General features: G+C 48.3%; 1 protein-coding gene and 1 pseudogene across 1 annotated transcript; both read left to right on the top strand.

Annotated features, from left to right (window-relative positions):
* Positions 1-38424: 38424 nt before the first annotated feature.
* Positions 38425-132945, top strand: Pdia5 (protein disulfide isomerase family A member 5). Its single transcript, XM_052740438.1, has 17 exons — positions 38425-38548; positions 62287-62413; positions 64732-64819; positions 75618-75701; positions 75993-76038; positions 79833-79925; positions 83855-83915; positions 88370-88437; positions 96476-96567; positions 96656-96727; positions 104701-104837; positions 117226-117296; positions 117816-117976; positions 122163-122293; positions 126295-126365; positions 132305-132439; positions 132719-132945. Exons 1-17 carry the CDS (start codon positions 38513-38515, stop codon positions 132797-132799), a joined length of 1554 nt encoding a protein of 517 aa, XP_052596398.1. The 5' UTR covers positions 38425-38512; the 3' UTR covers positions 132800-132945.
* A 7094-nt stretch (positions 132946-140039) lies between these two features.
* Positions 140040-140223, top strand: LOC128112320 (uncharacterized; annotated as a pseudogene).
* The last annotated feature ends 1499 nt before the right edge of the window (positions 140224-141722 follow it).

Raw genomic sequence — 141722 nt, 5'->3', positions numbered from 1 at the left:
ATAGAGAAATCCTGTCTCCGGAAAAAAAAAATCCAAACCCTGTGTTGTCTCTATCGAAACCCAGGAATGAGTGTTTGGAATTATTTCCAACTCCCAGTACATAAGTTTGCTCCAAATGCTCAGAAAACATGCCATTTGTCAGCACGGGGTGGGAACGACCCAAAATAACCGCACCCATGCACGGCCCTGATACTAGAGAAGGGGGAGAGAAAGAACAAGCTAGTGTGACTGAGAGAAGACAAGCCACCAAGGTCCAGAACACTCCGAGACTGGACTAGGCAGAGTAGGAGTCGGCAAGCTCATCAATAACTCAGGAGAAGGTGAACACGGACTCACATCAGCCAAGGATTCGCTGGAGGGGAAGATGAGCAAGGAACAGCAAGAACAAATAAAAGAAATGGGTAATAAACTCCTGGAGCACATTACTTCAAGATGTGGGACCTGAGGGAAATATAAATGAATCCACACAGGGGCTGGAAAGAGGAATACCAGAGTTGGAAATGGCTACCCAGGGAGGCTGACATATGTCCACCTTGAAGGTCAGCAATGAGGGAGACAGTGGGCATGTCCCCTCACCAGGGAAGAGACCCGATGCAGGATGCACAACTGAGTGTTCTTAGTGTGCTGGTGCCTTCAGGGACACAGGGGAAACAGGTTTGGCGAGAGCCAGCACTCCAGAAAGGGAATTTAGCTAAAAGTAGATTTTAAGATATTCTGAGCCAATAGTGGGGGACGGCAGGTAGTCCAAGATTCATAGGGGGTTGTAACCCCTTTAGCCCAACCCCTTTTAAAAGACACACACACAAATAAAACAGAGCTCAAGGTAATAAATACCAAGGCCCCAAGTGTTGACAGCAGCGCATGTGAATCCCAAAGCTCTTTTACAACATATGGTGGACTGGAGCTGAGAGGTCTGTGGAGAAAACTCATTACTGAGTCAGTGAACTTAAAGCAATGTCTTACCTCCCCTGGGACCAATAGGAAACATCTTCACCCTCTCTCAGCCCCAGTTGCTTGGGGGTAAAAGGAGAGACTTTAAAAAAGTCACAAAGCTGATTTCTTGGGCTTTACTTTCTTAGCTGGTGGGAATCGAAGCTTTCTCCAAATTCCTCCCCATAATCCCTCCCAGCCCCAGGAAATGCTCCAGTCAAGTCCTGGCAGCAGTTGTTTCTCCTGTGCATAGCACAGTGTTGCGTGGAGTGGAAAAGCTCTGCAAATATTTGTTGAATGAATTAGAGGAAAAGTCCTCTTTTCCGGGTGGATTCTCACCTCAAGTACAGGAAAGCATTTCCCCTTCTACAGTTGGCTGAAACCAATCCCTATATCCTTGTTGGACATTCTTTTGTAGTCTTAGGGTAAACCTGGCTTGGCTTCCATCTAGGACCCTATACATCTGGAATGTCCCAATGAGATGATGTAGACACACACTTAACCCAGAGCCTGGGATGCCATAGACAACAAAACACTATTATTCTTTGTCTTTCTTTCGCCTAACTAGGATAACTGACTAAGAAGGGCAGATGGACATGGAGACTTCAAACAAGGAAGGCATCTAAATGAAGGCAATCTCGAGACCATGGAGCATTCACCACTTGCATAAAATGTCGTTCTAGCTATTGAAATGGAAAAAGACTATAAATAGTGTTCTTTGTTACAATCTTACTCTAGGCCTCACTATTTCCAAAAAGGATCCAAGGCAAGTCAACCAGGTTTTAAAACAAACAGACATCTAAGTACAGAAAACAAACAAACAAACAAACAAATCAACAAACAAACAAACAAATCAATAAGGCACCAGCTCGTTGGTGGTTTGATGAGATTCAAGAATGGAAGAAGTGAAGCATGGGCCGGGGCAGAGGCTGGGGTGGTCTGTGACAAGACTCATAGGCCCTGGTGGCAGTAGGCCATGGTTGAGGTGGGTGAAGATAGTTGGCAATGGATGACCTGGTTACAGGTTGGCCCATTTGCGATGGAGCCCAAAGTTGTTGGCCCATTCATGATGGAGCCCAAACATCTACGGAGTTTGGTGAGGACAAAGTTTTCAGTGTTTCTTTAGTCATGTTAATAAGGCAGAGAGCTGGCAAGAAGGTAACAAAAGAGGCATGCTGGTGGATTTAAACTTGGAAATGAAAAATAGCATTGCTTTGGGGAAGACGAAGTATACTGCTACAATCGATGGGTTAGCTCTTAATTGCTGTGACAATATGCTGGAGTGGAGAGAAGCAATTGAAAAGGCAAAAGGATTTCTTTGGATGTACAGTTCCAGCCTGTGATCAGCTGGCTCCATGGCTACTAGCCCATGATGAGCATTGGCCTCAGGAGGACATGGGAGAGTAAGCTGCCCCCTAGTGGTGGCCAGGAAGCAAAGAGAGCAAGTGAGCATGCGCATTAGCCGACGTCTTCCGCATATCACCATGCCTTCTTCATTCAGATCAGGCTTTTACCTGTCAGTCACTGTTCTGTAGACAAGCTATCTGTGGAAATGCCGTCAGGGACTCACCCAGAAGTGTGCTTCATTAATACCCTAGGTATCTCTCAATCTAGTGAAGGGGCTAACTATCACACAAAGCAATACTTGAGATATTTTAAAAAAATATTTATTATGATCATTTATCTATTTTTATGCCATACCACATTTGTAGAGGTCAGTCACAGATGTGACAGTTTACTGGAACTGGTTCTTTCCTTCTGCTGTGGGGGTCACGGGGATTGAACTCAGGTCATCAGGCTTGGTGGCAGGCACCTTCACACACTGAGCCAGCTCTGTGGCCCAGTGTTTCAGATCTTGACTATTCGTTTTCCTCTTTTCTATCTTATTTTGGCCTAAAGTCAAGGAGATAGAAAGCACTTCTGGGTTTTATCCACTCTGGGAGTGGCTTGGGAGGTATTCCTTGTGCTTGTGAATTGGGCAAGAGAGCTGAGGAAGAAAGGCGGAGTTCAGTTAGGAAAGAGGAGAGGATCAAACCAAGAGAAATGTGGCAAGGACTGTCCCCACAGGGAGTCTTGTTGGGATATGACCACAACCCCGCACCAGGACAATGAAGGCTCCATTCACGGGCATCCTGGACATCACTGTCTTAGTGTTCTATTGCTGTGAAGAGACATCACGACCACGGAAACTCTTACAAAGGAAAACATTTAATTGGGTGGCTTACCGTTTCAGAGGCTTAGTCCATTATCATCATGGCAGGACATGGTAGCGTGCAGGCCGACGTGGTGCTGGAGAAGGAGTTGAGAGTGGAGAAGGAGCTACACCTTGATCTCATGGGCAACAGGAAGTGGTCTGTATCCCACAGAGCAAAGCTTGAGCAAAAGAGACCTCAAAGCCCGCCCCCACAATGACACACTTCCTCCAACAAAGCCACACCTCCTAATAGTGCCACTCGTATGGGGCCCTTTTTTTTTCAAACCACCGTAATCACCCCAGCCAACCTCTAAGGCCCAAAGTACTTCAGCTTGATACCACCTTTCATCTTACAACCCATTCCCAGGGAAGGTGAGTCATTTCGAGTTGGTAACTTCTAAGTCAAAACTGGTTGAGAAAGACTGAATTTTGTTGAATGTGCTTGAGATCGCCTGGAATAACATTTCTGGAATTAAGCAGAACAAAGGCCTGAGGTCAGAAATTAACTTGAGTTATAAGAAAATGAAGTTTATGTGTTTGGACACCTGAGTCTGTAGGTGTGAAATCTGTACCTGCTATTCTGGTTTTTAGTGTTGCTGTTGCTATAGGAACACTTCAGTTAACCGGAGAGGAGCCTTCTAAGAGCACCCAGCTTCAGGAGGCCCCTGGAAAATGCCAAAAGCTGCTTCTCATGCTCAATGAGACTGCCTCAAACCTGGGGCAGCATCCAAGACGGTGAAGAGAAAAAGGCTCACAGCACACCCTTGGGAGCTGGCATCTCAGCCGTGTGACCTTGGGCACGTCATTTAACCTGAGGTCAAGAACTAGAGCAAGAGACCTGTGAGCATGCCTGGAATATCACTTGCCCTATGGGGATGTAAGTCCTTATTTCTCTATCAAACGAGCCTCTCCTGGGTCTCGGGCAGAGTTACGCTTGAGTCTTGCCTCCTGCCGTTGTCTGTTAGGCATTTGCTATGTGTGTAGACCCGGACTGAACAGGTTGACCACAGCTAGGAAAATTGGAGTGCTCCCTGGGGAAATGAAGACTATAGGAAGAGGGGAAGGAGAGGAAGGAAAAACGGAGGGGAAGGCAGCAAGGCCATGCCAAGTGAACAGAGCAGGAGGAAGACTCTGGTAGGAGCCCCGCCCACTAGTGGTCACCTTGAACACCTCAATTTATCCTTCTGGGGCTCATCTGGCAGGTGAGATAATGATGATGATGATGATGATGATGATGATGATGATGATGATGATACTAATCATGATGATGGATAATGATAATACTTATAACAGAGGATCCACAGGAGGATTAAGGAGCTAGCATATGCACCTACCATGGCATATGAGCTGTGTTTCGTTTTTGATTTGCTTTGATGCTGTTTGCTATGCTGGGAACAGAACCCAGGGCCTTGCCTGTGCTAGGCTGGTGCTCTACCACTGAACCACATCCCCAGCCCAGAACTCCATCAATTATTTTTGTTATTGGACACATTGATGAGACATCTGAAGAATTTCTATTCTCATTTATAAATTAAAGAAATAAAGATTGAAAACAAAAACCGTTGTCATTTATTGGCCAAGATGTTTTTAAAAACTTGCAGTTCTTGAATTGTTCTCATCCTATGGGATATAAAAGTGAATAGAAGAATTATTTTAAGATAATTTTTTTTTGGTTTTTTGAGACAGGGTTTCTCTGTGTAGCTTTGTGCCTTTCCTGGAACTCACTTTGTAGACCAGGCTGGCCTTGAACTCACAGAGATCCGCCTGCCTCTGCCTCCTGAGTGCTGGAGTTAAAGGCATGTGCCACCACCGCCTGGTTGATAATTTTTTAAAAAAATATTTATTTTTATTTCATTCATGTGCATTGGTGTTTTTATCTATATGTATGTCTGTATGAGAGTGTCGGAGCCTCTGGAACTGAAATTACAGATAGCTGTGAGGCACCATGTGGGTGCTGGGAATTGAACCCAGGTCCTCTGGAAGAGCAGCCAGTGCTCTTAACAGCTGAGCCATCTCTCCAGCCCTTAAGAAAAGTCAATATGCCACCCTTATAACTGGAGAACAGGAGTGGAAGGCAGGAGCAGTGTTGTGGTCCAAGACGTAGTGGGGAAATCTCAGCAAAGGAAACACAGGGGCCGTTTCAGAACACTGGAATGAGAAAAGTTGTTCTTTGACCCAAGAGCACAGGTGACAAAAGCCAAAACAGACACATGGACTCACGTCAAACGACCAAGCTTCCTCACAGCAAAGGGAATAATCAACAGAGTAAAGAGGCAGCCCACAGAATAGGAGGAAATATTTGCAAACTGTTCATCCAGCAAGGGATTAATATCCGGAATATATAAGCAACTCAAACATCTCAACAGTTAAAAAGCAAACAATCCAATTAAACAATGGACAAGTGATCTGAACAGGCATCGTCAAAAGGAAACACACAAATGGCCAACAGGTAGATGGAAAATGCTAAGCACCACTAACCATCCGAGGAAAGCAAAGCAAAACCATGGTGAGATGTCATGTCACCTCAGTAAGAACGATAGTCATCAAAAAGACAAAAACGAAAAACCAACAGCAAAGATGCGGAGAGACAACTCACCCACACCAGCAGAGTTAGCAAAGCCATTACAAAAGGCAGTATGGACGTTCCTCAAGAAATAAAATAAAATAATAAAACAGCCAAATGATGCATTCACCACACTCACAGGTGTACAGCCCATGGATGTGAAACTGGGGTGTCAAAAAGACACCCTCATTCCCATGCTCACTGCAACAAAACTCCAATAGCCAAGATACAGAAGCAACGTAAGCGACCATTAACCAATGGGTGGATAAGGAAAACATGATGTACATACTCAGCGGAATACCATGTGACCAGAAGAAGAGTAAACGCCTGTCAATTTCAGCAACATGGATGAGCCTGTAGGGCATCACGTTAAGTGAAACAAGCCAGCCCCAGACAGAGCGGTGTCACTGTGGTATCAGTCATGTGCAAACGTTTAAAAGGTGGATAGCATACATGAAGAGAGTGGGTAGGCTGAGAACGGTGAGGGGAAGGAGATAGTAAGGAAAGATTGCTTACTGGGCACGGGGTTACAGGTAAATAAATGGAGCATGTTCTAGTATTCTTTAGCACCTGTAGGGCGGCTTCACAAGTCATTGTCTATTTCAAACAGCTGGGAGGGCTGGATGGGCTGTAATCCCAGCACTTGGGAAACTGAGGCAGGAGGATGAAAACTGAAGACTAAATAGAACCCTCTCCAAAGAGTAAGCAAACGAATTCTAATGAGCCATGACAGTCAAGCAGAGAGGCTACAGTGTCTTAACAAGTACTGAGAATCCACTGTGTGACAGGTGAGGCTACATGCAAGTTAATGCCAGTGCCATCAAAATGGTCCAGGGTCTACAAAACAGCTTGAAGGGAAGACTGGAGTGTTCTCAGTAAGAAATGAAAAATGTTTGAGGAGGTGGCTATGGCCATTAACTCTGCTTTGATCATTATGCATTCAATAGTGTGTGTATGGCACACACTCTTTGTCTCACAAATATGTACAATTTTTATACGTCAGTGAAAAACAAAATGGTTCCAAGTGCATGAAGGTGTGTCCACAAGAGACCAGGTTTGAGTATCCACTGTGCTATGAGAACACAAGGCCATTTCAGGACAGTACCAGTCAAACACACTGTCTCCTCCCTCCCATTCTTTCTTTCCATGCTTGTAAGCGGAAGAGAGAAAGGAGCCAAGGCAGACAGCTTGCCTGCAGCTCATCCCACTTGGGGAATGGGGGAGGAGTCATCTCTGAATGAAGAGCAAAATGCTAACAGGATTACCTGTTATAATTCTATGACGGAATTTAGGCTTGAGTTTGCACCTTAGAGTGATTACAGGCGGTTTTGTTATGGAGAAGGGAGCAGGGTTTCACAGTCTGAAACAGGACTGTAGATTTCTTCCTACAGGCAGGTTTTCAATTTATTTGTTTATTACTGATTGGATTTTTTTTTTTTTTTGAGACCAGGTCCGGCTATGTAGTCTAGTCTAGACCTTTTCATAGTCCTCCTGCCTCAGCCTCCTAAGTGGAGGTGGTACATACCTAAGGATCACAGGTGTGTACCACCATGCCGACTCCATCAAGCAAGTTTAGAAAGATGTGAGAAATAAAATAAATGTTTCATTATTTCATTCTCTGAGTCTGCGCTTGCTCAACGTGTTGATTGTGTATGACTTCCGGTTCCAGTAGCCATTGCTTTGCTGGGGTCGGGGTGGAGGTGCGAGTGGGGGGTATAGGGGTGGGGCTGAGAGGGTGGGGTGGGAGTGTCTGCCTACCTAACATCTGCCCCACTCTGATGGTGATCCTAATTTCAACCAAGGAATAACTGCCCTCACTGCACGTGTAGCTGGCCCCAGCCATTCTCTCTCACATGTGGCTAAAAGAAAGTCCTGTACCTAAGCTCAGCCAAGCAGACTTTCTTACCAGGCTCATGAACCCTGACAGCAGGGGTGTCATCATACAAAATTAATTATTCCCAGTAGCCTCCATTAGTTCCTGTACCCAGAACCGCGGAACACACCTTGATTCCATGGCTACCCCGTGTCCTCCAAAGACATTCCCTTTCCTCATGTATTAGCCATGGCTGGTTTTTTTGCTCCTTGCAATAGAGAGATCCTGCTTGTCAAACTGGAGGGAAAACATATGTGGCAGAACAGAGCTGGCAACGTGATAAACGTCATCCCATGGGAGGGAGTCATGCGGTCCTCTAATGGAAATGTCACAGAGCACACCGCAGTTCCCGCTGAAAGTGGACAGTTATAAAAGGTGGGCAGATAGAGATAGTCAGATGTACAGGTAAAGATGCATATTTTTTTGTTTTTGAGCTGAGGATCGAACCCAGGGCTTTGTGCTTGCTAGGCAAGCGCTCTACCATTGAGCTAAATCTCCAACCCAAGATGCATATATTTTGACTTCAAATATTATATGGTCATTCTCTCTGTGGCCTGGTGCTAACTGGAAAGGGGAGTGGAGTTGGAACCAGCATATGCAGTTGATGGAGCCTGAGTTCCTAAAGGGCTGCTGTGGCGTTTCAATGTAGGACACAGTTAGACGATTAGACTGAGTTCATAAAAACAAGTCACTTCATCCTGAAGCTACGGACCAATTTTGTAGCTCCTTCTAGAAACTCTTTGTTGACTGCTGTCTCTCCTCAGCAGTTTTATGTATTGAATCTGGGCTTTTATTATGTGTGGCTTAATGATGTTTATCTCAGTAGGAGTCAGTGAGTCAAATGTCCTGGGGTTTAAGCAGAATAAAATAGATTAGAATCAAGAGCTCTGTACTGAGGGGTGGGAATGTAGCTGGGTGGTATCATTTTTTAGCTGGGATGTGTGAGGCCTTATGTTTAATTCCCTGTGTCAGGCACACACACACACACACACACACACACACACACACACACACACACCCTATGTATTTATCCCTGTTTCAGGCATTATTGCTTCTCTGACCAATAGTCCTTCTCTACTATCTCCTGGCTAATAGAATGTGTGTACTATTCAGACACCAGTCTATATTTTAGGAGTGGATTGACCCAACCTAACCAACAACCTTAGTTCATTCAAAATACTACTTAATTTGTTTGAGGAAAGACACTTGACTAAATTTTTGTTCAGTGAGGCAGTAACAGCCATTTGCTTTGTGGATTATTCCAAGGGAAGCGGGTCACTTAACTTTTCTTATTGCTATGACAAACTGCCAGAGAGAAACAGCCTCAAGGAGGGAGGTTTGCTCTGGCTCACAGTTCAAAGGGATACAGCCTAGGACAGCAAGAAGAGCTGGCCACATTCTCATAGCTCAGGAAGCCTGGAGAGCTAAGTTGGAAGCTGAGTGAGCTATAATTTTCAAGATCTACCCCACTGCAACCTGCTTCCTCCCTCTAAGCCCCATCTCTAAAGGTTCCAGGGAGAGAGAGAGAGAGAGAGAGAGAGAGAGAGAGAGAGAGAGAGAGAGATCATACTAACTGGAAATGGCAATGGCTTGGGCTTTTGAAACCTCAAAGCCCACCCTCAGGGACACACCTCTTCCAACAAGGCCACACCTTCTAATCCTTCCCAAACGGTTCCACCAACTGCAGACAGAGCATTCAAATATATGAACCCGTGGGGGGAGGGGATTCTAATTCAAACCACCACACCATGATAAGAGGGTTTTTGTTTTATTTTGTTTTGTTTTGTTTTCAGTCTTAAAGAAGAGACAAGATGAATACCGTACTTTTTTTGTCTCTGGAAGCTGATGTGTTGAGGATGTGATGCCTGGAGACAGCGCAGCTGTTTGCTGACTATGAGCAATGCATGCTAGTGAACGGAAGACGGCAAAAAACGAGACAGGGTAGAACTTGCTCTTTGCTGGTATTGTTAAGCCCCCCAAACTGACCAGTTCCTAAACTGCCTTAGGTCTTTGCTTCTTGTTATACGAATTAGTGAACAGCCTATTCATTTCTTCAACCATTTTGAGGTGGTTGATGTTTTGTGTTGTCTTCCGAAAGCCCTTTCCGATGCATTCTAGAAACTTCCCCAAGGGCCTCTTTCATAGCTGGAGGGTTGGTCATGAGGCGGCAAAGATACTTTTCCTAACTGAATCTAACATTCTTTTGAACCTGTCAAAATGATTATTTGAGAGCTGTGGACCTCTCTAGGTAAGCAGAGCTGGCTTATTACTAGATAATTAGAAACTGCTCCCCGAGGCTGTGGCCTCTCAGCGTCTTTCCCATCTCCCTGCCCTCCTCCCTTACCCGCCCGCTCTGAGTACTTCCCTAGTCTGACCTATGGACCAGGGGAATATCAGAATATGAAGTATTATCACAAAACAAATGTCATGAGCAGGCTGCTCTATCATGTAGACACTATGGGGGATCTTTTTTAGTCTTGTGACAATATTACAGATGGGGCTTTCATATTGCTTGTGCCTGAGAGGTTGTTCAAAGTCAAACATTAAAAAGAACTCGAGGAATCTGTGACGGGGAGCATCTATGAAGACACGTGTCCCTTGCTGAGGAAAAGAGACTGTCTACGATGCAATAAAATTGGCTCAAAATACATCGGTACACCATCTTGGCAACCGCAAAAGGAACGGACACCTGGTGTTTTTGTAGGCACGGGAGCTCCCAGGGTAGTCACCAGGGGCAGAGGTGCGGCAATAACTGATGTGGGTTCCGAGGCTGTGGAAGCGTTAAGACACGTTGCCACAGTGGAGAAGAAAAAGCTCCTTTGGAGGAGCAGCAATTGCCGGGGAGAAGGCAGCTCTGACCTTTGATTCGCTGATTAATTTTGCAGAAAGGCAACCTGCAGAACATTGCCCCCAAGAGCAGGCAGGCCATGACCTTCACCCAGCTCTGCTGGAGAAAAACACATAGCCAAACGCAAAGCTGACTTTGGGGCTTTTCCAAGAGAGCAATTTACAGGCGTTTCCTGGGGTCACCGATCACTCAGTCCCATGGGTCGTCCTGTCTGATGCCATTACTGTAGTGCCAAGGCACGGCTGCCACTGCAGATGCCCATGTCAAGGCCCACCTCACCCACAGCTCCTGCCTCCCCTCACCATCCATACACGTACGTGCCTCCCTCATCCTGCTTTCTGTCTGCAGCGGCCCATCTGCCTCTCAAGGCAGTCAGTTCTATGTAAAGGCAACAAAGTGTCTGTGTCTAAGGGACTCCTTCCACTCCACCTCTATAGTTTCCGGAGCTGGGATCTGACTGGTTCCAATTTACGCCGACTAGAGTCCAGTCCCTGGAAGTCCAGAGACGGAAACAACAGGGGGGAAAAGCAGCAGTCTCTTTCCAGAAACTGAGGACCAGCAGGCTGAAAGATGAAGTCAGCTCTGTTCTGCAGAGCAGGAAACAATAGTCAGCGACGAGAGGCAGCAAGAAGGGAAGAGTTGCTGGGCAGTGGTGGTGTACGCCTTTAATCCCAGGAGGCAGAGGCGAGCCCGGTCTACAAAATGAGTTCCTGGACAGCTTGGACTGTTAATACAGAGAAGCCCTGTCTTGAAAAACAAACAAACAAACAAAGAAAAAAAACAAGCCAACAAACAAAACATGAGATAAAGATGTGAAGGGTCCAAAGCAGACGTGAGACACCTCCTGGGCTTCCCAGGCTCCAACATGGCAGGTCAATCCACAATTCTCCGACTTGCCACACTCAATACTGCAGCCCTCGGGTGCAGCTCCATTTCTGTGTAGCTTAGCAAATGGCTTCTGATCAAACAAATCTAGTATGTTACAGCCAAGGGCCTCTCCTCACTCATCAAGGACCTTCTCTGACAAGTTGGAGGGGCTCCCATGGCATCCCGGTCCTCACTGAACACACAATGCAGTGGGGGAATACTAGTATCTCACAAATAATCACTCAAATAAATATATAATGAGAAATCTCTTGGTTCCTTTCCCTGAAGGACTGAATTACGTCTCGCATAGACACTTACGAAGATGAAAATGCATTTTAATAGGTTTAAAAGGTCAGGTCCCCGCCGCACATCAACAGTTAAACTTCAGTCATGTGGAAAACGCACTAATCCTAGCAGCTCCGTGCCTCCTGCCAGATGACTGAGGCAGCGCGGTGGATCTGTAGACTTCAGCTCCCTATCATCACCTTTATGGTGCTTTTTAAACTCTGGGGTTTCAATTTTCCTTCCCATTAGAGCTAGCCTGCTTCTCACCACCCAGGCCTTCCTCCCCCTGTAATTCTCTAGCTCCAGGCCTGAAGCATCCACAGAAGAGCCACCTCTGTCTAGCAGAGTCCTGCTCAGACCCCAAGGAGCTGTGTTGTCACTGATTTATGGCTCCTCATCCTCTGCCTGTTGAGGAAAATCGCTTTATCAAAATGGAAAGTCCGGGTGGGGGTGGAGCCGGGTTTCCTGTTTGGCCCTCCTGCATAGTCCTCTATCAGGACTGCCTGAGAGGGGCACCGAGAGGAATCACCAGAGGCCTGTGATTTGCCTCACACTCATTCAGTTTTGCTGTTCAAGATTTACAGGAGGAGACGCAGCAGCTCTGGAGGGAGAGATGAGGAGCAAAAGCAGCCTGCCCCGACCCATGGCCCAATAGCGAAGTGCTGCCTCAGTCTCCCAATCAATGGATCGGAACACACTGGAAGCTCACTAGTGTTATCATCAACATCATGGTCTCCTATGTTAGTCCCAGAAGGTTCTGGCATCACCACCTAGTTGAGTCCACTGCGTCTCAAACGAGAAGACTGGCCTGCTGGCTCACACCTGTAATCCCAGCCTTCAGCAGCCTCAGTCAGAGGGTTGCTGTGAATCTGAATTTAGCATTGTGAGTTCCAGGCCAGCCCCAGGCTATAGTGTGAGACCGTGTTTCAAGAACTCCTCTGCCATTAAAAGGATGACAGGGGCCAGAGACGTACCTCAACGGTAGAGCACCTTTGTTACATACACAAGGCCCCGGGTTCGGTTGTCAGTGTTATCAAAGGAAACTAGAGAAGCAAGTTGAGGAGGAATGAGTTGTTTAATTTCGTGCCATGAAGATGGGGCAGAGGCTAAAGACTGTCTGACCTTGAATCCATTATTACCAGGCCTTTTGGGGGCAGCCTGAAACATGGGGAGCCACACAGTGGCCTCAGGACTGTATACAGTAAGCTAACATCAGTGAGATGTTCCCAGTCTCAGACTTTTTTTTCACTGTTTGTTTCTACCTAAATAGTTGAACCACTATATTATAAAAACTTTAAAAGACAAAGGATAAAAACTATTATCCTAGAATAATCTATGTGAACATTTAGCTCTTTCTCCTAATTTTTCCTTTGTATTTTGTTTCCTCTGCATGTACTTCAGATTATAGTATATCCATAGTCTTAGGCCCTGTGTTTTCATTTAATTTTATAACACAAGCATTTTCCACATTATTACTTTGTCTTCATGGCTGTAATATTGATGATTACTTAATATTCTACCAAATAGATGTATCACAACTTACCCACTTCTGTTATCATTGGACGTTGGATTTCTACAATTTTCAATTAACATAAATAATGGTACAATGACCATCTTACACACATAGCGTTTTCTCCATATTTATGTTATTTCTTTAGGATAGCTTCCAAAAATGGAATATCTAAGCCAACCATTCTGAGCCGTTTTATGGCTCTTAAAACAGATTGCCAAATTGCCTGCTAAAAGCTTCTTACCAATTTACATAAACAATTTTGAGTAAGAGTCAAAAAAGGTGACCAAATAAAAACTTAGCCAGGAATCAAATAAGAACCGCTCCGTGTACGTGGTCTCGTACGCAGGGTGGTTAAATGCATTCTGGCTTGTAGGCCGTGGGGACTTCAGAGCTCTCTCTCATAGGGTTGAACAAAAGAAGAAAATAAAGGGCCGCAGGCTGACCGTGCCGTTATTACTTCCAAGGTTCCGTGCTGTGGGTTTTTTGTGACTGTGCAAGAGAATAACTGCAATACTGTCAGGCTGCGGAGACCCAGGGCTGGCCCCAGAGGTCCTGGTTTAATTAGGTGGGCCTGGAGTGTGGTCTGGCTCTGAAATTGGAGACAGCTCCCAGGTTGTTCTATGGGACGCAGGCTGAGCACTCCTGCCTGGGTCGAGAGGCAGTCAGCAGGGCCGATTTCAAGACACAAAGACCCTTGATGACTTCCTAGTTTTGTTTCCTTCTAAGCTTCCTGTGCTCCGGGAGACCTCAACCTGTGGGTGCCAACAAGTCTCCCTGCTCCGCCCATCCTGAGGCCAGAAATGCCGGCTACATCCGGCTCCCACGGTCCCAGAGTTTAGAGTTCCAGGGATTCCTAAGGGGACCAAATGAGGAAATGTTTAACATCAGGGATGGCTATGGAGCGTCTGCACTGCCTACCTAGGATTTAAGATAATGGCAATCTCATGTTCAGCTGGAGGGAACTGGTAAACCCATCACAACCCATCCATGCCCTAGAGCAGTGGTCCCCAACCTTCCTCATGCTGTGACCCCTTAATACAGTTCCTCATGTTGTGGTGACCCCCAACCATAAAATTCTTTTCGTTGTTACTTCATAACTAATTTTGCTACTGTTATGAATCATAATGTAAGTATTTTTTGGAGATCGAGGACTGGTTAGGGGTTGGGACCTATAGGCTGAGAATCACTACCCTAGACTCTCATGCAGTCATTAAAAAGAGCTTATTTGTGCTAAAATGAAAAGCGCTTCAAAATGCTGAATGAAGAAGACCAGGTAAAAGACTCCTATTACATATTCTTTTCTCTGTACACAGAAGGTATCTGGAAATCCTGTAAGGACACAGAACTGTGACTACTTCAGAAGCATGGCTTTGCCGGCATGCAACTGAGAAGAAGAAAGGGGACCTGAAATACCTTCCCCACATCCTTCTCTGTGGCTCGTGTGCCTCGGGCATGTTGTTTTGTTTGTTTGTTTAATTTTTAAATTGTATGTGTGTAAGTGTTTCGCCAGCATGTATATCTGTGATCCATACGCATGCCTAGTGCCTGTGGAGGTCAGAAGAGGACATCAGATCCCCTGAAATTGGAATTACGGATGATTGTGAGCCACCATGTAGGTGCTGGGGCCTGAATCCAGGTCCTCTGCAGGAATAACAACCGTTTTGACCCACCGAGACATCTCTCCAGCTGCAGTGTGTTTGTTTTTGAGACAGGGTTTCACTCCACAGCTCAGGCTGGCTGTTAACCCTCCCTCCTCTTGTCTCTACCTCCGGAGTTGCACCACACCGGTCATGTACTGCTTTTACTCTTTTATTTTCCAAAGAGTGGTACAGATAGATGGCTTTGACTTGTGATGGTTTGACCTGTGAGTTTTCAACTTTACTACGATGTCACGGCAATACTCATTCAGGAGACTTGAAACTTTGGAGCAAGATGTGGTGTTGGACTCTCTTGTGAGGCTTGGCCGTGGTCTTGAAAGGAACTACCCACACAGTGTTGTAAGTTACAAAGTTTGATTAGTGGGGGTACATTATATGCATCTCTCTCTTTCTCCCCGCCCCCTCCCCGTGTGTGTTACAGGTATATAGGTGTGTTGTGCATGCGAGCGTGCAGATGCAAATGCCTACACACACTCATCCGGAGGCTAGGGGAAGATGTTGGATGGTTTCCTCTATCACTTGGTAGCTTATTCCCATGTGTCAGGGTCTCTCACTGGATGGGAAGCTTGAGATAAGGTCTCTCACTGAATAGAAGATTGCTGTTTTGACCAGGCTGATTGGCGCACTAGCTCCCAGGATCCACCTGTCTCTCCTCTACCCTCAATGCTGTGGTGACAGGCACCCGTAGTCATGCTTGGCCTTTTTATGAGGGTGCTAAGGATTCAAACTCACATCCTCAAGTTTGCATAGGGAGTGTTCTTGCTCACTGCACCCTCTCTGTAGCCCCATCACAATATTTCAGTTTACGACTAGTTGCTCAGGATCTGACAGTAAGCAGCGGAGCATCTGTATATAGCTTTGTATCATGCTGGGTGTGATGATGCACATCTTCAATCCCAGCACTGCAGAGACAGAGGCAGGCAGATCTCTGTAAATTCTAGGCCAGCCTGGTCTACATAGAGAGTTCCAGGCCAGCCGGGGCTACATCGTGAGACCCTGTCTCGAAACTAAATAAATGAATAAATAAATCATCTAGCACATCTCCCTTAGTATAGCACACTGCAGATCTAAAGGTACCAAGCTCTTTCTCCCTCTCTCTCTCCCTCTCTCTCTCCCCCTTCCCTCTCTCTCTCTCCCTCTCTCTCTTTTGTAGTTTTTTGAGACAGGGTTTCTCTGTGTAGCTTTGGAGCCCACCCTTCCTGGAACTCACTCTGTAGCCCAGGCTGGTCTCGAACTCACAGAGATCCGCCTGCCTCTGCCGACCGAGTGCTGGGATTAAAGGCGTGCACCACCACTGCCCGGCCAAGCACTGTCTCTTTTGAGGTGAGTCAGGTCATTGTTATTACTGTTTTACAAACAGCAGCTGAAGCACCGAGAGGTGACAATATAGCAAAAGGACCCAGTCTGATAAAAGGTGGGCCAGAGTCCTGGGCTTCTGTTTGCAGCTCCAACCATCCTCCTCCTCTTAGTGACCCCGTGCTTTGAAGCAGGATTCTGATGTTCCAGAAAACACTGGCTTGCGCTTGCCATGTTACCCACCTGGAGCCTGGGAAGCACAGAAGATGCCTGGGATGTCCACAGGAGAGAAGACAAAGAACTGGAAGCTTGCTCACGTTCTGGGGGCCCACGGTAAAGTCACCAAGCAGCAAGCATGGCCTCTGTCTGCCTCCCAGGGCTCAGCCAGGTGGGAGGGAAGAGGAAGTCTGGTGCTGAAACTGCTGGAAATGTGGAGGCAGGAGGAAGAAAGAAATGCAGTAATTGATTACTACAAAAGGCAGAGCGTTCAGCATTTAGGAAGCTGAAATCCCTTCCTGGCCCACTCCTAGTCACAGACTCTGGGCAGTAAAGGGTTAATCGTCAACCATTGCTAAGTCTGGTTCTGAATTCTCCCTTGTAAGGGAGCTGAGCTTTTCAGAGCTGTGCAAGGAGAGCTCATACCCCTTCAGAGGTCCATATCAGACTCCTGCCCGCGTGAGCATCTTTAAAGGTCATTCGCATACCTGGCTTCCAACTGCACCCTTGCCGTCTCTCCCAGATAAATCCTGAGCACTTAATGAGGGAAGGCAGCGTGAATCTTTCGTCCCTCTGTGTCCTGTGGTACCTTGCCTCTAGGTAGCGCGAGAACCCCTCTATGTCTATCAAAGGTTAAGTACTAAACCTCGAGGTAAAGAGAGCAGAAACAGTACATACCTGGTCCCCAAAACAGTGCTTGAGGGCCAACAGCTCTCAGTTTCTTGGCACTTCTCATTTTACTACAGAGACAGGGGACTACTTCCTTTCCCGTTCTTCTCCCTCTCACTCCTACATCTTCTTAAAGCCTCCAAATATCCCTCTTTTCTCTAAACTGGACTCAACTGTCACTTCCTCCTTTCAGCCTCTCCCCATTGATACGAAATGTCTCCACCTCCTTTCCTGGTCCCATAGTGCATTGGCTGGCTGGCTTCCCCTGGACCACATGTTCCAAAGAATCCTCTGTAGTAAAGCTTGGGGGTGAATGTTTCCGTCTCAACACGTGACCAGAACCTTCCCATTCACCTTCAATAACCTACCAGGGCGCTGCTGGCACTCCGCACTGGAGCAGACTGTGTCTTAGATGTCTGTCCAGCAGGTGAGCCAGTATCCCAGCACTTTCTGACACATGTTCACTGTCATCTGCAGTTATGTTGTGCTCCTCAGCCACCTTTGAAAGAACTCGGGATGAGCAACTGAATTGAGCTAGAGCGATCAGTCTGTTCGGTCCTGGGAACTGAAACAGAGGACATTTATTACTGACTTGGCCTATACTGTCCCGTCCATCTATTCTGGACTAAGTTGTGTTCCCCCACCCAAACAATGATAACATCACAGCCCGTAGCACATGTGACTGTAGCCTTATTTGGTCTTTGCAGGTGGCCAGTTAAGTTGAGGTCATTTAGAGTGAGCTCTCATCCAATATGAAGGGTGTCCTTATGAACAGGGGACATCTAGACGCTGAAATAGACACAGACCAAGACAAGATGGTGTGAGATTGTAAGGAAGACACATTTATAAGCCAAGGGATGCCCGAAACTACCAGAAGCTGGAAGAGAGGCAGATCTTAAAAGGCACGGTGACACAGTCAATTTATCCTCCAAGCCACCCAGTCTGTGGTGTTTTGCTATAGAAATCCTGGGAAATTAATAAATCTTCTCTCCTGTCAAGCATGTGGTACAAGAAATGCAGCTCTCAGGGGCTGGAGAGGTGGCTCAGTGGTTAAGAGCAGTGGCTGCTTCTCCAGGGGACCTGAGTTCCGTTCCCAGCACCCACATGGTGGCTCACAACCATTTGTAACTCCAGTTCCAGAGGATCTGACACCATTGGTTCAGATTCTGACCTCCACAGGCGCCAGGCACACAAGTGGTGCACAGACACACGTGTGGGCAAAGCACGCTCCCCACACACAATTCAAAATACTACTACTAGTAAGTGCTCCTCTCCTCCTCTCCTCTCCCCTCCTGCCCTCCGTGGTGTTCACCACCACGTTCGTTGTCTTTGTCCTTGGCGTGCTTGTGGAGCCTTTCTTTGTGCTAGGCACCATATCCGCGAGACTGATCCTGTTTGTCCCTACTTTACAGACACAGACACCGAGACGTGGTGCCAACAGTCACGTGGCTGATGAGCAACAGAGCCCAGATTTAGACCTAGGTTGTCTGTCTGGAGCTGGTGTTCCAAGCACCACTGTCTAACAGTCCTCCCCCCTGTCAGAGAGCTGAAGACAGGTCCCAAGCTACATCAACTAGAGTTGCTCTCTAGGATTTTTTTCAAAATACCAATTTGGAGGCCAGGGAGATTTGCCCAGCCCAATGACCTGAGTTCCACTCCCTAGGACTTACATAGTGGAAGGAATTTATCCTCTGACCTTCGCACTCATGCTCCCCGAAATAAATAAATAAAATATAAAAACAAATTTCAGAGTATGAATTTGAGAGAGAAGAGGCAATCTTCTTGGCTGGCCACATTTACCAGGCACCCTTTGACACGTATGTAGGAGGGACAGACCTACTTAGAGGAAGGAGAGTCAGAGATGAGGGATGGAGGGATGAATGACATCCCTGCTACTTTCTCATCAGGAGGGTTTATCCTCTCCCCACCCATCCCAAAGCTTGTTCGCAAGAACCCACACATCACTTTCCTTGGCTTCGCATCATTTACAGATAGACGATTCCAGAGGAGAACATGGACGGACGTACACATTAGGAACCAGGACTGAAGGACTTTAGTCCTCCTGACTGGCCACTTCTCAGCCTCTGTGAGGAGTGATCTCTCTGAAAGAGACTGAATACCGGAGATAACTAGAGAGAGAGAGAGAGAGAGAGAGAGAGAGAGAGAGAGAGAGAGAGAGAGAGAGAGAATGAGAATGAAATAGCTCACTATGGAGTCTGAGAGCTCCGGATTCTGAGGTTTGGCTGCTTTCCTGCCCTTGAAACCCAGGAGCCCTCCCCACACGCATATAATCCACTCCTCCTTTTCAGTTTAAATTGGCACAAGTTGGTCTCAATAGGTTGCATGCAAAGAATCACAAATAATACATGCACAGTAGGAACCCAATAACTGTTGAATATAATGGAAGGTTCTTAAGGGAGGCTGTAAATAGGATGGAGACTATTGCTTAAGAATACTGCTCAGAAGCCTGAATGTGGGGGAGATTAGTTGAGGGAGCACAGAAGGGGAACACCATAACAAAGAGGTACCCACAGAAGTCAGGATTCCAGGTGACAGGGCCTAAGGGACTGGAAAGGGAAGTGGGAGGTTCTGATAAGGAGTTGGTGGGTCTCTGCAATTGAGGAGAGTAGGGGTGAAGGAGACAGAATGTCAGAGATGGCTGGGGATCTGAGCTTGCTTCCAGAAGGATGAGGCCATTAATAGGTAGAGAAAAGTCAGGGGAGAAGCTAGCTAAGGCCCGCAGTGACAGAGCTAATTAGAGTGGCTGAGCAGAAAGGAATGTGGCTCTGTGTTCAAGACAGGAAATGCAGGAAACCTCTTGAGTGAGAGCTGGAGTCTCCCAGGTCAAGGCAGCTCTGGAAAAGCCTAAGGGAAGAAACGGTGAAGGCAGGCAGCTTCATTTAGGAAGTGAGAGAATGAATTACCTGAGAAGTAGAGCCAGAGCAGTCCAGGAGGACAGAACCAGGAGACATGATTGAGGAAATGGAGGAGGGAGACCTTCTGGAAGGCGGTCGCGGGGAACGGTGCTCAGAACGACAGACAGACTCAGAAAGGACAGGTCTCAGGGGACCAAGACAAGGTGATTTAGCTCACTGAGCTTATGAGAAGCCCCCAAGGGAGCAGTGAGTCAATGATGAGGGAGGAGGGCAGATGGCAAGGTCTCTAGGGAGGGGGGCGAGGGGATGTAATGCCACAGCAGGCTGCAGGAGAGTGCCGAGGATGCCTTTATAGCGAAGGGAAGATCTAGACTGTCTACTTGAGCTGGAGGGATGGTAAGAAGCCTGGGGTGCCCCCACCTGATTTAGGGGTGAGAGATGGGGCCTGTGGGTGGGACTTGAGGCTGGCAGCAGCCTCATCAGCAGAGAGAGGTGAGTGAGAAAGGGACATAAAACAACCCTAACCCCAGCAAACTTCAGCAGAGAGAGAATTCACTGGAAAGCTCTCAGTGGCTCATAGAATATAGAAGTTTATTAGCTATTGATGCTTCTTAACAAATGAACTAGCCCAACATTTAGAGGGTGAATATAACACGTTTATAACCCCAGTTTCCGCAGGCTAGCTGTGTAGTTCTAGTTTGAGGGTTCTTATTAGACTGTTCTTGGGGTGGTATGTGGGTTTGACCTTCAGAAGTTTGGGGCTGGAGGAATATTTCCACTTTTACTTGGATGTTAGTTAGCAGGACATCTCATTATTCCCTTGGCGGTGGGCAAGGGGCTTCATTCTCCTGTAGATGAGTCTTTCTATAATCCTGTGGAGTATTCTTGTGACATAGCAGTTGGTTTCCTCCAGAGTGAAGAGTCCCAACGGGAGAGGAGGAATGCGGAAGACAGAGCAATGCCTGCTAGCATCTAGTCTCCCAAGTCACACATCAATGCGTCACCGTATTTCACGCATGAGAATGAGTCACTAAGTCTAGCTCATTGGATGGGGAAGGTGAGTTAAGTCTCACCCCTTGGTGAGGATGTATGTTTGTGTGCATGGTCTGGAAATGAAAGGCATCACAGGAAAGTTGGAGAACTAGTCTTTAAAAACATTAGGCAGGAAGTTGCATGACTAGCTTTCCAGGCAAGGTTGAATCAAAGAACTGCCTGGTTAGGCAGGGTGTTGGAAACTCTGCTGTCCAGACCTGGTAACCTATTTGTCAGGTGTGACACTTGCTCCAAGCACAAAGTCACCAACCCAGGAGGCTGATTAGATGAATTCGTGTCACTGTGCCCACACCTCAGTGACATGATCTTGGAGACTTCTCCAAATAAAAGGCAAGATTTTGATTCACACCATGACCTACATGTGCACGCACACACACAAACACACACACACACACACACACACACACACACACACACACACACACACACACACACACACAGCTGCTGACCTCTCAAACACACATACACACACATGCTCCCAAACACACACTTCAAGGGCATTCATTCCCCACCTCAGAGCAGCTCGTGTCTTATCCTATGTTCCCAACTGGGTGTCTACAATAGTTCAGTTCCACTGACTTTGGGAGTTAGTGTGGACCCTGTGGGTTGAGTGGCATCAGGCTTGTGTCAGCACTGGATAGAGAGAAACACAAAGTGCCAGTGAGATGCATTTACATCTGTGTAAACAAGACAGCCACGATTCAGAGGCCAAGGCACTGTATCCCATCCTGAAAGCCCCCAGGAACCCACCTCTGAGAATACCAAGACTCTGCGGAGATATTTGGTGGGGGCAAGGTGTTGGCTTTCGCATCATAGATAGGAAGAGATTTTGAGTCATTAAATGTCACTATAACAGAAGAGCGACCCCACAGGTGGAGGATACATAGATATCTTAGATTCTGACACAGGGCTTTAAATATACACCTTAAATTCTTTAGTAATGTGAATGTTATTATTAAGGAGGAAAACGGGTCAATTCTGGATTTAGTTTTATCAAGACAGTGATTTTTTTTTTTTATGAGCTAGATAGAACGGGGGGCCGTGTAGGTAAAGCCATCCAAGAGGGAAATTCTGAGAAAAGAAAAAGGGAAGGAATACAGACGCATTGTGGAAATAGTTCTCAAGACACAGATGTAACCAGGAGGAAGACAACTTCCCCAGGTGCTCATTGTCACCTGGGGTCTAGATTTCCAAGAGTCCCACAGCCCCGGCTCAAGGGTGATGACGAACCGAGTTTTGGGGGACTCCATTCACATAGGAAGACCATTTTCTAGCTAAAACTAAAGAATGAGTCCAGGAGGGAACACCAGCTTAAGCAGCCTCCTAGCATAATGGTTCTCAACCTGTAGGTCTTGACTCCTTTAGGGGTCAAACGACCTTTTCACAGGGGTCGCCTAAGGCGATCCGAAAACACATGTATATTACGATTCATCACAGTAGCAAAGTTTCAGTTATGAGCAGCAATGAAAATAATTTTATGGTTGGGGGTCACCACCACACGAAGAACTGTATGAAAGGGTCGCAGTCTTAGGAAGGTTGAGAACTGTCCCAGCAGGAGTCAAGATGGGTGGGTAGAGAGGAAGACAAGGCCAGGAGAGCAGGAGGTCAAGGGCAGCAAGGACAGTTCTCAACCGCATTTGCCAACTTGAGAACTGAGTCTTGGAATGTGATGTTTCCTTAATGGAGTGTCAGATGGATGCCTTGCAAATGGTCTATGATGAATGTCCAATCAATGTCCGATAGTGAATCACTAATGACTGAATGCCCAACCAAGCTGTCCTCAGGCCTGCCGTAGTAACAAGAGCCTGACAGGGATGCCCTGAGGTGTCTTTGTGCATGCTGGTTTTTGGAAGGATCTGTCAGAATTCTCTTCTGGTGGGAAGATTACTTGGTCAGTTTGCTCTGTTTTTTTTTTTTTTTCTCTTCCAGACAGGGTTTCTCTGTGTAGCCCTAGCTGTCCTGGAACTTGCTCTGTAGACCAGGCTGGCCTTGAACACAGAGATCCACCTTCCTCTGCTTCTCAAGTGCTGGGATTAAAAGTGTGCACCACCACTGCCGGGCAAAAAGCAGTGTTTTTACATACAAAGTTTTCTATTCTTATAGAAACATAGGGATTTAATCACAGAAAGCCAAGACTTCTAGTATTTTCTCGTTGTCATTCCTCAGCATGTAGGTAGCAGGTTGGTATCTCTTCGAATTGTATTGTGTTAAATGGTTGTTTTAAAATTGCTGCTTGAATTATTGACTTACATTTCATAAAATCATTAAATGCATTTGACTTGGGATTAGGACAGAATTTCCAACCATTTCTGAAATGGCCCCAAAGATACTTCTGCCATTTTATATTATGTATTTATGCAAAGCAACTTTCCCAGCATTGATGATCTTAAAATAAAAATATTGATCAACCTTGAAAAATGTTGAAGACTTTATGTCTTGCAGTAACAAATTTTCAGCTAAGATTTGTTTATGTAAAAATTAATAATCAGATCTATCTCATTGGTATGAAATGCTGCACTAATCTTTAAGAAGTGGTAAAATTATACAAATAACACACAACTTTTTAAAAATAAACTTCTTTTTTTTACTGGTTCATTATCAGGGAGTGCTTGATTTGTGTACCTGTTTTATATATTTGTATACTTGGGCTTTGTAAAAATGTCTTGGATGAAAATAGGGTCACAGGTGTATAAAGTTTAAGAACCCCTGATTTAGACTGGGTGAGTGTTGGTCCGTCTGTTGGAGGCCTTTGTGTGTGGGAAGCCAGACCTAAGACTGGGAGCCCCCAAGCACAGGGCTACACAGGAATGTGGCTTGCAGCCTATTTATTTCTGTGATTTCATCTTTGCTTTCGCTCAGCCCACTTTGATGGCATACTCGTGGTCCCTCGTTGCCTGGCTTTCCTGGATTGCAGCCTCCTGCTAGTCTCAGGCGAGCTCTTCTATTGGACGGCAGGTCTGCATTGCTCACTTTCAGTTGACAACTCTGTGCTCATTAACACACTTAAACAGTCACACACTGAGGATGTAACACACCCAGACAGGAGCAGAGAACGGAAAGGGATGATTCAAAGGGCTGCAGTTGATCTTGATGCCGTGGGTTCTTGGGCGTCAAGAGTCTCATTGAGCAGCACTCAGCACCCTTGCCTTCCTACAGTCACAGAACTTTCCTGACTTTTAAACGGAAACTAGTTTAATGGTTCACAGAGGATGCGAAAGAGTTAGCATTGAGGTTCCCAGGTTCTGACCACTATGTCACAACATCCATGCTGGGAGTATGAGCTGCTCTTCTTGTTACTGTGACTGTATTCTTGCCAATAAATGACTTAGGGGGATGAACTGGCTTACAGTTTGAAGGGATACCATCCATCATGATGGGGAAGCTGTGGGGACAGGTGTGTGAGGGATCTTGTGACATAGCACTTTCAGTCAGTGTGCTGGCGAATTTTATGTCCACTTGACAAAAGGTGGAGTCATCTGAGAGGAGGGAACCTCCATGGAGAAAATAACTACATAAGATAGGGCTGTAGGCAGGTCTGAGGGTCATTTTCTTAATTAGTGATTGATGTTAGAGGGCTCAGCCCATTGTAGATGGTACCTCTCTAGGCTGATGGTCCCGGGTACTGTAAGAAAGCAGGCTGAGCAAGCCAGTAAGCGGCACTTCTCCTTGGCCTGTGCATCAGCTGCTGCCTCCAGGTTCCTGCCTGGTTTGAGTTCCTGTCTTGGCTTCTCTCAATGGACTGTGACTTGGGGATATGTAAGTCAAACAAACCCTTTTCTCTTCGAGTTACCTTTGGTCGTGGTGTTTCTTCACAGCAATGGAAACCCTAACTAAGGCAGTCAGAAACCAGAGCATGGACAAGAGGAGGGCTGGACATAAAACCTGAAGGTCCATCCCTAGCAACCCACTTCCTCCATGAAGGCTCCACCTTCTAAAGGTTCCACAATTTTCTAAAAATAGCACCACCTGCTGGGGACCAAGTGTTGAGAAACCTGAACCATGGGGGATATTTCACATCCAAACCACAATGAAGGGTAAAACCTTTATGCTCCTGTCCAGCCGGAACCCAATTTTAGACATTCAGAATGCATTTTTTCTTTTTAAAAAAGATGTATTTTTAGCCAGTGGTGGCACTTTTAGGTGTGGTAGCACTTCCCTTTAATCCCAGCACTTGGGAGGCAGAAGCAGGTGGATATCTATGAGTCTAAGGCCAAAGCAAGTTCCCAGGCTGGCCAAATCAACACAGTGAGGCCCTGTCTCAAAAAGACAAAAAAAAAAGGTTTTATTTTTATATTTTAATTACACATATATGTGCATATGTCTTTGCAGGGGTATGTGCACATGAGCATAGGTACCCATGGAGGCCAGAAGAGGGCATCTGATCCCCTGAAGCCGGACTTACAGGTGGTTGTGAACTGCCCACATGGTTGCTGGGAACCAAACCCTGGTTTTCTACAAGAGGAGTCTTTGCTCTTAACTGTTGAGCCATCTCTTCAGCCCTCCAGAATCATATTTGTTTTTTAAAACTACATTATGAATAAATATATGCATATATTTTAAAGTCATGCAGATGTCTGTTTATAAACATATGCGTGTGTGCCCCCAGAGTTAAGAAAAATTCAGAACCCCTACAGCTGGAGTTATGGATGGTTGTGAGCCACCTTGCTGGAAACTTGGCTCCTCTGCAAGAGCAGCAAGTGCTCTTAACTACTGAGCCATCTCTCCAGCCCCCCAGAATTGTGCTTCTGATTCCACAAGACCCCTGTTCCTGCGGTTGGACTCCTATGTCTACTTTCTGCTCTCTGATCTGAACCTCTGGTGTCACCCTCCCCCAACACTGAGCAATGCATGAAGTCACATGCCCTGTGTCTCAGCGTTCCGGTACCTAGAAGCAATCTTTTCATATTTACTGCTAACAGTGATGCGAATCAGTCTCCAGTCACAAAGTGCTTTTAACATCCAAGGTCAGGGGAGAAGCAGACAGTCTCCAGTTGCCTCGTAACCCTCAGTATATCTGAAACAAAGTCTATCTTAGGATAAAGCTGGGCAAATTTCCATGGGAGGATGGTGCTCTTTTTCTCACAGCTCTCTTGAAGGGCAGTGTACGGCTCCACAGTCAGCGGGTTCATCCTGGCAGTGTGGTACAGCAGGTGGTTCAGGATGGACGTAGAGACATAGTTTCTCCTAGGAAATAAATGAGGTGGGCTAGGAGCATCGGCTCAAGAGAAGCAGGATGGTGCTGGGCTGGGGTTCTCAGTCCTGTAGCCCTCCAATTCCAGGGTCTGCAGAGTGGCCTCAGCTCTCTCTAGCAGAACTCAGAGGAGTCTAGGATGTAAATAGAATGAATGATAATGATAGCACTCAGGTTCAGGTATCTGGGCAGATGGATGCTTCGGCACAGGACAGATAATTCAAGTCTAATTGTAAAAGCTGTTGAGAATGAGTGAGAGGATCTCCAAAGGGAGTCTCTGGGCAACCAGACAGCTAGGTCAGGTGACAAGAAAGTAGACACCATTCAGTTGGAGATTCTGGAGTGAGTTAAGTTTGGGAAACTGAGGAATGAACTTGCTAACACACTCTCCTACACCTCTGGGAGAGTGTGTTCCTGTAGACTCCAGGGAGAAGTTTGCAAAGACTTCCCATCTGGCTCAGTCCAGGCACAAAACATGCCAGGGTTCTCTGCTCAGCTTTACTGCTGGATGGAGACTGGCTCGAAATCCTCCAGGCCTTCCCCGATACTGCAGATGAGCAATGCTCAAGTCTGCACCTTCTTACTGCACAGCCATAGCAACCTTCTCCTCTGCCGGGCCAAAGGGAAGAAGTATGCTTGTTTGTTTGTGAAATTTGTTGTTTATTAACATCATGGAGCTTGAGGCAAAGGTCTGCTGACACCTTCAACGATTCGTTACCCCTATCCTGGGTGCTCCTCCACCATTGGGTTAGTATTAATTAATTAATTAATTTGTTTGTTTGTTTGTTTGTTCTTTCTCTTTCGTTTCTTCTTGTCAGGGTTACTGGTGACCTATGATGAGAAGCTACCATCCACAGTTCCAGGCCAAAAGTTTGTGATGTATAGCCTAAAAATCCAGCCTTGGCAGGTTCTACCTTCTGGGTTGAACTTTGGGGGCCAGCAGCTTGGCCTGTCAGGTGTCCAGCTCAGATCAGTTCCCTCCCCCAAGCCCCCAGAGATCGAAAGGGAGGAGTGGGTCACCTTCACCCTCAGGCCTCATTCACAGTGCAGTAAAGAGCTCCATGCAGCTCTCTTAGCTCGGAAATGGCCAAGGCCTTGTTTCTCAGGGGTTCCCCCACCCCGTCCCTCCTCCGTCCCCCCCTCAAAGAGTGTGGGCGGGATCTGGAAACACCCTAATGAGTAAGAGATGGCTACTGATGACAGAACTCTCAGAATCCTAGACCAGACAGTGAGTCAAGGCTCCTGAATTCTCACCTTTTTTTTGCTTTTCCTTAGCTTAAATTGAAAAGTTTCAGTACTGTGTACAGAACGTCAGATTTTTCATCTTCATCGCTTTGGGGTGTACACCCCAGTAGTGCTAAGTACATTTGCATTGCTGTGCAGCCCATCTCCACACTCGACTTGCACAACTGAAACATTTTACTGAACAAAAGGCAGTTCTCCTTCCCCTGTTGATATGTTGATATGCACCATTCCACTTTCTGCTGCTGAAGTCAGCTCTCCCAGGTACTTCACATAGGGAGAATGAATCAAGGTGTTTGTCTTTTGCAGACTAGCTTGTTTCATTTTAAAATTTATCTATCTATCTATCTATCTATCTATCTATCTATCTATCTATCTATCTATCATCTATCTATCTATCTGTCTGTCTGTCTGTGTGCGTGCTCATGAGTGAAGAGGCCTGTGTGGAAGCCAGAAGATGGAGTCTGATCCCCTAGAACCATAGTTACAAGTGGCTGTGAACTGCCTGACCTGGGTTCTAGGAATGGAACCCTAGTTTTCTGCAAGAGGAGTATATACTCTTAACTGCTAGGTCATCTCTCTAGCCCAAGACTGGCTTTGTTTTAATCATTACTGTCCTCAGGTTTTGTTTATGTTGAGAGCATGTCAGAACGCCCTCCCTGCTTACAGTTGGCTACTATTCCCACTAGAGCACACTTTTTGTCCATTCGTCTGTTGATGGAACCATGGGCTGCTTCTTCCTCTCCGATATTGGGCATAATGCTGCTGTGGACATGGGCTACACAGGCCTTTTCAAGAACCTTGCTGGGTCACATGGTAATTACATTTTGGGGCAGTGTTGGGTCTTAGACTCAGTTTTTGGTTTATGTTTCACCACTGAACTGTCCCCCAGCCCTTGGTAATTAAATGTTTGAGGACTGGTTTCCAAAAGGGTTCTGCCGTTTTACATTACAGCAGTGTATATGGATTCCAACTGGACCATTTGGCAACACCACAGTCATGTATATGAATTCCAGTTTCTTCACATTTTTGCCAATGATTTTCCCCTCCTTCCTTCCTTCCTTCCTTTCTTCTCTCCTCTCTGTCTCTCTGTCTCTCTCGTGGCAGCCACCTTAGATGTGAGATAGTATCTCATTGTGATTTGGTTTGTGTTTTCCTCATGATTAATAGCAGTGAGAAAATTGGTGTGCATTTTATAATGTGTATCTCAGATTTTTAATTCATTTTAAAGCCAGGTTTGATTTTATTTTTTTATTTTATTTTTATTTATTTGTGTTATGGAATTGTGAACAAAGACAGAACACAGAAACTGCTTCAGGAAAACAGCTTTGTGACAGCTTTGTGCTGGCAATTTCGGCCACACTTCTGTTTAGAAAAACAACAACAAAAACTGAGTGCTGACTATGGGGAGACAGAGCCGTTTACATGAACTGTTTCTTTGTAACCCATACATAGCAATGTATCATTTCATTGTCTGTTTTAGGGTGGGGTTCTGATTGAGGGGCGAGGAGGAAGAAACTATAGGAGAGATCTCAGTACACTCAGATCATCTATGCAACTGTTTCCATTCGAGCCGTACCACAGTCTGTGTAAAGGTCAGAGTTGACAGCTTGCAGGAGTCTGGTCTCTCCACTACTTGAGCTAACTCAGGTCATTAGGCTGCGAGGGAAGTGCCCTTACTCACCGAGCCAACTTGCTGACCCCCAGAGTGTTTATTTTTATTATTTAGTTATTTATTTATTTGTGGTTGGGTTATTTTTATGTCCCAGATAATACCCCATTATTAAACACATGATTTAAAAGCATTTTCTCATATTCTGAAGATTGTCACTTTGTTGACTGAGTCCTTTAATGCACATAAGTTTCAAATTCTGACATAGTCTAATGTCTCTTTTATTGCCTTAACTTTTTACTTCATATCTAAGAAATCATTGCTCAATTTAATGTTATGAAGCTTTCCCTTAAGTTTTTTAAAATTACATTTATATTTAGTGTGTGTGTGTGTGTGTGTGTGTGTGTGTGTGTGTGTGTGTGTGTGCTTTCTTAGGTACATGGACATGCACATGTACCACAGTGATGTGGGAGGTCAGTTCTGTCCTTCAACTATGTAGGTCTTAGGAACTGAACGCAGGTTACCTGGCGTGGTCTCCTTTACTTGCCGAGCCATCTTGCTGGCCTCTGTTTAGGCTTTGATCCATTGTGAGTTCGTCTTCATTGATGCTGTAAAACCGGCGTCCAATCTCATGCGTTTGCGCAGATACTCAGTTTTCCTAGTTCTGTTGAAAAGGTACCTCTCCGTTTCCAGCAGCCATTTCTAAGCACACAATTCAGCGGCATCAGGAATACCCACGTGGTTGGGTAATCATCACCGCTAGTCATCTCCAGAGGGTCTCATCATCCAGACATGGTGATTAGTTTCCTTGTTGACACAATGTAAAATCACCTGGGAAGGGAGTTTCAGTGAGGAGTTGTCAAGCTTAGGTTGGCCTGAGGGCGTGCCTCTGAAGGTTTTTCTTAATTGAGTTAATTGAGATGGGAAGCCCCACCCAGAATGTAGGTGGCACCATTTTGGGGACTGGATGGAAAAGAGAGAAGGAGCATTAGCAGGCACATTCCGATCCTTTGTCCTCTGCTCTTGACTGTGGGTGTAATATGACTGGTTCTTTCCAGCTCCAAATTGTAACCTGGAACTGTAAGCCCAGTTCTCTCTTAAATTTCTTTCATCAGGAGTATTTCATCGAAGCATTCAGGAAAGAAACGGAGACACCCTTGCTGTGGAATTGTGTCATCTAGAGGTATGACATAGTCTAGAAACCACGGCTTCTATGGTTTCCAGCGGGAGACCTTCACGATATGGGTCCTACAAACATTCCATGGTAGAAGTAGTGTGTGTGTGTGTGTGTGTGTGTGTGTGTGTGTGTGTGTGTGTGTGTGTGGTGTATGTGGGGGGACTGGTCAGCAGATCCACGCCTCAGATTCCAGCCTCACACCTGAGCCATGGCTGCAGGCAATTCTGTTCCAGCTGCACCTGATCTTGGGAAGCACTACACTATACAGAAGGTGGAGGGTTGACTGGGCAGGAGGACCTCGGCGATGTGGCTTTTTTGAGTCATTACACCTGCTGGATAAGGCTTTTGGTGATGCAGCTGAGTAACCCCTCCCCAGAAAACCTAAATCCCCAAACCTTTAATCTGTGGCTAAAATTGTTACTCTGGTCTGTCCTTGGTGCCGTATCTGGAGTGAATAAGTGATTGTTGTCCCGGGTATAGTAACACAATGCTCGTTTGGAAACTATGGATTAAACAAATCCCTGTTGGTCTGTCCCTCCAACCCCTGGAATACACTGTTATCCTTTCTGTCTCTGTGACTTTATCACTGTCCTTGTTCTTAAGGACCACGGTCTATACAGAAAGTTGTGGGATTATAGAGAGGGGAAACTGAGTCCTGGGCTGGTGGGATATAAGATGATGGTGAGTGAGGGTCTGCTATCAGCCAGTCAAGGTAGATTTGACGGGTGGGGTCAAAGCTTTATAAAGCAGCCCCTGAAACTATGGGTACTATGCAATGTCAGATGGCCGAATTCCTTTTGGTTGGCTCTCTCACCCAGGCCTACATGTTACCAAAAAGATGTCTTAGCTGTTTCTCTTTTGAGACCTGGTGCCTTTTTACATTTCTCTATTCGGAGCTGATTTTTTCTTACCTCCATCTTACTCCTTTTTTCTTTCAAATTGTGAACTTTATTGAAATAGAGTATTTGTTCAGTATAGTCTGTGAATGTGTATGATGCATTTTCACAGTATGAGCACACCCAGGCATCTAAATTCAGACAGCGGAAGAGAACTTTGCCAGCATCCCAAGGGACCCCTTTCAGTGATCCCTGTGCTCTTCCACTAAAAGTCCGTTCTTTTTGGCTCACGGGCCTTACGTTCACGGAAGCAGGCAGAACACATTCCTTGTGTCTCCATAGCGTCTCTCCCTGACTCTCCCCACCCCCTTCCTTTTATCTGAGCCAATTCCCATCATGCTGATTGTCACAAAATGGTCGCTGTGCTGGTCCTCATGCCAGCCGACGTGATGGAGGGGGTTAGCTACATGAATGTAAGGTGAGGTCAAATTCACAATCCAGCACAAGATAGGAGTTCCTCTAACTGGGCCCGAAGGGGCTGGTGCTGAAAAATGGATGGCTCCCATTGCAGGCCCTAATGGAGGAGGGGTGCACTTGCCCTGTGCTCGCCTCCTAATATTTCAAGGAGAGTGAAGCTTAGAATTGCTAAACATTCCCGGAAGAGCCATAAATTGCATTTTAGCTTGTTTCAATTGCAGAATGAAATGGTCTGTTTTCTTGGAGATTTTTATTCTTTCTTCTCAGTCCCTTGCCCTCTGGTTTCCTGGCTCTCAGCTCTCAGTCATAGGGCTGGGTGGCTGTCTTCCTTCCTTCCTTCTTTCCTTTCCTCCCTCCCTCTCTTCCTTCCTCCCCTCTCCTCCCCCTCTCCCTCCCTCCCTTCCTCCCCTCCCCTCCCATCCCTCCCTCCCTTCCTTCCTTCCTCCCCTCCCATCCTTCCTTTCCTCCCTCCCTCCCTTCCCTCCTTCCTTCCCTCCCTCCTTCCCGCCTTCCTCCCTCCCTCCCTCCCTCCCTCCCTCCCTCCCTCCCTCCCTCCCTTCCTCCCTTCCCCGTTGTGTGACATTATTCCCGGGGAGACATGTATTAATGTGTACTCAATCTAGATAGGTAATTGGCAATACACCAAAGCAACGATACTGCCAAAGTTTAACTTGGTGAGTCAATGAGTTTGTTGGGGTTACTTATAAGAATGTGGGATCACTTACAGACAGCTGCATCTCACTGAAAGCCCACCCCAGTGTGGGTGATGATTCCTGGAAGCCTGGAGCTTTCTGCACAACTTGCAGGCAACTCCACAGGCTGGACTCTCCTCTCCTCAGCTGTCTTTATGGCTTATGTAACTTTGGCGAAAGAAGGACCTTGTGAAACTGCTAAGTTTTAGGTACTCACTGATACTTCCGAGTTTACTTCTTGAGTCTTAAAGGGCCTCCCTTTAGAACTTTCTGAGTCTTGGTGAGCCCCCCCCCCCCCCCCCCCCCCCCCCCCCGCCAGAGTGATATGCTTCAGTTTAGAGGAAAATGCAATATAACACTCCCTCCTTCCCCCTTTCTCTTTCTCATTTCTGATGATTGAATTTCAGGGCTTCACAGACCAGGAACTTGATGCAGTCTTAGAAGACACTTCAGTTACAAGGAGTCCTAATGATTAGAAGATTCACCAAGCCTTTCCTTGCTTAGACTTTTAAAATGTCACTGTACAATGCCACTATAACAGCCCAGGCAATTAATTCAGCTCAATTAATAAATGACTTTTTATGCAATAAGTCAGCAGGCAACCATCATTTAATCACGATCTCTCCCACAATGCCTCCCTCTCTGCTCCATCCCACTTGCTTTTATTCTATCTTCACAGACCCCCCCCCCCCTTGCCTCTTGAACTTCAGGTTAACAGTGAGAATTCCCTTGTGTCTGTCTGCTTCCCCTCAGCATCAGAGTTCTGAGATTCATCCATGTTCTGGCATGAAACAGTAGTTTGGTTTTTTGTTTTTTTTGGGGGGGGGCATTGATTTTTGTTTGTTTGTTTGTTTTGATTTCAGAACATGCTACCATTTATCTATCCATCCTCTGTTCAAGGACAGTTAGGCTATTCTTAGTTCACCAGAATTCCCATAACAGAGCACCTGGGACTAGATGGCTCAGAAGTCTACAAGTTCAAAATCAAGATGCTGACAGGGTTGGGCTCTTCTGAGGGTCTCTCTCTCTCTCTCTCTCTTCCCCCTTATCAATACTATCTTCTCTCATTGTCTCCACATGGCCTTTCCTCAGTGTGTATTTGTGTCCTAACTTCCTCTTTTTTATAAGGACCCCATTTATATAGGCAGGGCCTACCCCAATAACCTCATTTAACCTTTATTAATTATTTCTTTAAAGCCTCCAAAGGCAGTCGCATTTTGAGGCACTGAGATAGGAATTCCACATATGAATTGGAGAGGGGACACATTTCAGCCCATAATAGCTACTAAGAAAAAAAAAATCTGCAGCAAACACTTTAAAGCATAGTTGATAAACACGGTTGTCCAAAGCAGGGGGACCACCCTACATTCCCACCACCAATGTGAGATGGATGATTCATTTTTTTTTCTGACAGGACAGTCTCATTCATAAACTCATCCATAGCCGTGGATGACCTTGAACTTCTGATCCTCCTTCCCCCACCTGAGGGCTGGGATTATAGCTGTATGCTGCCATGGCCAGTTTCCTGTGGTGCTGGGGATCAAAACCCAAAGCTTGTTGTAATACTGAGCCATATTCCCAGACCTGATGGTCAATTGTGAATGCCAACTTGGTTGACTTGAGAAGTACCTAGAAGTTTAGTGTTCTAGTTTCATTTCTGTTACTGTGATAAGTTCCCAAGGGTTTATTTGGCTTATGGTAGTTTGAATGGAACTGGCCCCATAAACTCATGGGGAGTGGCACTGTTAGGAGGTGTGGCTTTGGTGGAGTGAATATGGCCTTGTTGGAGGAAGTGTGTCACTGTGGGGGTGGGCTTCGAGGTTTCCTATGCTCAGGATACCACCCAGTGTCTCAGTGACTGCTGGCTGGCTGCCTGCAAGATGTAGGACTCTCAACACTTCTCCAGCACCACATCTGCCTGCACACCACCATGCTCCCAGTCATGATGATAGTGGACTGGACCTCTGAAACTATAATGGAGCCACCTCAATGAAATGCTTTCCTTATAAGAGTTGCTGTGGTCATGGTGTCTCTTCATAGCAATAGAAACCCTAACTAAGACAGCTTACAGTTCCAGGTTATAGTCCATCATGGAGGGCAGTCAAGGGAGAAAACCTGAAGGTAATCCTGGTTACTATTCCACGTAGCATTGCTTCTGACAAAGGACATAAAGTCTTTCCTCTCCAAGTTGCTTTTGGTCATGTGTTTTACCACAGGACTGGGAACCCTAACTAAGACAAGGACCATCTGCCTAAGGAATGGTGTCTTCCGTGGTGGGCTGGGCCCTCCTATGCCAATTAACAATGAAGACAATCTCCCACAGACACGCCCATCGGCCAATATCATATAGATAACTCAGTAAAGAGTCTCTTTCTAGATAATGGTAGGTTGTGACCCGCTGATAGTTAAAGCTAACCGGGTAATTAGGAAAGCATCCTTGTAGGCACATCTGTGAAGATGTTTCCAGAGATGGTTAAGTAAGGAGGTCTGGGAGAGACCCACCTTGAATATAGGCTTCCCAAAGACTGAAGATCCAGATTGAATAAGGAAAGAAAGGAAGCACGTCAGCTAGCACGGGCATCTCTGGATCTGCTTCCTGGTCAACGTGGTGAGAATTATTGTGCTTCTCCGTGCCCTCCCCACCAGAAACACCGAGCCGACACAAACAATCCCTTCCTTAAGATGCTCCTGCGGGGCATTTTGTCACAAGGACACAACACTAACACAGGTGTATGGTAAAGTGGCCAGCTAAAGAAACCCACCCTGGCCCTGAAACCAGAGCTAGTGAAAGAAATCCACCCTGGCCCTGAGACCCGAACCAGTGAAAGAAACACTTTAGCCCTGATCCCAGAACCAAAGAAACACCCTGACCCTGAAACCAGTGCCAGAAAAACAAACTTTGGCCCTAAAATCAAAGCCAGTGAAAGAAATATGCCCTGGCCCTGAAATTAGAGCCAAAAGGTTAAAAAAGGGCCAGTGAAAGAAACAGTTTGACCCTGAAACCAGAGCCAAATATGCCCCTGACCAACTGAGCAGAAAACCAACCAATTCCTGAGCAGGAAAACGAACCAATCCCTGAGCAGAAAACCAATTCCCTGATAACGAACTGTAGCCAATTTGAGCTTGTCCAAGCTTAAGCGACTGAAATCTGACCAATTGCCACCCTGAAAATCTTCTCCCTAGAAAAACTCCGCCCCTAAGAAGCCCCATATAAGCCCAAGCTTGTTCAATTTGCTTCTGCCTTTTTCTACCCTGACAGAGGCAACTATCTTGGTGGATTCTTCCCTTTCACGACCTTCTTTCGCCAGAGCAGAGACCGAGCCTGGGTGGAGCGGAGGGAGCAAGGCTGTAACACTTTAGCTGAGTTGTTGTATTCCAGGGGACCTGAACAGAACTGTAACTATTTCTATGCGGAAACCCTCCCCTGCCTCAGCAGAGTTGTTACATTGGGGGAAACCTTTCCCTGGAGCAGGGCTGTAAACTGCTACACTTACAGTGACTTGTGGTATTCCTTGGCTCCCGACTTCAGGATCCCAAGGATTGCAATGCTTACAACAGAGAGAGGTTTAGTTTTTCTCACAAACTTCGTTTTGCAGATAGGAAATAGACTCACAGAGAAGAGGTACATGGCTTACCCTCCCATATGTGGGTTGTGAGCTTGAAGTTGCTGAGTGCATCAAGGAAGCCATGTTCCCCACCTGCTTTAGAAATTTCTAAAGTGCCTCAACAGGACTTCATAGGGCTGTTCACCCACACAGCACTGGAAACACCGTGGCTTAGGTCCTGCCTCAGGCTCTGGAAGTGGGATGGTAAGAAAAAGGGAAACATATTCCTGGTGGAGCAACAGATAACAAATACAACAAAATACAGTTGTCCTTCAGTATCCTTGGGGATGGTTCCTAGAACACCCCCACGGTCCTCACAAACCACGAACTCCAGGGTTGTTCAAGTGCCTCATGTAAAACAGCTTCGCGTTTGCACAGAACCTGTGTATACCTCTTGTCCACTTCACATCAGCGCTACGTTACTTATGATACCTAATGCAATGCAAATGCTTTGCTACACTGTAATCTTTAGGGAACAATAACAAGGAATAACTGATCTATGCCCGGTCAGTATAGTTGGAGATCTTTTTACAGCACGTTCTAAACTCACAGTTGGTTGAACTTATGAATGTAGAACCCATGAATAGAGACAGAATGAAAAGTGCAGACTGTGTTCAGTGCAGGCAAAGTAGGGATAGAGAGCTAGGGAATTAGGGGCCTCAGGGAGGGGAGGGTGAAATTGTTTTACGGTTTGCTGTGGATGGGGACACAGGAGAGCTCCAGGAGGATTAGAAAGTGCCAGTTAAACAGAGGCCTGGAAAGAACAGGAAGTAGGAGCTGCTCTGGGGGTGGGTCCCAGGAAATAAAGGTATGAGTGACAGAAGCTGAGCTGGCTGGAGAGGGATGAGGATCTGGATGAGGTCCAGAGGGCAGACACAGGGCTGCAGGGCCTGGAGGGGCTTGTTAGTCTGAGGCAGTGGTTCTCAACCTGTGGGTCAAGACCCCCAGTAGGCGGTCAAATGACACAGGGATGGCATATTAGGTATCCTGCTTTTCAGATATTTACATTACAATTCATAACACTAGCAAAACTACAGTTATGAAGTAGCAGCAAAAGTAATTTTATGGTTGGGGGGTCACCACAACATGAGGAACTGTATTAAAGGATCACAGCATGAGGAAGGTTGAGAGCCACTGTTTGAAGGGTAACAGAAGACCATTGAAAAGGTTTTTGGAAGTGACTAGCAAGACTCGAGTGACATTACCACATGGATTATTAGGAATAGCAGGCACACACTAGAGACTGCTGCTACCCTTGTGTAGGCGGGACACACCAGTGACAGCAGGGGGTGGCAGAATACCTGGATTTTGGAGGTAAAATCGACAGGACATGGCAAGGGATTAGATGGGTCTCTTGAGAAGGGGTGAGGTAAGGGTGACTTCTAGATGTGGCCTTGAACCTGTGGACAGCGGGCAAGGTTTGTTCAGAGATCATCTCCAAACTCCTGACCGTACACTTCCACTGTCCATCTGCATCCTCAAGACAGAGTAGGTGTCCCACAAACATTCCTAAATGAATGACTAGCTGAAGGCAGGCATGGCAAAGTGGATCCAAAAGAGGACTTTTTTTACATTAAAAAATGTTTTATGTGTATGGGTGTTTTGCCTACATGTATCTGTGGGTACTACATGCATGCCCAGTGCCCTTGGAGGTCAGAAGAGGGCACCAGAGCCTCTGGAACTGGGGATACAGATGGTTGTGTGTGGCCTCATGAATGCTGGGAACCAAACTGTGAGCGCAGCAAGGGCTCTTAACCACAGAGCCGTCTCTCCAGCCCCCATTTTACAATTTGTACTCAGGTAACTAACATTCATTTGCCATTTTAAAGTACACAGTTTGGTGACATTTAATGCACTCACAATGTTGAACAGCCCCTCCTCCCTCTATATTCCCTGAATCCATTAAATAGTCACTCCCCATCCCTCCCTTTCCCCAGGTCAACCAATAATCTGCTCACTCTCCATATCTTTTACAAACTTTGGATATTTTATATGAGTGTAACCATACAGTGTGAGACCTTTTGTATCTGTCTTTTTAAAAATCAGCATCATATTTTGGTATTTGTTCACATGGTGGCACTTCCTTCTTTTTATTGGCTGAATAGTATTCCTTTGTGTGGGTGTATATCACATTTTCTCCATTTGTCCATTGAGGTTATTTGGGTTGTTTCTACCTTTTGGCTAATGTAAACAGCGCTGTTAGGAACATTGGTGTGTGCAAGTACTGTTTGAGTACCCTTTTATTTTATTTAAGGAATAGTAAGTGAATCATATGGTAATCTATGCTTAACTTTTTAGGGATCTCTAAATTGTTTCCAGACCTCTCGATAAAATTTTGCCAAGGAAAAAAAGAGGAAGATCGGAGCCTGAGAAGCAAAGGGCTTTTCCTATTCTCCAGAGGCCACGCTAGACTTTACAATTAGTATCTACAGTCAAATGACTGGAATTCTCCGGGTTGCCTCCTAGTCCTCAGAGTGGGTAAACTAACTTTAGGGGCAGAGTGAGTTGTTGGTTCTGAAGCTCCGCGCGCAGAGCAAAGTCTCCAAGTGAACCACTGGCCCTACTCCCCGGATTCCCCGCCCCACTTCCCCACAGCTGCTGCTCTGTGTCCCCAGAGCAAAGTCCAATGCAGAGGAGTCCCCCTCAGCGGCTCGTGAACTACGACTCCCGGCAGGCACCTCTCCGGGCCGCCTCTCCTAGCCTGGTGCGCATGCTTTGGCAGACGTGGCACCGGGAACTCGGAGGCGGGGAGCGGCTGCGAAGTGGCGGTTGCTGTTGGCCGCGGTGGAGCTGGCGGGCGTGCGCGGGAGCCGGGCGCAGACGGCAGGAGGCGGCGGGGATGGCGCGGGCGTGGGGGCTGCTACTGGCGATCGGGGTGAGGCACCGGGCCGGCGACACGTGCGCTCCGCGTGGCCGTGGGCGCGCGCGGTCCGGGGTGGCCGGGGGCGTGCGCGCCGGGTGGCAGCGGGGTCCTGGTCCTCTGCGCCCCGCCCGGGCCGGGCCGGGTGATCCCTTGCTCAGGGTTCGCGGTGCAGCACAACTTTGCGGGGGCACAGGTCTGGGGCGCCCTCAGCCAAGGCAGGACCCTCCCGGGCGGCGCCTGCACCTGTGTGAGTGCCGGGTGGAAGCTGCCTTCCACCTGCGCAGCAGGATACCTTGCTCGTGGGTTGGACCCGGGGAGAAAGGGCGAGTAGCGGGCTGGGTGGGGTCGCCACCTCCAGGAGTTCTGCTCCCACACCCATGTGACGCCGGCTCCAGCCCGGGCCACTTTCGAGCGGTGTGGCGCCGCGAATCTTTAAACGTGTCTGCGTTTCTTCCACGAGATGGGCACCGTAGAGATACCCGCTAACGAGGTTGTCAGATGGGTCCGCTGAGGAGTCGGAGGGACAAGCTCCGCAGACTGCAAAATGATCCTGGAGTGATACAGGAGTGGAGGAGGGGTGGACCGGGGTGCATACGGTGTGGGGATGGGAGACTTTCCGGGGCATTCCCCGGAGAAGTGGGGATGGGTGTGCCCCTGGGGCTGAGGTGTGGCTGTGGCTGTGTGGCGGGATGTTGTGCCTTCTTCCACATCTCTCTCATAACTTCTTGTCTTCCTCGTGTTGGGTCCATCCTCGTTACTACCACTACCACTACCATCAGAGCGGAAGACTTCCTGCTCCTGCCACTCTACTGTTTTCCCTTTGGGTGTGGCGAGGATGCTGGGCAGGTGGGGGGGGGGGGGGAGAGAGGGGTGAGTGGCTTTAAACACTTTTATTTCCCAGTGCCCTGTCCTTTGGGGGTCACCAGTAAGGAGTGGCCTCGAGTTTTCTCTTGTGTGGAAGTAGGTGGCAAAGGAAGCTCCCTGTTCCCTCTGTGTCCTCCCTCTAGGAGAGACCCTGTAAGGCTGGTGGTGGTGGTGGCCTTGATGTTTGCTGTCAGTTTCCTGGAGCCAGCAGGTCTGACTCCCATCAGGATGTCAGTCCTTGAACTCTGAGGGAGGAGGGTTCTGCTTTCTTCCCTTTTCCCTCCCTCCAGTAAAAACAAGGGCTCAGGAGTCTGAACTTTCGCTCTGTAAACATTTATCAACCACATTGTTTTTGCCACCGGGTTGAATTTTGGGGTGGGGAGCAAACTACACTTTGTGCCTGCTTGTCAGGTGTCGCCTTTGGCTGAGCAGCAGTCAATCCTGTGAGCAAATAATGAAAGACAAGAGCAGGAAGAGCTTGTGCCCTTACTGCTGGTAGCCTGCCTCGGGAGAGCCATACATTATCTTTGAGGGAGAGTCCCTGTGGCATTCCTGAAGTGGGCGGAGCAGAGTCCAGGAATAATGTGTAGTATACTACTTCCGAGGCGGAGGTCTGCAGGTACCCAACGGGCAACATGAAAGAGCATTGAGGTTTGCCCAAAGCACTGGCAGCCGAGAGTCCTAAACAGGCATTTTATGTCTCTTTCCCCAAAGCCTAGAGTTGGCTTGGCAGGTGTGAGGTGGAGGGATGTGAGCCTGGAATCCAGCAGCGATAAGTGACTGCTGGTCAGCCGTGTGGATCTGATAAAGGCCTCCAAGGTCCCTGGGAGCACTTCGGGTTCTTTGTTCACTCTGGATTGACTGAAGGCCACTGGGTGTGGCTCAAGGGATATGAAAAAGTACTTACTGAGTCTGATGGCACAGGCTTGGAATCCAGGAGGTTTGAGGCAGGAAGATCGAAAGTTCTGTTTGGGATACACAGTAAGTTTAAGGGCAGCCTGGGCAGACCTTGTCTCCAATGGGAAAAAAGGTAGGGTGAGGGCTATAGCTTAATGACAGAGTGCTTGCCTAGCATGTGCTAGATTCAATTCTTAATACTGTAAAAAAAAAAAAAAAAGAAAATCAGTATCCCCCGTATCTATGGTCTCACTGTCCAGTTTTAAGTTATCTGTGGTCAGTGAGAAGAAGGTGGGGTCTAAAGACAGAGCTCAGAGGGCAGAGCACTTGCTTTCTATATGCCAAGCCCTGGGTTTGACCCCAGCATCACATAAACTGGGTGTGGTGCAAAGCCAGGCAGTTGGATCAGGAAGTCAAGGTCATCCTCAGAATTTCAGGCCAAGGCATCATGTCTTAAAAAAAAAGTGAGCATTGTACCAAATCATATTTTGAGAGACCACATTCACTTTTTATGACAGTATAGTAATAACTTCTGTATTTCATTATTATTAGTTATTTTAAATCTCTGCCTAATTTACAAATTAAACTTGATCACAGATATGGGTGTGTGAGAGAAAAAGTCTTTGTGTTCTGTACAATCTGCAGTTTCGGGCACCCACTGGAGGTTTCGGAGCCACCCCTAATAAAGGAAACTATGATGGGAAGGGGTTTACAGAGATTTGTGTACAGGGCTAGACATGTACTACATCTTTTATAAAAGCAAAATATGGAAGTAATTTAATTACTCAATAGTAGCAGTGTGGTGTAATACCTTCTGGCCTCTTTCAGACTTTGGAAAGTTATGTTTCTTTGTTAGTTTGGGCATCTATAATAAATACACCGTAGACTGGGTCCTGATAATGACAGATTTATCACTGTTTCAGATGCTGGATGACTGATGTCAGGGCCCTAGCTCAGTCAGGTCCTAGGGCAGATTCTCTTCCAGGCTGCTGACTGCCGATTTCTTGCATCCTGTGTAACAGAGAGGACCTGAGCGCTTTCTGGCCAACCCCCCCCCCCTATTTTTTTTTTTTTTTTTTTGGTTTTTTGAGACAGGGTTTCTCAGTGTAGCTTTGGTGCCTTTCCTGGAACTCACTCTGTAGCCCAGGCTGGCCTTGAACTCACAGAGATCCACCTGCCTCTGCCTCCCGAATGAGTGCTGGGATTAAAGGTGTGTGCCACCACCACCTTGCATGGGTCCTATTCATGCAGATTCCTTCCTAAGGCCCCAACTCTTCATTCCCATCACAGTGTGGATGGTGTTAGGATTTCAACATATGAATTTTAGGGTACACCAAACATTTGGTCCATTGCCATGGTTGTAAGGAATACGCTTAATACAATTAATGCTTATTGTCCAGATATGCTAAGTTGTGGATGAAGACCATCTAAAGAGGAAAAATGCTCAGTTATAAAAGTCAAGATGCAGAACTAGACTTCAGAGAGGATGAAGTTGTGTACGAAGAACTGCTAGAATGTTGAAATACTGATTGTTCTCGAAGGTGACATGGTGGGTGGCTTTTGTTTACTTCTTTGATTATTATTTTTTTATATTTTGAGATATGTAGGTATATATGTTTATCATCAGAAAAGTTTAAAAAAATTTAAAGGCTTTCTTGGCAGCCTTTTTTAGTCTTCTAGAAAAGTCCCCGGTGGCACCTGGGACAAGTTAGCCACAGAAGCTCCCAGACTAGAGAGGCCAGGACCACTTGACATAAGAGGCCGCTTTCCTCCTGTGCAGCTGGAGCTTCCTGCCCAGCCCAACCTTCCCCTAGGGCCGCACACACGTGCTTTATTATATAGTGGGCAATCACAGGATAGAGTACTGTCCTGTCAGAGCTCAGTGACTGTCTCCAAGTTCAATGACTCTCAAATGCCAGGCCAAGGACTCTGCTTGGCTGTGGCAGAATTTTCAGTCATGTACAAACAGATTGCAAAAATAATAACAGTGAATGGATTTTTTTTTTTTTTTTAATGAATCCCAATATTTTCAGTTTAAAAACTAGCCTAGAAGCTGGGCGGTGGTGGTACATGCCTTTGATTCGAGTGCTCCTGAGGCAGAGGCAGGTAGATCTCTTAAGTTTGAGATCATCCTGGTCTACACAGTCAGTTCCAGGACAGCCAAGGCTGCACAGAGAAACCCTGTCTCGAAAAGTTTAAATACTTAAATAAATAAATAAAACTTGCCTAGGGCTTTGGCTGTGGCTCAGTGGCAGAGTACTTGCTTAGAATGTGGGAGGCTCTGGGTTCACTCCCCAGCAACACACACACACACACACACACACACACACACACACACACACACACACGTAGTTGTCTATATTTTGGATAGGATGTTTAGTGTCTTTGGAAACCAAACCTAATGGTAGTATATTGAGATTTCACATCAAAAAGCCCATTCTTTTTTTTTTTTTTTTTTGGTATTTTTGAGACAGGGTTTCTCTGTGTAGCTTTGCGCCTTTCCTGGAACTCACTTGGTAGCCCAGGCTGGCCTTGAACTCACAGAGATCTGCCTGGCTCTGCCTCCCGAGTGCTGGGATTAAAGGCGTGCGCCACCACCGCCCGGCCCCAAAAGCCCATTCTTGAAGACATTTATATAAAAATAGACAATACATATTATATTTACAAATACATTTAAAAAACAGTCCATGAGCTGGTGACATCTGAGAAGTGGTCTTTACGTTGCGGTGCTGGGAATTGAACCTTGAGCCCCACGCACACTAGACGAGCACTCTACCCATGAACTACACCTCACCCCCCTCAGCCTTCAGCAGAACCGAGAGGAGAGCCAGGCCTGCTGAATTATGAATTGTGTTCCTCCCATTCCCCTTCTCCAGCTTGCTTCCGGTGCATTTGTCCCTGTGGCGGCTGGAAAGCTCCTAGCCCAGGGGACGGTGGGTGCAGGCTCAGAAGGCATGTTTGCCCCGTGGCCTCGCCTGCAGAGCTTTTAGGATACAGTCAGGCAGGTTCTCTTTTTCTCTGGCACCATTATATATTTAATAGGCCTTTGTGGGCTGGCCTGGGGACCTAATTGCCATTGATAATGCTGCTTGGAGCTTAGAGTGCACTTTTCCCACAGAAATAAACACATTACCAAAGAAGTCTTCAAACAGATGTGTGGGATACATAGGTGGAGCTATGGCTGAGTTCTACGTGGATGCCAAGTGCTGACAGCTGGGGATTTAGGCCAAGGGCAGGTGATGGGTGCTAAGTGACCAGAGATGGCCCCAGGAAAGAGTTGGTCTCACAGGGAGGGTGGAGCTCAGACTCTGTGACTGTTGCTGTCCTTGCCTGGTTGTTGTGTGGTAGGCACTTAGCCCAGGCCTGGGCATGTGGGTGATGGAGGAGCATTTGGTGGATAGAGCGAAGGCTGCCAACAGGGAAGGAAGCCTCCAAGACTGAGATGTGAGCAAGAGAAGAGAGGGCCAGCTGGTGGGAAGCGGAACCTAGAGTCTGGTGGTGGGGAATAAGAATGGCAAAGTGGAAATGTCTGCCAAGTCCTGAGACTGGATTTTGTAGGCCTGAGAGAGATGAAAGTGGTCCTTTTTTTTTTTGGGTTTTTCAAGACAGGGTTTCTCTGTGTAGCTTTGCGCCTTTCCTGGAACTCGCTTTGGAGACCAGGCTGGCCTCGAACTCACAGAGATCTGCCTGCCTCTGCCTCCTGAGTGCTGGGATTAAAGGCGTGCGCCACCACCGGTGGTCCTTTTAATAACACCGTGGGACAGTGCATTGAGGGGAAAGGCTGAGTTGCTTTGCCCAGAACACTTTCTTCTTGCTTCCCTCCTTGTTATGTGTTAGAGTCAAGTGTGATGTGTCAGAAAGAAAGCCGACTTTCAGCCGGCTGATACTCTGTAGCTGCATGGCCTTGGGCCCTGCTTCACTTGTTTGTAAATGGTGGCAAGAGTATCCATTTTGCTGGGCGGAAACAATGCAAGAAGCGGGCGGGCAGCACTGGGCTTGGCAGCCGCAGGAGCCTTAGCATCACAGCGAGCTGCTGAATACGAGGCATAGGACGTTGGTAGAGAGTAGTAGGTCATATGCATTGGTGGGCCAGACTAGCTGGTGTGAGCCAGAGACCATGTGATACAGGTGCCACGCCTTGACCTCCCCCTCTTTATGTGGAGACACCCGGGGATTGGTTGGTGCATACCAAGAGGCTGAGGGGTTAAGTCTGTGTTTCTCCTCCTTCCTTCTGAAAGTTTATCCTCTCTTGGGGCAGAGACACACCGAGCAGACCACATTAATCCCTAGACTGTTTCACCCCAGCTTTGTGGTTTTGTTCTGTGGCGCTGTTCCGTGTGCTTGGTTTTGAAACCAAGTGGCCAGGTTAGAAACAGCTGGAAGAAGAACATAAGTTCTTTTACGCTGTGTATTGCCCTAACCTCTTGCTGCTGCTATATTTTGGACCCAGTTGGGGACAGAAGGAGCCCTAACGTTTTTACACCCCCACTTCCCCCCCACCTCCCCCCACCCCCCCGATTCCTTGTTGTTGCTCCCCTGTGGTGGACTGCTCTGTCCCTTCTGCTGGTCCTGTCTTGCAGCATGCTCCTAAGTCTCTCACTGTTTGTTATAGTGACTGGAGTTGTGACAAATCTTATGCTTGTAGAGGGACTTAGGGTTGACCCGGCTGATCCATGTGACCCTCTTCAGTGTGGTGTTAAGTCCTATGCTAATAATGGTGAGTTTAGCTGGTTAAATACTGTGGCCCCAGAGAGGGATTAGTCTATGGATTGAGGTGGGGAGCAGTGCCCTTTCATAAGAATGGAGGGTATGGAGCCGAGCGGGGCACACGTCTTTAATCCCAGCACTTGGGAGGCAGAGCCAGGCAGATCTCTGTGAGTTCGAGGCCAGCCTGGTCTACAGAGCGAGATCCAGGACAGACACCAAAACTATGCAGAGAAACCCTGTCTCGAAAAAGCAAACAAACAAAAAAGAACAGAGGGTATGTGGCTCAGAAGGTGAAGGCACATTGGCTGCCCTGAGTGTTTAAGCAGCCGAGCTGGCCTTGTTTTTCTGGAGTGGCGGTGTCACTTGCCCCGTAGCTTCCTGATGGCCATAGCATGGGAGGAGCCATTGGCTAGGTACCAGCTGGCTTCCTCCTCTCCAAGTAGCTCCGGTTTGCATCCCCTTTGGCCACCCTCTGCCACATGCCAGTCTTCCAGCACTTCTTGCTGGCCATTAGCTTTGGCATTGTGCACCGGGGGGCTAACGACACTCAGATGGCATGAGGTTAGAATAGCCTTTTTACATCTTTTTTATTCCTCGGAGTCACACTGAGGCCCCGGCTGTATGTGCAGTTTTCAGCTCATTACAGCTTTCTGGAGCAGGGGTGGAGTTCCCTCTCCTCCAAAGAGTGCCGCCATTCCACTAGCCCTCCGGCATCCTGTTTGTCAGAGGGTCCTTCAGTCCTGGTTGGCAGTGCTCACAGGGTCCAGGTGGAGAGTGATAAGCTGGGCTTCAAATGTACAGGTGACCCAGAATCCTAGCCCAGGGGTAACCTCCATTGTTAGGTCAGGTAGGCAAGGGTCCCTAGGGGTTTTCTTTCCTTTCATCAAAGGGCCTCATCTTGCTGCATCCTGGGCAGAATATTCTATGTGCCCATTGAGGAACTGGACCAGTGCCAGCGTCCTAAGGGTGTGACAGGAGTTTGGTCCTTTGACAGTCGCTGCTTCTTCTTCTTCTTCTTCTTCTTCTTCTTCTTCTTCTTCTTCTTCTTCTTCTTCTTCTTCTTCTTCTTCTTCTTCTTCTCCTTCTCCTTCTCCTTCTCCTTCTCCTTCTCCTTCTCCTTCTCCTTCTCCTTCTCCTTCTCCTTCTCCTTCTCCTCCTCCTCCTCCTCCTCCTCCTCCTCCTCCTCCTCCTCCTCCTCCTCCTCCTCCTTCTCCTTCTCCTTCTCCTTCTTCTTCCTAGAATAGCTATTTCCTTGAAAACTTTTATGAGCTGAGTCCTGTGCTGAGACATTTGGTCTGTACTGATAAATCAGACCAGTGTCACCTTTCCTCCAGTGGCCAAGTCAAATATCAGTGACGTCACTCAGAGATGAGCTGCAGGGAGAGAAAGCACAGTGACAAGAGGATGCCTTACCATCCCCCACCTGATGCAGGGAGTTGAGGAAGGGCTTCCCCGGGCCAAGGGCCCCCGTCTCAAAATAGTGTTTGTAAAGGTCTCAACGTGTGTGGATTTATAAAGGAAAGCAGTTAGAAATACAACACATGTTGAGTAAGATGGCCATAACTTGTTGGTAGTGGATTTGCTGGGTTGGTGAGTTACGTAAGATCTGGAGGGCAGGTTTGAGAATTTCTGTTATTTAGAGCGGTGGTCCTGTGATAAACAGCATTGGAGCCTATCTGCTCCAAGAAAGAAAAGGTGATTTCCGTTGGTGGAGTCCGTGACTGCAGTCACTGCTGGCATGTGCCACCTCCATTCCTAAGCTTTAGAGAGCATTAGTGCATTTACAAGTTCGCCGATGTTAGCGGAAATGAGGCTAGACCTTTTTTCCACTCAGGGTCACAGACTCGCCTGCCTGGTGTGGTGCTCACTGTATATGATAACATGTGGGAGGTGGAGGCAGGAGGTTCATGAGTTGCAGGCCAGCCTGTGCCACATAGTGAAACACTGCTCCCAAATACTAGAGATGTAATGTAGCTCAGTGGTAGAGGGCTTACACAGAGGTTGAATGCATAAACGAAGCCCTGGGTTCGATCCTCTGCACCAAACAAGGTCAAATTCATAGGTACAGATGCAGAGAAAAATTAGCCAAGATTTGGAAGTAAAAGAGAATTTGTAAACTTTAATTTTTTTTTTCTTTTTTAGACTTACTTATTTTCATTGTAGTAAGTGTGGGTGTTTTGCCTGCACATATCTGAGCACCATGTGCAAAGCCAGAAGAGGCATTGGATCCCCTGGAACTGGAGTTGCAGACAGGTGTGAGCTGCCATGTGGGTGCTGGGAATTGAACCCAGGTCCTCTGAAAGAGCAGCCAGTGCTCTTCACCACTGAGCCATCTCTCCAGCCCTCAGTCTGTGAACTTTTGGTGTCATAGCATAGCGCTTTGTATGAAGTCCGTCTGAAGGCTATCTGCTGCCCTGGGGAGAGAGCTCGGCTTAGTCTTCAGGGCCCACAATCAGGACTGGGGGAGGCTACAAATGATCTGTGTGAACTGGAAGAGAAACCCAATTGTTCCTGGTATCTAATTTGGTCCTAGGTATCTTACTTTCTTTTTTTTTTTTTTTTGGTTTTTCGAGACAGGGTTTCTCTGTGTAGCTTTGCGCCTTTTCCTGGATCTCGCTCTGTAGACCAGGCTGGCCTCGAACTCACAGAGATCCGCCTGGCTCTGCCTCCCGAGTGCTGGGATTAAAGGCGTGCGCCACCACCGCCCGGCCGGTATCTTACTTTCTAACATTTTTTTTTGAGCTTCCCTCCTTATATCCTCGTTTGACCTAGCGTTGTTATGTTAATGCATCTTTATTGTAAAACTTTGAAATATGCTCAATATTGGTTTATATGGGAATTAGGTCACCTTTTTTTAACAATTAACTGATCCTTGAACCCACAGTAAGAACTGCTGAGTGAGCAGATGTGATCACTAATCTCAGTTGTCAACTTGACACATCTGGGAAGAGGGAACCTCGTTGGAAGAATTGCCTTCATCAGACCGGCCTGTGGGCATGTGGGGGGAGAGGGGCATCTGCTTGGTTGCTGATTGATTGAGGAGGGCCCAGCCCCTTGTGGGCACTACCATCCCTAGGCAGATGGGTCTGGACTGTATAAGAAAGGTAACCGAATGTGAGTCTGGGCGCTAGCCAGTGAGCAAGTATTCTTCTGGTTTCTGCTTTCAAGCTCCTGCCCTGCTTGAGTTCCTGCCCAGACTTCTCTCAATGAGGAACTGTGAACTGAAAGTGTAAGATGAAGTATAAACCCTTTCTTCCCCAAGTTGTATTTGGTCAGAGTGTTTTTAATCACAGGAACAGAAGGCAAACCAGGACAGCAGGAAGTGAGTGCGTTGCCCGGAATGGAGGCCTAGGCTGGAGACATTAGTTTAGGAGTGCTCTTCTACAGAGAGATCGCCTGTGGAAAGTGTGGGGTGGGCAAAGGAGGGGACTGAGTGAGCCCAGAGAAGCCTCAGTGTCTATAAATAGAGGGAGAGGACGGGCGATTTAGAGGGGAGACCGGAGGGTCACAGAGGCCTCAGAGGCTGCGAGAACCTGACAGCCGCAGGGTTGATGGGGTAGGGACATTGTTGAGCCATCTCAGGGGCAGGGGCCAGATTTCAGAGGGATGAGGACTGGTCAGGGAAGCGATAGAAAGTTCTGACCATGAATGGGGATGGGAGTGACATGGGGGTCCTGAGAGAGTGGTTTTAAAAGATGCATCAGTGGCAGCCTCTCCAGTCAGGCTGTAGCTAAAATCCACTTTACGAGAGTGTGTTGATTTCCCCAGCAAAGGTTTGGTCAATAAACCTGAGCTAGCTTATATACATAGAAAGAATATGTGCGTAAAAACCTATTTCAGGGCCGTTCAGACCTGTAGAGTAAGGCCCAGAAATCTGTATTTACAGGAAGCATGTACTTAACAGTTCGGATACTGCTGTGCATGGTAGCACATGCCTTTAACCCTAGCTCTCAGGAGGCCCTGGGAAGAGGCAGGCAGATCTCTGTGTGTGTATGAGGTCAGCCTGGTCTACATAGGGAGTTCCAGGATAGCCAGGGCGGTTCGGTGAGACATCTCAGAAAAGGGGAAGGAGTGGGATATAGCTCCGAAAACTTGTGGTGTTTTAGTCGGTTTCTCATGGCTGTGACGAAATGTCCAAGATAATTCACTTAGGAGGAGGAAAGGCTTATTTTGGCTCTGGGTTCCCTAGGTTTGAGTCCGTGATCTCTGGGCCCCATGGCTTGGGCTTGTGGCGGTACCATCTGTTACAGGGACAGCCTGTGGGAAAGGCCTGTATACCTTATGGCGAGTGTGGAGCAGAGGCAGGAAGGAGCCCGAGTCCTAGGATTCTCTGGCTTTGCAATAATATACTGCAGTCGGGAGCTAAGCTTTGTACTCTTGGGCCCTTGGGGAACATTCCAAACCCAAACTATAGCAGGGAGCGTTAATTTGTGTGGCAGACAGTCATTTGGCAGGCAGGGTTACTGCTCTCCACTGACTGGGGCGGCATGCCATTCTGCCACTGTATCGCCGGTGCCCTGCCGTGTCACTTGGCCCAGGCACATGAAGTTTTCGGTATTCTGTGAAGGGCTTCCAGGGAATTGCAGGCATGCAGGTTCACGGAGGAAGATGGATCAGGCTGTCACGGCTCTTTTCAGTCCGTCACCCTCAGTGGCTGGAGGGGGAAAGAGAACTTGCCCGCCCCATGGCTCTTTTTCTTAGGGAGTGGGGGAGAGCGCCAGAGATGTCTGTGGCAGTGTTCCCACGGCCAGGTGTGGAGAAGAATACAGGATCTTTGTTCACACGCTGGGCAGGCTCTGCATGTGCCCTCTTAGGCTTGGCCTGAGGCGAGTCTTTTAATTGCTTTGAACCTCAGTTTTCATGCCCCTAAAGTGTGTGTGTGTGTGTGTGTGTGTGTGTGTGTGTGTGTGTGTGTGTGTGTGTGTGTGAGATTGGTGGTTCCGCTCCTCACAGCAGTGGCTTATAGCCAGAACACGTACACATCTTTTTGGGGTCCTGGTGGAGGTACTGGGGATTGAACCCGGGGCCTCACACATGCTAGACGGAGAGTGCTCTGTCAGTCTCCCACCCTGTGTTCAACACAAGTGGCAGATGTAACTGTTTCTCTGAACGCTTAGTCTCGCTACCTATCAGGCGTCCTGATGTTTCTGTTTCATGTCATTTGAAAAAGATGCAGGTGTCACCCGCTAGATTGATTTTATGACTGCTTCTGAGTGGAGACCGGAAGGCTGGAGACGTGGGTTGGGGAACAGAATGTGGTCGTGCGTATGAAAGCATGGCTGGGTACTGCAGGTCAGGAGCACTTGAGTTGTTGCTTTTTTTTTCTTATCAATTAGGGAAGCTTTGAGGCTTGATTGGGTTTCCAGAGTGGGAATTCACCTCCTCCTCCCCTGCCCTTCTCTCCCTGCCTCCCCCCTCCACCTCTCTAATTCAGTGTTTCTACCAGTTCATCCTCGTTAGCAGGCCTGGCACACCGGGCTGGCAGTCACCCAAAGCCCTCTTGGCCCTAGAAGAGGTTTTCCAAAACATTAAAAGCCTCAGGGACTTACGTCTTGGTTAAATGCGCTGCAGTTCCAATTTCAGGATAAGCAAACCTGTTTTTATAGGCTCCTGGATCAATTGTCCTGCCCCTGACTTGTCCCTGGTTGACAGCCACATTTGTGCTGTGCAGAATACAGGGAGAAGCTGGCTTGTGCAGTCCTTAGTATGAGGAGTGATTTCTCCAAGGAAGCAAAACACACACTGAGGATTCTTAGCCGAAATGATGGGATCAGAAGTATTTTGGATTTCAAGGTTGTTTATTTTAAATCTTTTTGTATACATAATGAGATCTTGGTGATGAGTTCCATGTCTGAAGATCATTTCCCTTTCAAATGCATCTTGTATGTGTAGCCTGAAGGTAATTTTATGAAATATTCTTTTAGCGTACCTGCATTTGCATTGGGACACATTAGGTGTAGTTGGATGTGCGATTGTCCACTTACCATGTTGATACTCTGGAAGTCTTGTGTTTGGACCCAAGCATGGCGGCACAAATTTGTAATCCCAGTGCTTGGGAGACTGACCAAAGAGGGTCACTGCAAGCCTGTGCTACATAGACCTCATTTTGGATTTTCTGATACCAGATGTTCAGCCTGTTTAAGATTATAGCTAGCTTTGTGTTTACAGGACAAGGACAGCTTGTGGGTCCCTTTGTTCCACTCTGGGTGTGAGGGTCCTTCAGACTTGGGTCTGAGTCAGAGGTCACTTACTTGCTCTGTAACCCTGAGCAAGTGTTGCAGCTTTAGTGCTGAGTACCTCCTAAAGGCCCACGTGGAGGTCAGGAGAGACGTTGGACTCCCTGGAACTGGAGTTGAAGATGGTTATGGGCCACTCTGTGAATGCTGAGCATCGAACCTTGGTTCTCTGCTAGGGCAGCAAGGGCTCTTAACCACTAAGCCATCTCTCCAGCCCTTCTCCCTCAGCAGTCTGCTTCTTAATATACACACCTAGCTCCCCCACCCCCTGCAGCTAGAGGCATGTGCTTGTCTCCCCCCCACCCCCAATTCAGGGACTCAGGGCACTTTAATTGTATTTCAAAGCCTACTGGGTAAACAATGACATCAGAAACTTACTCTGTGGTTCAGCCTTCCTTGCTGGTTTAAGAACAGTGCTCTACCATGTGGTTGGTGGTAGATGCTTAGGATGCATCCTTTGAAAGAGCATAAGTTACTTATATTTAAAAATTAGGGTTATTTTGCAAGGCTGAACATCTGGAATCAGAAAATCCAAAATGAGGTCTATGTAGCACAGGCTAGCCCCTCATCCATGTTATAAGAATTTGCTAGGCGTGTGTTACATGCAGGATATTTTTCAGTTTTTCTTTTCATGGTGTCTATGGATTGAACCCAGGACCTTGTGCATGCTAGGCAAGTGCTCTACAGAGCCACATCCCCAGTCCTGTTTTCCTTCAAATTCTGTATACCAGTTCCTGTAAAGGAAAAAACAAACAAAAAACAAAGCAAAAAAAAAAAAAAACAAAAAAACAAAAAACCCCCAAAAACCCCAAACTCCCCCAAACTAAAAACAAAACCAATCAGCTTCCCCACAAACGAAACAAAACAGAAAACTCGTGGCCTCTGACGTCGAGGAGCAGCCAGTAGTGCAAGGGCAGGAAGGACAGGTGGGCACTGTGTGTACATGGAAAAGTGCTGGTGTGCCATAGCAGAGCAGGCGGGGTCGGAAGGCCTGTGGGAAGTGATGGTGGCATCTGAGCCCTCTCTTATAGCCATCTCTATTTTTTCTTTCTTTTACTGGGCAGGTTTTTGGTGTTTTTTTTTTTTTTTTGTTTTGTTTTGTTTTGTTTTGGTGTGTGTGTGTGTGTGCTCATTTTTTGCAGTGCTGTGGATAAAACCCAGGGGCCACATGTTAGGTAAGTTCTTTACCCTTGAGCTGCATTCCCAGCCCCAGCCAGTATGTGTTGTTTCTGTTTGGTTGGTGTGTGCGGGAGTGTGTTTGTTTGCATGTGTGTGTGTTGTGTGTTAGAATGTGTACACTCACATGTGGATGTGGGTGTGAAAGCATGTGCGTGGCAGCCAGAGGTGGTATGTGTTGAGTGTCTTTCTCAGTCAATCTTGTATATTGAGGCAGGGTCTCTCACCTGAACCCAGAGCTCACTGGTTTGGCTTGTCTGTCTAGCCATCTTACTCCTGGGATCAAATCTCTCCTCCGGAGTGCTGGGGTTACAGACAGCCCCACATCTGTTTACATGGGAGCTGGGGATCTGAACTCCTGTCTTTGTGCTTGGCACAAGTGTTTTACCACTGAGTGATCTCCTTAGTGCTGTCCCCCTACCCCCAGCAAGTATTTTTTTGTTTTTCTGTCTCTCAAGTGGAAATAGTGCCAGCCTTACAGAAGAGGTGCATGAAAAATGAATATAAAAGGTTCTCATACACCCTTTATTCAGGAGCCATGAATACATTTGATCACATCTTCCTCTGCATGTATAATGAGCACGTATGATGTTCTTTGCTCCTCAAATGCTTCAGAGCAGTCACGTGACACAGCAGTGTTTCAGTCCTATTGAGCTGCGTTTCCCAGAATTAACTAATTCCTGTCATTAAGCAATGCATGACTGTATTTCCTAAAACACGGGAATATTATCTTACCTAACACAATGCAATGATCAAAATCAGGAAAGGAGAACGGATGGCCTTTAGTGGCCCCTGGGGAATGGGTCCAGGAACCCTGCCGATATGAAAATCCACGAGTGCCAAGATCACTAAGACTAGTACGGTGTTTTATACATGTGTAATCCTTCTGTGCACTCCGAGTCATCTCTGGCTTGCTTGTGATGCCGGTACAGTGTAAATGCTGTGTGAACATCAGCACAGTGTTGTTGGGGCTGTGAGTCAGTCCAGGCTAATTCTTAGGAGTACTTTCGATCTGAAGTTGATGGAATCTGCAGGTGTGTCAACCACAGATTCATAGGGCCAACTCTGCATTGGGGCCCAGGCTCAAACCAGTGTGCCCAATGTCCTTTGGCTCTCTGCCCTGGGGTGACTCCTCACTTGTCTCTTGTGACCTTGACATTTTTTGAAACGTTTTGTACAGCTTGAGATTCTTTTGTTTTTTCATTTGTTTTTAAGTTTTAAAATAACTTTTAAAATTACATTTATTAATGGGGGTGTGTGTGTGCGCGTGCGTGCATGTTGGGGTTAGAGGATAACTCATGGGAGTCCATTCTCTTCTTCCTTTTTTTTTTGTTTTGTTTTGTTTTGTTTTTTCGAGACAGGGTTTCTCTGTGTAGTTTTGGTGCCTGTCCTGGATCTCGCTCTGTAGACCAGACTGGCCTCGAACTCACATAGATCCTCCTGGCTCTGCCTCCCGAGTGCTGGGATTAAAGGCATGTGCCACCACCACCTGGGCCCCATATTCTTCTTCTACCATGTGGGTACTGAATATTGAACTTAGATCATCAGGCTTGGCAGCAAGCTCCTTCACCCACTGAGGCATCTCGCTGACCCTGTTTATTTATTTTTGTTTTGACAGGATCCTGCTCTGTTGCCCAGGCTGGCTTCTAACTCTCAATCCTCCTGCCTCAGTCTCCCACATGGTGGGATTACAGATGTGAGCCAGCATACTCAAGTTACAGTTTGAATTTTGATGTTTCCATTCAGTGTATCACAGCAGGAGGCCATTGTCTTACTTTGCACCATTACTGGTGATGTTAACAGCCCCTTACTTAGGAACTTTCATGTTTTGCCACAGTACAGTTGAATTTCTTCACTGCGAGACTCTTTAAGAGATCGTTCCATAATGTAGTCAAATGGTGGTAATTTTTTTTTCTTTAAAAATTGAAATCAAGGCTGGAGAGATGGCTCAGTGGTTAAGAGCACTGGCTGCTCTTCCAGAGGGCCTGGGTTCAATTCCCAGCACCCACATGGTGGCTCACAACCATCTGCAATGGGATCTGATGCTCTCTTCTGGCATGCAGGCATACAGACATACGGAGCACTCATACACATAAAATAAATAAAATACAAAAAAAATGGACGTCAAACGTTCTTATTATGTCGACTTAAAAAATAGAGAAAGAAGCGTGCAGCTCTCCAAGGGCAGCCTTAGATGCATTTCATTCTCTGCCAGTCTTTTCTGAATGTCACTTTGTTTGCTTAGAGCTGCGGCCATGCCATGAGTGTTTCTTTTATTTCTTTTTCTGTTTTAACTTAACCTCTAGGCACATGTTTTCGCGTTGTCCCATCATTCCTCTGTGCCACTGTGTGCAGCCATCCCCCTGCTGTGGAGTGTTTGGGTTGTTTGCACAGATTTGACTCTTGTCCATGTTGGGGTTGTGTGAGTCATATCTGTGCCAGAAAGCTCGCTCATCCCCTCAGGACAGCTCCTCAGAAGTGGATTCACCGAGTCAAAGGGCACAAGCACTTCCAAGAGACCCGCTACCTCATGCCAAGCAGCTTGCCAGAAAAATTGGATGTGTTAGGTTCCTGCCAGCACTCTGACAGTTGGGCTCCATATTTTAAGGCTGGGCTAATGGTGCCCCAGCCTTCTTCTCTCTTTTTCAACCGTGGCCCACCAGCAAAGAGTTGTGTGATTAATATCCTGTATTCTGAGTTATGAAAGCAAGGGTACTTATTTCTAAAAATAAATCACAGTGCCAGAGAGTGCATTAATTTTCTCAGGCAGCACAGTGTTCAGCAGCAAGCTGAGCTCTGACGTCACATGTCTCAGGAAGACCCTTCAGGATAAGGGGTGTTGAGATCTCACGTAAGGACTTAGGGTATTTAACCTAGGGTCTCTAGAGAAGATGGTAGTCTTCAGCATGTCATGGCTGTAGCTGGCCTGGGGAGGGGGGAGCTTAAACTTCCCATGATTAGCATTGTTCAGGGAGACACAGGCAGGCCAGAGGGTGTTCATGTGGTGAGGTCCCACAGTCGTCTTCTGTCTCATCCATCTTGTTCCGGACCCTTCTAAGGGATGAGCTGGCCCCCTTAAGAGGAAAGGGCCAGAGGGGAACCAGAGAGGTCCCAGCTGGTGGTTACATGTGTAGGGAGCTGACCTGACCAGAAATGCCCAGTGAAAGTGCCAATGGTCAGGAAAGGCACAGGCATGCAGAGCCCTCCACAGTCCCTCTCCATCTGAAGTGGGATGCAAGATTTGGTATTTCAGGTGCTTTCGAGAGCAACTGTTAGTATTTTCTTGTTGAAGCTGCTGTTTAATAGGGTGCTCAGACCTATTTGTGTGTGTTCTAGAAAGTCTAGATGGATAGTGCTTCAGGAAGACCGTTTACTCCACTCATGTTCAAGTCCGGAGAGGGAAGCCCCCTGTTTTATGAGGGAACCTTCTCATTTCAGCAGGCTGCTTGAGTTCCAGCCATCTATAACTGCAGCTGGCAGGGAGGAAGAGGGCATTTAAGAAGACTCATTTCGAGCCGGGCATAATGGTGCATGAGTTCGAGCCTGGCCTGAGCCTGGCCTATGTAGGGAGACATTGTCTCAAAACAAACAAACGACTCCTGTTAGATATCTGCTAAGGACTGTCCTTAATCGTTACCACATAATACTTACACTTACATCCCATGGTCTGGGATTTAACCAAATGGTCACATTTGGTGCAGGGGAGTCTTCGAGGCCAGGCTTTCATTGCGGTGGCCACAGTACAAGGAAACCAGCTGCTTCTTTAGAAGGCAATCTTGCCTCCTGGGTAGTCGCAAGATTAGGCGTATCTAATGCTACCATTGGGAAGAACTTCGGAAAGAGCTTTACCCCTTCCGTTTGCAGAGAGGGAAGCAGACTTTGAGGAGAGGTGACCTACTTACTCATGGTCACTCAGCCGGTAGCTGACGAAGTCAGTACCAACTCTGTGACTCCGCTGCCGCTCCCAGATCTGGGCTCTGAGTTCGAGGCCAGCCTGTTCCTCCGACATCCGGTTTAGACCCTTTGTGTTTTTACCCTTCAGTCCCTTTACCACGAGTTTCTTCAGTGTCTAGACTTCCAGATTCTGACATTTCAAAGCTATTTTGAGCAAAATGTGGGTTAAACTAAATTAAGCTGGTTTCTTCACGGCTCCCAACACAAGAAGAGAATCTTTACTCAGGTGACAGAGGAAAAAGACTTGTACCCCACCTCCACCCCTCCTCTTAAATGTTAAACTTCGGTCCCCAAGTCTTCCTCCTTCTGCAAGCTGCTTTTACATAATTGACTGTCCCTGGCTCTGGGACTTGCAGAGGATTGTGAATCTGTAATGACAGCAGCTGCCAGTTACAGGGAATGGGGAGGGTGCGGGCACATGCCCCGGAGAGAGCATCTCTTTTTTTCTTTTCTTTCTTCTTTTATTTTATTTTTTTTAGGTGGAGGGTATAATGTGACAAGGACCATTGTCCCTGGTTATTTTCTAGGTGTGTAGAATGGATGACTCAGTGGAGAGAAAGGGGTTTTTGGTGTGCTGTGGGCAGGTGGGGAGTGGGAAGGGAGCTTTGGCACCTAGCACACAGGCCCTGCTGGGAACAAATCAAGGGTTACCGCCTCAGATAAAAGGTCTGTACCCTTGGTCCCGGGAGCCCTGGTCAGTCCCGTGATCCCCCGGACTTGAAGAAAGCAGAGTTATCAGTGCAAACTCCTGCTCAGCCTTCCTGGCCATTCGTTCTCTTGCTAGGAAGTGGCTCCTTTTCTCTGTGGCTGGTTAGGCCAGGATCCCGAAAGGTGAAAGGTGTAGACCCACTCTGGGCAGGTGTCATGAACAAGTTGAAGCCCTGGCCCTTGGTCACCTAACTGCTGGTCCTCTTTCCTCATCGGGAGAAGGACACAAGTGCCTACCTGCTGGGTTTACCCTGGCGGTAAACTAGTCACCACACACACCAACCTGGCAGGGCTCTAAATGTGCTGTGTGACCTCTACAGTAGGTCATTGTGCAGATGGCAAAAGACACCAGGTTTTCTGGGGCTGAACGTGCGTACGTGTGCATGCTTTCCTGCCTGGACCTGTGGCTCTGGCTGATTGCAGGCGAGGCCTCCGGAGGAAGAGGTGGTCCCCGGTTGCTGTTGTCCTTGCTCACTAATAGTACTCAGAGGTAATTAGCAGTTGTTATGTGCTTCCGTCTGCCAAGTATTGCATTAGGTTCATGTCCTCCTCCTCCCTCATTTAATCATGAGCCAAGGCACCAGGTGAGCACGGATATTATCCTCTCTCCTCCTGGGTCGAGAGATGACACTCGGCGGTCTAGGAGCAAGCCTGGGGGCTTGTAAGTGGTGGCAGCTGGATTCATGCCATGTCTGTCTGACCCCAGAGTCACTGCTCTCCCCAGGGTGTCTAAAGGTGGCCAAGGGAGGGAGATGAAGGGCAAAGCCCAGGAACGGATGAACTGTGGGGTGGGAGATAAGCAGCCATGTAGATGGGAGAGCCGCTCAGAGACACAGCAGATGAGGAAGGAATTTGGTCTCCTGAACCTCACCCAGCTACGCTGGGATGAGGTTTCACAGGACCCTGAAGAAAGCCTTGCCCTCTGGTGAAGGGGATAGGGTGGTGGAAGGGTGATGACTGGGGGAGGGTGATTCTCCGGTGGGGTGGGGTGATACTTTCCTGGTACAATCAGAATCTGGCATTGAAGTGGTGGGGTGGTGGTGGTGGTGGGGGGCTCCTCTGTAGTAGAAAAGGGAAACACTGATCCTTACCAGGTTGTACCAGGGAAGTACTTATGGGGTCTCAGCCCAGGAGGAGTAGGGCAGCCACAGTGCATGGAGCTGGTCACAGTGAGTTGTGAGCAAAGGGCACCTTTTCTCCCCTCTTATTCGAGAATGCTTGACTGCCAGTGTGTGAAGGCCTGCCAAGCACAGGAGCTATATCAGGGCTGGCTGGGAAGCAGCTGGCTTTGGGAGCACTCCAATGCCGCCTTTTTCTCCCTGGGGCACAGCAGAGGAGCAGATAACCTGCGGACCATTAATACGGCTCTTGTGGCTGTAGTTACTGTTGTTGGGCAGGTTCGTGGGTTGTGACTAGTCCGCTGGTGGCCCGGCAAGGTGATCCAGGCTCTCTGTAGCTTCCTGTCAAGGAAAGGAAGGAGCCTGTTGAAAATGTTAATGGAGGGAGCCGAGGAGAAAATGGAATGTTCAGTGGCTGGAGGAAAGGGGGAGGGGCTTTACGAGGTAGGGAGAGGGCTTTCCTCCTGGCTGCCTCTGTGGGTGCTTATGAAGGTGAGGTCTTGGGGCTCACACAGGCCTTTCATCCCTTTCTCCTTAGCAGTCTTAGCTATGGCCACACTCTCTGGTCTGGCCATTCTGATTGGTTTCCTCTCTCTGCCAGCCCTTCAAATCCTGCCTCTTGGCAAAGCCCCAGTCTTCTGTGCTCGCAGACACCCGAAGGTTCCCTGTCTTCTGTGGGGACCCTCTAACCAACCCTACCTGTGTGCTGAATCATTTGTTACCCTGCTCCCGCGTGGGGTATAATTGCTTGGCACCCTGGTTTGCAGCCTTCCCCGTCATGATGCTCGCACGTGGCCCCAGCAGCCTTTGACCTTCCCCAGCCTTTGCCCACACAGCTTGGCCTGCTTGTCTATCTCACCCCAGGGCTGCTCTTAGAACTCTCCCCTTCTTCCTGGGCCGGGCTCTTCCTTGTCCCTTCTCTGGCTCCAGATCATGGAGACTTCAGTTGCCTCACAGCCCATCCTCGAGGAGGACGTGTGTTGTTCATGGGTGCTTTTTCACATGTCTGTTGGCTGTAGTCCCGGAAATCCTAGCCACTGCCATCTTCTTTGGTCCAAGAAAAAAAGCTGCCTCTCCATCTCTGGTGTTTGGCTGCAGTTCCATCCTTGGAACATGCAGTTCAGACTTTTCTTTTCTTCCATCCTCACTTCCTAAATGGCCATTGGAAGTAGCTGTACAGACCCTTTTCTCTTACCTGGTCGGTCACCCAGCTGGTCCCGATACTCCTGCTGCCAATCCTGAGGTTCTGGGAAGATGAGTCTGTTGTCCATCCTGACACACCCCTGATGACCACTGTCAAGTTCTAGGCCTGCAGGGAACCAACTGCCATCCTTATCAGCCCCATTAGGGATGCTCATTGTGCTGGGGTCTCCCTGGATTTCATGGCCCTTTCTGGACCTCTTAAAGCCACCAAGGACTCACTTTATGACATGCTTCCTGAGGGGTGGTGTCTGTAGGCTATGTGTGATTTGTCCTGTTTGTTAAGCACTCCCTAGGGCAGTTAGGGCATCCTGCCCTCCAGAGCTCTTAATCTTAAGTAGGGGTGAGGGTCCAATGAGACTGGGAAAGAGAGACCCTCCACAGAGACTTCTATGTAGCCTCCTGTAACGGAGGCCCAGTGCCAGCCCTAGCTTCTTCTTGTATGATGGATTTTGGGCAAAGTCAGTTTGTTCAGGGTACTTCCGGAGAAGCTCAACTCTCTACTGTGTCAGTAAACATTGGGCCAGAGGCTTTAGTGGGTGGCTGGAAGGTGGCATGTTTAGTATCAGGTGGCCCTTGGTTGGATGACCTCAGGGACTGTCCGGATTAATATAAAGGAAGCCAGGGTTTGTGGGAGGTTCAGATTCCTATGGTGTCAGCGATGGGTGCTGTGCCCCGGGGGCCAGTAGCACTTCCACTGCCTGCCAGGCGCTGCCGGCCCAGGGTGGTTGATCTGGGGGTGAGGGTCCCTGTCCGGGGCAGTTATTTCCTGACTGTTCTGAGGGTGGGAAGCAGAACAGCAAGTCATGGTGTTTCTCCAACACACCGTCAGGTTGTTGGCTCCCTTGTTGCTGTGCTCACTGAGCCATGGGGTTGCAGTGTTCAGTGCATAAGCCCCCTTGGAGCCGTGGGATGACACAACCCTGAAGGAGTGTTCTCCTGAGCTTTGAAGATGGTCTGCACAAAGCAGTGGGTCCTCAGGCGTGGTGAGCAGCTCTGGCAGGGCAAGAAAATCCCTGACTCCTGGGAAGTTTTACTCTGGGGAGAAGGAACCCCGATTCCGGTGGCAGGTTCCATTGAAAATCACTAGGGTATGGGTGCCTTTCTCTCTTCCCTCTGTTGAGCTGGCAGTGGGTGTTAACGCTAACGGATGCTCTTAGAGTGGTTTGCAATTTGTAAAGCATCTCCGAGAAGTTATCCCATCTGCCAGAGCAGTCCCCCCAGGGAGGCATTATCATCCCCATGGCACAAGTGATCGCTGAGCCTCCGAAAGGGTGAATGCTGTTGCCGGGCACCTTAGCTTTTGAGGGGCAAAACATAGACACAGCCCAAGACATTGGGTTACAAAGAGGAGATGCCGTGACATCAGAAATTTAGATTACTTGTTTGCATGTTTCTGGAAGATATTCAAACTGCTCTCAGTGTGGAAGGGGCTAGCACATGGTCTCCAGTTGCCTCTGTCTATGGCTTTGCTCTATGACCTCTGTCCTTTGAAGCATGCTTTGAAGCATGCTATCTTAGTGTTCTGTTGCTGTGAAGAGACACCATGGCCATGGCAACTCTTATAAAGGAACATATTTAATTGGGGCTGGCTTACAGTTCAAAAGTTTTAGTCCATTATTGTCATGGCGGGAAGCATGGCGGCACGCAGGCAGACATGGTGCTGGAGAAGGAGCTGAGAGTTCTACATCTGGATAGGCAGGCAGCAGGAAGAGAGTGATTCACTGGGTCTGGCTTGGGCTTCTGACACCTCAAAGCTCGCCCCCAGTGACACACTTCCTCCAGCAAGGCCACACCCACTCCAACAAGACCACAGCTCCTATTCCCTGTCAAGTAGTGCCATTCCCTAATGACCAAGCATTTAAACATATAAGCCCCTGGGGGCCATTCCTATTCAAACCACCACACCTGCTGACAGGGTCCTGGGCCCACTCCTCACCATCCACATGGAAACTCCTCTTGCCTCTCGGGTGCTGGGTCCTTTGTTTCCTTGGTTCTGTGACATTCATTCTTCATTTATTTTTATTTTTTGTCTTGGAAGAGCATGGGTTCCCATGACTTTCTGAGAAAGAGTGTGTTGGTGGTACACTTCGCACATCTGAGATATCTTCAGCTGGTGTGAATAACTCTTCCCTGATTGACAGGTAGCGTGACTGGGTATACAGTGATGCACTTCTGCGACCTCTGAAGGCAGTGCTCTCCTGTCTGTGCAGTGAGCAGCCTTCTGCCTCTGGTCTGTCATGGGTGAACTGCAGGTCATAGGCTCTCCTTTTGTCAGCATTATTCAGGAAGTAATCACTTGCTGGCCTGGGGGATCTGTTTTGCGACTCCTCTTTTCTCTGTTTCTCCCACCACACTCTACTCTGCTTTTAGTCCACTCTTTATCATGCCCGCAGAGGCACCTGGCTCCTCACGTTCCCAGGAGCTTAGGGATACTTGGCTTGTTTCTATTGGCCAGGTCTCTGCGATTGTTTGGCTGAGTGAGAAAAGCTTTGCCTCGCACCCGTCCATTCCATCCTGGATGTGAGAGAGGATGCTTCTCTGGGGCTCTGAGTATCAGTGCTTCTAGGTGGGATGGAGTTTTCAGACTGTCATGTGTGCCCTTACATGCAAACATCAGTCTCTCAGAGAGTTCTTGTTGATGGGTGACGGTATATTGTGTATGTATGTGTTCCAAACAGTCTCACCAGAGTACATGGAGGGCACAGGTGAGGAGGGACCTGCAGAGGGCCGAGAGGGATCTCTGGAGGTAAAGTGGTAGGTGTGATGCTCTGGGAGGGGTTGCTTGGCTTCGTCCTCCAGCAAGAACATGTGTTTGGGGTGGATCATCTATGGGTACCATGAGCAGGCCAGAAGCTGGACTCATGGGTCTTGGCTCTTTGGTCTCTAGGTGGCCCTGCCAGCTTGGCTGTCCTCCACAAAGGTCTCTTCACTCATTGAGAGAATCTCCGACCCTAAGGACTTGAAGAAACTTCTCAGGACTCGCAATAATGTGCTGGTGCTTTACTCAAAATCTGGTGAGTGGCCCCTCCAGACCTTGGGGTCATCTATCAGGGTGAGGTGGGATGGGGAGGGAGAGGACCAGAGGGGCATTAGTATTCTTAGCTTTCTTTGGAGGCTACATAGGGTACTATGCTACTGTTGCAGCCTAGGGGTCATTCTAGTTCCTTCTTATGAGGATCCTGTGAGAAAAAGGCTCTGGAACCCCTACCTAGGCCAACAGAGAAGAACATGTGAGTCCTGGATGGACACCCTGGCTCCCCGCCAGTCCCAGTCCCAGCCCTGCCAGCTCCTTCATGGGAGCTACAGATTAACTCCCAGGCTGGCCTGTTGCCAGCTGAACTGGTCCCAGGCCTGTGGACATTTACCTGAGGTGGCAGTCCTGGCCTTGTCTGACCCCCGGTGTCCTGCTGTGAGGTGAGATTGGAGACTGAGTTTGAAGCGGATGCCTAAGTTCAGGCCCAGAAACCTCTGTGGCCGGGAGCAGCCACCCACCCACCCCTCCTCTGACCTTGGGCTGGTAAGGGTACAATGGACAGTTTGCTTGGCTCTTGGCAGTGACTTTGGGGAAGGGCAAGTGGCTGGCTGTCAGTGTGGTTCCAGCAGCGTTAAGTGGTTTTGCTGCTCCTGAGGATGCCAAGTTTTCTGTGTCCTGGAGAAGCAGCAGCTAGTGGCCGAGACAGTTCCGGGCACAGATCCCCTTGGCAGCTCATCCTCTCCACTCATTGGCACTCCGGGCTGATGGATGATTTGGCCGGGTGTCCCTCTCGAAGGCTGTGCCCTCTGAGCACTCACGGCATATGGCTGCTCCCGCCACTTGCTGCTTCTGAGGGTCTGGATGCACTCTCACGGAGTTTCCTGTTGGGAGCCCAGTGTGTGAGCCTGCTTTTCTGTGAGTAGGGAAACTGAGGCCAAGGGAAACTCTGTTTCTCTTGAGGTTTGGGTTAGGGGTAACCCCCTTGTAAACTCCTGGGTCCAGGCTGGTTCTTCTCTGGGACAGGCCTTGTGACTGGGACCGTTTACGAGGCTGTCTCATTTACTCCTTTGCCCCAGGGGAGACAGTGCAGACTGTCAGACGGTATCCCATTTATTTTTATTTTTATTTTTGATTTTTCAAGGCACGGTTTTCTGTGTAGCAGCTCTGGCTGTTACACCAGGCTGGCCTCCAGCTCACACAGATCCACCTGTGTCTGCCTCCCGAGTGCTGGTTAATTGATTACTACCACCACCCGTTTATAAATGAGGCCATCAGGGATAGGAGGACATGACCGTTGAGGCCAGCCACTCCTGGTGGCCGAGCTGGTCCCATCCGTCATCTCTGCATCTCACCTCTTCAGATGGGAGGATGGGACAAAGTGGGTTAACTCTGCAGTGTTGGGGCTTCAGAGCCAGCGTGGGTCTGAGACAGAAGTCTTACGGAGTTGGAGAGTAGAAAGTTGGGGTCGGTGAGATCCGCCATGGAGGCAGGACTTAACCATTGCTTTGCCCCTTACCTGGCTCTACCTTTGTTCAGTTCATCGGAAGTACAGCCCCTGTGCTGCCTCAGCGTGCTGGGGGCAGGGTCTGGGCAATGACTTCACCTCCTGCATCTTGCTGATGCTTACTGCTCCAGACTCTGGCCTCCAGTGGCTTTCCTGAGCGCTTAGAAACTGGATTTCTTTCCCTCCTCCCATCCTTCCAAGCAGCTTTCCTCTCATGTGGGGTACTGTATATTGTTCCCCTCTATCTATACCCTCTCCCAGCCCCAGTGGTATGCACAGTGGAACAATGGCTTCCCTGCTTCAGTGGTTTGCTGCCTCCTGCTGCCCTGGCAGGGTTTCCTGGGAATGCCTCCTCTGAACGACTCTGAGCATGTTTCTTAAGCGATGCTTATTGTTCACATCTGTGAAAGACTTCAGCACGCTTTGTGTTCACAAACAGCTCCCCTTCCCATCCTGGAAGAGGAGCTCCTCAGAGGCACATAATTCAGATATCATTTCTGCTTGGCTTTGGGTTTATCATGGCGTTTAGGGCAGGAGAAGGCAGCAGATTGCTCTTCACCAGGATCTGCCCAATGGGCCCTTTGAGGAACTCACATTCATTGGATCATAAGGAGCTGGTAACTAAGAGTCTGCCAGGTGCAGCTAGCAAACACCAGCCGTAAACACCCTGCAGTAGACCGTTAGAGACTGGCAGAGTTGAAATCCTGATCCAGAAGTTTGTCCACAGGACCGTGCTGTCCAACAGTAGTTACCCAGAAGTTCTGTTCAGATACCCGGGAATTGACACCCAGACCCACCCTGCCCATGGTCCGGAGCCCTGGGACATAAATATTCAATCTTTCATTCTTTTACAGAGGTGGCAGCCGAAAGTTATCTCAAGCTACTGTCCACTGTGGCCCAGGCAGTGAAAGGACAAGGCACCATCTGCTGGGTGGACTGTGGGTATGTACTGGGGACCCAGGTCACAGTGGCTGGGGGCTCTGGTGGCTGGGGCAGAAGAGAGAGTATGATGGAGAGGTCCTTGAGGTGACATGGGGTCACGTCTGCCTTACAGAGGGAAGGTTTGGCTCCCTGCCTCTGTCTTCCCATCCTCTGCTCCCCTCCTTCTCATTTTCCTGGAGCTTTCTCTTATGTCCTTGTATATTACTTTATTTATCTTCTCAGAGGGTGGTAGAGCAGAGGAAGTCTTCCCTATGGAAGAGGGGAGCCTTGATTCCAGGCACAGGTGATTTTTCAGGGCCACCCATTTGAATGGGTCTGCAGCAACAGACGTGAACCATGAGCTTTACCTCCAACCCAGGCCCTTCTCACTCCTACAGCACAGTGTAGTCCGCTGGCCACCAGACTAGACTACCTGGGCCTGAGGCTGGCTCAGGCCTGTGCGGGTTAAGTGAGTTTGTGGGCCCAACGTCTGAGTAACCCTCTCCCTATTCTATGTGAGTCCTAACTGACTGATGGAAGTGGAGTGGAGTGTTGGTACACGCTGATTTGTAAGCTGCAGAGGGGAGAGAGAATAATAATAGCATGGGAGAGTCATGTATTGAGGTGTGTGCATGGATGCATGTGTCCAGTCTCATGCCTCTAGATTCATGCCGACACTGGCTGAGCAGAAAAGACTGTTCCCTGGGTGGCTCCTGAGGTCTTAGCCATGGGTTAACTGTGGTTTATAGTTGGGTTGACAGCATTCCTATCTTTCGGGTGTTTCTGTCACCTCCATTTTACCAGCAACGCTCTGTGTAACTGGGCAAATGACAAAACCTATTTGAGGAGACAGGACCCTTTGGAATTTCCGTATCTGAAGATGACAGCCGTTGTGCCAAGCTGATGGAGCCTTATTGTAGGGCGTCCTCAAGAGGAGCACGGGTGCCAGGGGTGAGCAGAAGAGCTTTGACGGAGTGGTTCTTCCCTCCAGGTTTATCCATCCGCTAGTACCAAGCACTTGCTGTGTGCTTTGAGGGTTCGCAGATGAGTGATGGTGTCTTCCAGGAGCTCGGTGTGTGAGGAAGAAGCAGACACACGTGCCAGGGCGGATGCTGCCCAGTGAGGAGTCCTCTAAACAGGCTCCATGTCCAAGAGGCAGTCGGTATACACGGCCTGGAAAGGCCAAGAAAACCTGTGCAGAGGCAGTAAAGTTCCGGGGGTGGGGGGCGGACACCTGAGATGACCGTGCACTCCTAGTGCCCTGGCCTTTCCTGCCTGAGCTCTCTGCAGCGCGGCTCCCAAGCCCTGCTCATATGGAAGAGCATCCTGCCTTCAGAGAGGCTATGGAACCTCCAGAGCAGGATACCTGAGCTGGTGGGGCCAGGGGTCAGTGGGTAAAGGGCGATTAGATTAGAGATTAGGACTAAATTGCAGTCTTAGTGTCTGGGGTTAGCGCCAGTGGGAGAATCTTGCGAATTTAATATGCTAGAATTAAACTCTAGGTGGAGGTAGGTCAGAACTCTGAAGAGGCACCTTGTTCAGGAGGCAGGACTGCTCCAATAGCACCTCTCGGTTTATCAGATTTATCCTTGTAAGAGGAAGTACAATCTCAAACGTTAAAGAGCTTTAAAGTGCTTTAGCCAAGTAGGTGGATTATGGCAAAGCCCGGATATTTGGGTTTGGGTTTAGGATTAGAGGCAAAATACTGCTGACTGACTTTTCCCAAAGCGGCCCAAGGGACAGCACTTGGCTTCTGATCCCTGTAAGCCATGCTGAGTGGTGGGTCTCAGGGACTATTGTTAGACAAGGAGATCCCAAGGGATGAGCTGGCGTCCGCTCTTCTGCTTACTCAGTCCTCTTCCTAGTCTTCGGAACGTATCCTGTGAATCCTAAAGGTGCTCACCATGTGAACCTCATGGATTCCAGAAGTCAGCTTTGTCCCACATGCAACCTGTGTGTGTCCATGAGTTTGGGGATGAGACCCCCACGCTGTTGGCCTAGTGTTTGGGTTTTGGCTTGCTGGTACTGTCTGCCGAGGAGGGAGGAGTGGCCTGGAGCCAGTGCAGCTCTTTTCCCCTGCTGTTAGGAAGCAACAGATGGTCAGCTGCCACCACACAGTAAGTTCTGCTGAGGTTCCCACCTCAGTCTCTCCAGCTGGACTTCCTGCCTTGCCGTCAATGGAGTGGCCACAGTGGAGATGCTGTGGCTTCGTTGGGGTAACCAGGAGGGTCAGCAATGACCAGGCCACTGAGCTTTTCCTCTTTAAAGGGAAAGTGAAGGGAACATGGAACCTCAGGGCAAGAGAAGATGCAGCTTGTAGTGTTGGGACGTGTAGGTGTGTGGAGTGATAGACGTAGTCTAGGGCTTAGGAGGAGTCCTGGCTGGAGGATCAGGCACTCCATTTCCTAGCCCTGTGACTAGCAGAAGGGAGCCATTTAACCTAAGTCTGTTTCCTCATCTGCAAAATGTGAAAAAGCTACATATTCTGCCTTTGTCCAGTTTCTGTGGTGAAGAGGAGATAAATGAAAGTTCTAGAATTGAAACCACAGTCGAAATGTGAGGTGCTATTCTGTTACCATCGTTTTTCACCTAGCTGGACGGAGGGGTGACAGTCCCTTGGCTCTGGGGAAGGACCCCCTGCAGAGTGTACTGAGCTTGGTGGCGGGGGGGGGGGGGGGGGGGTCCGCCTCAGTCCATAGCATGATTTGCTCGCTCTTCAGAAGTGTGAAGTGAGCCCAACCGGGAGGCACACACCTAGAATCCTAGTACTCGGGAGGCTGAGAGAGGGGGAGTGTGAACTGGAGGCCAGCCATGGAGTGCAGTGGATTTTGTACAGCTCCGGGGGCAGGGGACCTGGCTTTGCGTTCGTACTGTGGAACCTTTGGCTGGTCACCCCCCTCTTTCTGGACCACAGTGTGAAATGTGTGCAATGCGCAGCAGGGCCTTCCCAATTGCTCTCGTCCCTAAGTGATCCGGTCCAGAAAAATTCCAAAGCTGCCAGCTTGGTGTGCTTAACTGTCTGCTAGGCACGTGCCCTCCAGTGCTCGAGTCCTGTTTGTGGGGCCTCCTCCCGTCTGGCCTCCCCTCTCCTCCCTGACATGCTGAGGTGCTGTCCTCTGTCTCCCCCGCTCCACTTTCTCTTCCTTTGCTGTTTACTCCCAGAGAGGAGCCGAGTCCTTGCTCTTCCCGTTCACTGGGTCTCTTTTCTCCTTTCTCCTTCCAAAGATGTCTCTAAGTTTTACTTGGTATCGGGGCTTTGGGGGTCCAGCCCCTCCATAGTCCCCTCCCAGGGCCCGGGAAGAATCTACATCCAGCTGATAATTAATCTTTGATGAAAAGAGTCTATGCACATGAAATTCCTTAGTCCACGCACTTTATTATTCTGTGTCTGTTCTCTCTCTACAAGCTTATACTCCACTCTCATTTTTAGCTCCTTTCTTGCCCAATAACTCTTTACATTTATCTGCTGTCCCCTCTAGGTTCTATCTTAATTCCTTCATCTAGCTCTGCCCCTTCTAGGTTCTCATCCATCTAGTTCTTTCCCATATCAGCTCCTTTGCCGTCTCCTTCTCTCTCATCTCGTTCTTCCTCATCTTGTTCCTCCCCATCTGGCTCTTCCTCATCTTCCATCTCTTTCCTCTCGTCCTCTCTTCTAGCCCTTCAATCTAGTTCTTCCCCATCTCAGTTTGTTCCTCTCAAGTTCTTACCCATCTAGTTCTTCCATTCTCTTTTCTCTTCTCCATCCCCTCGTGCCCTGGAAGTCCTGGTATATATACACTTAGAAGCAGTGTTCCCTTGGCAGTGCAAAGCCAGGCTTCCAGGGCCAAATGGAGGGGTGATAAGAATCACATAGAGGGGCAGTAATTGTTAATTATCATTTGCAACCCAAAAGGGAAGTGACTAATGGGGAAATGAATTAACTAAAGGTTAAATTCGGGTAATATCTAAGAAGAGGGATCTTTATGTGCTCAACTATAGTCTTAAACGTGATTGGTAGAAAATGTTAAGAATCTATAAGTTGCTAGGTCAATGGGAGAAAGTAAAACTGTCTTCTTTTTTCCCGTGGCTCCTATCTGTCCAAGCTATCTGCCATTTTTCTGCAGGGTGGGGGAAAGTGTGCTCAGTCGCTAGGCAACCTGTGTACAGCTAGATGCCTCTGGTGATAGTTAAAGGGAGATCTGGAACTAGAGGTAAGATTTGGGAAAGGAGGAAGTTAAGCTTAATTGGCACATCCGCCAGGCCTTCTCAAACAGGTAGCCTGGATGGTTAAGTCTGTTCTTAGAGAGTACAGAGGTATCTCTGATAAAGTATTCTCCTCCATCTGGGGATGGACCTGGCCGGATGCTGCCAATGATAATTACAGGGAGGTTTGAACTGGGGTTCTGGCTGAGCATAGCTGTCAGCACAGAAAGTTATCTAAATATTCCTAGAAGTGGTTGGGTAAGGAGTTAGAGGTCTATAAAGTTAGTAAGGCTGTAAGAAAGGAGGGTCCGAGCTAAATTGTGTAAAGCTATTACTTCATGTCCACCCGACCTAGGCGGTGTCTCCTTGTGGAATTTACCTTAAATCAGGAGACTTGCATATGGACTGTTATTACTCCTAGTCCTTGAAAGTGACTAAGGGAGATATCTGATTCCAGAGAAAGCTTTTCCTGAGGCTGTTCTCCAAATACCTTGAATGTGTATGTTCAGAGAGTGATCAGTCCACACTGTTAGCCCTTCTTAGGGAAAAATCAATTGGGAAAACTATGAAGGCACACATGATTTTCATAACAGAAGACAGCTGATATATAACAAGCCAAATAACACCAAAAGCTCCTTGGAATTTGGCTTCCTCTGGAGGAAATCCTTGATCCCTCCAGGTAGTGACTTTGCCATAACCAGCTGAGTTCTTCGGATCTATTCCTGCGGCCCGCAGCAACTTGGCTTTCTGGCTCTTTCCCTGTCTTTTCCACATGCCCCCCGGCTGATACTCATGTCCATCTACTGACTTTTTCCCTGGTCCCTGCCTATCACTTGAGTCCATGGATTCTGTCTGTGGATGTGCAGCTCACCTCTCACCCACTCCCTCCCAGCTCTGCCCTCCACGGTGGCTTGGTGGGCTGGGGGCGGCTGTGCACTGGGTCACAGGTGAGGGCATTGGTAGCTCCCTGGTGTGGCACTGGGATGGGGTCTTGTGTGGTGCTGCCATCTGGGAGGTTGTAGTGGAGCCAGCAGCAGACACTAGGCCTGGGACACTAGTTCTGTGGGCAGACCCTCCCCTCCGCCTGCCTGCTTTCCCTGGAGTGCAAGGCCACTGCCCAACCACATTTCCTTTCTTCCCCTTTCCCATCTGCTTGCCTTCCCTGAAGCGGGATTGGCTCTCCAGATGCAAGATTAGGGGCCTGCCAGGGCAGGTGTAATGTATTTAGAAGTCGCATGTTTTCTTCTAAGAATTCATTTGAATATTGCATTTCCTCCTTCTTGCCTAAGCAAGGCAAATGTTACTTCCCATGGGAGAAAATAGACTCCCATAAGAAGTGCCATGCCTGTTCTGTGGCTTTAGATATCTTTTGGCATATGGCATGCCTTGGGGAATAAGTTCCAACTGAGGAGCAGAGCCTTAGACCAGTGGTTCTCAACCTTCCTAAGGCTGCAACCCTTTAGTACAATTCCTCATGTTGTGGTGACTCCCCAACCATAAAATTATTCTCACTACTACTTCATAACTGTAATTTGACTACTGTTATGAATTGTAATGTGACTATCTGATATGTGACCCCTGTGAAAGGGTCATTCGACCCTCAAAGAGGTCGTGACCCCAGGTTGAGAACTGGTGCCTTAGATGGACACTGGTCTGGACAGGTAGGTGGAGAAGGGGCCTGTGCCACCTGAGAGGAGAAGCCACATTCCTCAGTCCAGGTTCTTGCTGCAGTATCTAACTCATCATACCTCATTGCCTACTTCTGGAGGGAGGCACCAAGGAGACTAGGCAACCAGGGATTGTTCTTGTAGCATCCTTTCAGGGGTTTAAGGTCCAGTTGCTCCAGGACTGCTCTCCAGCTGTCCCCTCATGGTACTCTCCAGCCACAGCTTGTCCTTGATTGGCACCAAGCAGTCCCTCTCATCTTATCCTGCCTTTTGTAGCTCAGGCTTCATTGGAGGTCCTACTTGCTGGTGGTGGAGCAGATCTAGAACCAGCATGCCAGCTGATGGATAAGCCGTCTCCTAGGCGACAGGCTCAGGCCCAGTGAGCCTCCAGCACCTTCTCTCTTTTGTCTTCCTCTCATCCCACCTGCCCCTCCTGGGTCTGACTCCTCAGAGTTTGAGCTATCTAAGCAACACAGCACCCCGTACCTGAAGCAGCCATCCTGGACTAGAAACTGCTCCCCACTTGTACATGTCTCTTGGGGTGTGGGGTATGGGATGAGGGAGGGCATGTGCAGAGACCTCCGTGATCTTTCCCTTCTCATTCTTTGTAGTGAAGATGGAGAGCCAAATAAAATAGAGAGGGGATGGTGTGTGGCCTTGACACCTCCCTGCAGACTGGTGTCTGGTGCCTGCCAGCAGAGGAGAGCCTGGCTCTCTGGGACTTGTGGCAAAGCTCATTTCTCTGCCTTTGTCTCCTTTTCCCCTAGAGCCTCAGTCACGATTGCAGGAGGGAGGGAGGGAGGCAGTGGATCAATTAATTGTTCTTAATCTCTCAACTCAGATCCTTTTAAGTCCCGAGCATGGGTAATTTTCTTCCCTTCCTGAACTCTTACGACTTTGACTGTCTGAGCTACACAATTAGTACCCGCTCACGTGCATGCTTAGACACTCTTAAGAGACAGGACTTGCTGGGGAGAGGGCAGAGAGCTGAGGGAGCCCCCCTCGGGATTTGTCACTTGGCAGGATTCCTGGTGCCCAGGAAGCCAGAAGTTCAGGGCCTTGTCCTAGCAGTTCCAAGACAGCATCTCACATTCATCTCTCATTCCGTTAAGTCACCTGTCCAGTCAAGTTATTGTTTGAATGCCACTGTGTGCCAGCTGCTCTGGTGACCCCAAGGAGCAGCTGTGAAGGGAGGCAAGGCCTTGCCTTCGGGGGACAAGGCTTTCTGATGGGGAGCAGGCAGAGACAAGTGGAGAGAGACAGTGGGAGAAGGGAGGCTGGGAGTGCATTGACAGGAAGGGAGCCTCCTCTTGGTCCGTATCTCTGACAGAGTACAGTACATGGCAGGCAGGGGAGAGGAGAGAACCTTTGGGCATAGAGTCATATAGCCTGAGGAAGAGGGTTATATAGTCTGTAGCAACGAATCCTGGGGTAGAGATGGGCAAATTACTTCCCTGCACACTGAGCTAGGCCTCAGGACCACCCCAAGGAGGAGACTGGGTGCTCATATGTTTCCGGTTCCATCACCCACATTGCTTGGTGTGACGTTTTGCTGCTGAGTGGGATCTGGGACTCTTCCATGGCCTAGGTTTTGATTGCCAGGCTGGGACTGGGGGCTGGGGAGGTCACATGACAGCCACAGCTAAGTTCCTGCACTGTTAGTTGTTGCACTTGGTGATGGAAAGGCCATCAAAGAAATGCTTGAACAGAGCAGAGCACAGCTGGGTGGAAGAAGAAAGTGCCGGGTTTGGCCTGAGCCCGGCCCTCGCTCCCGGGGACTTAGCTCAGGACAGGGAAGGGTGCCTCGTTGGCTGCTGTTTGGCACACAGGCCTGGTCGGTTCAGCTTCACAATAGACTCCCCAAAGGTCGGGGTAAACCCAGACCAAGACAGCTGCTGTCAGAAGAGCTGTGTGTGTGCTGTGCTCCAGGCTTGAGGCTTGATGCTGTGTGTTGCCTTCTGATGCGTTCTATCATCCCGTCCAGCTCACCTCTTTGTCCCCAACTCAGCTCATTCCTCCTAACACTCTGTTCCAAATCCTTTGACATCTTAGGTCTCCTGTGATGTCACTACCTGCCCTTCCATGTGCATTCCTCACGTGGCTCTTGACTCTCCACTCTTCACCGCCTCCCATGTGCATTCCTCATGTAGCTCTCGACTCCCCACTCTTCACCGCCTTCCATGTGCATTCCTCATGTAGCTCTCGACTCCCCACTCTTCACCCCCTCCCATGTGCATTCCTCATGTAGCTCTCGACTCCCCACTCTTCACCGCCTCCCATGTGCATTCCTCATGTAGCTCTCGACTCCCCACTCTTCACCGCCTCCCATGTGCATTCCTCATGTAGCTCTCGACTCCCCACTCTTCACCCCCTTCCATGTGCATTCCTCATGTAGCTCTTGACTCCCCACTCTTCACCCCCTTCCATGTGCATTCCTCATGTGGTTCTCGACTCCCCACTCTTCACTGCAGTCGGTTGTTTTTACTCTTCGGCTCTTTTTATTCTTTTGGGGGGCCACCACTCAGTTCCCAAATAAATCACACATGGAGGCTTATTATTACTTATAAATGCCTGGCTTTAGCTTGGCTTGTTTCTAGCCAGCTTTCTTAAATGATCCCATCTACCTTTTGCCTCTGGGCCTTTTCCTTCTCTTACTTCTGTAATCTTACTTTCACTCTTACTCCGTGGCTGGCTGGCTGGCTGGCCCCTAGCGTCCTCCTCTCCTTGTAATCTTACTCTTTCTTCTTTGATCTCCCCTCCCAGATTTCTCCCCCTATTTATCCTCTCTGCCTGCCAACCCCGCCTGTCTTTGCTCCTGCCTCGCTATTGGCCGTTCAGCTCTTTATTAGGCCATCAGGTGTTTTAGACAGGCATAGTAACACAGCTTCACAGAGTTAAACAAACGCAGCATAAAGAATGCAACACATCTTTGCATCATTGAACAAATGTTCCACAGCATAAACAAATGTAACACATCTTCAATTAATATTCTCAGCCCAGTGACTGGAAGAGGTAATGGCCACAAAGGTGGCCGAACATTTGGGACTGTAGAGAGAGGGAAGCTGGAGGCCTGGGTGAGGAGGGCATGGTATTATCTCCATCCACCTGCACCCCTCTTCATCCACATAAGTTTTCTTTCTTTCTTTCTCTTTTTTTTTAGGGGGTGGAGATTTCAAGATGGTTCTTCTGTGTAGCCCTGGCTGTCCTGCAACTCACTCTGTAGACCAGGCTGGCCCCGAACTCAGAGACCCTGCCTCTGCCTCCTGAGTGCTGGGATTAAAGGCATGTGCCACCACCACCACCCGACCACCACCCAGACATGTTTTCTTAACCTGAAAATCTCTCTCTTACATTGGTGCCTGCAGTTTTATTTGTCTGCTGACGGTGTTGCTTGGAGAACCGAGCTGGGTGGCTGGATGAGCCCATCTGTTCTGGGGCTCCTGCCCAGCTGTGTGAAGCTGGAGCCTCTACGTAGAAGTGAGGTGTGCAGACAGCTGGGAGAGGAAGTGACTTCCCACAGGTGCCTGCCATACCTGGCAGAACAGTTTCCCTGGAGACTGCTGCTGTGTGGCCAGGTATCCAGTGGCTGTCTGATGGCGAGAATGTTCTCATTGATCCCATTCAGACCTGGAGACGAGCTCGTTAAACACACCAGGGTGCTGGGTTGATGGGACAGCAGGCTGCCTTTGGCTAGTTCCTGGGGGATTTTGAGAGTGCAGAGAGGACAGTGAGAACAGGGGTCTCTAAGGGACTGAGACAGAGAGACAAGAGGGAGAAGGACCTGTGCAGGCCAGTGCTCTCACTTGGTAGGTCCCATGCTCCGGTACAGTAGTTCTCAACCTGTGGGTCGTGACCCATTTGATGTTGAATGACCCTTTCACAGGGGTTACACATCAGCTATCCTGCATATCCGATATTTACATTATGATTCAAAATCGTAGTACAATTACAGTTATGAAGTAGCAATGGAAATAATCTTATGGTTGGGGGTTCACCACAACATGAAGTTTATTAAAGGGACCTTCCTAGCATTAGGAAGGTTGAGAACCAGTGTTCCAGCACATAGCAGGTCCCCAGAAGTAGGACACATTTGCTCAATACTCAAGAGTTGTTGTTGTAGTGGGTCTGGGCTGGGGCTTTTGCACTTCTGATGAGTTCCTGGGTGATGCTGGTCTAAGCAGCACACTTGGAGATTTTATTGGTCCCTCTGGAAGGATATCACAGTTAGATCAGATCCTGCATGGGTGCTTTCTGAACAGCAATGGGGTACCCGACAGGCAGCCTGTGCCAAGAGGATTCCTAGTATATTCTCAGACAAGGGAGAGACTCCCCTAACCAAAGCGCTGCTCTTCTTCCTGGCTTTTAACAGATTCCAGCACTGCTCCAGCGTGGCAGGACATTTTCTTTTCCCAGACAGATGGCCTGTAGCAGGTGGCACATGTTCAGAGCCTCAAAACCAAAATCTTGCTCAAAGCGCCACTTCCCCAGATCCTGAGGCAGAAGGCCAGACTGTTTTAAACTTCCCCAGGTGACAGACCATGTTGCAGGGTGTTCACTCCCCGCTCCTCCCCGCCCCTGTAGTCCTGAACTCTTGGGCCCAAGCAGTTCTCCTGCTTCAGCTTCCTGAGCAACTGGAACTATGGTGCCTAGCTTCAGGTTTATGTTTATTACTCTAATGGGCTCCCTGTCTCACTCTCCCAGCGCTTCCCCTGACTGGACTCATCCCTGAGGTCTCTTCTCCTATCCGCTTGTGGTCCCCCCCCCCCCCCCCCCCCGCTCCTCCCCGGACCACCACAGACTGTCCACCCTGCCTGTTACTCTCCAGGTCCCCGAGAACCACTGTCGTCCTCATCTGCCCCTGAGAATTCCAGGTCACCTGCCTTGTTTCTCAGGCCTCCAGCAGATTCTGCTGTCAACACCCATGCGGCGACTCCAGGTAACAAATGGTTCCCGACATTTCTGTCTTTCAGTGACACAGAGAGCAGAAAACTGTGCAAGAAGATGAAAGTTGACCTCAGCCCAAAGGACAAGAAGATTGAATTATTCCATTACCAGTAAGCAACCCTGGGCATTTCCAGTTTCAGAATAAGTGCTGAGAGCTTTTCTTGGTAGTCTCAATAAACACCAGATTTTAGTTAGATTTGGCTTATTTCAGAATGATTTTCCCCCCTGTATTTACCATTATTTATTAGAAAGAAAGACAGGAGGAGACAGACAGACAGACAGACAGACAGACACACACACACACACACACACACACACACACACACACACACACACAGAGTTCTGAACAGTGTCTGGTAGCTGAAACATATTAAAGTTAACACCTTTTTCTTATTTGACAGGGATGGTGCATTTCACATGGAATATGACCGAGCTGTGACCCTGAAGGTGAATTTCCCTCCCTCCCTCCCTCCCTCCCTCCCTCCCTCTCTCCCTCCCTCCTTCCCTCCCTCCCTCTCAGCGGGATGGGGTCTGAATGGACACCAGAAGCTTGGCAGGTCTCCCTGAAGGGAGAAAGGGCAGGTTGCACAAAATCTTCCTAACCACCTGAGGGTTCTTATCATTGATGTTGATGTCAGCAGAGGATCCGGCCAAGTTTATAGCTGTTGACACAAGGGACCCGGGCCTTGTCAGTGTATGCCTAGGAGTCATCTAGTCAGGCAGGTGATGTCGTGACCCTCCTCTCCAGAGACCAGGGTCTCCTTTTGCTCTGGCTTCAGAACCGTCTCCTCATCTGTGAGGGTACCCACAGCGGCTGTCCATAGACTGAAGGGCATGGGCTGCCTGGTGTTTGGGTAAGCATGGTAAGCGTGGGGGCAGATTGGCAGCTTCAAGCGGATGTGGCTTGTTCCAGGTGGGATATGGATGTCACCACGTGTCCCTGCTACAGTCCCATCTATAAGTAGGTGGGAAGCCTACATAAAGATAAGTGTGGTCCCGAGCCTGCAGGGGCCACCTGGCTTTCACGGAGGAGCCTCCTTTCCGCTGCCCTCAGCGCTCCTTCGACTTCAGCATCTTCTGCCTCGTACCATCACACTACTTCTGGTCCAAGGTCATCACCTGCCTTGGCTGGGGCTGTGTATTTCATTTGGTCCTAACCTGAGCTGAACCTGGGCATGGTTCTTCTCTGAGCCCCTGTATCTCCTCCAGTCCCATTCATTTGCTTTTACCACACAGGGGATTGAACTTAGGGCCTCCTGCCTGCTAGGCAGGCGCTCTACCACTGTGCTACACCCTCTGCTCTGTCTCTCTTTCTCCATGTCATCTCTTTCCAGTTGTTCCGATCTGTTCACCTGTCTGTATGGCTGTCAGTGCTCAGCTCCCTCTGCCCTTCTCACAGGTCATTTCTTAGTTATCCAGATGTGTTCAAGTTGTGACAGCTGTACCCGCTGTGGCAGTGATTCTCGACCTTCCTAATGTTACAACCCTTAATACAGTTCCTCATGTTGTGGTGACCCCCCACCCATAAAACTATTGTTGTTGCTACTTCATAACTGTAATTTTGCTACTGTTATGTGTATGTAATGTAAATACCTGATATGCAGGATATCTGATATGTGACCCCCAAAGGGATTTCGACCCACGGGTTCCGCTTTATGGCTCTCTGCCTGATTCTGTACTCTTAACACCCATGTAGACACTTGGAGATTTATTTCCATGTAGAGTTGCTTGGCCCTCTGTATTCTGTGTTGTGACATCGACTAATGTCCTTGGCGAGAGTACACTTGTTCCCCAGGAGCAAAATGTGATTGGGAAGCAGGATGGGTGAATTGCTCATACATTGATAAAAGAAAGACTGGTTTGTGATTGGACCTCCGGAAAGGCTGCCCTGGAGTCATGGAGCAGGAATGGTGCTGCCCAGAACTCTGTCAGGGAAGTGACCAGAAGCCCCGGGACAGGCTAGCCACAGAGTATCTGGTGACAGGAGCGGAGTGGCCTCTGTTGCACTCCTGTGTGTAGCGGGTATCTCTTTCTGCATCCAACAATGGGTTAGAGAAGTAGGCTGAGCATTGGGCAGGGTCAGAGGCTTTGGTTTCAGAATGGGCAGCCATAGCCGTAGGATCTCCAAACCTATAGGGTCAAGAGAGACCAGGGCAGAGGAAGGAGTAACATTTATCCTGATTATCTGGATTTTGAGCATCTAACTAATGATGCTCCGGTAACTGAGGGTGGGCTCCCAGGTGCCGATTCCCATGATGTCTCATTAAAATGTGCAAAGAACCCGTAGGTGGTGGTGAGCATCAGTTAAATGAAAATGATACCCACACAAACAGCAGGATTCTAACACGACTGTTTTAATTCTCTCCTTTTTGCATCCATATCATCTTTTTTTTTTCCAGGATGCTGAGTAGAGGTAAAGGTGAAGAGGTTGTAGGAGCTCTGAAGCTCAGCTCATGCTGAGTCTGGAGACAGGACCACACCCTGACCAGTCATGGGTTCCTGATCCCCCTGAAGGATTACTGAATTAGGGACCAAATAGTGTGTGTGTCCTCATAGATAGCAAGGTGGTCCGGACTTTCCAAACTAGAGTCGTCTAATTTTGTGTACTCTAGATTGAGAACACCCATACTAGGTATTTCTGGACTAGCAGGCAGGTGGGCACCCACTAGCATCTGTTTCTCGTGTCCGATGGGCTGATGCCTCTGTAGCTGTGATAAGTATAGGCTTTGGAGAGGCATTATCCATTCCATTTGGCTTACATTGTCCTGATGAAGAATTGGCAAGGGATCAAGGAAGGGTAGATCTGACTTTTGTAGTGGCAAAATAGCTGTCCTTTCCTTGCTAGGAGGGACTTCACAATTCCATTTGGACAGACAGGAAGTGCTGTGGGATGGAGACCTTCTAAAAGCGTCTCCCATTTTCCCACTGTAGCTAGCCCCTTCCAGAATAGTAAACCCCATCAGGGTCCTCTGCTAAGTACCTAGCCTCATTAAGGGGTGTTTCCTCTTCTTCCCTCAGACTTCCTTCCTTCTTTCTTTCCTCTCACCCTCCTCCCCAGTCCCCAGCTTGGCATTTGCTCACTGGCGCTTGATAAAGTTGTCTGAAATAAGAAATCTTTTTTTTTTTTTTTTTTTTTTAATGTGTATGAGTATTTTGCTTGTTATGTCCTGAATGTGCACTATGTGCAGGTAGTGGCCATGGAGGTCAGAGAGAGGTGTTGGGTCCCCTGGAGCTGGAGTTACAGATGGTTGTCATCATGTGTTTACTGGAACTCAAACCTGGGTGCTCTGGAAGAGCAGCCAGTGCCGTTAATTAATGGGCCATCTCTCCAGCTCCCCCAAATAAGCCACCTTGCTTCATCAAATTGGGACTCTGAAGATCCTTGTATGTTGACCCAGCATGGCTGTTCTCCTCAGCCGTGAGTGGGATGGGAGTAGGCTGTAGGCACCTTTCCTGCTTCTCACCCACCTTGAACATCTTCCCAGACTGAGAGGAAAGAGGATGTCATTTCTGCCTACACCAGTGAAGTGTTATGGGTGGCGTAGGAGGGAGGGCAGCGGGACATTATCCTCCGATGGGAGCCAGGGGTTCACCTAATGAAGGCAGCAGGCTTTTCCGCTTCCTTGTCCTGATCCAGAGGGTCCAGGGAAAGAAGTGGTGGGGCTTGCACCAGACCATGGGCAGTGGGCAGTCTGGCTTGGTGCTTCCCAGCCTGGGCCCCACTGACCCACACACCAAGTCTAACAGGCTTTGAGGCTCACTGTTAGCAGTGTAGAACACGGACGCCCCAGCAAGTGATAAGTGCTGTGATTCCTTGCCTGGGAATTGACAGTAGAGGGGCTTAGGGATGTGGAAGGACGTGTTTCACAGAGGCCTGGGGGCCTTTGTTCAGTTGAGCAGAAAGACTTCCTGGGGGGAAGATTGTAGTTGAAGCCCTGGAGTATCTCTGGATGAAAAAGCCTGCTTATTGTCCCACGGTAGAGATACGTGGCCTTTTCAGCTGACCAGTGGTGCCATGTGATTGAAAAGGCCCCGGGGAAGTGCTGGGAATAAATTCTGGCCACTTGGTGGTGATGTCCATGGACAAGAAATATCTCCCCCTCCAAGCAAGGGCCAGCTGGAGTCCCATGCCTGGCACTTGGTGTGCCTGGATATCCAGACAGGTAGCAGAGTAAGTTTCTGGGTCTGCCACCTCTCCCATTTCCTGACTAAAGTCCTTGTTTTTTTTTTCCCCCCCTTAGTCCATAGTGGCTTTTCTGAAGGACCCTAAAGGTCCCCCACTGTGGGAAGAAGACCCTGGAGCCAAAGATGTTGTCCACATTGACAGTGAAAAGGTAATCTATTCCCTGTCGCTTCTGATGGATACTAGCGCCTTCTGTACCTGGGTCTCCCCGAGAGGAGCCCAGGAGCTATCCCATGTGCACTTTCCTCCAGGCAAACGAGGCCAGCTCTGGCTCTATACCATAGCCAACAGGAGCTCCTAGGTGACCGCCTGAGAAGTCTCCATTCTCCACAGATGTATTTAATATGTTTTAACATGTTTAGCTGTTCCTTGGCCAAGTAGATTTATTTATCTCCGGTTATTGTGTAAGGCAGATGTTGCTGGGGGTGGGTTTTTCTTTTTCTTTTTTGAGTCATGTATAACTTTGAACAAATTCTTTACCCTCTTGAGCTGCCTTTTCAGAGTTGGCCAGGCTTGAGGGTGGAAAGGTGAGTCTTGTTTATGTTCATTAGTTCTTGATGACTTAAAGAAAGCTGTGGTCAGCCTGACCCTCAGCCTTCCCGACCGGATGTGCTTCTGTATAGCCTCAGACCTCATTGGTATGGCGCCCCGTTTATGTAGCTGTGTCTTCACATGGGGATGATGACAGGTGCTGTCTTTAGATGTCACATGGTCTGAGGGAGGCAGTACACACACACACACACACACACACACACACACACACACACACACACACAATGCTTGTTGTCTCAATTAAATGAAACATAACTTTTAACTTCCTCTGCCTCTCCTTTCATTTAAAAGTATTAGCTACTTTTTTTTTTTTTTTTTTTTTTTTTTTTTTTGAGACAGGATCTCTCTATCCCTTGCTATCCTGGAACTCACTATGTAGATATAGATCAGGTTGGCCTTGAACTCAGAGATCCATCTGCCTCTTCCTCTAAGTGCTGGGTTTAAAGGCATGTCTAAAATTATTGACTACTCTTAATGCTTATTAACCCAAAAGGAAATGATGGCTTTTTTTTTTTTTTAACTTTCTGGAGGATTGGGATCATATATGATCATTGTGGCCCACCCAAGAATCATTTTCTTTTTAAGATTTATTTTTATTTTATGTGTGTGTTTTACCTGCACGTATGGAGTCAGATACCTTGGAACTGAAACTACAGATGGTTGCGAGCCACCATGTGGGTGCTGGGAATTGAAACTGCCTCCTCTGGAAGAGCAGCCAGTGTTTTTAACCACCGAGCTCTCTCTCTCCAGCCCCCCCCCCCCCAAAAAAAAATCAATTTAAAAAGTACTGGGTGTCCACATTCTGAGGCAGAAAGTGCCGGGTTTGTCACCCAGAAGGTAAAGAGTTTTAGAAAGCATCTGGCATGGGGGGCGGGGAGGCACAGGTGTCGGGAGGTGGTTAAAACCGTGAAAGAACAAGACCCAAACCAAGTGTTCCACCTGCGGAGGTAAACCTTTGCCTGGCCCCTCCCTGCCCCCATGTCACATCCCGAATGCCCTCTTACCATCTTCTGTAACTATAAGAATATTAAGAAGTGGCTTTTCACCCCTGTCCATAGTCCTGTTGATATTCTGTGTGCTGTTTCTTTTTCCTGAATTTCTTTTCTGGAGGTAGAATCCCCACAAATAGCTAAAGGTTTGATATCAGTGGTTCCCAACCTTCCTAACTCTGTGACCCTTTAATACAGTTCCTCATGTTGTGGTGACCCCCCAACCATAAAATTATTTTATTGCTACTTCAAAGCTTTAATTTTGATGCTGTTATGAACTGTAATGTAAATATCTGATATGCAGGATATTTGATAGGTGACCTCCAAAAGGGTCAGTACCCACAAGTTGAGAACTGCTGTTCTATATCCAAATTGAACTAGTAGTTTTAATTTTTAAGCTTGGAATTCCATACTTTTCGGTACCTTTCCATTGTAACTCGTTATTAATGATGTGAGTCCAAATTTTGTTGTTTTTAAGACAGGGTCTCACTATGTAGCTCTGGTTTTCCTGGAATTGAATAAGTAGACTAGGCTGGCCTTGAACTCACAGAGATCTGCCTCCTAAGTGCTGGGGTTAAAGGCATGTGCCACTACGCTTGGCTGTGAACCTAAATTTTTGTAGGCTAGGTATAATAAAATCTTTTCTTCTTAGATCTTTTATTGGATATTTAATCTGCAGAGATCCCTGAAGATAATTTTTTAAAATGAATCTTTTATCTCCAATTAGGGCCAAATATCTGTATGAAGGTTGTTAGGATCAAAATGCAGTCATGTTTTAAGCCTTCACCCCTCCTCAGAAAAATTTTTAAAAATTAAATGAAGCTGTGAAGGAGGGATCTCTCATGTACTTGCCTGATAACAGAGCCACCGTACAAAGGCTACAGCAGGCTTACTCAGGGATGTGTCTGCAGAGATGTCTGTTACCTGGTACTGACCACATCTCATTACTAAGCTGCAATACCTAACTTATGCGTACTCTTCATTTACCTTTGAAAGCGTCTCTTCTGTTTTGCCCTTGGTTCCCTGCCCAGCAGACTCAGCATCTGTCCACTCTCAAATAAACGCCATGATTTTTACTCCTGGTGTTAAGAATCAAGCCTGGGCTTTGTGTGTATTGAGCAGACTTCCTCCCTCGGAGCTATATTCCTGCCTAAATACCACAGTTTCTTAAAGCTTCCCTCTTTGGTTGTTATTTAGGTTAACATTAAATTACAATTCTGTTTTAAAACAGGTGCCTAAACCCTCTGTGAATGTAAATAAGGGTTAGCTTCTCAGGGTTTTTCACAGAGTGTTGTAGATCCCCACAAAAAAAATTAAAATCTTGTTTTATCTAGCTGAAAAAAGTCTAAGTAATACACATTCACTGTTGAATATTTAGAAAGTATAGCTTATGCATAAAAGAAAACAACAAATCACACTGTCTCTTCATTGAGAAATGGCCCACTACTGATATTTTTGGAGGCTTTTAAGGTAATGCATATATAAATATTTTTACTCAGAAGGACGTCATTGCATTTATATGCCGTTCTGTAACTGCCTCCAACCCCCCACCCCACCCCCAGTATAACATGCGCCTCTCACTGTGATATTAACTATTCCTCTCCACTGTCTTAATGCTGCAGTTGTATTCCATCGTGCGGGACCTGCCATCGTTTATTTACTTAATGCCACATTACTGTCAGAAAGCTGCATTTTGAAATTTTCTCTTATTTTCCTTATTATTCAAAAAGAAAAGGCCTCTAATTTTCTTCTGAGAAAGCCGGTTAGAGGAACTCACTGTCATCAAAATATGCTCTGTGGCAATGCTTTGCTGCAGCCCTCAGCGGCTTGCTTTTCTCCTCCTTCACCGGCTCTCATTCTGCCCAGTTGTTACAGCATTGTGACAACCCCTTTTCCTTTTTCTATTTGCCACGTTTATTTAACAGGTCAGTTTGTGTTACTTAATAATGTGCCAGGCGCTGATCGGTTTCACAAATACAAATGATCTGTTGTTTATGATGCCCTGGATTGTCCTTCAGGGCACTGTGGACCTGTCGACCCACGGTGGTGGTAGAGTTGAAGCCAGGGAAGAGATCCAGTGTGGGCTGTACCATCCAGTACTTCAGCCAACAGATCCCCGTGGCCATCCAGAGTAGTCATGAAAACAGATACCTTCACTGAGACACAGTCGCTTGCAAAGTCACGTGGAGGGCGGGCCTTTTCAGTAGTCTCATGGAAAAATGGCTCCTTGATGTCTTTGGATTTTATAGATAGAGCTGAAAGTCAGTAGCTGCTCCTGGATTCTTCACCTCACCCAGTGACTTGGGAGAACCATTTGTCCCCTCAGACCCCAAGTTTCCTCCTCTCTGATGGCAGAATTGTCTAGAATAGGACAGCCCAAGGTTCTTCCAGCTCCTGTCGGGCTATGACTGAGTCTCATGTGAGTTCTGAAGCGTTCACCCCCATGCCTCCTATCACTGGGTTCTGAGGCAAAGTGGCCAGAAGCTCCCATGCTGCCTGGCTGTGTGTGACCTCCTGGCGTTTTCTCTTTGTGCCCCAGGACTTCAGACGGCTCCTGAAGAAAGAAGAGAAGCCACTCCTCATGATGTTCTATGCTCCCTGTAAGTGAATGCTCCTTGGGCCACAGTCCATTCGAATTTTGCTGGTGATGGGCAGCCACCTTTTGGCCTTCCTCTTGGCCTTTCTGACTGGCTCCACCTTCCTCCTGTCATCTTCCTCTCTCTCTGCACTCGAATTGGCAGCCTCCTGCCCTCTCCACCCTGGACTCCGCAGAGTGTCTTGTCTAGTTAGCTGTGCCCTCCCATGCCTCTGGCCCTGGAGTCTGCGGAGCATGCCCTCCCTCTGAGTGCATGCTGTGACACTTCTGCTCACCAACCCTTGGGCTTGCCCCTCTTTACCACTCCAAGACTGTCTGCCTCCGGGACATCAGCCCCCTCAACACTGCTGGTGTCGTCTGGCAGGACCAGGGGACCAGGGTGAGGGAAAGTGGGACCTGGGGATTTGGGCTCCATAGCTGTGTGAGGCCCGAGGCTGTGGGAAATGGCAGAAGGACAGTGAGGTGCAGCAGGAAGACCCAGATCTGATGCCAGCTGGCTCCCAGTGAGCTAGCTGAGCTTGGCCAAGTACTCCACCTTTCTGGGCTCAGTTTCCACACTTGTCAGAGAACAAGCTTTCCCAACCTTTTAACTGCATTTCACAGACTTGAAAAGATTTTACATCACCACCCTGCACTATAAGTATATGTAAATTACATGTAAATTAGCTGATTCAGTGTCACAGAATCATACTTACACTCACCACATGCTATGTCCTGTACCAGATGAGTACTATGTTCTGTTTTATTGGGAAACAGTTTGCTGTGCCTGCTGCTTCATAAGCCTCTGATATGGATCATCAGACTATGGCTGCATAACTCACTGTTTTTGTAATAAAGTTTTATTGGAACTCCACTATGCACATTGATACACTGTCTATGGCTGCTGGACAGCCAATTAAGTACTAGTAACAGAAAATCTCAAGGAGGTACTGTCTAACCGTTTTTGCAGTCTTACAATCCCAACTCATAGCATGATTGGAACCTGGTAAGGCTCTGAACTGTGGCTTTGGGACTACTGCACACGCCCTTCCAGAAACCAGAGGGATTTGTCAGCTGTGGGAGGAAGTTGTGCCCAGGAGTATGCGTGGTGGGGGTGGCTGGCACAGTCTGTGGCTTCAGGCTTCTGTTGACCCTTGAAAGCCTACCTTAGTTCCACCTTTCTGAAAGCTCCTTGCGTAGAGGCCCTTACCCGTTCTCTGTGCTGTTGGTGTACACCTCTGGCCACATGCCCCTTTGGGGTTCTGGTGGCTTTGCCTGCAGTTTATTCACCATGATAACAGCTCCTGCCCAGCTCTAGCCTCCTCCGAAAATACTCTTGGCCTCAAAGGTCTTCGTGACTGCGGGAGGAGCCCAGTTATCCCGTGTCTGAAGTTTCACCACACTCACTCTCTGTTAATGTCACTAGCTGGGCTCAGCAGTTTTTTTTTTTTCCTCTTTGCTGAGGACCTCATTAATCATTCAGCTGCAGATCGCTCCAGCAATCGCCCTTCCTCTTTGGCACCTGGAGGAGTGGGTCTCCTCTGGTTTGTCTCAACCTCCAGGACTCAGCACATTGATGCAATGGAACTGTAGAGCTGGGTGTGTGTGTGGTAGGCAGTAGGCAGTGCATGTCAGGAGGCAGGGCCAGGGTCCGAGCCACTGGAGGTTCTCTGTGACTACATCAATCATTTTAAAAGCGCATCCACGAGCCCTTGCAGCCCGATGTGTGTGCCGTCTGCCCCACCCACTCTCCCAGGCTTCCTGGCAGTGGGCCTGTGCTGCTCACTGCAGCCGAGAGTGTCTTTAATAATAGAAAGCTCGGGCTGGAGGAGCCGGGAGCCTCAAAGGTGTCACAGAGCATATTAGTGGTGGGAAGGGAAGAAGCAAACCGACTCGCTAAGTTAAACTTCCCATGGAGGCTCAGATTGGACAGCCTCCAAGGTCCCAGAGACCCCGGGTCTTTTTGTTATGTGTGTGTTTAGCGAAACAAACTCAGGCTTTTATTATTGCCTAGACCAACCCAGCTGCTGTGGCTCCACTCCTGGGATTCACAGCCATCCCCTGACCCAGCAATCTGTCCGGCTCTGATCTTCTGATGACTTGTGGATGAATAAACCCAGAGGCAGTGGGAGCCTTTAGGTGTGACGAGGCATCTGGGTCCCCAGGCCCTGCTGCTTTCTCAGTAAATGTTTGTTCACTGAATTAATGAGAAAATAAAAAGACTGTCTGCTCTGAGTTTGGGGCTGCGAGAGTGATAATTAGTCTTACCTCTTCCCTACCTTGCAGTTAAATCCCCGAAAGAGGAGCTTAGGTGGGAAGAGTGGACCAGCTCTATTATTTTTATTTGTGTGTGGTTAGATTGGAAATGGGGTTAGCCTGGGGTTTCCTGTTCATCCTCATTCCCCCGGGACCTTGTCTACACAGAACTGTTGGTCTCTGCCCCTGGGACAGCCAGGGGGTACATTTGCTGCAGGCAACAGAGGCCACACGTGCAGGGCCAGGTGATCAGTTGCTCCTGATGGGTGACTGGACTAGGGGGACAAGCACACTTATGGCTGAGAAAGGTGGGGAAGGGGAAGGGAAACGCCATGTGTACTCCATGCTTTCCTCCTGGAACGGTGTAGCATCCCCTTCCTCCTCTGGAAGTACTTCTCCCACTGTGGATGAGGAGCTGACTTATACCCTGTGTTGAACTGAGATGCATCCTGGGCATTGAGTGACTCTGCTGGGTTAGGCTCTGCCCACTCTCTTGGTAGCTCTGCACAGAACCCATGGGCCAGGCACTGTCTTCACAGACGGGGAGACTGTGATTCACATAGGCAGAGTCCCATAACCCTCAAGGGACACTGAGATTCCTCAGGTGTCAAGGGCAGACAGATGCAGATGGGGGTCTTATCCCCTGGAGCATAGTGTCTCTGCTCTGCGGTCTACTGCTTTCCCTGCCATGGCTTTGGCCTGTGTGTTTCCACTAGAGCATGGCCCTGTTTCCATTTTCCTCTGGGAGTCTCTACGGCGAGGGCAGGGTACTATTAGTGCCCAGGCCAGGGTGACCAGCCAGCAAAAGAGAGCCACTTAACTTCCCAGGACAGTTGCTGCACCATTTCACAAGCTCAGGGTTGGTAGCCAGTGGTGAAGTGTGTGTCTGGGTACCCATCTGTCAGGCAGGAATGTTCGGGAGAAGGCTGTATGGCATTGGTGGTGGTCTGGGTCACCTACATCCGTGTCTCTCCTAGTAAACTTGTTAGCAGGAAGGGTTGAATAGTCCCAGGAAGAGGACAGACAGACAGGCAGACACTCTCTCTCTCTCTCTCTCTCTCTCTCTCTCTCTCTCTCTCTCTCTCTCTCTCTCTCTCCATGCCTCTGTCTGCCCTTAGGTAAGAAGTCCCTCCCACCTGGATTCTTTGTTCACAGCCTTCCAGGGTGTGCGTGTGTCAGCCTGCCATCGAATGAGGCATGGCCTTGCTCTTTGAGATGAGAACCCACCTGACACATAGTTCCAGGCAGCCCTGGATCCTTTGGCCGTCAGGTACACCTCTCAAAGCTTTCTTTGCAGCAGAGTAGCTGTCAGAATCGGTAACAGCTTGGCATGTTACAGTTCCCGGTGACTGAGTGAGCCCAGTGAGGTCAGGGCAGAAATACGGCCTGTTCTGATTAGGTTTAGATGAAGGGTCAGGTTTGTATCAAGCTTGCTCTGAAGTAGTAATGGATGTTTGCCATAAATATACCAGTGCTGGTGTGGGGGCATTACCACCCCAGGAGAGGAGTATGACCACTCGAACCACAGAAACCTGAGAGGGCAGAGCCGGGAAGACTGGGGGTCTGCTTTCCTCCTTCCTCATTTTCCAGAAGGAGAGATGGCCCAGAAAGGAGTTCATCTGGCCAAGGCCGTCGGCTGGCGGAGTAAAGAGTACTGCCTAACTCCTCAGTCCTGGCCCCGTGCTCTCCCACCTGCAAGAGCCAGCACCTTTCATGCTGGGGCGGCCTCCAGTTTATTGCTTAATTGTGCTTGTAAATGGAAGAGAAAAGAGGCATGAAAATCCCCGAAGTCATTGTACTCATAGTCACAAATTCTCCCTTCTAGTGGCATTTGACTCTGGTTCATTTGCCATCCCTGACTGGGTAAGGAGGGCAGCTTTTAGCTGTGCGTGCAGGAGGCTGCTCTCGACATCTGTCCTGGCTCCCCACGTTGCTGTGGAGCAGGCCAGCCACGCTGGAACATTGTGGGCTTTGCTCTCTCTTTGGTACCTTTGCTTATCCCGTCTGAGATCCATGGAGGAACTGGGGGCTCCATCTTGTTTTGTGCCTGTAAATTCTTTGGTGGCCTATCCCTTTTGGGTTCCACAGGGCCCAAGTCAGCCCTGAGCTTCCCAAAGTATGTGGGGATGGTGTGGATGTTTGTGGGTGGCTGCTGGCTGTAGGGGCTCGGAGGGGAGCTCAGGGTCTATCATCACTATAACTGGGTTTGGTTTTCCTTAACAGGGTGCAGCGTGTGCAAGCGGATCATGCCACATTTCCAGAAGGCTGCCACCCAAGTGCGAGGCCACGTTGTAAGTAAGGCACTTGGGGCCAGCAGAGCTGGTGGTTCTGACTGGGGGCCAGGATTGGGTGAAGAGGGCAGGTTCTGAACTGTGAGGCTCCCGGTCCTCGCTGCCCAGGTTGCTTCCGAGTCCTGTTCTCTGAAGGTGGAGAACTAACTGCAGTGTTTGCAGGGCAGGTTGGTACCTGTCAAAGGCCAGTCAGTGATGGCATGGTGAGGAGACAGCAAACCAGGGCCAGGGAGCTAAGGCAGAGCGTCTGAAGGCTAGTGCTTTGGGTATTGGGGTCTGTCTTAGCTAGGATTTTTATTGTTATGAGGAGACATCATGCCCATGGCAACTCTTATAAAGGAAAACATTTAATTAGTGCTGAGTTACAGTTTTAGAGGTTTAGTCCGTTATCATCATAGAGAGAAGCATGGCGGCACGCAGGTAGATGTGGTGCTGGAGAAGGAGCTGAGAGTTGTACATCTTGATCAGCAGGTAGCAGAAGACTGTGTGCCACATATGTGCTTGAGCATATATGAGACCTCAAAGCCCACCCCCACAGTGACACACTTCCTCCAACAAGGCCGCACCTACTCCAACAAGGCCACACCTCCTAATTGTGCTACTCCCTCTGGAGCCAAGCATTCAAACATGAGTCCATGGGGGCCATTACTCTTCAGACAGTCACAGGGTCCAAAGTGGATGTAGCAGTTGCTGGGAGGGAAGGAGGTCCAGTTGCCAAGGAAGGAGGTTGGTGGTACTAGGGGTACACCGGAAACTCAGAGCAGGCTCACCAAAACCATACCTACCTCGGGTTTGGGGGCTCTGTGTTAGGGGGTGGGGAGGTGGGGAGCAGAGCAGAAAGAGGCAACCATGCCCAGACAGGAGAGCTGCAGATCCAAGGCTGTAGACAATTCCCACAAGAAGGAAGGAGAAACATAGGGAGGTCGAGAGGAGGCCAGCGGGTCCCAGGGAAGCCTACTTTTAGGAGACAACAAGGAAGAGAAACCATCAGGGAGCAGCCATTTAGAGAAGCCACAACAAGCAGCATGGTATAGCACGGTACTGAGGTGGACATTCAGGGAGGAGGAACTGGGCTGAGGGCCACCGCAGAGGACTGCCTCCTGTCCATCTGCCATCTGCTGACCTGAGGTCCACCACGGAGGGCTGCCTGCTGCCCGCCTGCCCTCTGCCCTGTCAAGAGTAGTCTTCTTTACTGTGGATCTCTCCCTTCCCTAGACTGAGTTAGGAGCACACTTGTTATGCTGACCGCCTCAGCTACATATAAATGTACAGATGTCAGTATGTTTATGTTGTTGTGAAATAGATCTGCAGGTTGTTTTCATCTTATAAAACTGAAACTTGGTGCTCGCTCAGCATGAATTTCCCCTTTGCTCCCCACCCCTAGCCTTGATATATACCTTCCTGTTTCCTGTTTCCATGATTTCGAGGTTAGATTCCCTCATTAAAGTGGACTCATACAGTATTTGTCATTTGTTAACTGGCTTATTTTGCTTAGCATGTTGTCCCGTATGTCCACCCATGTTGTAGCGTGTGACACAATTTCCTTTTTTTCTTTTAAAGCTGTATAATATGCACACATGTACACACACACCTATCACTTATCTATTTATCTCCTTGGACATTTGAGTTGCTTCTAGCTCTTGGCTGTTACGAAAGAGGCTGTGAACGTGGGTGAGCAGATGTCTCCTGGAGTTCCTGCTTTGACTGCTTTTCTAGTGTGTTTGTCCATTTCTGCACTTGCCCATAAGTAGCAGAAGCATTTTCGGTGGCAACAGAAAAGCATCTGCTGCTTTTAGGAGTGTGGAAAAATCCATACACCACTCACAGAAGGCTATCAGAGGAGCCATCTCTGAGTCTGGCCCACGTCCCACTGTGGGAGAACTGAAGTCTTGAAACAGCATCACAATCTTTATGGATCAAATTAAGTGGGGATTAGTTCAAAGTCAACAGAAGCAGCATCATGTAGACTGGGGATTGCCCGCCCTCCAGCTGCAAGGCTGGCTTACAGGAACCAGTGTGTTCTCTGCTGACCTCATTCTGGGGCAGCACCAGGGTCCTGCTTGCTTCTCACTGGTGAATTTTTAGTAGTTTGCCTGAAGACGTTTGGCCTTGAGGTACATATACATCACTCTGGGGAAATTTCACTGCTCATTTTGGGGGCCTCAAAAGATACCATATTTTAAGATTATTTAGCCTGGAGAAAAGACTTAATTACCCACCATGTTCTCCTTGCCTGTGCCTGTGTACATTTCGAACTGCTCATCTTGACTTCCAAACTCTGTGGAACTGTCGAATAACTCAAACCTCAAATCAGGATATGAATTACCCCTGCCAGCCCCAGCCACATACACTTTCTGGACCATTCTCAGCCATTGCCACACTGTCCACCTCAGTATCCTCAGTCTTGCCACACTTCCAGAGGACTTCTCTGTGCCCTGCACACAGGTCCACCCACCTTAGCTTTTGTGCCATTCCCTTTACTCTTTAATGCATTTATGATCTGTGGCCTTCCTGGGAGCAGGTGCTGCATTGAAGTCCAAGGTGTTTCTTCAGCATGGACATAGAAGATACCCAGTCCATAGTGACAAATGAGGAGCTTAGAGTGTATCACTCCTGGGTTTGTTTTATTTTAGGCTGTGTTTATCTAGAATGATATTCCCTCCTCCTAAAGGAATCCAGAGTATTAGTTATCAAGGTCAGATACATATTGGAAAGGAGGCTTGTAGGAGAGGGAGTCTTCCCTTGGCCAAGGACTTATACCGGAATGTTTCATAAAGTTAGCCCTGAAGCTTACTTGTGTTCAGGGGACTTGCTCTTCCTTTCTGGGCCCAATCTAGAGATCTAGAAGTTGCCCATTCTGGTTCCACCAGTGACAGTATAGAAAATCTAGGAAGCTTGCCCTTGAATTAAACAGCACTGTGAAGGCCAAGTGTGAATGGCCTCTGCCCAGGGCATCTGTGTTGTGTAAACTCCCATTTCCTTGCTTGAGGTTTGTTTTCTTCCATTTCCAATTTAGTTTCTTAGAAAAGCGGCTTTTGTAATGTTCTGTCCTTTCCCTAGCTTCTTAAAGGAGGTGGGGGAGGAGCCCTGGTTTCTGGGCTGGGACTCAGTGTATAGTGGTGCCTTCCCAGAAACCAGGGACAGGACAGGAGGACTGGGCAACCCAGAGGTGTTGGTTGCTTTCTGCTTTTGAACACAGAGCACAGCAGGGCTGACATCGACTCCTTTCCCCAGGAATCATCAGAAGCTTGCCCTCCCCACTGCTAAAATCCAACTGGCCTAGAGCATCCAGCCTCCTCTTCATCGCTGCCATCTTTGAGCCTTTTTTTTGTCTGGGTCAGAAGTTGTCTTCTGCTCCAGAGCTTGGGAGGTGTCCAACCTGATGATGTCATACAGGAAGTCAGGCCAGGTCAGGGATTTGCGGCCTTTGCCATTTTCCAAACTCAAATCTGCTCCTTTTGGCACTGACATTGACCCGTGGTGAGTCAGGGGCATCTGTCCTCACTGCTGCTTGCTAATGGGCATCCTCATCCCCAGCCAAGCTGCTCCCTGGGTCAGCAGCATTAGAAAGAGCTACGCCTCCATGTGCACCCTTCCCAGCCTTGCCCTTATCCACACTGGGCCTTTGTGCATCGCCAGGCTCTCGTTAGCCTCGACCACGATTGGCTGGAGTGGACGTAAAACTGAAGTGCTTCTGTCCCGGTAACAGACTTGGAAAGGCCAGGCTTGGTGCTGGCTCTCACTCACTGCCAGCTAGGTGGGAGTTCTTGAGTGAGGTGCTGAGCCTTGGATCCTCCATTGCTAGCTCTGAAGTGGGGATGATGAGGCTGGCCCACTGGGTTGCGAGGAGTAAGTGTGTAAGCTATGGCACACTTCGTAGGTGCGAACGACCTCCACTTCCTCCTAACTACCCTGAGTCCATTCGTCAGGTTCACTAGGAGAAGGTGCCTCCAAAGGCTGCCTTCTCTCTGTAGTGCAGAACATGCTCGGCACGGTGCTTTCTTTGTCTTGCCATAGTCGGTCCCCTCATGATCTTCTCTGTGCCCTTGCTTCTGCCCAAGCTCATTTCCTAAGCTCCAGTACCACGTATCTGATAGCTTAGACATTACTGTCTAGATTTCCTCCTCCTACTAAATGCAGTGTTTAAAATAAAACAGCTTCCCTCCACCTGATGGATGGTTCCCTCCACCAGTAGCCTTCTTTTAGGCCCCTAACTGAGCTGCCTGGCTCCTCAGTGGTGTGTCCTGCACTTTGGCAAACACCTCTTCTCATATCCACCGTCTTGTCTGCATCTGCCATCTTGTCTACGTCCGCCATCTTGTCTGCATCCGCCATCTTGGACCAGGCCCTGCTTGGCCACATAGGTGTTTGTTGGAGTCTACTCACTGGCCCCCTGATGTACAGCTCTAACTTGACAACCTGCCCTGTCCTATGCATTCACCCTGTATATCCTAGAGCTCTGCATCTTTGAATTCAGCCAACAGTGGGTATAAGATATTTAAGGGAACGGCTTCTATATTGAGCATGTACAGACTGAGTTTATCCCTTAAGTCATAACTATCATAACTATTTAGCATCTACATTGTCTTCTGTTTGGGAAAAATGTGAGATAATTTGGAGCATATGAGAGAGTCTCTGTAGGGTATATGCAAATGCTACTCCATTTCATAGAGGAGATGAGAATCTCAGGATTTCCATATCCTGGTATTTTTCCCAACTCCAGTGGATACTGGGGAATGACTCTATTTCAAAGAACTGCAGCTGAGTAGTAATGTTCTCTTTGATCTCACCACACCTGAATGGGGTCCCAAATGCATCGACAACTAAACTCTTTTCCAAAGTGACTTTGACTAACTTGCTTATAGCCTTCTCTCTTCCAAGTCTGTGTGTTCCACAGTCCAGCGAGGTAGACACACTCTCCATTTTTGGGGAGTGGGGGTGGGGGTGGGGGTTGCTCATCCTGCTGTAAACCTTGCTTCATTTCCCTTCCTGAAATGACTTGGCAATCTGACCCTACTTAGAGCAGTAGCTTATGAACTCTTCCCGCTGTGCGGCATTCATGATTGTTCCTGCCAAGGTTAGTGTGAAGAAGTGCCTGTTGGGCATATGTTTCTACATGTTGCTCAAAAAATACACATCTCACTGGGTGTAAGGGCACATGCCTTTAATCCCAGGCCTGGGGAGGCAGAGGCAGGAGAATCTCTGAGTTCAAGGCCAGCCTGGTCTACATAGTTGCAGGATAGCCAGAGCTACACTGTGAAACCCTGTCTCAAAAAAAAAAAAAAGCCCTCACACACACACACACACACACACACACACACACACACACACACACACACACACTACAGACACACATACCCCATACTTCTCATTAACTAGGCATCGTCCCCCAAATGGCCCAGAAGTGCTACAGAATCTTGAGATAAGACACCCAAGTATAGGTGTTTTGAAAAGGCTACTCTGGAGATGAGATTGGTTTTTTGCCTAAGTGGATGAATGAGTCTTTAGTGGTAGGGAGTAGGCATCTTCAGAAGGGGGACCAGAATGCCCAAAGTGAGGGTCCAGAAGCAAAGACAACATGTGCTCTGGAAATGTGAGCAGATTATTAAACTTTGTAGTATTAACAAAAATACCTGATTCATCTTGAGTTGAAACAGATTTTCCGTGTCTTGTCCTTTAATCATCAGAGCACACGAGTTGCTGCTGACGAGGAAACTGAACTACAAGACAGGGAGTTGAGTCTTGTCAATGGAAATGAATCTGCTAGGTGGGGAGTTTGGACGGCTAACAGTGCATGTGCCACTGGTGGTGATGGAGAGGAGGAGGAGGAGGAGGAGGAGGAGGAGGAGGAGGAGGAGGACATGATGCACAGTTTGAAACAGACAGGCCAATTTCCTTCCAGTGCGGAAATCTTAGACTGTCTCCTTAAAAAAGAAGAAAGAAAAAAAAATCTAGACCCTAGCAGGTGTACAATTAAGAGATTTGTAAGAAGGAAGGATTCAAAGCTGAGACAGGGACCATATGGGCTGAGTACGGAGTTGGATTTCCGCCTGTGTTCAGTAGGATTGTGAAGTTGGTGTGGAGAAGCGCTGTGATGGAAAAAAGAAGGGGATGTGTGTGATTAATCTTGTGGCAAGTGTGCACTGACGTGAGGGAGATCAATTAGACAGGAAAAGAGAACCTTAACGTAGACAAACGTTACTGGGACAGACTGAACCACTCTGGGGAATGAGCAGAGCGGCTTTCAGAGGGCTCCAGGGCTTCCAGGCGGTTCTATTTCAGACTTCTTCTCCTGTATTCTTCGCAACACCCCCAAATGGGACAGGGGAACCCTGTTGATTTAGCAAGCACATGTTATGTGTCGGCTGCATGCCAGGCACTCTGGTAGGTGTTTAAAACAATTTGAAAGACGTTTCTGGGCTGCAGGGGCTGCAGGCCCAGGCAACGCGTCAAGGCTGGTAGGAAAGAAGGACCTTGAGGTCACAGAGCACCAGTTTGGGGCTTAAAATCTTTGACCTAGGTTGTCCCATTCTGTCCTCTTAAGGGGCCTGCAATAGTCACATCACCTACACCTTCCAAACAAGGAGCCTCAGGGAGGGTGGCTTTCCAAAGGCCACACCGCTCATAGGTCAAGTTCGTTGCCCACTGTGTTCACTGTGTTCCTTATTCTCTTTCTCTGTGTCCATCTCCGTTAGACTCCGTAGTGTTTCCTGTGTTGCCGTCTATGTTCTCCCCTTTACTTCTGTGTTTCTCTGCTCTGTGAGGAGCCTTCCTGTGCTGGCCATTCAACAACATTCTCTCACGAGAACAGACTCGAAGTTGTAGCACCTAATGCAGCCCCATGGGAGAAGGTCCCGCCGTAGGAAGGGCCCATGTCAGGAGACACCGCATTCTGGGTGGTGGTTAGTAGTTAGCCACATAGCAGAGACACAGCTACTCACTTTTCCAATTCATGGGCGTGGACCATGGAGACCCTAGAACCAGAACGCTGTCAGACTTTTATAATTATAGTCAAACCAGGCTGAGTGTGAGGGGCACCAGCAGGAAGAAAGAGAGGGCCTGTGGACACCTCTGTTCTTGTTGGCTTTTGCTCTTTTGGGGGACTGCCACCCAGCTCCCAAATAAATCACACATGGAGGCTCATTCTTAATTATAAACATCCGGCCTTAGCTTGGCTTGTTGCTTGCCAGCTTTCCTTAACTTATATTATCCTGTCTACTTTTTGCCTCTGGGCTTTTTCCTTTTCTTACTTCTGTGTATTTTACTTTCACTCTTACTCTGTGGCTTGCTGTGTAGCCGGGTGGCTGGCCCCCTGCGTTGTCCTCTCTGGCTACTTCTCTCCTCTCCCAGATTTCTCCTTCTATGTAGTCTCTCTGCCTGCCAGCCCCGCCCATCCTTCCTCCTGCCTCACTATTGGCCATTCAGTTCTTATTAGAGCATCAGGTGTTCTAGACAGGCACAGTAGCACAGCTTCACAGAGTTAAACAAATGCAACATAAACAAAAGTAACACGTCTTAAAATAACACCTCGTCTCTCATGTACTGTGAGAATCATAGTCTCCTTAGCCACATGTGAGAAATGGAGTGTGAGGCTACCATATCAAACCTAGGTGAGTAGCCTGAGGACAGGACATGACATGTCCAAGGCCCTTACGCAGAGGCTCAGTGTGTCGAAAAGCTTCTGTTTCCACAACTTAGAAAGACTGGCCCTACTTGAACGTGAACAGAGAAAAAGGCACCTTGTGTGCTTAGGTGGCTGTGGCCTTGATCCAGGCCCTCTTGAACTTGGCCCTCAGAACTATTTTTGTTCCAAATGGACCTTCTTGTGAAGCAGTTATCTGGAGGGCAGCCCTGGAGCTCAGATGCCTGGCTTTTCCAAAGCTCTCCATTGGGGGGGTGGGTCATTCAGACAACCCTATTACCCTGGTTGCACACTATTTTGCAAGGCTTTGTCCCAAGTATCTTCTAGTGAGACACCTGGCCAGGCCATGCGTGGGTGGGTGCAGGTAGTAGACCAGTCTCTTCTCCGTTCTTTCAGGTGCTGGCTGGGATGAACGTCTACCCCTCAGAGTTTGAAAACGTCAAGGAAGAGTACAACGTGCGTGGCTACCCTACCATCTGCTATTTCGAGTAAGTCTCCTGATTCCCTTCTGGGGTGTGCTGCCCCCTGGTGGTATTGGTGTCCCTGGCTGAACCACTCTGTCTCTCCCTTTCACAGGAAAGGGAGGTTTCTGTTCCAGTATGAGAACTATGGGTCCACTGCTGAGGACATCGTGGAGTGGCTGAAGAAGTAAGTCCTGCAATTGTGTTTGGTTCATCAGGGGTTGGGGGCGTCTGCTGTGCTAAGGGCAGCCCCTCGCTCACAGGGCTGTGCTGGAGAAGAGGTCAAGGAAAGGAAAAGACTGTCACACTGCCTGTGTGGCTGGTTCCCCTGTGTGGATCTGTAATAGGGGGTGCAGGAACTATGTTTGCTGAGCTGTGGTGGCGGGACCTGTCTAGAATCCGCTCTTCCCTCTCTTTCTTCATGGCGTGGAGCTGGGGAGGGGCTATGTAACCTGTCGACTCTCTTGGCGTAGTCAAGGGTTTTCTGGAATCTTCTCATTCAAATTTAAGCCTCCCTCCTTCCCCCCACACACATCGGACTGTGATGGATAGAAGTACTTCTCACCTAGGATGTCATGTTTGAGACAGTTCCATGGAGGTCTCTCTCTGAAAATAGGACTGTCACTTGAGTGCTTATTTAAAAAACAACTCTATTAGATGCTGTGAAGCTATTCTGGAACATTCTAATGCCTTGGACCTCACACACACACACACACACACACACACACACCTGCTTCATGGCAACCTTCAATCCTCGCTTTATAATATGATTAGATCTCTGGACATCAATCCCACAGTTCTGCCGGCCCCATCCCCTCATCTTAGCCACCACGAGCCCGGCCAGCTGCCATGTCTTGTCATCATCCCACTGAACATTCCACTCCTCCCAAGCTTAGCCTAACCTCGCCAGAGCCCTCACGGAGCTCAGTGCTCTCCTGGAGCCCCCGGGCCACCCCTTCCCCAGTGCTCACCCTGCTCTCCCATGGCGTGGTCATTTGTGCGTACGTGTAGAAATAGCAGCTACTGTTTGGGGGTTCTGCTTTGTGGCTGGCACCACTGTAAGCACCTGATAGAGTTTCTTTTATCCTTGTTTCATGGTCGAGTTAACGTAGGCAGAGAGAGAGAGCAACATGCCCGAGTCTACAGGACTGATGATAGGTAGCTAGACCACTGACCTCGCGCCCCAGGAGGCCCCCTGGAATCCCACTCAGAGTTCGGCATAGGCCCTCAGCCTTCCCCGTCCCCAGTCGCCAGCTCATTAATATATATTGGCATCTTTACTTTAGGGACCCCGAGTGCAGACCCCAGGGTTAAAGATATAGAGGTTCGAGAATCGGTTTTTCAGAAATTGTGATAAGAATGGATTTTGTATTAAGAAACCAAAACTCTGAGGAACACGCTGAACTCCCAGGGGCCCGGGAGACGAAACACCGGTCCACCGGTGTTTGCACAGAGACGTGTATTTTTTTTTTGGAAGCATTTTCGCATCTCTGTCCCCATCGGCTACCTCATTTCCAGCCCCTGCCTGGGAAGGCTGTTGCCCATTACTATGTGTTCGTTGTCTTAACCTGGGCCTTCACTTTCCTTTTGATAATTTTCCATTTGATAATAAGAGTGTACTCTCTTCCAGCCTGACATAGCTCGGCCCGCTTTGGGAAAAGGGTTCAACAAATAGCAATCTCATTTGTCACCAGAGCATAAAATCTGCCTGCTTCCCTCCCCTCCCCTAACCTTTTCTCATTTCAAAAACACCCTCATCTCTTTCTAGAAGGATAAGGTTTTGTCTGGGGTGGGGGATGGGGCTGGGGGGATGCGATCAGGGCGGCCAGCTGTTTGTCGATATGAGGTTGGCTTGGTGGAGACTTGTGACAGGTTGCTGTCTCTCCACCGGAGCCGACCACCTGCCCTCCAGCCTCTCTGCACCCACCTCCCACTCCCCGCTGACCTGACCTGCTGCAGCCCAGGGCTGCCCGCCATGGAGCACTGTCCTGGCCATGCCTTCCCACCTCTTTTCTCATCTTTTCCTCGGAGTCAGAGGGAACCCCTGCCGTCAGCCTAGTACATCTGTAGTCTCCAAGATGAGAGAGGAGCTGGGAAGGAAAACTTGGGGCTCCATGCAGCCACACACTCTAGGCAGATGTGAGCACTCAGGGTTGAGGCACACTGCTGTGCTCCTCCCTATCAAAATAAAAAGAGATAGGTCACCTCTTACGGGATGTCCAGGGAGCTAGCTGCCTGACTTCATGCCACCGCAAGAGTTAGCCCATGTCACCGTGTTGTCAACGACCTTAAAATTTTAAGTATTTTTCTGAGTTTATGGACTTTCAAGTAAGATGTTTCTTGTAGAAAACCTTTTAAAGTATGAGGATAAAGCACTTCTGTACCCTCTTACCTAGAGCTATTTGGGTGGATTTCCTTGCAGATTTTCCACCGTGTGTACCCAGCTCCATGTGTGGTTTCTCCTTGTCTGGTTCCTTTTAAGTCTTTACTGGTTCCTTCAATCGTAGTGGACAGTAGAGGACCTCACCTCAGCACTGCCCTGGCCATGAGCTGATCTCCAGGGTCTCTGTCTAACCAAGTGTGGAAAGACTGGGGAGCATCCATCCTGGCTGTTTCCCCCAGTGATGTATAAAGCCTCAGAGAGAACCTGCGCTCCCTAGAACCAGTCCTGGCAGCTGGGGGCACAAGGGCTCTGGAGTGGACCAGCGACACAGTAGCTGCATGCCCTCGTGGTTCTAGGGACCTCGTCACCTCTGCTGAGTTGGGGTGGCGGCAAGTAGAGGGTTACGTAAGCAGCAGTCCATTTTGGCCTAGCCGCGCACCTCTGCCTGTGTCTCTCAACCAGAGGTAAACTGAATTAACAGACACGAGTACTCTTGCCCTCCACTGCTCCAAGCTGCTGTTCTCTGTCTGTGACTCACATATCTCCCTGAGATGAGCTTATGGGTGGCCTTTCCAGGACTAGGTTGCCCAGGACAGATATTCCCGTCTAGCCTTCAGAGCACACGAAAGTAGCCAGAGTACTGAGGAGTCAGTAAGCACGCCCCAGCAATCCCCCCGGTGTCCTCTACCTCACTGTTTTTGCTGTAAGAGTGTAGTGTATGTGTGTGGTCCGTGTGCACCTGAGTGTGGAGGTACGCGTGGGCATGTGCCCATGCAGGGGAGATGTTGAGTGTCTTGCCCTGTTATCACTCTCTGCTGTATTCCCTTGCAGCAGGGTCTCTCCACAGTCTAGAGCTAGGCTGGCAGCTAGCACGCCCCAGTGATCCTCCTGTGTCCGCCTCCCACCACACTGGGGTTAGATACAGGAGACCGTGCCTGGCTTTTTATATGGTCCCTAGGGACTGGAACCCAGGTATCCATACTTGCATACTAAGGACTTTTATCCACTGAACTATCACCCCAGCCCTTTACCTCTTTTTGAGTTCAAGTTATACATGATTATCTAGGAACGTCTGGTTAGTCCTTTGTACATTTACAGGGCATCTCCTGCCCATTGTCTGTCTGGGAGAGCCTGAGAAGTAGCTGTAAAGAGGCCAGTGAGTAATCCATTGTCAAGCAGATAAATATATACTTTTAATTCTTCTCTCACATTACATCCCAACCATTTTTCCTTTCCTTCTCTCCTCCCAGTCCCTCCCTCCCAATTCCCCTCTCCCCCAGATTCACTTCATCCTCTGTTTCAGAAAAGGGCAGGTCTCCCAGGAATATCAACCAAGCATGGCGTATCAGGTTGCAATAAGACCAGGTACCTCCTCTTGTATTAAGACTGGACAAGGCAACACAGTAGGAGGGAAGGGTCCCAAGGGAAGACAAAGGAGTCAGGACCCCCCTACTCCCACTGTGAGGAGTCCCTCAAGAACACCAAGCTGCACAATCGTATGTGCAGAGGACCTAGGTAGACCCATACAGGCTCCCTGGTTGTCGGTTCAGTCTCTGTGATCCCATAGCCCCAGGCCTATGAGCCCAGGTTAGTTGATTCTGTGCATTTTCTTGTGGCGTCCTCAACCCCTTTGGCTCCTACAGTCCTTCCTCCCCCTCTTCTGTGGGGATCCCTGAGCTCTGCCTAATGTTTGGCTGTGTGTCTCTGCATCTGCTCCCATCAGTTGTCCGGCAGATAGTTTAAGTTGAAGTTGCTTACCTGGCCTCCTTCGGTCAAAGGTATGATCAAAGGTCCAGGTGCGTTCATCCCCCGTTCTGTTGTCTGCTGAGGATAGACTTACCCAGTGCTCAGGTATCCTCTCTGGAGCCTCTACTGGTTGGCATTAGTTCTCCTCAGATAGACAGAAAATAAACTATGGTTTCTCTTCTCCGAGCAGTCTGAAATACCATTTTAAATTTTCACTTGTTTATTCTGATTTTTTTGAGACAGGGTCTCACTATGTAATCAACCAGGTTGGCCTGGAACTCACAGACAGTTGCTTGCCTCTGTCTCCTTTAGCCAGGTCTCTTCACTCATTACTCAGTGAACTTGCATTAGTTGCCTGCTGTCTGTTGGTAGGAAGGATGGAGGGAGCCCCAGGCTGCAGAGCGCCAGCTGCCCGGGGAGGCAGACTGCGAAAAGCGCTGCTCAGGGCTCTGTGCACAGCCTTCTGCTTGCTCCTTTTCCAGCACATTCTACAAATGTGCCCCTTCTGCAGTGCTCTCTTGAAAGTAATCCCCCAGTTGTCTGTGGCATGGGTGCTCCTCGGGATGGGTTGCAGTGACGCCCCTGTTTTCAGCCCAGCTGCAGCCCCACTTCAAGGGTGCAGCTCCTGTAGCCGAGGTATTTTTTTTATTTTATTTTATTTTTAGTTCCTGAAATTGTGCTGATTTCTTTTCCCTACTTTGTCTTTCCTGTTGTTTTCATTTCGGTGGAATTATACATTCAGAACCAACGAACAGAACCGCCCCGTGGGTTTAGGGTAGTCTCTAAACAGGAAGCTTCTCAGGGTCGTTCTTAATACTCTGCCAGGACTTAGCTTTTGCATCTCATGTTGATGCTCTCGTTGAGTTTTTAAAATTTCCTTGATTTTTGTTGTTGTTTTGTTTCTCAAGACAGGGTTTCTCTGTGTAGCCCTAGCTGTCCTGGAACTCACTCTATAGACTGGGCTGGCCTCAAACTCACAGAGATCCACCTGCCTCTGCCTCCCGAGTGCTGGGATTAAAGGCGTGCGCCACCACCGCCCGGCTTACTTTGATTTTTTTTTTTTTTTTTTTTTTTTTTTTTTGGTTTTTCGAGACAGGGTTTCTCTGTGTAGCTTTGCGCCTCTCCTGGAACTCACTCGGTAGCCCAGACTGGCCTCGAACTCACAGAGATCCACCTGGCTCTGCCTCCCGAGTGCTGGGATTAAAGGCGTGCGCCACCACCGCCCGGCTACTTTGATTTTTAATAGACTACATTTATATAATTTTTTAAAGATCTAAGATACTTGTATGCATTGAAAAGCCTTCCTTCTGACTTTTCTTCCTTCCTGTTCTCCCTGCCACACCCTAGAGGAATTAACTTCAACTCATTTCTTGTATGGTCTCAAACTCTTTTTCATAGTAGGTACAAACAAGAGCATTTATCTCCTCTTTTTATACAAGAGCTGGTAATTACAGATTGCTATGTACATCTGCAGAAGTCTATCCATGCTACTGTGTAAAGAATACTCACTGTTCCTCAGCACTCCATCCTCCACTATAGAGGTGGTTCACGGTGTACCTAACCTGCCCCTACTGATGCATACTAACTGACCCCTAGTCTCTGCATGGCAAATCGCCTGCTAGAGATAGCTTTTAAAAATTGTCATCATCGCCGGGCGGTGGTGGCGCACGCCTTTAATCCCAGCACTTGGGAGGCAGAGCCAGGCGGATCTCTGTGAGTTCGAGGCCAGCCTGGTCTCCAAAGCGAGTTCCAGGAAAGGCGCAAAGCTACACAGAGAAACCCTGTCTCGAAAAACCAAAAAAAAAAAAAAAAAATTGTCATCATCATCATGATTTTGAAGTACAGTGTCAGTATGTAAACTTGGCTAGCCTGGAACTTGCTGGCCAGGCTGGCCTCAAATTCATAAAGATCTGCCTGCTTCTGCTGGGATTAAAGGTATGTGCTACCACATCTAGCTGGAGTAGATATATACTGTAAAGATGAATTCTCTAATGTAATTGGTGGTGTGAAGGGCTAATGGCTTGAGCCCAAATATAAGAAGATAGATTTCGCCAGGAGGTGGTGGCGCACACCTTTAATGCCAGCACTTGGGAGGCAGAGGCAGGCAGATCTCTGTGAGTTCAAGGCCAGCCTAGTCTACAGAGTGAGTTCCAGGACAGGTAAAAGAAGCTAGATTTTATGGAACTGGTGTCTGGCCGGTGATTTCCCAAAGCTTGAATTTGCCACCAGTACCATCTTTACCATCTTATTATAGGATGTGGGGGTCACAACCTGTGTCCCAAGTCAGGTGTGACCTCCCATCCTCATAAGCCAACTAAAGAGCCAAATCAAAAGTGCAAAGCAACTGGGTATAATAGCACACGCCTTTAATCCTAGCACTTGGGAGGCAGAGGCAGGTAGACCTTTGTGAATTTGAAGCCAACCTGGTCTACATAGCGAGTTCCAGGACAGCCACTATATAGTGAGACCTTGTCTTGAAAAATAAATAAATAAGTGGAAAGCAGAAAAGGGAGTTTTTTGCTTTTTTGTTTTTTCTTCAATGTGGGAAGAGGGACAAAGGGATCCAGCAAACCCCCAAGTCCATCTTTGGGGTCCTGACATGGGGTGGATGTTTGAATAGAGAGCCACTGGATACTTGTAAGCTATCTTGGTCAAGGTGTGGTCCTGCCCAGTACTGACCCATCGTTATCCGAGCTTCAGTCTCCATTGTAGAACTGTGTGAAATCTCTTTCAGGGAGACCAGGTCCCCCTCTGGCTGGTACCCTTTCCTTTTCCCAGCTGAGATTCCAGAGTTCTTGTTTCTTTGGGATCCATTGTTTCAAAGCTGATGTCAGACTGAGAGACTCAAGTATCTCTTTCGAAATCTTCTCCTGCCAGACCTGTTACGGTCTGACACTGGTAAACGTGGACCAAAGGCTTTGCCACTTCCTGTTTCTCAACATCAGTGAGACTGAGGTTACCGGGGCAGCTCAGTCCGCAAAGCCAACCTGGGCTCATAGACTCTGAACCCAGCTTCTGCTTCTGTGGGGTTGGGAGATGGCAAGTCCTGCTGTGTGAGCCGCCTTGCTCTCTGATTAATTCTCCAGCCCGACTGCTGGAACTCTGAAACATTCCCTGCTGTAGGCACTTGCAGGCAGGGAACAATGGCTGTCTTTTCACATTTGTCAAACAAAGGGTTTTTTCAAAGCTGCAGTTAAGGTGCTTTGGCAAAGGTGCTTGGCAGTAAAGCAGCAGGGATCTTATGTCACCAGCAGGGATCTTATGTCACCAGCCATCTCATCCTGGGCAGGAAGTGGGTACCTGGGAGCCTTCCCTCCACATAGCACCAGGAGCTATAGACACCAGCCTGTGGTTCTCCGTGGGGGAAACAGGCTCCTAAAAGACCAGGCAGCTGCTGAGGTTTGCAGCTAGTGAGTGATGGAGTAGATGAGGGCTGGGGTGGGGGGGGGGGCACCATGTCTGTTCTGAGCCTCGAGATGGATTAGTAAAGTATCGGAAGATTCTGGCAGGGTGTATACCACCAACCTGGTTTTCCTCAAGCTCAATGGTCACCCCCAACACCTTCACAGTTTCTTTCTGCTCAGCCAGGTTTAGTTTTTCCCAGCCCTCTGACCCCATTCCTTCCTCCTCCTATGCCCTGCCAGTGAGTGGCACAGAGTAGGACATCCAGCTTCCCCAGAGGGCACTCTGCACCATTGCGCTTTGTTCTCGCCAGCTTGCTGGAAGTTGGCGATCCCTTGACAAGGCTAGCAAGCCCTCCAGTTGCTGGGGAAAGTGAGATTTCCTGAGCTGTCTTAGAAAGCTGTAGCAAACAGCCACCATGAGCACTGGTGTCTGCTAAGTACCTCGATGCTGCTTTGAGGGGAGATGGGCAGGGCGATCCCTTTCAGTTCAGGACTCTTCCTCCAGGTCCAGTGTGTAAGAGGCCTTGGTGTGGGAGCTAGCTAATGTGTGCAGGGGGCTGGATTCTGTAAGGGCTGTTGAGGCCCCAGGGCTTGCTCTGAGCGCTGCCTGTTTTTTTGGTCTTCCAGTCCACAGCCGCCACAGCCCCAGGTCCCCGAGACTCCCTGGGCAGATGAGGGCGGCTCCGTTTATCACCTGACCGATGAAGACTTTGACCAGTTTGTGAAGGAGCACTCCTCTGTCCTCGTCATGTTCCACGCCCCATGTGAGTGGAACTCTGCTGCCCCTGCCTCCCCCTTCCTCAGAATAGGACACACCGCCGTGGGACTCTTTGGATAGGGGACTTAGTGGGAACTGGCATGGTGCCTGTCCTCAGCTCATGCGCCTGCCTTGTGTCTCCATCGGAACTGCACAGAGGCCCCGATCAGGCCACACGTGTTCCTCGGGAGCACTCAGTGAAGCTCCAGCCCCTGTAGGCCTGAGTGTTCTCCAAGCCAGCAGGGGCTGAGGAGTCGGACCAGGTTCTAGCTAGAGCAATACTGGTCCTCCTTAGGGTGGGAACCATATGGAGAGAGGGCCTGCCCTTGCTCTGTAGCTGAGCAGGCAGTGAGGCCAGCATCTAGAGTGCCACCCTGGTCCTCTCAAGAGTGGCTGGAAGGCATGTAGCTTAGAATCTTTCTGAGCCCCTGTCCTCTCTGCACTGTGGAGAACAGAAAGCTGATGACGACGATTAGGCTTCAGGAGGAGAGGGCTGTCCTGGGAGGGAGAGTAAGGTCACGTGAGAGTAAAAGATGGCAGTCCTGCATGGAGCTTCCAGGCGCTTCTGGGAAGGGCTGGCCACTCCCAATTGGAGATGAGCTGCGGGGCCTGGGACAAGATCTGCGCATGTGCGGCCCTTGGTGCTCTTAGCCTCCTGCCAGTTTGCGGAGTGATGATGAGCGGGTGGGGGGGGGGGGGGGGGACACACAGCAAGAATGCCGTGCTTCACAGATGAGTACCAGAAGCCTGGTGTCACAGTGTGTGAGAGGGAAAGAAGATGTAGAGCCATAGAGACACACTCCACGAGGAGGGGGGTGCACAACTGATTAAGCCTGTCAGCGGAAGGTCCTTACGCTAACAGAGTGGCTTCAGAAGGGTCATCTCCCATCTCACCCGCGGTGCCACCGAGCGAGTGTGGTTGGCACCGCCTTGCAGACAAGATTGGCACAGATTGCCCATTGTTTTCGAGTCCTATGCTGCTCCGGTCTTTGGTGGCCACTCAGTGGGGGTGAGGGTGGGGTACAAGGTCTAGCTTGACCCCTTGGGGAGCTGCTACTACGAATCCCCCCCCCCTTTTTTTTCCTGAAAAAGTGCTGAATTCTTGGGAATCCAGAGGAAAAGCACTTTTTTTTTTTTTTTTTTTTTTTTTTTTTGGTTTTTCGAGACAGGGTTTCTCTGTGTAGTTTTGCTCCTTTCTTGGAACTCACTCTGTAGTCCAGGCTGGCCTGGAACTCCCAGAGATCCGCCTGGCTCTGCCTCCCGAGTACTGGGATTAAAGGCGTGCGCCACCACCGCCCGGCAGAAAAGCACTTCTTACGTTTTGTTTCTAGTTCTAGAAAACAGACAAAGAGTTCAAAAACGTATTTTTTTTTTCAAAGACTCTTCAGACTTGTGATTACGACCTGATGATTAGGGACAGTGTCAGAGGAGCAAAGCAAGATGGCATACATCTGTGATGCCAGCCCTGGGAGTGGGAGAACCACTGTGAGTCTGAGGCCAGCCCAGGCTACAGAGTGAGACCTTATCTCACAAACAAAGCACAGAAGGTTAATGCCAGGGCCTGTGGAGTGTGGCGTTCTCCAGGTCTGGGGGTGGTGAGTCTTACTTACAGGTATCCCCAAGGTTAGCGACACCTTACAGATACCCACCGCCTGGACAGCGGGCAGCATTGTACCCACCGTCACCCACCTCCAAGCTAAACTATGCTTTCCTGGCCCGGCTCAGAGTTGTGGCTGGAAGCCAGTCTTGCAGGAAGTTATTATGTTGGACCCAGAGCCGAAGTCACCCTGCTTGCATCTCCATCCCAGCTGTAGAGCAGATACTGGCGGATGCCCTGGCACGTGCTCCTTCAGGAGTGCTCACTCATGCCCTGTCCGTTTATGTGCCGGCACATGTGTTTATCCCCGCTTTCCTGCAGAGTGAGGGGTCCATGCCACAGCATGAGGTTCACTTCTGGATGAACTGCCTGCTGATGTCCCCTTAGATGGCAGTGGTTCTGCTCCAAATGCTGTGCTCTCTAGACCCTCTGTCCTGGGAAGGGCTGAAGCCTCATGGTGTAAAGGGGAACCAGAGCTCAGGGTGGGATCCACAGGAGCACTCTTCGTTGCTTGGATTTGTACTTCGAGCCAGAGTGCTCCCCAAACCCCATCAAGAGGGTAGAGGCCTGCAGAGCAAGAGAGGGTGAATCCTGAAAGTCATACTATTTCAGGTGTCAGTCCCAGGCCATGTAGAGTGGCTGGGAAACAGACCCCCTCGAAGATTAAGGAAAAGGAAATTGGAATCTGTCAGCATAGCAAACCATGACTCTGCCGAGGATTGCTGGCTGTGCTTGACCTGGTTCCTGGGCAGGGTTACGGGATCAGAGATCGAGCATGCCTTTCTTTTACGGAGACAGTCAACAGGGGAATTGCTGTTCTGCCTGTGATAGGGAGAGCAGGACAGGATGGTGCCACCTGGGGGAAACATCCTCATCCCGCCTTGTCTGGGCCTGTGTGGAGAGCATATACTTAGTTGTAATCAGTAACTAAAAACCAAGTTACATGCATCAAGGCAGACTTTCAGAGTTGCCTGGTTTATAACTGAGTAAAGAGTATCACCTCCTGCCCTGGTGTGATCAAGCACATCCGGTGCAGATGGGTCAAACAAACTTGTTTAGGGGAGTGAAAACTTGTTATCTCCCACAAACAATAGCTGCCAGCATTTCAGGAACTATCTGCCCTTGGGCAAGGGGCTTGCAGATCAGAGGCATTTCTGTTTCATGGATCACTAAGGCATAGTAATTAAAACCTAAAATGTAACTTTGGCTCTCATAGTATGTGATCAGTCCTCTGTCATCACACTGACCTTGAAACCTCTTTGGGTCCCCAGCTTCTTTAGCTTCTTTTTGCCTCAGTTTGCCCAGTGGCTTGACAGTTTTCCTTTACTTTCTCCCAGTAAGCCATACACTCTCTGGTACAGCTGATGCCTGGGTCGTCTTCGGATGTCTGAAGTATAGGCCGTACCTGTTGAGACCCTCTGCCTAGACTAGCTGCAGTCACCCGGTTTACAACCGTATTCGTCCCCTGGGCCTTGCTCTCCAGGAGCTAGGCTGAGCCTCCTGGGGAGGACAGTGCAAATGTCAGTCAAGGTCTGAGAGAGAGAGAGAGGTATGGGCGCATGGGTTGTGTTGTGTGCGGCGCAGCCTGGCTTTGCAGCCCTAGAATGGCCTCTCCTCCTCTGTCAGCTAAGCCTTGTGCCTGACCTCCCCCGGGCCCTCCGTGAGGGGCTTGGCATGAATGCTGCATCATGGGAGACTGTAGCTCTAGGCCCCTTTCAGCCCCTCAGGGAACAGAAACAGGGTCTGTAAAAAGCATGTCCGCAGGTACTGGTTATTGCCACTCTAGTACCTTTTTTTATTTCTGCCGCATACTGTGCAAGAAATCAGATGGCGGTCACTCACTTTCTCTTGCTGATGTTTTCTTCTTCCTTCCTTCTTTTCTTCTTTTTTTAAATTTTTGTATGCATTGGTATTTGACCTTCATGTCTTTGTGAGGGAGTCGGACCCGCTGGAACTTGAATTACAGACAGTTGTGAGCTGCCACCTGGTTGCTGGGAATTGAACCCGGGTCCTCTGGAAGGACAGCCAGTGCTCTTAACTGCTGAGCCATCTCTCCAGCCCCTCTCCTTCTTTTTTTTTTTTAAAGATAGGGCCCAAGCTAGTCTCAAACCTCAATGTAGCCAAGGATGACCTTGGACTTCTCATCTTCTCATCTCCATCTGTCAGGTGCTAACATTCGAGGCGTATGCTACCATGCCCAGTTTTACAGTTCTAGGGGTTAAACCCAGGGCTTTGTGTGTGCCAGTCAAGCACGCCCAGGTGAGCCCCATCTCCCGGCCCCTTGGTTGGTTTCTCTGCCTCTCCTGGAATGCCCGGGGGAGAGTACTGCCACTGTATGGAGAAACATACATGACCGAGAAAAAGCAAAACTACCTCCAGTCCATTTCCAGAGGTGGCCACTCCATTTGGAGGCATCATTTCCCTTCCCTTTCCTTTTTTTTTTGTTTTTGTCTTTTTCCCTCTTTTTAAAATAAAAATTTTTATATTTATTTTATATGTATGTTTTGCCTGCCTGTATGTATGTGCACTATATGCATGCCTGATACCTGGGGAGGCCAGAAGAGGATGTTGGATCCCCTGATACTGGAGTTATAGACAGTTGTGAGCCACCATGTGGGTGCTGGGAGCTAAACCTGGGTCCTCTGCAAGGACATCGGGTGATCTTCACCACCTAGTCATGGCTCCAGCCCCCTTTCCCTTGCTCTTAATGTCTTTAAGTGAGCATGTAGTAAAACTGTCCTTTTTGCCGACATGTGTGTAGATTTGTGCAACCATCGTGCCCTAACGCCTGCTGCTGCTTTTCTAATTATACAAATAATTTCAGAATAGTAAGATTGTTGTTGGCAGTGCAGAGGTCAAGGTCTGGGTAAGAATCCAGTGGAAACAGTGGGAAGCCCCCTCTCCCAGGTCCACCATCCACCCCAGGGTTAGACGCTACTGACGTCAGCATCTACATTTCTTTCTGCAGTACTTCGTCTACATATGGGAATTTTCTTTCCTCCTCCTCCTCCCCCTCCCCCTCCTCTCCCTCCTCTTCCTCCACCTCCTCCTCCTGTTTTAATATGAACAGGGACATTCTTTATCCATTTTCCTATGATTTGATTTTTCACTCAGCAGTAGGTTCTGATGTTTTCACGTCGATGTAAGTGTTGACATATAAATCTAACTACTGCATAGTGTGTTATAATTTGAATATGCCATTACTTTGAAACAAATCCCCCGTTGATAGACATTCGTCCTCACTTTTTCACTATTCAAACAGTACAGGAAACATTTCTAGACATATATCGGGAGCCATGTCTAAAAGTTTAGGATTAATTGCCAACGTGAACTTACTTGCCATGGATGGTCTTGTTGTTTTGGAACTTCTCTAGGTAACCCAGAAATTTTCCATGTGTTGCAGAGTCAGTACCCTGGCAACCTTGGTGTTATGGTTTGTGGTAGCTTGAATGAGAATGTCCTCTGTAGGCTTCGATGTGGTCAGCATGGTCCTCCGTTGGTAGGTTTAGGAGGTGTGGCCTTGCTAGAGGAAGTATGTCACTGGAGGTGGGGCTTTGAGGTTTTAAAAGCCACTCACTGCTCCCAGTTTGCTCTTTGCTCCCTGCATGTGGTTTGAAAGCTGAGCTCTCTGCTGTGCGAGCTGCCATGCCTGCCTGCTCTCTCCCTTCCTCACCTTGATGGTGATGGACTCGACTGTCTGGAACCGTAGCCCAAATAAACCCTTCCTTCTGTAAGTTGCCTTGGTCGTGCTGTTTTATCACAGCAATAGAAAAGTAGCTAAGACGTGGATTGTGTCTGAAATGTCCCTTATAACCTCATGTTTTGAATGCTTGTTCCCCAACTGTTGGCACTGTTTAGGGGAGGCTGTGGAACCTTTAGGAGGTTGGGGTATAGCAGGCAGAAACAAGCCACTGCGGGTGAGCTTTTGAAAGTTACCATCAGGTCCTGCATCCTGGTCCATCATGATGTGAACGGCCCCCTTCCTACATTCCCACTGCCATCCGTGAAGGAGCTCAGCCACGCCTTCCCTTCCACAGTGGGCCAAAATTCTTGAAAACCATGAACCAAAAGAAATCTTCCCTCCCTTAGGTTGTTTTCTGTCACACACTGAGGTCATTTCTGCAGAAATAACGGATGTACACAGATACGATACCGTCAACTTTGCTTGCCTGTAGCTCTCCTAACACCAAAGAAACAAAACATCCTTTCCTGCAATAACCCATTGCTGTGTTAGCCAGCTTTCATCACTGAAAACATTCCTAAGAAAAACCAGATGAAAATGAGGAAAGACTTATTTTTGGCTCATGGTTTCAGGGGTCCATGGTCACTTAGCCCAGTTGCCTGTGGGCCTTTGTCAAAACAGGACATCATGGCAGGGTATATGTGGTGGAGGAGGCCACGGTAGTCTGAGAAAGCAGAGAAGAGAAGGGACTATGTCCTCAAAGGGGAGAGTGGAAACCTCCAGGGACCTTCTTCCCTCCAGCAGTTTCTACACCTCCCAACAACACCATGGGCTTGACACATGAGCTTTGAGGGGAGGCCCCTAATCAGACTCTTTGCCCACTTCCCTCTGGCCTTTTACCCAGAGCTCTGTCTGGTATTAGTCTTTATCTGTTAGTGTGTCGGCCCCGTCCCCCATCTCCGCCCCTGTCCCCCATCTTCTCCCCCGCATCTCTGATGCTCTCTTAGTCTCTAGCTTGCTTTAGCTTTGCTTGTGGGCGCTTCTCCTCCTGTAAAACTTTGTGCTTTTGTAGCCACGTTGTAGTAGTTACTGAGTAATTGCTATGGATCAGGTGTTATTTTTGGAGATATAATTACTTTGTTGCATCTTTACAACAAATCTTGTGTCATTATTCCAGTTTTATAAAAAGGAGGGTACCTACCGGCAGGCCTGCGAACTTGCCCAAGGTCATACGGCCAAACCAGTGCAGTCCGAATTAAAATTAACCCAGGCCGTCCTGGGAGCCACACCTCAGCACTAGGCCATTCGGCCAGTCTGCCTTCCCAGTCATCGGTTTCTGTTGTGCTGAGCAAATCCACCCCAGAATTGTTTTGCATTTCATTCTCTTCTTTTAAACTTTTCTTGTTTTGTTTTGTTTGTTTGTTTTTTGTTTTTTTTGAGGATTTTTTTTTTTTGGCCAGGTGAAGGGACTTTACCTCCCCCCACTTTTTTTTTTAATCTATGCATCCTTTTCATTTACATTGTCTTCTTGATATTTTCTTATGTTACTAAAAACACCTTTTTGTGCACGCTTTTGGTGGCCACATGATGTTCCATCATAGAATGGCACTGTAAATTGCTTAACCAGTGACAGAATGTTGAAACTTTGAGTTGTTTACTGAATTTTCCATTATAAGTCACACTGCCCGAGAACGCTTCCATGCATAAATATTTATCCACATGTCAGATTATTTCCTCAGGATTGAAACCTGCAAATAAAATTTTAAAAGCTTGTTATCCACATTTTACAGTAACATAAAAGATGGGGAGACCTCTGCAGGATGAAGGGCTGTGATAAATAGAAGTGTCCATCAGGGTGTGACTCAGTCCCAAGGGATCAGCGGGCCCGCTTTGGCCCTTGACGGTTCCCAAACATCAGCAATTCTACCTGCATTAGTAGGAAACCCTCTGAACTGAGCTACCAGGGAGTTTTACAGATGAATTTGACCTCCTGGAAGATTCGGCTTTCAGCATCCAGGGAGGCCCATGGCTAGTCTATAATATAGCTGTCAGTAGAGGTGAATTCAATATAATCCAGAGGAGGTTGAGGGCTCTGGGGTAACAGAGCCAGAGAAGAATGGGATAAAGGTGTTAGTGTCAGAACTCCGTGGATCACGGAGTTAGCAGCTAGCACACTTACACCGATAATAAAAAAAAAAAAATACCCAACAAGGAAGTTGGGCCGTAAAGCTTAATGGCCTGTCAAATCACAGTGAGGACACTAGCAGCAGGCCAGAGCCCTACTCCCCACATCTAAGGCTCCTGACTGTCCTGCAGCTCACATAGCAAGGGACACACAGAAGGAGGTTGGGACTTGGGGCAGCACAGATACTGTGTATCACAACAGCTCCCCCAAACAGATGTTGTTAAGGAGGAAGACGTTACTCGGCCAGACCTTTCCCCTCCTCTGGACCTTCATGGGCCTCTCGTCATAAACTCTGTCTGAAGAAGTTTAGTGCCTAGCCTTGGGATCTCATTTGAAAAGCAGAGGATGCTAGAATGGACAACCAATGATTTCTAGTGAGCTCTATCACAGGTCTGAGAAATGCTAGACCAGCATCTAGAAGGCTGGTGATCTCTGGAGACAGTAGTCAAGACTGGGAACAGTAGGGTGAGGCCCCTTTGGGTTAAGAGTAAGATTGGAATTTGAGCAGAAGCCTAAGAAGGGTTACACATAAACTGGGGTGGGGAGTGTTAGTATTTGAGGTGAGGAGGGAACGCATTCAAGGGTCCTGAGGTAGAAGTAAGCTTCTGTGATAGAGAGACTGTAGCGTGAAGGTCGGGAGGAAGTGAGCTGAGCCGAGGCTGATGGGCAGGTGGGAGCCAGATGGTGCTGGGCTTGTGGTGATGATAAGGAGCTTAGATTTTAGTCTACCACCTGTGGCGGAAAGCCCTTGGAAAGTTTTAAGCAAGGGGATGTGATATGATTTATATTGTGAAAAGAGACCCTAGCTGCTCATAAATATCAGGAGATAGCACTGATCCGTCACAAGGCAACCTAAAATTAAATGCCGTGGGAATATCTGAGTAAGAAGTATTTTATGACCAGAAGAAAAACAGCTCCTTCAATAGAGCTGACATGAGCTGGAAAGACTCAAAGTGGGGCCCAAAGCAGGGAGGGGGGGACCACAGGGGTAGTCTGGAGGGATGCTGTCTTATCCATCAGGGTGGGGCTGTGATAAGGAGGGTGACCCTGAGGGGACTTACCATTTCATCTCCTAGAGCCACATGCTCTGACTGTAAAAGGGACCCGCTGATCTCTGTCATTTGTCTCGTGGGGCTGCTGGGATAGTTTTAAATGGTTGTGTACAGAAAACAAACTCCTCCTAACTCAGCCCCGAGAGACAAGACTGGAAGTTCCAGGAGAGAGCCGTCCATGTGAGCAGAAGAATCTAGAGGTTTTTAGTCGTCTTCATGCCCAACACAGGCACTGTGGCTGATCACGGCCCCTCTGCCCAGTGAGCCAATTCTCAGTCTCTGAGCCTGCCTCTGGCCCTCTGTTGATAGAAGCTGGCAGGTGGTGTTGAGCCCATTTTCCACCCCAGCAGGGCAGTGGCATCAAAGGACAGAAACCTGATAAAGGCGTGAAGGGAGTGTAAGGTGCATTCTCTCATCCTCAAGGATCCTGCCGCATCAACTAGGACATTTAGAAAGAAGCGGTCATTTTCCGTTAGTAGGATTTCCTGTTTTCCATCCACTGACCTCTGTGGCAATCCCACTGTCCAGGCCCTACCAACAGTGTCACCCACAGCATGTTCGGGGGACAGAGTGTTGGGGGACCTTTTCTGAGCTAGCTTGTTTCTGGAAATGCAAGTTCAGGCCTCTGCAGCCATCACTCCCTGCCTTCTCTCTAGGCCAGGCTGAATTCCGGGGTGACAGACCCAGCCCCCGACAGCAGGGGTGTCTCTGGACTTGCTTTTCTCCGAGGCTTCTTATACAGGTGAACTCACTCTACCTACTAAGAGGAGGTTGGCCTCAGGCAGGAGAACGGAGTGGACTTTGAGCAGGGCATAGGAAGCATAGGGCTGGAGGTAGCCCTGTGCGGTCCCTGTAAGCACTGTAGAATGTCATCATCCTGACCATAAACCCCAAAGGATTTCTTCTTCTCTTTTTAATTCAAGCCAATGACTTTAAATTATAATGTATTTCACACTAAGCCAGCAGAACCTCCCATGGACTATCCTGTTTTGCTTCTAACGTATCTTTGAGTATAGAAGGTTACCTGAGCCTGGGCATCTGTAGGGCCCCCCACCTTCCTCCACCCACCTCTTATGGGAAAGGGACCACTTCAGCCTCCTAACCATTTAGTCTGGGACATGAGTTCTTGGGGCCCAGTGGCGAGACCTGGGTGGGATCCCTTAGAAGTTACTCATGAATTTGGAGGTAGATGCATCAGTGGGGAAGAACTTGTAGTGGAGTCTTTAGCACCCGAGACTCAGCCTCCAAGGCTGCCTCTTCTCCCTCCTACTGCTGAGACAGCTGTCTGGAAAGAGAGACTAGCATGGAGTCCCCAGCTGATTGCAGGCTGCACATTTCTAACTGGAACGAGGTGCAGGGACAGGAAAATAGCACCACCCACTCTGTATCCTCCAAGTATGCTCTATTAAAAGGGCTTCTGTGGTCATTCCTGGGGATCTGCTTGTAGTCTGAAGGTACAGATGTTAGTGTGAAAGGCGACCAACCTCCAGCCTGCCCCCTCCCTTTTAAACCTAATTCTTAGAGGGGAAAAAAAGACAGATGGTTTGTAATGATGCTAAAACGCTTATTTCTGGAAAGTATGTTTTTATAATTCAAAATAATGATGGCTTTAACACTTCTCGAGTTGATGGGGCTCTAGTCAGATGAGGCCCAGTAGAGTCAGATGACCCCTACTCCATCCAGAAGCAGCCCTGGGGGCCAGTGCTCAATGTCTCGGAGGAACCTTTGGGGACAATTTCTGGGCCGGTGGTCTTCCTTGCCTTGCCGCAGAACTCTGCACTACTGAGTGGGGCCTGGGGACATCCATGTTCTGAGGCTGTCTGTCCTCTGAAGATTGGGTCATTGTGTTCCTGGTGCTTGTGTATTTGGTCCTTTCATCTGTGTCTTCCAATGGTCTTCCCAAGCCCCTGGTCACTCTTGTTCCCTTCAGATTAATTACGCCTGTTCGTCTTGTTGCTGTTCAGTAACTATTTATTATGGTGGTCACTTTGCTTCATGTGGAAGCGCAGGGTAGAAAATTCCCAGGTCCTGCCTTGGAGGCGTCGGATTCTGAGACTAGAGTCCAGCAGTGTGCAGTTGAACGAACGGCATCCAGGAAGGGGTCATAGGGACGGCTCTTTCTCAGGTTCATCTCCTCAAAACATCCTGTGAACACTAAATTGTCCCAAGCCACGGGCTGTGGTCCTCTCTGTCTTCAGACTGGAAGAGCCCAATGCCTGAAACCTTCTCTTCCCTTCTGTGTTTGAACCCAGCAGGAGTGGGGAGCTCCCTAAGCAGAAGTTGCAGGGTCCCCATGTCCTTTTCTTGCCTGTCGGTCGGGTACTTTGGAGCCTCCAGGGGGAGGTTTGTGATATCTCTGCCCAAAGGCCATTTGGGAAGAGCCAGCATGTGGGCACGACTGGCAGCTACTGCCTGGGCTGGAGGCCATCAGAGTCACTGAGTCACTGTCCTTGACTGAGCCCTGTCCCCCGTGCTCTGCCCGGCAGCCTGGTGTTCAGTTAGGATTCTGTCAGGAAGCAGAATGGCGACTTCGGAGCCCCTTGTCCCTCCCCAGGGACAGGGTGACAATGGGCTGAAGTCTTCTGTCACTGTACCACCTGGAGCCGAGCTTCGCAGTGCTGTGGAGGAGCAGACACCTCCATCCTCGGCAAGGCCAGATGGAAATAGGAACGTCAGTTGAGTTGCTCTGGTGACTTCTGGGAAGGGAAGACGTGGAAGATCTTCTCTGATAATGGCGGCCCGTGGCTTTCTGTCTTCCTTTCTTTTTGTCTTTATTTTTTCCTAACAACCAGAATCCCACACAATTAGCACACCCCCCAAAAGACTGTCACTTCTCAGCAGGTTCCAAATCTCATTTATGTCAGGTCCCCGTGCAACTGGGATCCCTTTGAGAGCATCCTTCAGCTGTCAAGACTCCTCACCACTTAGGCTCTTAGCATCCAAAGCCGGAAACCACTCCTTCAATGAAAATAAAAGAACTCTCTGATCCCCTAATGTTACCCACAAAGTGTCTGGGATTTTTTTTGTTGTTATTGTTTGTTTGTTTCTGTTTTTTTTTTAAAATGTCTTTAATTTTTTGCATTTATTTGTGCATGTGTGTGCATGTATGTATGCATATGTATGTATTATAGCATATATGTGCTATATGGAGGTCCAAGGACAGCTCGTAGAGGTTCGTTTTCTTCTGCTCCCATGTAGAGCCTAGGAATCCAACTGAAGTCATCAGGCTTGGCAGCAAGCGCCTTTACCCACTGGCCCCTGTTTGCTTTTTAATATATCAAATTCTGTTCTTCATGACATCTGGATGCATTTGTATGCCTATAAGGAAAGGGAAGAGCAGGTTCTAGCCCAAGGAAATGCCATTAGTTTGTAGGTCCTGTGCCGGTGTCTCATACCTTCTCCTGTGGGGATTCAGAACTGAACTTTTCCCATGTTTTGGCTTCTGTGGGTTCTTATTCCCAACCTGCAGCCCGGAGAAAGTGATTAGCAATAGTAATCATTGCTAATAACGCAGTACCAGGAGGTCTGTGCCATCTCCAGAGGGCTTCCCGCAGGATTGCTGGGGGTTGCGGCACACCTCTGACTTGTGAGTCTCAAGCAGCCGTCCACCATCATCTTAGTGCTTCAGTTTCTCCACCTGTAAAATAGCGACCATGTCAGTGCCTACCGTGTAGGACTCACCTAAGGACATGCAGCAGCCCTGCTCCATGGCCCAGCACCGCAGGACTGGACATGGGGTGCACATGTTGTTTATATGGCGCTCGTTGTCTCTCAGTACCTAGATTCCTGGGGTGATGCCAGCCAGTCTCAGGGGAGGCAGCATGGGGACACCAGGGCCTCCAGGCCATGAAAACACCTTTCCTTGCATTCTCCCCACAGGGTGTGGGCACTGTAAGAAGATGAAGCCGGAGTTTGAGAGTGCTGCTGAAGTCCTCCACGGAGACACTGAGGTGAGCTTCCTTTCCTGAGTCCTTACCATTTCCTCCAAAGAATCACTGGCTCCGAGAGTCACCGTGACTTTCTCTATGTCCCAAAGTGGCTCGTCCTGTCCCTGGAGGCCTGCAGGACCTCCATGTCCCCTAGTAAATACATCCTGGTCAGGCTGGTGGGCCCCCTCCCAGGGACAGAATAGGGCGGAAAGCCTAGGAGACCATGTTCCTGTGGCTGACTGGGGGACCTCTGCCTATTTCCCCGCCTTTCCATGGGACCTTGACTATGAGGAGAAAGCCCTATTCTGCCCAGCGTGGTTGGTGAGGCAGATTCAGAAGCCTCCTCTTAGCCCGTCCCTAAGAAGAGAAGGATGTGCTAGGGTTTCGTTGCTCCCTGTGATCTGTAAGCCCGGAGATCCAGGCCCCTCCAGTTAGATCCTGGCAAGGCCTGGGGGAGAGCTGGGCTGGCAGCTGGGCTCCTCTCTCCAGCCGCACCACTTCTGAGGCTGTAATGCATGGTTGGCCTTTCCCCCATCCCAGAGCTCTGGTGTCCTTGCAGCTGTCGATGCCACCGTCAACGAGGCCCTGGCAGGAAGATTTCACATCTCGGCCTTTCCTACCCTGAAGTATTTTAAGAATGGTGAGCAGCAAGCAGTACCCGCACTCAGGACGAAGAATCAGCTTATTGAGTGGATGCAGAAGTAAGTGTTTTGGCCTTTGATACTGTGTCCTAATTAACTAGCTGCCAGCCCCTGGAGATGGCCTTGAGGAAGAGAAGTTGTCTTAGCTGGGAAGAGACACCGTGACCACGGCAACTCTTACAAAGGAAAACATTTAGTTGGGGCTGGCTTACAGTTCAGAGGTTTAGTCCATTATCATCATGGCGGGAAGCATGGCGGCACGCAGGGAACATGATGCTGGAGAGGTAGCTGAGAGTTCTACATCTGGATCAGCAGTCAGCAGGAAGAGAGCAAGATGCTGGGCCTGGCTTGAGCATCTGAAACCCCAAAGCCCACCCCCAGTGACATAGTTCCTCTAACAAGGCCACAGATCCTAATCCTTTCAAATAATGCCACTCCCTATGAGCCTGTGGGGGCCATTTTCATTCAAACCACCACAGAAGTCAACTTTATGCACCCTTGTCCTCAAATTGGGGCCCAAGGAGCCAAGAAATGTGACTCCCTAAATCTCAACTCACTTTCCAGTGTGGGTCCAAAGGCAACAGTCACCGTTCTGGATGTTCCATTGGCTTCAGTGAGTGTTTGCCTTCTCTGCCCCAGGTTTCATCATCTGTGAATACTGGAAGGGCACACTAGCTTGTCATCACAGAACTGAACTCATTTGCCCCGCATATTGGTGGTCAACTGGATGTCTTGGAGTGTCCACAGTGCTGGCTTCCAGGATTCTGGATTGGGGACAAAGATTTCTCAGAGCCCCCTCAGCCAGTGCATTAGTTTTCTAGACTTCCATAACAAAGCATGAGAGTCTAGTTGGCATGTCAGAAGTGGCTATTCAAGATGTTGGTGGGGTTGGTTATTTGAAAGCTTTTCCTTGGCTTGTATATATCTGTTGCTGTGATAAAATATCTCAACAAGATTAACTTTGCGGGAGAAAGGATTTGTTTAGCTTACCATCCCAGGTTCTAGTCCCTCTATAACAAGGTCAAGGTAGGATCTCAAAGCATCAGGATGCATCATTCACAGTCAAGAACAGAGCGAGGAACCTGGGCTTGCCTCACTTCCTCTGCTCTGTATAGTCTAGGGCCCAACACCAAGGAATAGTGCTGTCCATTTTCAGGCTGAGTCTTCCCACATCAACCTGGGTGATCAGGACAGTTCCACAGACAGGCCCCATCGAGACTCTTCCCAGGTGACTCTAGGTTGTGACAAGCTGACAAAACTAACCACCGTGGTGGCCATCTTCTGCCTGTCTTCACATGCTCTTTCTTCTGTGTGTGGCACTGTGACCTCACCTCCAGTTACAAGAACACCAGGCATACTGTATGAAGGACCCATTGTAGTGACCTCACCTTAATGCCTCCACATACAGTCACTGTCTGAAGTCCTAGGGAATAAGGGCTTCCAGTGTGAATCTGGGGGCACAGCTTAGCCCATGCCACCTGCAAGTACAGAGAGCCTGAGAGGTTCTGTCATTGCTGACTCAAAGACACAGAGGAATTTGAGCCTCGGTTATCGGGATTCCCTTCCATGAATGGAGGAAGTTGGCCTGTGATGCTGATGCCCCGAGAAAAGGAGCAACCTCCGGCCACACCAAAGAAGCGAGAGCTATTATCAGAACCGTGTCGCTGCAGCCTGGCCCTGCCTTCCACTGCCCTCCAGGGCCTGTACAGAACTTTAATATTCAAGGGTGTGTCCTCATTTCACCAAAAGGAGGGAAAAGGAAGTGAAAGAAACCATTTTCTGGCCTTCACAGAGGTCCCCGATACATGAGCTAATGATGCCCGTGTGCGAGGCAAGACTGGGAACAACAAGGAAAGCGGGCAGAATAGCAGTAGCTGGATTGATGTCCTTTCTTACAGCATTGCTCCTCAAACCTGGATGTGCATCCAGTACACACCACATGTGGCAAGTGTATATTAACACATACAGATTCTGAAACTCTTATTCCTGAAGCTTGAACTCAAAGGATGTGGATGGAGCTCCCAGCCATGGTGTTTGGAGAAACCCTGGTATATAGAATAGGAGCGCAGATAGTGTAAGACCCAGGAGATGCCTCTCAGGAGATGCCTCTTCCAAGAGAAAAGAAAGTGGCAAGATTCCACTCTCAGCTGCTGCTCCCATTTTTCTCTGCTCGCCAGGAGAGGAGCCTGATAGCCATGCCACCATGCTGGAGGGAGTGGTCTGGTTCTGAAGGAGACAAAGTGTTCAGTTTCCCTTCTGGTTTCTGAAGCAGGTGGCTCATCATGCCTGCTGTCCCAGTCTCACTCAGGAAGGCAGTAGACTCAGGGCCCACACATGGTAGATAAGTGTTCTACCCCTGAACCAAATCCCAAACCCAGTTTAACTGTGCCTCTTTGCATCCACAAATCCTGCTGAGGCCAGGATTTTTATTCCTATTTCATTGGGAAGGCATTGAAGTTCAGAGAGATTAGGGTTACCGCCCAGAGACAAGCAATAGCTCTTTGAGGCATTTAGAAGGGAGCCTTCCAGGGTCAGGACAGCAGGTGATTATGGGATGGAAAGCGGAGGGGTCTCATCCAGAAGCAGGGCAAGCAGTTGGTGCCAGGCAAGGAACATGGTGTTCACTGCTGGGTGTACAGGTGGCCAAGGCCCAGCTTGCTAAGATGTGCCTGCCCGTGTACAGCCAGTGGAACAGCCTTCAGGGGCTGGGCAAGCAGAAAGGACAAGTTGGTGCCATCAACCATGTAGTGGACTTAGAGCATAGAGAAAAGGGGAGGGTTGGTCTTGGTCACCGGCACAGGGGTACCGTGGCCAGCATTGAGAATTTGGGGGAGGAAGAGGGACTAGAGAGAAAAATAAAACGTATTCCAAGTCTTGGGGGGTTTGAGGTAAGAGTGGGGCCTCTGGCTGGAAACAGGCTAAGATGAGAGGAAAAGTTCATGGTATCCACAGCCACGGGAGGCCCTAAAGATCCTGGGAGTCACATAAGGTCTCGCGAGAATTGCAGAGGCTCGGAATAGAACCGGAGGAAGAGAAGGCTGTGGGAGACATGGAACACTGAAGTTAGGAAGTACTATTAGAGGGCTTGTGAAAAGTGACCCCATGCCACTCTAAACCGAGTCCTGGGATGGCCGTTCGGGTTGTGGCGGAAATGTAGTGGGAGGGGGTGTATGCGGCAGCTTGGTACGGCCTTACTTGCCCAGAGACAGGGGTTTCAAGGAGAGGAAGCAAGGAAGACAGAGGCTTCTGAAAGACCCGGAGCTGGGTGTGGTGACATTTGCCTGTAATCCGAGCACTCGGAAGGCTGAATCCAGAAAATAACACGTTCTAGGCTAGCCTGGGCTACATGACAAGATGTGGTCTCAAAAATAGATAAGACTCATCATTAGTCCGCTTTCCCTTACTGTAATAAATCCCTGAGACAATCAACTTACAAAGAGAAAGTTGGTCTTGCCTCAGTTTGGGAAGTGTCGTTTTATGGTTACCTGGCAGTGATCGAAAACAAACTTCCCACTGTACCCCACCTTGGTTTCCGCTACTTCCCGACAGTACCACTCTGAAAACACATAGGCTTTTCGGGGGACATTCAGATCTGAACTACCGCGAGCTTTATCCTGGTGTGAGGCAGAATGGGATGGGAGACAGCGGAGAAGCAGAAACTGGAAAATGGCTGACCTTTTATCCAGTGCCCGCCGTTTACGAGCACGCCCAGCTTCTCTAGGCTGGACCAAGCAGGAGCTTCATGTACACTCCGTGCCCTTCCTTACCACCCGGGTACCGCTCTCTCGTGTAACAGAAAAGCAAATGGAGACTCAGAGCGATTTGGTCACTTTCCTTAAAGTCACAGGTCTCACAAGTAATCTGGACTGGAGCCCGGGCCTCCCTCACTTGGCTGGCGCGCTCTCTGCCAGAACAAACACTACATAGAAGATGATGGAAGGTCACTCAGTGACTCCCTAGGAGGCAGGCAGGAAGGGCCAGGGAACCAGGTGGAGGAGGTTCTGGGCCTTCCGAAGTGATGGTGACCCACACCAGGGGGGTGCCTGTGTTCAGATAGGGCCACGTCTCCCACCTCTTCATGGATGGTGTGGATTTGTTGATGTTTGAGCCGAGGTTTTAAAATGAAATCCCAGAAGAAATGCAAAGTTGTTTGTTCGTTTATGTTCCACCGTGGCTGGGTGTGGGGTGGGGGTTTGCACCCGCCTGTCAGCAGTTCCTCATGTTTGCCCCCCCGCAACCTCTGCAGCCCTGAGGCTCCCCCACCTCCAGAGCCCACGTGGGAAGAACAACAGACAAGTGTATTACATCTGATGGGGGATAACTTCCGGGATACCCTGAAGAAGAAGAAGCACACCTTGGTCATGTTCTATGCCCCCTGTAAGTAGCTTGTGTTCATGAGGAGGGAGGTGAGAGGGCTCAACCCCACCCCATCAAAAAGAGCCCCTTCCCCAGGGACCAGGACACCTACTGATCAACTCTGAAACCAGTTATACCTCAAGCAGGACTCCCAATTTCCCCAAAGACTGAGAGGGCCTGAAAAATTCATTGATTCCTTCTGTCAGGTTCTTGTCCTCATTGGGAATGTCTTTCTCTTCTCAAGCCTACAGGCTCTGTACGTGGTGGGAACCAGTCGCCTAGGTCTGGATTTTTCCATGCTGCCTGTACTCCCCCTATAAGCCTGCCCGACCCCCGCCACGCCCCACCACACACACACATACTCAATTCCTTCCACTCTCCTCCTAAACTTCCTCCTGGCACTGCCCTTTCTTTCAAGGCCCGAGAGCTCCCTCCACTGACCTTTCGCACAGGCTTTCATCTGTTTGAGTCTGACACCATGTTGTAGGAAAGGCACATTCACCTGCAAGCTCCATGATTCTCATTTTAATCAGAGTACAAGTTGAGGAAGCGGCATGTCTGCTAAGGGCGGCGTTTGTGACCTCGGGTTTCTGTGCATTCCCGTTTTGAAGTTGTTAATTGACACTTAGAGGGAAAGCATCTTAGCATATCCCACTCTTCCCTTGCCCTTCTCTCTCTCCCCCAGGTTACAGCTCAGCTTAATGGAGTGAGGATAATAAAAGTCTCTGTCTACAGAGAAGCCAGGCACTCAGTCTAGTCGTAAACCCACTCAGTTGTGGCCGGCCCTCCTGTTTGCTCCGCTCCTGTCCCCACTGTTCAGTGTCAGTAGCCTGCAATGTCTCTTATTGTCACTATGACTGTCTGAGAGGCCCTAGTAGATCATGACTTCAGACCCCATCCCTCAGGCAGCCAGCACACTCGGGCAGCCTCCCTTCCCTGCAGCCTTGACCTCTTTCAGGGATTTGCTTTCAAAGATCCTTACTGAGTTCCTCAAAGACCTTGCCTGCCCCTTCAGAGCAAAAGAGGGTGAAGGACTGAGACCCAGGATTTTTGGGGCTTGCTCCAGACCTGTGGCAGGCCCTTCCCGAAGCCCAGGCAACTCTGTCTCTGCCACGGGCACAATTCATCAGGACTGATCTCTATATGAGCATCCAATAGGCTACAATCAGTTCAGTGACCAGCCACCAAAACTTCACAAAGTCTAGACAAATGCTTTCCGAGGAATGCCCCCTCTCTTTGGCCCAGGCCACTCCTCATTCCTTACTGAGGAATCTATGGTAGACACAAAGTCCTTACTGGCTACTAGAGCAGACAGGTTTCTATGTCCACAGGGATCCTCCCAAACTGGCCAATTGAGACTAGTCTGCCTCCCTTCTCCAGGCAGCACCCAGAATGTAAGAGAAGGAGCCATATCCTTGCCAGGCCTCAGGGGCTCCCAGTCTTCCCTGAAAGAACTCTCACACCAGGACATGGCCACAGCAGTGCTGTGGAATGATTCAGTTGCTGGTGAAGGGCTTAATCCTTAGAGTTCCCTACCTCTTACTGGTTTTCTGTCTTCAGACTGTGCCCCAGTACTCCTGGGAGCTACATCTGTTTTGGGGGGTGTGGGGGACAGAATCTAAGAACCAAGAAGTCTGTCTTTCTGTGCTTTCTGATGGTAATATACTTACTTGTAATATACTTACACACACACACACACACACACACACACACACACACACACACACACACACAACTTATTTATATATAAAGAATCCAAATACTGCAGAAATGTCAAGTACCAGATAAAATTTTAAAGTAAAAAGTAAAAAGAAAAGGCTGGTCTATCACATCCGGCCTCCCTGCCGCTTTCCTTCTCCCCCAGATCTGCCTCCCCACACGTCTCTTTATTCCCCACACGTCTCTTTATTCCCCACATGTCTCTTTATTCCCCACATGTCTCTTTATTCCCCACTTCTCTTTATACCCACACCTTTCTGCAAGATCTGATCATGGGAACTGCCCTTCCTAGACCAACTCAGCTCCTTCTCTAGGGTTGAAGTTTTCCAGCCCATCCTCTGGCTTTGCCTCTGCCTTCCCATTTCAGGGAGCCTAATGGGTTTTCTACTTCATAGAGGTAATGCTCTGTTTTTTCACCCCCAAATTTTAAAAAGCCGTGGCATACTCTGGCCCACCTGATGCCTCCTAGAAACATCCCATGCACTTTGTAACACCGCCACCCCACCAGGTATCCAGCTGCCATGCACTCTCTTTAGATAATGAGACAATGAGATGCAAGAAGCCATGCGTCTGAGGCCTCGGTATTTTAAAATTGACGGCGTGGGAACTTGCACTAGGCTGACAGTTGGCTTTTGTGCTTTCAATAAGTGGAGGTTAAAAAGGGAAAATTAATAGTGAAACCGGATTGTGAGGCTTAGGGTAGATTATTTTCGGCCCACCCTGCGAGCGTGCTATTAGTAGGCCCGTGCCCTTCACAGGGCCTGTAGCTGCCCACGGGATGAGTCTACCAATAGATTGTGCTCTTTAAATGTTTTGAAATTATGTAACATCACTCCTGTACTATGACATTTTCATGAATTTGAGCTTCGTGTCTCTGTTAGGCCAAATTAATGGTGTTACTTCTGATTGCCATTTTAGGTAGTTGAAAAGTCATCTGTCTCTTAGCGGCCACATGGGCTCATTTATTCTGAATTAACCCATAGCCATCCCAGGTCTCTTCTCTTCCTGCATCAGATGTTGGGAAATCCCTGAGTCCCTCCCCATCATCCCCCCTCTATTCTGGGGCCAGCTGGCTGCTCCCCAAGTCTGGCCATATGGGTGGTCCCACCCATCTCAGGAACCAACTCAGATGCTAAATTCAGATTAAATTTGTAGCTTAGTCTTAATTTAGTTTCACAAAACCCTTTGAAATGCCAGTCATTATTAACTCATTCTAAAGAGGAGAAAGCAGAAGAGCAAAGCCATTTCCGTTCCCTGTAGAATCAGCTCTGTCTACCTCCCCGAGTGGGATGGACAGGCCTGTGTCAGGAAGCTGCTGCTGGACCCAGGTCTCCCAGCAGGCATGGGACCCCCCCACCTGTTTTCATCAGAATCGATTAGCACGGTCAGGGTCAAAGCTGTCTATTCATGGCAGTTCTGTTCACTCATATCTGGCGAATGAATGTGAGAATGGGTGGGTTTGGATTCTGATCTGTTCACCCTGAGGGAAAGGCCAGTGTGGCCTGTGACTTCCCCAGCTTCTGTGACTGAAAGAGGAAAATGGCCCACATATAGGTTCCTGCACTTCTTTCCAGCAGGAGGGGGTCAAAGTGATGCACAGACTAAGAAACAAGAACCACACATGGAATGTCACAGCCCTTCCTCCACTTTATGGGCCATTTTCCCTGGGGCAGGGACTGGGGGCGGGAGGGGGGGGGGCTGTGATGACTCTGTAGCTCATCTTCCTCCTAGCCTCACTCGAGCGCATCCTTTGTTGCCTTGAAGATTAAGACTGTAGAAAGGGATAGAGGGTGTTGAAGGGCAGGAAGCTAACCGCAAAGCAGGGGCCTTGGGAACATGGGCAGAGTTGCTGCCTCTGACCCCATCTTCCCAGTACTACCTCCTCAGCCATGAAGTAGAGAGGTGACCCGCCATCATCCCTAGGGCAAGAGAACAACGTGATAGACTCAGGGAGTCCTGAGCACAGGTGGTCCTTCCCAAGTCCCTCTGCACTGTGGCTCCAGCTCCTCTGGTCTGTCTCCAGGGCAGTCTTTGCACAACTCCATCACAACCTCCCTTTAGGCCAGATGGCAGATGAGAAGTTCTAGGGGAGGGGTGTCCCCAGACTCAATGGCATTGATTCCTACAAAGCCCTGTGCCCACAGATGAGATGTGGGAGACATTTGAATGGCAAGGTTAACAAAGGAACCCTGGCAGAGTGAGCAGGATGTGGGGCTCCTGGAAAGGACTGTCCAAAATTCCAGAGAGTGGCCCCAGCTCTGCCATCTTCAGGCATGTGTGACACTCTGTCCCTTCTCCCCCAGGGTGCCCACACTGTAAGAAGGTCATCCCACACTTCACTGCCACAGCTGATGCCTTCAAAGATGACCGCAAGGTAAGGACACTCCTTCTCTCGTTCCACCCCCAGCTCTCTTTGCACTAATTCTTACGCCTTTTTCCCTGCCAGTTACATTCTCCAACCCTATGTGCGGCTCTGCCCAGACCTGTAAGCAGGGTCGGTCGTTCTCAGAAGCAGAGCATTCTTACTCTTCACCAGGCAGACAGGATGGATTTCTGCCGCAAAATCAACTAGAGGCATAAACCGAACCATTTCAGCACTTCCGTGGAGGAAGGGTATAAAAGGAGCCATGTGTTCATTTTTCTTTAGTGCTCAAATATTTTTACAGTAGGATCGTAGTCATGCGTTACTTACATAATTAAAAATACAAATAACCCCCCAGAAGTCAAATGGAGGAGGCTGCAGTGGGGGAGAACCAGACCATGCCAGAGGATCCACGTCCTGCCTAAGCTAAAGGTTCCTGCAACTGCCAGCTGATGAAGCATAAAATTAACAAGCTGGAGCTGCAGATTGGATTAGGGAGTGGGCGCCAGGCCTGTTTCTGCAGCAGGGGAACAGAGCCACCACTGGTGAGGGTGGGTATGTGGCCCTTGAAACAGGGCCAGACCCCAGAACTCAGGAAATCCTCTCAATCTCCAGTACTCAAGTTCCTTTCTCCTAGAAGGTTTTTGTTGTTGTTTGTTGTTTATTGGGGGGGGGGCAGGGCTGGAGACTGAACTCCTGCGAGGCAAGCAATCTACCACTGAGCTACACCCCCAGCCCTTCTCATCTTACCGACCTGGGGACTGGTAGAGATGGTTGCAAAGGACTGTTCCCAGCCCTTGGATTCAGTCATAGGAATCTGTCATACACCGGGCCTCATTGGGTTTATGTAGGGACTTACACACACACACACACACACACACACACACACACACACACACACACACACACACTTACACAGAGTACCCAGAGTCACATGTGCTATTGTTACGCCTTCCTATTTTCCCATGTAAAATCCTTCAGCTGGTCCAGGCACAAGCTAAGCAGAGGTCCCACAATAAATAGATGGATCTGGAAGAGCAGGTAAGGCAGCACACGTGAGCACAGACAGCTTGTTGTCCTAGGGATGGTGAGGATTTGACCGAAGGCAAATGGAAGGTAGGCCTGAAGGTCCCTCCAGGATGCTGGAGGCAAAGATACAGGAGCTAGGACGCCTCACCTCGATGCACTTTGAAGGAGCCGCAGAGAAAAGGTGATGAGAACTTAGCAGTTCAGGAAGCCAGGCTCTCAGAGAGCAGGCACATATATGGGGAGTGAGGGCCCGTAGGACAAGATTCCACTTAGACCCTGGGACCCTTCCGTGTATTCAGAGTCTGACTGTTTCCCATAAGCCCTGGCTTTGCCCTTGAGGTCCCCCTCACTGTTCCAGGAGGGAGTATAAGGACCACACACTTTGTGCGTGCACGCATGAGGGAGAGAGAGTGTACCGCTTGCCTGATGGTTGCTTCTGCACTGGGAGCTCCAATGATGTCACCATACCCTGACTGCCTACCTCAACATTAGAATAGATGTTACTCCAAGTCATTATCATTGTTACTCCAAGTCCATCAGCCCTAAACTAGAACACTAAGGGCTCCAGGCAGATAAGAAAATGAGTAAAGTTGGTGGCCTCTCTGCCCTAAGGCTGCTTAGGTGCCCATGCACTCTAGGAGATCCTTGAAGGGATTCTGAGGCCTCACTGATGCCCAGAGCTTGAACTGGCTGTTCTGGTACATACAGTGTTGGGGAGGTCTGCTAAAGGACCAGGTGGTCAGAAAAATCTTGGAGTATGGCCCACATTATCATGACAGCTGTTTTTTGGTTTTTTTTTTTTTTTTGGTTTTTTTTTTTTTTTTTTTTTTGGTTTTTCAAGACAGGGTTTCTCTGTGTAGCTTTGCTCCTTTCCTGGATCTCGATCTATAGCCCAGGCTAGCCTCGAACTCACCAAGGTCCACCTGTCTCTGCCTCCCTGTTTTTCTATTAGACCACTGCAGGGCCTTCTGAAGCCAGGCTTGCCAAATCCACGGTAGGCAGCCTAGAGCCAGCCTGTCCCTTCCCCATTCACTCTGATGTACAGGGCCCCGTTATCTGTGCTTCCTTGTCTGACATATGCTTGGTCTTTGCCGGGTTCACACACTTAGCCCACTCCCTCTGCCCCTCCTTACAACCTCCTTTATTCCATCTCTCAATCCGTCTGTCTGGGAAGCTGACCCACCTGAGGTTCCTAGAATACTCAGCAGCAATCACAACAGCTCCCAGAGCCAGGGTGTGGCCTGGGAACTTAGGTGAGTCTTGCCCATTCTGTGCCCAAAGCAAGGTACCATACTTTAACCATCTGGAGGCTCTGGGAGGATGCCTCCAGAAACTGGTGACTTAGAAGAGCTGGCCTTTGTAACTGGCCATACAGTGGTGCTTGGGGACCATTGGCTCGTTCCATTTGCTTTTACTTTAGAGGGACTGTGGCCTAGAAAGGAGCTATGTCCTTTGCGCAAGGATGCCCCAGGGGTTATTGACAGCCAGAGCTGGGTCTCCTGACTCCTGCTCTTCCTCACACCCTTGCGGCCACCTCTCAGCTGGAACTGCATTTTGTTTCTCCCCCGACAGCCAGTCTGCGTTCCTTCCCCAATCGATATGCGGTTGGTTTTTCACTTCCATTTTCATAGCCAAAGTCAATATTAGCTCCTGCAGAGATTTATTTTACTGAATCAATAAAGCTGTGTGAGGCAGCTCATGTTTTAGCCAGGGAGCCTAAATCCCCTCCCAGGAGCTTAGTCGGGGACCTTATCAGTTGACACGCTGGTGGAGAAGAGCTACAGACTGTGAGGGTTGGAATAGATGGCGGTTTTTTTTTTTTCAGTGGCCTGGAAGACAGGGACCCGTGGTGGAAGGCAGGTGGGCCAGAACAGAGGCTAGGGACGGCTGAGCTGGCCAGGAGGGGCTCACCTCTCTGTGTACCTTAAGGTATGCCCCAGCTTGGGCATGGAGGTGGGGCCAATGAAAATGTGCAGGTCATTTCAGGGGAGGTCACAGGGCTGCAGGTGCCCCACTCTGACTGGACCACATCACCGCTCTAATCTGGACGGGTGAGGTAGGTCATGTTTGGCACTCCTGTCCATCCGGAGTGGAAACTCCTTAACACGGGAGCCTCATTTGTTTTTGAGCTCCCAAAAGTCTCGATGCTTTAGACCCCCATGAATGTTGTCTAAATGGCAGAGCAATAATGAGGGCCATGGAGGCTTTTATTCCATGGTGAGCAGTGAGTCATATGGTCCTCAAAGTAGCTTGTTGGATTAGATATTATCACATTCCTCATTTTACTGGTGTGGAGTCTAGAGTCCAGGAGGGGTTAAATGGGAGTCCCTAAACACGTTCCTTTGCTGGGAAGGAACCACGTCAGAAGCTGAACACAAGCATTGCCAACTGGTGATTTCCTGAAAGCAGGCTGTGTGCTGGCTGGGACTCTGTGAGGGGCATGAATTTGGGAGGAGATCTCAGGAAGTACCACAGAAGGTTGAGAAAGTGAGTTGAAGCGGAAGAAGCCGCAGGGGAGATGACATGGGCGGGTGGCTGTGGGTAGCTGAGGCTCTGTCCCTTGGGAGACCTCCTAGGACACGAGCCACAGAGTCATCTCACTCAAAGGTCCTAGAAGCCGGGGTTCTGTCCTTGACCTCCTACCCATTATGACCCTTAGTTCTGTAATTTGAGGGCTCGGCGGAGCCCTCAGGTCAAACTTTCAGGACCAGGGCAAGTCTTTGGCTGAGGACGCTTCAGGACGGACACAGAGCCGAGGAATCCATGCCAACTACAGGAGAACAAGGCTAGAGGCTGTAGGTGTGTTGAATGCAGGTGACCAGTGCAGGCCACAAGTAGGTCTGAAGGGACAGGAGTTGAGGCAGGTGAGATGGGGAGCTCTGAGAACAGATTCTCAGATTTGAAGGATATCGGCCACACTTGTCTCCTGTAGAAACTGAGCATGGATTCTCCTTTGCAGCTAGAAGCCACATTCCGTGTACATGGCTGACAGCTAAGTGTGAGGGATTCACACGTATACATTTTTAATTTAGCAGATTTATAAAACCATACACTACATTTCCAACAGCTCCAGGGCATGTATACAAATTGAATTCATAATTTAAAGTGGATGCAGGGAGAGCATCGGCCCAGAGTGGTGTTCATCAAACCCTGAGCAGAGGAGCGGTGGTCCCTGGCCCTGGGCTGGCTGGAGCGGGCCCTGTGCTGCTGGCCGTGTGGAGTCGGACATGCTTGTCCTGAAGAAGAAAACCCTGCACTTGGGTGACCACAGGAGCATCTGCCTCTTGTTTCTAAATAATTCAGAACACAATTTAGAAGATGAGCGGGATTCTCAGGAACCCACTGTGGCCAGCTGCTGGCCTAAGCGAATTGAGTTCATTATGGGTGCTGGTGAAGGGTAGGGTTAACCTCCCGGAAGGAGACAGATGCTCGGCCGCTCAGCCAGTCACTGCCTGTGGGAACACAGGGCAAGTACCATCCAATCTTCTGATGTTTATAGAGAAGCTCGAAGCCAAATTTTTATATTAAATCTTCTGGCTCCTTCCACATTGGCAGCTAATTCAAATTTATTTTCTTTTTAAGTTCTATGTGGGCCAAATAGAGCGGGCCAGCCATGGATTATGTTCAGTGCGTTTGCAAACTTCACTGTGAAAATCTTGTTGTCTAAAACAGGCTGAAGATGCAAAGGGACCTGAGGTGAGGGAGCACAGGGGTGGTGCTCTAGTGGGGGAGACTGTACCCCCTTTACTCACTTTAGCTGTCAGTCTTACAGCTCATAAGGCAGTAGCCATTGCCTAGGCACATGACCAGCAGCCATGACCGCTGTGGCCTGCAGAGCTCTTTTCCCTGGAAAGGGACCCCTGCCTGGTGTGATGAGCCAGCAGGCAGATCTATGAACCGTGGTTCTTCAGCAGTCTTTGAACTGTCTCAGGGATGTCAACGGAGTCGTCACCGGGCTCTAAAATGACCTCACTTGTTACATAGCGGGGGTGGGGGGGTGGGGGGGGGCTGGTGGCTGGACTTTGTCAAGGTCACCTGAGTGCATCTGGAACAGGCCTGGCACGCAAGTGAAGACTCAACTCCCGTTCGAGCCTGCCATTCCCGCTTTCCGGAGATGCCGCTCTGTGTATTGCCTCTAGCTGACTTGGTCTCCTCCTCCTCCAGTGTGTGGCCTTCAGCAAAATAAAAGCCTCCTCCCCCCACTCCACACACACACACACACACACACACACACACACACACACACACACACACACCTTCTACCTTATGCCCTCTTACTTTGAAAGAAAAACAAATAAGCAAAAGCCAACTGGCACGTGCAGCTTGTTAGATGGACATGAAGAGGCCAGAGTCCACTTGAAGAACTTTCTTACCAAAACCCAGTTCCCATAGTGAGGCTGAACTCCGTAACAGTTTCTGGAATGTACCCCCCCCCCCCCCCCGGCATTCTCCATCTGTAGGCACTGGCTTGGATGGTGAATGGTGGAGAGTGACTTTGGTCCACTAACACCCTGGACCACCCCCGTGATAGCTCAGATCACACAAGAATGAGAATGTTCTTTAACCAATGTCCTGCCCAGGCGCTCGGCTCCTAGCAGGAGCAGTATGTGGGTATGGTGTCAGTAGGGATGAGTGTCACAGCAGCTGACATTTGCTAACCACTGGTCATGTGCTGACAGGTGTAATTTGAACCCTCTTGGTCTCCGTAACATCCTGATAGCTTCCGTTGGTCATTATCCGAGGAAATTGAAGCACCAAGTGGCTAGACATGTTCCATGAGTCTTAATGTGTCAGCAGGAAGATTTGCCCTTAGAAAACTGGGCTGCAAAGGTGTTCCTCTTCTAAGTCTAGCACTGCCCCCCCCCCCCCCCCCCGGCAGATGTGGCGACATCTCTGCTGACCCTCCCCACCTCACCCCTTAGATTGCCTGTGCTGCTGTGGACTGTGTCAAGGACAAGAACCAGGACCTCTGTCAGCAGGAGTCCGTGAAGGCCTACCCCACTTTCCACTACTACCACTACGGGAAGCTTGTAGAAAAGTACGAAAGCGACCGCACGGTGAGTGGAGTGGGCCCCGGAAGCAGCCACTGCAGAGGGCGGGAAAGGGAGGTGGACAGGAGCCTCTGCCGTCAGCTAGGATGCGCCATGCTTACAGTATGGGACACATCTTCACCCTGCTGGGAGCATGGGGGCTTATGTCACAGTCAACAGTGCCTCCCTGTGGGTCTGCCCAGGAGTTGGTGGAGGCATGGGGGGGGCGGGAGGGTGTGCATCACTCAGGAGTTTAAGACCCATCTTTTCTCTCTCTCTCTCTCTCTCTCCTTCCCTACCCTGCAGGAATTGGGATTTACTAATTTCATCCGAACCCTCCGGGAGGGAGACCTCAAGAGACTAGAAAAGAGGAAGGAGGAGCTGTAACCCCACCTCCTCCGAGAGAGCCCTTCCTTTACACTGTGAATGATGCCTATTTTGTTCTTTCTGAATTTCCATGTGTTCTGAGGACAAAGTTTTTTATAGCCACTTATGGCCTTTTGTACAATTTTGAAATAAAATCCAACCATTTATTCAGTGGTAGAGCTTATTTCCACAGGGCCTGTACTAACAGGATCACATGAGAGAACTCATGTTCTCTGCCCTCCACACTGTCTCTGAGAGGTGGTGTCCATCCGAGCACCACGTGTACACCAAAAGGTCCTGAGGGGTGGAGAGGACGTGGGGTGGTGGTCCCATCAGTCAGTAGAGAGCAAACAGAGAAACCACGGAGCACTGTTGGTACTCGCCCCACGATGAGGACAAATACACTACTTGGCTATTTTTTTTTCCTTTGCTGCTAGTGCTTTTCATGTCATGTATAAAAAACACTGTCAGATTTAGTGTCTCTCCCCATATGTGTTCATCTAAGAGTTCTGTAGTTTTAGTCTTAGAGGGGTTTGTCCATTTTTAGCTCATTTTTGCATGGGCTGAAGTGCCCCGCTTCGTTATTTTGATGTGGGTATGCGGTCTCCCCAGGACCATTTGTTGAAAATATCGGGCTTTTCAGGTGGTGTCGATACCCCAGTTGAAAACCACTTGGTTGTATATGTGGACTTTCCTTCCTGTTCCATTTCTCTTGTACGCTAGCTTTATGCCATTACCACCCTGCCTTCCTGTAGTTCCCTAGATTCTGAAATCACAAGGCCTTCAGCTTTATTCTTCCTAAGATGGTTGCGGGTATTGGAGCTACCTTGGGACTCTGTGTCTGTGGCCATTTATCATGTGTGTGGTTTTGCATAACCCACTACTGCCAAAGTATGGACTGAACTTGTCCTTTGCCAAAGTCTCTCTCTCTGCTACCTCTCCTCCCCGCAAAACTGTGGCAGCCACTAGCCTGCTTTCCATCTCTGTAATGTTATCACTTGGGGAGTATTACATAAATGAAATCATACAGTATGTAATAATCAAGATTGTCCTTTATCACTCTACAGAGTGTCCTTGAGATCCGCCAAAGTTGTTGCATAAATAGCTGGGTCTTTTTTTTTTTTTTTTTTTTTGGCCAAGCAACATTCCATTGAACCTTCTTCCAATTAAGGGATTGTTGTGGGAACTCTTTCCCCAGAGAGATATAAACAAATGTCTGGCCCCTCCTTAAAGGGGACCAATGACAAACTAAAATACTGTTCTACCGAAGTCTGACCTTGGGAGCCAATGAGTTTGTTGGGCTACTTACAGCTAGGTGAAGAGTAACAAGAGCATAGTGACTCCAGAGCACCCACATCACAGGAAAGCCTCCAACGTGGATTATGACTTCCCCATAACTGCATAGATGTCGTTCCCCTCCCCTCAAATTCCATTAACTTCACCTATACTGTATACTCTGGCATCTCTCTGGACCATGAGGCCACGGAAATTTGGTAAAATTGTATATACCTGGTAGAGAGGTTCGGGAGGGAGCAGCCAGAATCTCAGGTGACCCTCCCCACCACCTCCTTCCATGATGGAAGGTCAGCAGTCAGCAGACCCTATCTTGAGCGTCAGCACTGGAGTTTTGCATGATGTGATCAGGAAACACATACAGTAGTCTAGTGCTTCATTACAACACCTACAGCAAGCTTCTCTTACAGGCATCGTTACTATCTCGTATCACAAGGTAAGTACAGTATACTAAGAATAAGGTATTGAGAGAGAAAAACGAAGGCATTCAAATAACTTTTATTATATTTCTATGACTCTTATTAGTCCCATATTATACCTAATTTGTGAATTAACTTTCCTAACTGTAATGGCTATTCTTGGTCGTCAACTTGTCTACATCTGGAATTAACTAAAACCCAAATTACTAGACACACCTGTGAGGAATTTTTTTCTTAATTCAGTCTTTTGAATTGGAAAGACCCACTTTTAATCTGGATCTTTGAGGTGGACGATAAATCTTTAATCCAGATCTTTTGAGGTGGAAAGATGCACCTTTGATGTGGACCACACCTTCTGCTGGCAGCCTATATAATGGACATGGAAGAAGGAAGCTTGCTCTTTGCCTGTATCTCTAGCATTCCCTGGCAAGTTCATTCCTTCACTGGCATTAGAGCCAACTTCTTCAGGATTCCCACATATACTGAAGACCAGCTGAGACATCCAGCCTCATGGGTCGAACAACTACTGAATTCTTGGACCTTTCATTCATAGGCAACCATTGTTGGGTTAGCAGGACCACATCCTGTAAGTCATTCCAATAAATTCCCTTTGTGTGTGTGTGTGTGTGTGTGTGGAGAGAGAGGGAAAGATTCATTCTATAGGTTCTGTTACTCCAGAGAACCCTAATACACTAAGGTATGTATGTAAAAAACAAATATATAAGATTCTATATCATATATTCACAATATATATGTAAGATGTTGTATCAGGTATTCAGGACACACATATACATATATATAATATATATACATACATATCTTGAATACCTGATATATATGTGTGTGTAGACATATATAACCACATATATATGTCTATATATATATCTATATATATATCTATATATATATGGTTCTGTATCTGGTAGTAACTGGAGATCTTACAGAATATACTCCATGCATATTTTTATGATATTCCTCCTCCTGGACATGAGAGCCCATGTGGGATCTAGCCCACACAGAGAGATAGGACCATGAGTCATTCTTTCTAGATATTATATCTTGGTTAATCTCATACAAGACTGTAGGCTCCCTGTCAACAAAATCCATCAAACTCTTTTGGCACTGTTTACAGAACAGATCAGTCCTTGATAGTTCACTTTCATGGAATATATTTCTTTAACTGATTTTTCAAGGTAATACATGTATTATAAGAAACCTTGAAAGTATAGAAAAGCATAAAAAGTTTTTAAAACATGCATAGCCCTAGTACTCATCAATAGCTATTGAATATATTTTTATTGTAGGTCAGATGACTATTAACTATTAAGCATTTTCTATCCATTATAAGATGTTTAGTGGTATCCTTGGATGCCAGCGGCCTCTCTGTGTGTAAATATCTACTTGCAAATTCATGTCACTGGCCCTGTGTTCCAGTGTTTTTTCAGTCATATACTGGGAAGGACATTCCTGGTTGTGTTACTTTAGACATTTTCAGAAACAACTTTCTGGATTAAACCTTACTTGTAAGGTCTGTAATCACCTTGGGAGTTTTTGTTTAGAAACTTATCTATTTGTGTCCCTAGTATGTGAAATTTTCTCTTTTTTTAAATACATTAAATCTGGAAATTACAGTTTTAAAAAAATCTAACAAGCTTTATTTGGTATATAATTATAAGGCACAATTTACATTTTTATTTTATGTTACATGTGGGAGTGTTTCCCTTCATGTATGCTGTCCGTGCACCACTTGCTTGCCTGGTAGAGGCAGAAGTCAGAAGGCGGCATTAGATTTCCTGGAACTGGAATTACAGACAGCTGTGAACCTTCATGTGGGTGCTAGGAATTGAACCTGGGTCCTTTGGAAGAGCAGCCAATCAGTGCTCTTAATTGCTGAGCCCACTCCATTTACATTTTATCTTGTTTTTCATCTTTATTTTAGCCTAGCAAAATGTTCCAGACTCTGTGTTCACCGTCGTTTTCTTTTGACTGAGGTCACTTTCCATCGCAAAGTCAAAAGACACATTTTAGAGGACTTCCTCAACCTTGTGGGTCATATCTTATACTTGTATCACTGGATATAAGTCTGGCTGCTCACATGATGGTTCAATATAAACTCACGACACAAACTGTTGAGGCAAGGAAGTCAAGCTTGTTAAAACCAGGTTCTTGGCAATGTGGACTTTGAACAAGAGTCCACCAACTTCTGTTGAACAAGCTGCTTTAATTGTATGGGTTCTACGAGTGGTGGATGATGGTCCTAGACATGTGGGTGCCTTCTCACAGCAAGTGACGGCTACCTGCAAACTGACAGTGCCTTCTAGTGGGAGGACTGCAGGACACATCTGGCCCGAACTGCATGGTCGCTGCATGCTTTCCACTTCTGCAAATCTCACATGCCAAGAACAAAGGTCATTATTTCCTGGGCTATTCTTGTCACTGACGCATGTGCCAACATGCTGTTCCTGACGTGTTCCACTTCACTCTGACTGTCCCAGGTCATAGCACGGCCTTTCTATCTCCTCTCTGCCCACAGACGCTCATGCCCTTCTTCTATCTCAAGCTCGAAGTCCTTGACATTAAAGGAATTGAGGGAAGAGATGCCAACAGCATCATGACATCAACAGCTAGAAACTCCAGGAGCTGGGTTCCCTTGGTCACAGGAGTGCTTTCTGCTGCTCCGTTCACTGGAGAAAGAATGGCTAACCAGCCTTATCTATCTTCTCCCGGGTGTGTGGTTCTCACCAAGTATATGGGAGGGTGTGTGTGGTTCGTATGCAAAGACTGTGCCATTTTATGTAAGAGACTTAGACATCTGAGAAATGTGCTATCTGAGGAGACTTCCTGGACCCAACCAAGGTTACTGAGCAACAGAGTGTTTATATGTATGGAAGAAAAAGAACAAGAGGGAGACATTTTCTCTAGATTTGGAGCATAACACTCTAAAACACTAGAAATGCTTTGCTGTGATGAAGCAATTATGTTGTTTTTAAAAAGTCTATTGCCACTTTTAACTCTCCTGAAAACTGTCTAAAGTACATTCAATAGGATGTTCTAGAAAGCCATTCAGATTATCAGCACAAGACAGGATCCATGCAGTGCCAAAGATTTCAGCCATAAGACTCAAAAAGTAGCAAAACAAGTGATGCTAAGTCTATCACTCTATTTGTCTGGACCAGCAAATGAACATCCCGTGTAGCATCTCGAATGCCGCCACATCCTTGGGTGTTCAGCCTAGCATCCAGGCTGGAAGTCTGCCAAGCAAACATCTCCTCTAACAGAATGTTAAGGACTCAGCAGGACCCAGACTTTAATTCCTGTCATCTCCCAACTGCCTTCCCATCATCCACTTTCTGCAGAAATTGGTCTGGTTTCAAAATTCTTTAAGTTAAGGAATAAACGAACATGTGGTCGCATAAGGGGCTTATCTGAAGGCAAGCAGACATTCCATTTTCAAAAGTCTCTGACTTGTTGGGAAACAAAAGAAGTGTCAGAAGAAGGGAAATGACTGATAATGATAGCTCACAGAACGGGTCTCCGGAAACCAAGCTTCCAGGGCGGAGAGGAGCAGGGCAGATTTTGGGCACATACTGAAGACACCAGGATCTGGAATACAACATTTTATTATGCACCTATTCAGCCCACCCCACCCCCCCATTTCCTTTCCTGCTTTTACGTGTACCTCGGGCCTCCAGATCCTAAACCTGCATGGAGCTCTGTGGTATGTGGGGCAAGACTGAATTTCTGGTCGGCACAGCCAGTGACTATCCATCTACTCAACTCTCTTTGGGGAGTTTCATCTCTTAGTCCCACTTACAGCCTGGCAGTGATTCCTGAGGCCTGAAGCAATACAATTTAAGAACCCTTTAAAGAAAAGTAACATAAGCCTGGCATGGTGGTGTGTAATCCCAGTACTCAGGAGGCCGAGGCTGGAAGACAGCCATATGTCCAAGGCCACCCTGAGCTTATAGCAAATACCAAGCCAGAGGAAGGGAGGGAGGAAGGGAAGGAAGAAAGAAGGGACCAACCACAGGCAAGGAAGAATGTGATAATCGGGGAGAAGTGAAGCTGGAAAGGTAAGATGGGCTTGTCCTTATCTTTATCCAATAGAAGCACACCTTCACAGCCCTCTAAGTGCTAGAATAATACATTGTGAGGATGCGGGAACGGGGGGCGGGGGGGGGGTCACACTTGAGTAGGAGGTAGCAGATATTACTGTGTACACTTCTGTTGTGCTCTTATCAAAAGGAATGAAGAAGATCTATATTCTGGACTTGCCCTAAATGCTTTCTTAATTCTAGTTTTTTGTTTGTTTTTTTTTTTTTTCAAATGAGCCATCTGAATAAGGATATTCATGACTTGACTTAACTGTGCATTAATTCCGTGGATTGATGACTGACCACAACTGAAAACAACAGGACACATTCTTGTGGTCTCAGAGGACTACCTGGCTAATGGAATCATAATGATAATTAGGCTGTGGTGAATCTACCTCCTCACTATGAAATAGAATGCCAAATAGAAGTAGTTAGTATTCATTGAAAGCAGCATGCACATAATCAGATAAAAGAAAAGTACTTAATGAAGGCCCGAAACACTTAGTGAAAAGTCCTCTAGCATTTATTCTTGTAGGACAATAAAATAAAAATGTGAGTTAGTTTTAAAATTCATGGCTTATCTAAAGGAACACCCCAAGAGTTACTGCCTACATATAAAATTACTTCTGAGAACTGGAGACTGTATTATAAAATGGAATGAATTCAAAGCTCCTTTTTGTTAGAATATACATTGATATATGAAAGTGCTTTTAATTAGAGATAATTAGAATAATAGTCTATATTTAAAATAATTACATACTGAAAGATGAATATAAAATGATGAGAACTTGGCTATAAAATTTTAACATGAACAATATCAAGGCATAATAGTACCTTGTCTTTCTGAACATGCCTTCTTGCTAATCTGTCTTCCTACCTCACTTGCCTTTCTTTTGTCTACAGTAGAAGAAATTCTCCCTACCTTATAGGCCTTGTTTTAGCAGGTATGGAAAATTTTATTGGACTTATATCTCTATGGCAAAGTTACAAACATAAATTCTCTGTTGAAATGAAGCTTTGAAGAAACGGATCCCCTGAAATATTAATGTTTAGTTATAGATAGCTACATATTTAATGTATGACAAGTCTGAGTGATTCTCACATTAATAATAGTTAAAAGGAAATAAAGCTACAAGGTCTACCTAAGAAGAGATGCCTTAAGTATGAGCTAAGTAATGGTAAAATGAAATACAGATTAAAACATAAGAAGCCCTCTTGTTCTCAATCAAGTTAGGAGGGTTTTTGTTGTTTTGTTTGTTTGTTTGTTTTTGAGACAAAACAAGGTTTCTCTGTGTAGCCCTGGCTGGCCTGGTCACACTGTCGACCAGACTGGCCCTGGACTCTCAGAGATCTGCCTGCCTTTGTCTCCAAAGAGCTGCAATTAGAGGCATGCTCCACCACCACCTGGCTAGCAAGGTATTTTTTAAAAATGTGGATAATTAAAATATTCCCATCATACTTTCCTGGCAGGGGAGACATCATAAACAGGAAGGTAGCTTTCCTAGGATGAGGCTCACCCATTGCATGAGGGATAGGAATTAGGCTGTAGTGAATCTACCTCCTCTACAGTTTTCCCAAATAAGGGAAACTGGACCGCATAATTTGTGATGATGGGGGACTGCATTCCTGTACTCTCCCCTAAGGAAAAAAAAATCATCAGTCATCAGCCTAGCAAATTAAAACAATGCAGACATTTTGGAAAGTAAGTTGGCAATATAGATAAGGAGGCACAAATACGTTTGTAATTTTAATTTAGCAACTTAGTTGCAGGAAAGAAGTATTGTCAAACAAGGAAATAGCTACAAGCAAGAAAAATATTCATCTATGCTTTATTCGTAATAGAAAAAGAGGAAAGCAGAAGGACCCTGAAAAATACCCAACTATTTAATAACTGTATGCTGTAATCCATTCATTTGGTATAGCCTGCAGTTGGTATAAATAATAGTGGGGAAAACTGGAGAGAAACATAGACTGCCCTACAGTGGGCAAAACGGTAACAGAATATATTTTTTAAAAATGTTTTCCTTTTATGTGTGTGTGTGGGGGGGTGTTTTGCCTGGCATGCGTGTCTGTGCACCACATGCATGCGGTGCCCACAAAAGCCAAGAGAGGGTGTCAGATCCCTTGGGACTGGAGTTACAGACGGTATGAGGCACCATACTGTGCTAGGAGTTGAAGCCTGGTCTTCTGGAAGAGCAGCCAGTCCTCTTAACCACTGAACCATCTCGCCAGCCCCGAGAACAATAACAACAACAACAACAAAAATTGCCATATCTGTTATTGCAATTCTTCAAAGATGTACTTTTTTTTTTAAAGTACCGGAAGAAAATACATGAAAAAGATAATGATGACATTTAGGGTAGTGAGCATGGGAGCTTTGTCCTTTTTCTCTACTGTCTATATTTTTGTACTGTAGCTATTTTGCTTTTAAAATGGAAATTAATCTATTTGGGGGGTAGAGTGTTTGCTTGAAGTTTTGTTTGCTTTTGTTTTTAGTTTGTTTTTTTTAATCACTGCAAATTAAAAAAAAAAAACACTGCATGTATATCTGTGCATCATATGTGTGTCTGGTGCCCACAGAGGTCAGAAAAGGGAGTTGGATGCTCTGGAGTGGTAAGTACACATGGTTGTGAGCCTCCCAGTGGGTGCTGGGGACCAAAGCAGGCTCCTCTAAAAGAGCAGCCATTGCTCTTAACTGCTGAGCCATCTCCAAAGCGCTGTCTTGAAGTGTTAGGTTTTTTTTAAGACAATGTTTCCTTGCCTTCTTTTCTAATGTTGCCAAGTCTCTAAAAGCTTAATAAAGCCAGATAATTTAAAGGAAAATACTAGTCATTTCATTTTATATGATTTTAATGCATTTGAAATATTTTGTTGAAGATAAATAAGGCTTGACCTTTCTGAGACATGAGTCTAAAAGCACAAGAATCGAAGAGAAAAACATGATGATCTGAACTGCATCACAATTGAAACCTTTTACGCTTCAAAGGAAACCATCAAGAAAATGAAGAGCCGACCCACAAAGTAGGTGAAAATACTTGTCAGCCAGAAATCTGATACTGACTTGTATCCAGAATACACTACACACACACACACACACACACACACACACACACACACACACACACTTATAACTAACTC

The sequence above is a fragment of the Peromyscus californicus genome, unplaced genomic scaffold, assembly GCF_007827085.1.
Source record: "Peromyscus californicus insignis strain IS unplaced genomic scaffold, ASM782708v3 Scaffold_16__1_contigs__length_79575227, whole genome shotgun sequence".
In the NCBI taxonomy this organism is placed as follows: domain Eukaryota; kingdom Metazoa; phylum Chordata; class Mammalia; order Rodentia; family Cricetidae; genus Peromyscus; species Peromyscus californicus.
Note: the sequence above shows the minus strand (reverse complement) of the source record. Positions and strands in the feature narration are given on the sequence as shown.

Excerpts from the sequence above, each read along its gene's own strand:
- Pdia5 (XM_052740438.1), top strand. The coding sequence starts at position 38,513 with ATGGCGCGGGCGTGGGGGCTGCTACTGGCGATCGGG. Across the intron at positions 64,820-75,617 it reads ATCTGCTGGGTGGACTGTGG|TGACACAGAGAGCAGAAAAC; the intron begins GTATGTACTGGG and ends TCTGTCTTTCAG. Across the intron at positions 96,728-104,700 it reads ATCGTGGAGTGGCTGAAGAA|TCCACAGCCGCCACAGCCCC; the intron begins GTAAGTCCTGCA and ends TTGGTCTTCCAG.